The sequence below is a fragment of the Gallinula chloropus genome (assembly GCF_964237585.1).
Source record: "Gallinula chloropus genome assembly, chromosome: 7".
Classification (NCBI taxonomy): Eukaryota; Metazoa; Chordata; class Aves; order Gruiformes; family Rallidae; genus Gallinula; species Gallinula chloropus.
Genome location: NC_140092.1, coordinates 23,330,264 through 23,440,242, shown reverse-complemented (window position 1 = coordinate 23,440,242; position 109,979 = coordinate 23,330,264). Strand labels below are relative to the sequence as shown.

Sequence of the window (109,979 nt, the reverse complement as noted above, 5' to 3'; positions counted from 1 at the left end):
CCCAGGGTGCTGTAGACGTTTTAAAAGGGGGAAGAAAGAATTTCTCGTTTCTCACTCAGCTCTGACTCAGGTACCAGTTAGCCAGGAGGGGGGAATTTACCCTTGAAAAGAAGCAATTTCTGACTATGTACCACTGCAGTGCTGCCTTGCTGGAGTTCTAAAGCATTTGGGCACCATCCTGGAGGGAACTGGGGGAAATGGGAGGGAAGGAAGGGGAAGGGGAAGGGCTGGTTTTGTGCCCAAGCTTGCCATATTTGCCAGCTGCTCAAACAGGCAATCCACAGTGCCTTTGAAGCTCTGGTTACATGCCTTTTCTTGATGTCCCTTAAAACTGGTAGGGTTGCATGTGGTAAAATGTTTGCAATGTCCCATCTTTCCTTGTACCACCCCTTTCCCAAACAAAGGGCATGTGCTACATGCACTCTCTGAAGATGGATGCTTTAAACAGAAACTACAGAGTACAACTGTGTCCTGATTTGTCTCTGGGGTTAAAGACAAAGACAAATGTATGCTCAAATGTGTATGCTAAACGTTTCCTCCCCTCCCTCCCTCCCTTCCCTCCTTCCTCCCTTCCTTCCCTCCCTCCCTCCCTCCCTCCCTCCCTCCCTCCCTCCCTCCCTCCCTCCCTTCCTTCCTTCCTTCCTTCCTTCCTTCCTTCCTTCCTTCCTTCCTTCCTTCCTTCCTTCCTTCCTTCCTTCCTTCCTTCCTTCCTTCCTTCCTTCCTTCCTTCCTTCCTTCCTTCCTTCCTTCCTTCCTTCCTTCCTTCCTTCCTTCCTTCCTTCCTTCCTTCCTCCCTCCCTCCCTCCCTCCCTTCCTCCCTTCCTTCCTCCCTCCCTCCTTCCCTCCTTCGCTATTTTCCCAGTTCCCTCCAAGTTTTTTTGTTCATATACATTAACAAGACAGTGTGTGTGTCATTTTTATTACAGATAGATAGATAGATAGATAGATAGATAGATAGATAGATAGATGGATAGATGGATGGATAGATGGATAAAGCCAGACTAGCAGAGGACCTGAAACCCAGCAACCATAGCCCCCTGCCAATGGCTCGTGCCCGGGCGTAGCGTGCAGTAACACGCCTCGCTCTGCTGAAGCTTTTGATGTGTCTGTTGCACTTGACATCTCTGGTACTGAAGTGGCTGGGAAAATGTCTCTGCCGCCCTTGCTAATGCACCAACTGCCTCCTTGCGCTTCCAGGAGTGCCTCTTACAAGCACACACTGTGCAAACACGTCAGTGGTTATTAAAGCTGGGGCTGAGATGTGGAGCAGCCTCAGTTTCCTCTGACACCGAGGCAGACGACGTGCTACCCCCTGCAGAATCAGCTCTGGGCTGGTAAACAACGCTGTCTCCTCATTTGACAGGCACATTCCCTTTCTCTGGCAGTCACCAGCCTTACCCACGTGTGACTTGCCCTTGGGGGAATTTACTGGAGCTTTTTCTCTCAGGGGGACGAGAGAAGCTCAGAATGATGACACCCTGTATTCATCTAAATACTGCCAAATGGCTGTTTGCAGGGAGCTGCTTATCCATCCCACCAGCAGCCCCACTGTGCCAGTGCTGTGAATTGGTCAGGATAACAGGCAGCTCTGACAGGGCCTGCAGACAAAGCCCAGGGGCAGTCGTTCAGCTTGCTGCCGCGAGGCTTCTGGTGCTCAGCATCTTTTTGGGTTACTTCACAATATTAATTGCTCAAGCTTTCTGTGGATTGAAAGACTTGATCTGGACATTAGGAGATGAGATGGATATGATTTGACAACCCACGAGCAAGCTCAGTCAGTTCCAATAATCTCATCAAGCAAACTAAATATTTAAGCTGAAGTGCAGATGCTTATTGTGGTAAGGAATTCAGTCTGGGCTGGAATTCACAGCTGGTTTTAGTATCTTTGATCTTGGACCAAACACTATCCCCAGTGGCCCAGGCTTGGAGGCATCACTGAGAGGCCACCTCTGAATCTCAGTCTTCTCTGAAATACGCTGCTCTGTGAGGAACGGAAAGGAAGTTTCCCATGGGGTTGGACTCTGCATCTCCACATTCCTTCCCTTCTCCTCCAGCTCTCTCATTTCCTCTCTGCCTGGCCAGGCAAGTGGCAGCATCTTCTATGCCGTGCTTGAAGTTAGGCATGGGCTGACTGGCCCGTGGGTTCTTGCCTCTTGTTACAGATAAGAAACCGAAAGTGGGGCCCCTCTGTGGGGCTACCCTGGAGATATGAAAGTTAATGTCCACCTAAAACTTGTAGGATGGCTAACTGGGGCAACTTTGTCAAATGGGACTGAAAGTGATCCATGAATTAAAAAATATCTTAAGCAGGTTGCTGAGAGGAGGTGGTAGCGTACAGTTTGGTTTCCTTTGCATGCTGCTGCAAGAAATAGCTTATAGAAATTAGCTTGATTCTTTTCTAGTCTTGAAACTGCCATGTTCTGCAACCAAAAATCTCACTCCAAACATGGGGTGAGTCCACTGCATCAGATCGTTCAGCTTAACCTTCTATCAGAAGCAAAAGCAGCAAAACTTAGTTCTGGTGCATTGTCCTCCACTGTGTCATACAACTAAAGCATCAGGGTTTGGTGGTAGGTGTCTGCACCATGGTCTAGGGTGCAAAGATGACAAGCTCGGGGTGGTTTGACTCCTTTCTTGCAAAGGAGCCAGAGGCATTTGATGCACCTCTTCTGTCTCAGGGTTCTCTCAGGGTGGGGAAAGAAACAGGACTGACATTGCAGAAGACCTGTGAAAGAGAGAGGCAGAGATCAAGAACCTGAAATGCACAGGACTATTGGCTCCTCCTAGGCTGTTTGAGCAAGGCACGGTAAAAAACAGTGCCATACAAAACAGTGCCCTGCCATGGCCTCAAACCTTCTGCAACGGGAGTGCCTTGTGCTGCTCCCCTCAGCCAGTCCACATGCAGAACAATGACTCCCACCCTTTCTGCCCCACAACAAGAGCTACAGGCCCCGCTCCTTGCCAAGCCGAACTACAGTTCCTGCCAGCACTGAATCTGTAGGGCTTGGGCTTGATCCACGTGTTGCTCTTCCAGCTCGCTCTCCACCCATGCCATAATAAAGGATGGGCAGTGACCTCACTTTGCTGTCATCCCTTCCCTCCTCCTGGGCAGTCATTCCCAGGGGAGCGCCCACGTGTTCCTCATTTAGTTAAGTGGGGAAGCTGTCAAGACGTTCAGCGAAGGAGGAACGTGCTCCAGATGCGTGGAATGTCACCGGGCTTCCTGGGGACGCAGTGGACAACGCTGCAGACGTGGCTCAGCCAGCCCGCCTGGCCTCTGCACCACCGGCACTGCCACTGCCACTTTCCTCCGCCGCGGCTGAACTCCTGGCACCGCGTCATAGAATCATAGAATCACAGAATCCCAGACTGGTCTGGGTTGGGAGGGACCCCAAGGAGCACAGAGCTCCAACCTCCTGCCACAGGCAGGGACACCAACCTCCAGGCCTGGAGCTACACAAGGCTGCCCAGGGCCCCATCCAACCTGTGCTTGAACACCTCCAGGGACGGGGAATCCACCACTTCTCTGGGCAGCCTGTTCCAGCACCTCACCTTTCTGTAAAAAACTTCCCCCTAATATCTAATCTAAACCTTCCCTCCTTTAGCTTTAGTCCATTCCCCCTTGTCCTGCCATTATCTGCTGTTTTAAAAGGTTGAATCCTGCTGCCTTACTCGGTGTTTTTAAGGCTAAGGCCACAGATCTTTTGGAAGGCATATTGTCTTACAGTAACTGATTTGAGGGCACCCCAATCAGTAGTGCAGTTTTAAGAATTATGTTGAGAGCAGTCAGGTAAATTGGGCTTTTCTAGGCTTAACGGCTGTGCCTGCAGCATCCTGAGGCCACAGTTCTCCACTGCTCTCTCTTCAACCAGGATGGACAAAAGCAGCTGTCTGTGACTGCTGCTAATTCCCCAGTGTCGTGCTGGATGTTCCCATCCAGGATTCCCTCTCTCCTGCCATCAAAGAAAGGTGGTGATAGCCCATAAATCCCCTCGCTGTTACTCTGGGTTTAACTGCTCTACAAATGGCAGTTAAAATTCATGAACTTGATTGCTGAGAGACAAGCAGAGGAAATCTTTATCCTTCTTCTCTGCTGGGTCATTCAGACACAGGGTGGAAACCTGGGTGATGCAGGAGTTCTGTTGAGCATCATGTTATGAAGAGACCTGCTACTACAACCACAGCGCAATGATAAGGAAAAAGAAATGTTTTGGGATATTTTGAGGAAACAGCTGACAGAAGAGCGATGAGATATTCTTTTTTCCCCTGTGGTGATAAATTTAAAAGCCAAAGAAGCAGAAAGATAAACAGTGAGAATGATTCACAAGCTATATTGTTCATTTTGAGCATGTTAAAAGAACTCCAGATCAACAAGTGCAAAAGCAGAACACGCTTCTGGTGGCACAATTTGCAGCGAAACTGGATGCCTGCTTGTAGGTGCTGGTGGCTGCCAGGAAGCAGGCCCTGGTCTTTCAGCTGTCATACTTTGGATTCAAACTGATGGATGGATTTAGCGTCTTTTAAAAGGCAAAAGGAAAGGATCAAAAGGGCCCCAAATCCTGCTCTACACCAGAAGCTGGAAACAGGAGAAACACCACTGGAATAATTCTGACCCAATGGGCAGAACCGACCCAAAATGCTGGGACACCTCTCAGCCAATGGGTGCCAGTGACTAATTTTAAGGGTTATTGACACTAATGATGGAAGGAAAAGGCAGAGGAGGTGAGCATCCTCAGTGATCAAGTGAAGAGGGAGCGGAGAGCCTGGACTCCTCCAGGCACAGAGCTGGCTGGGCAGGCAGGACCGGAAACCGAGCAAGGAAGCTGCTGCTGTGTTTTCCTACTGCGTGGGGACTCTTGTGAGTAGAGGAGCTCACACTGTGGAAATATCCCCTTCACTCCCCCAGCACACCAGCAAAGCGCTGAATGGGTAGGTTGATGCCTATGCTGGAAGGTGGACATCGGATTTTCTCCCAAAACTCTAGCTGGGAGACTAAACTTCATTCCCCACACACTTTACTCCAGGGGTTGGAAAGCATCCGAGGGCAGACTTCTCCGAGTTGATCTGCTTTCTTTTGAACTGCTGCTGGTGGGACATCCTCCAGTTGTGTGCCAGCAACACGCAGGTACACCGTTTCCTACGTGAAGGTACATCTCATGGCCTTGGTAGGATAAACTGGACAGTACAGAGTCTTATCTGCAGCCTAAGTACTGATGCACAAAGTATTTCGTTGCAACGGTGTCAGTGGGTAGGACAGGGCAGCAATGTGGCTTTTTAATGCAAAAAAGGCCCCATGTTTCATGATGTGAAATGTCATCTCACAGAGAGCAGCATCACATGACACAGCCCATATTGCAGTGGCCAGAATTAAGCAATGCTTTATAAAATACAGGTTATGTTTCAAAAGACATTCTTCAGAATAGGCTGAAAGAGTTCACTCCTGGGAGGCAAAAGCTGAGAATCAGAGGAATATTGGGGAAAAAAAGTTGCTGATTTATGATCAGGTCAGCAGACATACCCGTTCTAGCATTCCAGCTGTAAGCAGCAGACCTTTGCTCAGTTCATTTACTGAGCTATTTGGGAGGAAAAAAAAGTTTTGCTTTTTTTTTTTTTGCTTTTCTGCTTCTGCATTTATTGTTTATAAGTTCAGCACAACACAGGAGTCTTTCAGCACTGGCACTGTGAAAAAGAACCTCGGAATCATGCATGTCATGACTTTCTGCAAGACCTCTGTGCTTGTGGCTTTAAAGAACACATTGCCTAAAGACCAGTGATTGTTTAGAAAAAAGGCCAATAAGCATTAAGTCAAAGAGGTCATACATTCCCTGAAATAAAATTTCATTATACACTATGTGAGATTCCTTTGCTCTAAACTTCTTCAGCATTAGATAAAGTTTTCTCAGCTGAGGCATCTGGCTGTGAAATAAATTCCAGAGGAGGTTTGGTGAAACTGAATGTGGGCATCTAAAGGAAAACCTAGAGACCTTTGCTTTACAGAAAGCCTTGCTAGAAGAATGATGTTTAGTCCCACCAAGCAACCAGAAACTCTCACAACCGGAGACAGTAAATCGGTAACTTTATCTTGAGAACATTTTCTTTCCTTGAAAAGGAGGCAGTGCCTAGGACTCCATATGAAGGCCATCCAGAAACTTGCTGCCAATATCCACTGTACGTAAAAGGAGCTCAGGTACTCTGGCACAGGGAATGAGAACTGGAGGAAAGCTGATTAAAAGGCACTCTCTGCAGATGTGTGCGGTGATGCTGCTTTAGTGACCTATGTGCTACTTTGTAAACTTGATAGTATAGCTGTGTGACCACAGACAGAGTTCTTCTGCCAGACCTCAGTCACCTCCAGGTGCTTTCCCAAAGAGTAGTTTTTGTGCTGTGCCCTAGCAAGGTGCAGTACAATAGATCCTCTTAACCCAACCTGGAGAAAAGACAGAACCACCTCTGGAAGTGAACAAGGACCGGTGATGCCACAGCCCCTGTCAACACTCACATGAGATGAAGTATCTGGGCTCAGTACCTGGCAAATGTTTTCCCTTAGGTGTAAATACACCATAGAATCACAGAATCACAGAATCTTAGGGGTTGGAAGGGACCTGGAGAGTCCATCGGGTCCAACCCCCCTGCCAGAGCAGCTCCCCAGCTCATATAGCCCAGATCGGTGTCCAGACGGGGCTGAAATCTCTCCAGAGAAGGAGACTCCACACCCCCTGGGCAGCCTGTCCCAGGGCTCCCTCACCCTCACTGGGGAAAAGTTCTTCCCCATGTTGGTGTGGAACTTCCTGTGCTCCAACTTGCAGCCATTGCCCCTTGTCCTGTCTCCACAGAGCATTGAAAAGGGGCTGGCCAGTTCCCCCTGCATCCCATACTTAAGATATTTATAAACATTAATAGGGTCCCCCCTTAGTCTTCTTTTCTCCAGTCTGAACAGCCCCAGCTCACTCAGCCTTTCCTCACAGGGGAGATGCTCCAGGCCCTTCATCATCTCCATTGCCCTTCTCTGGACTCTCTCCAGGAGATCCCTGTCTTTTTTATACCAGGGAGCCCAGAACTGGACACAACACCCCAGGCGGGGCCTTCCCGATACCCACACACGTGTGCACTTTCCTGTAGAGAAGTCTTTTAGAAAAATGAACTTGCTGTTAAAATGACAGCTTCTTGGACAGCAAAGACAAATTAATGCTTGTTGCAGAATAATTACATTGACAAATTGCCTGACTTGAATAATGTTAATGTCAGAGAAAAGCCCCAGGTCCTCAGGAAAACTGTAGCAGTATGGGAGAAATGGAAGGAAAAACAGGACCCCAAAGTAAGTTTTGGAAGTGTGAATAAAGCAGTAGTTCTGAGAATCAGGGTAATTACAGGATGGTGGGGAACAGGAGGAGAGCTTTGACCTCTTCTCCAGGCTGCCTTGCCTGGGAGTTGCTCCTTTGACTTCAGTCTATTACTGATGTCACCACGTGAACGTTAGTAGAATTGGGAACTAAGTGCATAATTAAGAACCTCTTGAAACTAAAGAAATGATAAATTTCACCCTCTGGGGCACAGAGACTTTCATTTCAAGAACAGCAGTGATTAGCAGATCTCCTACTTTTTACTTGACAGTGTACCAGTTCAGCATATATATCCCTTACATTATTGTGTGGCCAGTGAGAGACCAGCACAAACATCCCAGCCAGGCAGTAAAACCCTATCGAACTTTCCCAGCCACCTCAGCATTTTGAAGGCAGAACTTGGAGGTGACTGTGACCTGCACAACTCCCCTTTGCAGCCTTTTGATTTGCTTCGTGGCTCACAACGAGGACCAGACTGCCACTGAAACTGGGCTGACTGAAAGGAGGAGCGTGGGGAAGCACTGCAGTGATCTGCACTGTTGATGCAGTGAGTTTTTATAAATGTCAGCCCTGGGAAATTTGAAAAATTTTCAGAGTATAAATAATTTTTCCCCCAATGGATTTGCAGTGGCACTCTTTAGTTTAAGGATGAGGGAAATGAAATTTAGCTTGTTTGAATGACTAAGTTTATTTTCTGAGGGATGAGGTGGAAGAGCTCAGGTGATTTGATTCAAGTAAGGCAAGAAACTTAGCTGCAGATCTTTGCAGCAGTCAAATTCATTTCCTCTCCCTTTTGCTCCAGTTCATACAAACATTCAAATCCACCACCAAAGTGGCGAGTCCGTGTCTAAAACAACCTCCTGGCTCAGCAGCTAATTGTAAGTTAAAAACAAGGTGTGGTAGCTGAGTTCAGTTCAAAACCATGAAAGCACTTCATTTCCCTGAGCACCAGTATTTACTTGCAGGTTTAAAAAAGGGACCCTGACCTGTGCAGCTTGTAAAAAACCTCACCATCCTGTGCTGTGAATTTTCTTTAATATTGAAAACTGGATTAAAAACCAGAATTCATCTGGATGGCCCTTATTTTCTGAAGTGTAAAAGGCAAACATTTATGTTTCTGTAATGACAGTGTGAGAATTAAAAGCTGTGATGTCAGACTAAGTAGTATTACTTTAGCTGCTGTACGGTTGAGTGATTTTACTATAATAGTTTCTCATAATAATGCTTTTTATCTGTAATACATAGGGGATAGAGAGACTGACAGAGCTGTAATCTTTCTTTCAGAAGCATGGTGTTAAATGAACGAGGGCCAAATGAAAATATAATTCTGAAAGGAAGATAAAGACGGCCCTGTATAAGACTGAAATAAGATGTGTCACCATTTCAAGTGAAAGATGTTAGCTCTGGAAATAATGCCATGTATTAAGAAGAAATGTCACATGAAGTCAACTTTGAACTTCAACTACAAGCCTAGAATGTTTTTGTTTGTGGCCAAAGGCTGCACATAATGGTGTGAGTTTCGCATCGCCCCTACTCTCGCCACCGCTGTTCACTGCTAAGGCAGCACCGTGTGTGCTGAGCATCAAGTGTGTTTATGCAGACCAGTGCCCTGCCCCTAAAAACTCACCATTTACTAGACCACAGAATTAACATGTTCTCCCGGTTTCACAGCTGCCTGCATGTACCTGCAAAGCTCCTCCATATGCACCGAGGCAAACCAAGCCTGGAATAGCTGCAGCACGGATGGTAGCGTCTTCTGGAGCTGCCAGACGCACATCAGGACATGCTGTAATTAGTGCCTTCTTCATTCCTCTCCCAAAACTCCTGAGCTGTCTTTTCCATGACCTTTTAAGTGTGTATGGTCACTAGTGAATGAAAGGCACACACACAGAATTACAAGGTTGGAAAAGACCTTTAAGATCATCAAGTCCAACCGTTCCTGTCCTATGCTAAACCATAGCCCTAAGTAGCTTATCTACCCTTTTTTTAAACACATCCAGGGATGGTCACTGTTCCAGGCCCTGACAACTCTTTCAGTGACAAAATGTTTCCCAACATCTAATCTGACCCTGCCCTGGCACAGCTTTGTGCCATTTCCCCTTGTCCTATCTCCTGTCCCCTGGCTGAAGAGACCATCGCCCACCTCTCTGCACCCTCCCTTCAGGTAATTGTAGGCAGTGATAAGGTCTCCCCTCAGCCTCCTCAAAGCTAAACATCCCCAGTTCCCTCAGCTGCTCCTCAGAGGATTTGCCCTCCAGCCCCTTCCCCAGCCTGGTTGCCCTTCTCTGGACTCGCTCCAGGACCTCCATGTCCTTCTGATGGTGGGGAGCCCAGAACTGGACCCAGCACTTGAGATGCAGCCTCACCAACCCCGAGTACAATATCTGGTCCCTCTGGACTACAGTCTGACCCACCACTGCTACCATGCAGAGCCACCACAACTTCAATGCTGCAATCTCCTCGTGGGGAGCAGCCTGGGGAAGCGACGGCGCCCTGATCTGCAACCCGCGCTGGGTGAGCGGGGCGGGAGCAGTCTGGCTACCGAGGTCGGTGGTGGTTTAGGCTACAGGAGAGCCTCCTGCAGCCAGACCCGGCCTAATCTCACCCCCCACAGCTGAGGCCCCGGGGCCTCAATAGGCAGAGGCCGAGGGGCGTAACCTCCACCTCGGCCCGGCCTGCCCTGCCTGGGGCTGGGGCAGGTGGTGCGTGCGCGGTGCTGACGGCTGGGGGATGCCGGGGCAAAGCCCGCACGAAGCCAGATGTACCCATTCCCTCCGAGCGGCGGGCGGGACGCGGCCCCTTCCGCGGGACGCGGCCCGCCCGCCACGCTGAGAGGCTGCGATCGCCGGCTCCTCAACGACCCCTCCCCCCCGGGAGCAACCGGCTGCTACGGGCTCTTTAAGAAGCGGGGGCGCGCGTCACGTGGTGCTCGCCGGCTCCTGGGCGGCTGTGTAGTCCCTTGACCGGGGTGGCGACGTCGGCCGGCGGGGCTACCGGCGGTGGGGGGGACTACAGCTCCCAGCGGGCACCGCGGCGGCGGATGAGCTCACCGGCCGCGCCCAGGCGGGCCTCGAAGCGCACGCCGGGAGTTGTAGTTCCCCTTCCCTTACGGCGCCGGGCTGCGGCGTGGCGGGAGAACTACACACCCCAGCGTGCCCGGCGGGGCGGGTTCCCGTCAGCGCAAGGGGGAGCCCCCCGACGTAAAGGGGGATCACTTTCCCCTTGTGTCCGCCATATTGGACGGTAACTCTGGTCAGCGGCGCTGGGGCCGAGGGAGTCCCGGTTGCCGTGACAGTTGGTGCGCTCCGCTCCTCGGCGCCTGGGGTGGCCCGTACCCCGGCCCTGCCCGTCCCCTCCGCTCCCGGGCGCTCGCGGCGGCCCCGCGTCCCTTCCCCTCCTCCTCCTTCTCCTCCTCCCCACCCCCACCCCCCCCCCCGCTCCCTCCTCCCTTGCCCGGGTGTCAGGCACGATGAGTCCGGCCGACGCCAAGCGCGGAGCCAAGCGCCGGAAGAACAAGCGGGGCGGCGGCCTCAGCAGCACCGGCGGGCCGGGACCCAGCGGCGGCGGCGGCGCCGGCGGCCTGGGCAAGGCCGGGGCGGCGGCGGGAGCGGCCCCTCTGCGGGCTGCGACCCAGGCGGCCGCCGCCTCGCCGAACGCGGTGGGCGGCCTGCTGACAGCGCCGGCGACGACCGCCGGCAACGGAGCCTTGAGCAGCGGCGGGGCCGCGGCGGGACACGGCGAGGTGAGGGGGGGAGCTGAGGCGGGCGGTGGTGACATCCCGCTGCAGCGGGCCCGGCACACACCCACCCAGGCGGGCGGCGCTGGCATCCGGGGGGGCTGCCTCCGCACCATCCGCCCTCTCCTCCTGCCCTTTTGGTCGGGTGCGGGCTCCGGGGCCTCAGCGGGGCGGGGGGAGCGAGCGCTGGGCCCCTACCGGCGGCGGGGGGCCGCGGCGCTGGCCTGCGTGGCGGGGCGGTGGGGCTGGGCAGTGTCCCCGGCTCCCCGCCCTTTGTGGGGGAAGGGCAGCGCAGGCTGCTCGGCCGTGGCGGCGTGGGGGTTCCTCCCGGAATCCCGTCTGGAGCCTCCTCCGCCGTCCCTGTCCTCGGGGGGTCGTTTGACTCGGGCCCCACCTTAATGGAGGAGCTGTAAGAAGCCGGGGGCAGGCCTTGGAAAAGCAGAAATACACCTTTGTGTATGTTTTCTGCCATTAGTGGTAGAGCCCTTTTTGCAGTAGGCAACTTTGCAAAGCATAGCAGGTTCATTGTAGCTTGGGCTGTGGCTTGCACTCTGGTACCTCAGAATAATTCAGTTCTGTTACATTAGTTCATAATATGGTGGAGCAGACTGTGTGGTTTAATTGATTTTTTTTTTTTTTTTTTACAAGAAAAATTGCTCAAGAATTAGGCCTTTAGAAAGGTATCCTACTGGTTCAGGTGGCAACAGTGTAATTAAATTTATGTTCTCTCTCACAAAGGTTACCCCCAATTTTTTGTTATCTACACGGTGCTCACGTTTGGGTATCATATTTGCAAAAGCATTTCCTGCTGACAGTATGGTCAGGCTTCCACGTGCATGTCATACAGCCTGGTCTGTTTCCTCCCTCCTTCTCAAACTTTTGTGTGTGAGAGGGAAATAAAGACATGGCTTTTGTGATGTCAGGGTGTTTGAAATACCACCATGTAACAACTGAGGTTTTTTTGTTCTCCATGTAATTTTGTGCCCATTTATCTTGCTGGGTCAACAAGAAATTTAGTAATTGTAGATTAACTTTCCCTCATACCTCTTTAAAACTTGCCTTTTTATACTCACGTATGTGGTTACCCAAAATCCACACTGCTTTAGATTAACTGTTTCTGTCAGATCTGATACTTATTTTGGGCATAATTTCCTTTTGGGACATTAGGCCTTACATTATTTAAATATCCAGAAGAATGATGTGCACAGTGGTGAAGAGGTGTGCAAGTTGTTATTTTAACTTTGCAAGTCATCACTAAACTCTCTTCTCATTAAATTGCCAGCAGGAGAATGCGTCTTGTTTTGTCTTACATCTTATCTTGGAAGCTCTTCCAGGCCCAGGTTCCTAAGTATTGTAGGAGCAAGCATGGTAATGCAGAGAGAAGTAAAGCAAACAGTGGAGTGGAATGGGATGTTGATGTGGTTCGAATAGCAAAGGCTCCGCTGTCCCTGGTATTTTGTTCAGTTTGTATCTTGTGGGTACATGTAGTCCAGGATTTTGGTTCTAACGTAATTGCACTGTATCAGATCTCTTTCTGAAATTAATCTTTAAAAGATGGCATCACTGCAAGTCTTCCTACTTCATGTTTCTTCTTTCTTTCAGGCTAAATAGTTTCTAATAAAATTTCCCAGTCTTCAGGAGCCTTCGCTGGCCAAGTATAAGTCATACCTTCAAAATTAAATACAGTATTTCAGCACTGAAGTTCTGGGGAAGCATTTCTGCATGTACTGATATAGTCTTCACACTCTTATAAGTATGCACAACATGTTAATTTGAATTGATTTGCTTTAATTGATCTTTTTTTGCTTGTACTCTTAGATGGGTGTGCAGTTTGTCAGATTTCACTTAACAGTGTGGCGTGAGTGGTCGGGAAGACTGATGGACAAATGGGGATTTAAGAAGTTGGTTAAATAGATCGGTTAGTTAAGCTAGAGTAAACCTGCAGCACAGACCTTACTTAAGTAAGCAGTAAGCATATTGCAGTTAGATTTTGCGGATAAATACATCCATGTGCTCTGTTTCTGAAAGGTGGATACTTATACTCTGTAGTACTCATTTATAGTTGATGTTACTGCCTCCATACTGGTTTTGGTGAGCTTTTTCTTGATGTTTTCAATAACTTTCGAATGGTGGTGATGTGAAAGTTGTCATCATTTGAAAGTTAACTGATCATCTTGTTTCAGAGATGAAAGCAAAGATGAAATCTTATGGCATCATTACCTGACTATTACTTACATGAAAATGCAATCTCCTTAATGGTTAATAATTTGCTAGTTAAGGGTGCATGGCCAAAACAAGACTTTGTTCTTTGAGTGAAAGACTAGCATATGTTGTTTCTGGATGAAGTTGAGAAAGCAAACTGTGTGTTTTACATGACTGATCACTTCTAAATTAGGTGCAATATTTGTTTTGGCTGGATGGAGAGTAAGCAATGCATTAATAGCTGTAAAGTAGTAACCAGAATTGCTTTATTTTTATCTTACACCGAATATTGCAAAGTTCCTGTTTGTGGGTAAGGAAAATCATCAGCCAGTTCTTTGCTGGACAAACTCGAATGTTTAATCTCTGAAAACATACAAAACACCTTAAAAAAAGCAGCATTTCATATTTGCTGCACAGCATAATGTGTCTGATTATTAGCATGCAGCTTTGGTCACTTCCTTGGCTTTAGGGCATCCATTCTGGATGTTGCAGGCACATCCTTCTACTAATGCTCTATTAGATGTTTCTTCTAAAACTTGTCTGAAACATGGAAGGAAACAAAATGTTCAAGGACGAGTCCTGCGTGTGCTCTGCTACCTTGTGTGCCAGTGGCTGCTCAGAATGAGGGATGCTTTCAACGTGCTTTCTGAGAGAGGTTGACTGGTTTTGAAATGGCTATGTTTATTTTTGAAACTAAAAGCATATGTGTTGGTATTGAAATTCTAGCAAAAGACTGTTAAAGCTAACAAATGTTTTAACTGAGAGCTTCAAATAGCTTTACCTAGAGGTTTGGTTTTAAGACTGCAGGCTAAATTCTGCGTTGGCGGCCATAATAATGTGTCCAAGTTCTGGGATGCAAGTGGGCAACTCCTGATGGAGCCTTCCTGGAAGCTGCATTGTCCCTGTGCTAGTGCTTTATAGCTTCCGAACCCATCCTCTCTAGCACTGTGAGATGTTTTAGAATGACAGTGAAATTGAGGGTGCTTTGGCAGTGTTTCAGTGCAAGGGAGTCTCTCCTTTTTGGAAACCTGTAACTGTGTCGACTTTAACTGGAATTGGAAACAAAGTAACTTAGTTGTGTGGTGCTGCTGCAGGGCTTCCCCCAGAGTTACATTTTTCTCCTTGCAGAACTATTTACAGCAGTGTTACAGAGTCAAATGTTCTATAAATATCAATAACTTGTATCCAGAAAATAAATATTTTGGATGGATGTATATATTCAAATAAATAGATCTTTTGTTATGTCCTGGTGGGTGTGTTGGGGATTTTTTGTTTTGCTTTTTAAAATTCAGCAATATATTAGTATCAGGCCTTCATAATTTTATCTTCTAATTTTTTTGACCAACAGTTGGATTATTAATGCTGTGAGATGCATTTGATCATCTCTTTCAACCACTGCATAACACATAGATACATTGTAGTAAAATTGGCTGTTCTTTAATATGCTCAGGTACTTTAGCATGAAGAGTCATATGTCAGTGGCAGATCAGCTGCAGCAGTAGTTTTTGTTACAGGCCTGGCTGATCTTATGTTATTAAGGGGAATAATCTAGTAGCCGTCTTACAGTTCTCTCACTTTTTCAATGCATTGTTTGTCAAGTGTAGTAAATGAATTAGACCTTACACTTTACATCTGTGTTAGAATTTTCATAGAATGTTTGACTGGACTATTCCTTTTTATGAGAGTGTGCTTTTTAAAATAGATATTCTATACATAGCAGACCATACATTACCACCTTTTAGACCAACTTTTTGAGTTGCTTTGTAGTTCATTGTGTTTTACTGATATCTGTGTTTGATTTGTTGTTTGAGATTTTTCCCTGTTCTCTCTTCCCCCTCCATGATTCAAGCATTCAAAGGAAATGGTATACAAAAGAGGAGCTTTGTCTGTCTGGAACTCAGAAGTTGGGCACATAGCTAGCTTCGGAATTTTTATGTAAGATCTCCTCATCTCCAAAAGCAAACTTATTTGGGCCAATTTTTGTCAAAGCTCAGGTAAACTAGATAAGTTCCAATAAATAAAATAGGATTGTAACCTCTACTTTTCTGGCTGAGGAAGCAGGTACTTCTAAACATTACCCAACAAATAAGTCTTGTTGACAGCCTGACAGCACATTTGTTTCTTTAACTAAATGTAGTTTGCCCCCTTTTTTCTTTAAATATGCATGTAGTACTGCAAGAGTTTATGCTTTGCTTTTTTGTGTCTTTGGTTTGGTTTTGTTTTATTTGTTTTTTAATAAAAAATGCAACAGAGTGAGGTGCAACTGTTAGGATTGGGTTTAGGTGGTATGGTTGAGTTAACTTGTGGATTTAGAAAGAGAATCTATTGTGACTTAAATGAATTGAACTAGAACGCTTCAAACTTTAAAATAAACTTAATGGTTGCATAACGTTCACATTAATAGCTCTTTCTTAGCTCTGCCTGTGATCAGTTAAGGCATTTTTGAGCTACTAGATCAGAGACCACAGGCACATGTAATAGTGGTTCAGTCAGATCTGGTAATACTGCTCCTGGGAAGTGTGTGACAGTGTGTACTCATGACCTTGACGCACATCCAGTCCCCGAGCGCTCCATTTCTCCCCCACCTCCTGCACCTGCTCTATCATGGTCAATTGATAACAGGAATAATCGGTTGTGGATTGTTAAATGGAACATGTGGAAAATGTGTCCAAAAATACTGCATCTAGTTCAGCAGTGTCTTATCTGTGCTAGCTAAGTATCCTCCTATGGCTTTTTGAGATGTTTGATTCTGGGTGTGAAGTCAAAGGATTTTTTTTTTCTCCTTTGATATATTGGTTGCAAAATGGTTGAGGTAAACCTTTTATTCTGAAAACCACAGTGACTCCATTCCCCTCCAAACCTTTGTTTCCTGACTAAAAAGGAAGCCTTGTTGATTTAATTGTATCTAGGTTAATATCAGCAGTTAGTTCTGAAATAGGTGTGTATTGGTAAGAATATTCACAGTTCTGTCCAGTTCTTCACCTGTAATATTTTTTTTTTATTCCATCAATACCTTAAGCTTCATTTAGGTGTTTAATATCACATAATTTTCTTCATTATGGTGATTATCCTTTTGTAGTGATATCCCACTTTGAGGGGAACCCTCAGATCCCTTCTCCTTTACAGTCTGTGTAGGGAAGGGATCTAAAGCTTACTCTGTTCTCCTTGCCAAGCAAGGAGAGCTGAGTAGATGTGGAAATTCAATTTGTTGGTGTTTGGTGCCTACAAGATTAATGTTGGTCCCTGATGTATGCACAGCGAGGGTGGTCCTTAACAAATACCAGGCTGGCAAAGATGTGTTGTGGAGAAGTTGTTAGGAGAAAAAATTGGGAAATAAACTTGCTTTGTTTAGGGTGTACAGGGCTTCATGGATGTGCTAGGCAGTGTTCCAGGATTTATATGGATCTGAGTAATCAAAGAAGCTTTAATATTTGTTGGGGCTCTTTCACTGGTGGGAGATGATATATCCTCTTTTATTAAGGTAATGAAAACAGTTCCTACATTTTCCTTTCTTGTGGTAACTTTTTTCAATTTTAATAGTGACCAAGGTAGATTTGGACTGCTGTGTTTTGAGTATGAGTATTCCATATGTGAAATTTTCTTAGGAAAATTAAACAGAACGAAAAACTTGAGTTTAATAGAAGAGTGCTGCAATTCCTATCTCTGTTAATATTTCAGTCTACAAGTTTCAGATTTCCTGTGCTGCAAATGCAGGGTTTAACTGGGAAATTACATTAATGATGCCGCTCAGTGTTATTATGGGAACGGCCCAAATTGAGGCTTGTCTGAGAAGGCAATAAAATAAATATGCCATTATTTTTTTGACACACACAAAAATTACTTCATTTTGTATTGTGAAAATTCAAGGCAGCCTGTGACATTATTGACCTTCACCTCCCAGCCCTGAGAGGAAACACACCAGAAATAGTGTTAAAGATAGGTCTGAGAAACTTAGTCATTTTCCTGAAGTATGTATTTTCTTTCATGTATCTGGTATGTATATGTAAAATTATTTTTAATGTATAGAATGTGCAGCTGCTTTAATGGTGCAGAAGTTAGTCTGCACACTGTTTTACAAAGTGGATTTTAGGGAGAAAATTAGCCGTTCTGCCTGCGAGCATGTTTGAGGCTGTTGAACTGAAGTTGTTCATGTTGGGCTGGTGATAGCACTGGAGAAAATCTTTCTTGGGGTGTGAACTTTAGCATGTTCTTAAATGATCAACTTTCTGTTGCACAAGACAAGGAGTAGTTCTCTCCATCTCAGAATTCTTCAGGTATCTGGGAGGGAGGTGCTCCTGTTTGGTGTCACTCTGTAGAAAGGCCATCTCCCTCCACTCTTTATTAAAGGTGGCCTTGAGGGATCTTGGTCCAAGGTGGGTTCCCAAAGCTGGGTATCATGAAAATATGTGTAGGAGGCTGTGCTTGGCCTCTACTTGCCTGTTTGCTTATGGCTCCTTTGTTTTAAAAACAAATTAAAAAGTTGGCACTCAGAAGGGTTGAGGTGAGTGACCCTCTTGGTCGTATCTTAAAACTGAAAGGATAGCTTTGCTCTTTCAAGAGTGGAAGCAAAAGATTGATTCCGCTGTGTGTTTCTGAGAAGAAAAGCGCTCTGGGTGGTTCTGTGAAATACTGCTATACGTGGTCTCTTCTGGGGCCTAGAGAAATAAAACAGAACAGGTTGCAGATGCCTCTAGTGTTAGTTATGGTAGAATGTCACAAAGTTAAGTCCTCTTGCACAGTAGATCTTTTTAATAGTACTCCTTTAACACATTGATCTGTTGAACTGGTTTGTAGTAGCTTTGTCAAGTGTTAGCTTCTGAAGGGACAGCAAAAAGGTAAGACCGTGATCGTCCAGGCAAATAACTAATCTTTTATATAGTTACAAAAATCATTATTTCTGTGTGTAGAGCTTTGGACTGCCTTAACCTAGAGCACACTTGTCAGCCACGGCATCTGGGCGTTAGGGCTTCTGTTGTGTTACCATCTTGTACTAGCCTTAGAATGTGGCTGTGGCAGGTGGATTGCTGCTGGTGCCGGTGGGGCCAGGAGCCCTGCGCTGCAGAAAGCAGCAAGGACCAGTTTCTGGGAGTGTGCAGGGATGGCAGTTGCTCTTAGAAAAAGCTGCTGGATTATTTTTTTTTTAACTGCTTTGGCAACAGTTCAGTGGTTTGTGTTGAGCTGCGAACAGATGGAGGATGTGATCAGCTGTTGGGGCAGTGTTTGCTGCTCTAAATAGCTGTTCCTTGTCCTTTCCAGGGAAAGGTAGCAGGCTGGATAGAAGTGTCCGGCTGGTGGCCCCAGGGGACTTCACTGTTCTAGAACTAAATTTTCTTATGCCAATGTTTATTCTTCTAGATATTAATTATTCCTATGCTATCAAAAACATTAGTTTGGCCAGAGCTTGCATTGCAACACCAACAGGAGTCAGTTGTTGCTCTTTTTGGAAATAACAGCTTCTCTGTTTAAGAGTTAAAGCAGAACCAGACAGTGTGGAGATCTGGGCTGTGGTTGGTTTATGTCCCAAATCTCCGAATATGCTGAAGAGGTAAGCTTTCTGAAGATTGTGTATTAATACATCCATCACTAGCTTATAAAACTCTAGTGATTAATGTCTGTTTATTAATATTACATGGTTGATATGTTAGCTATAGTAATTAAATCCAGTAGTTGTCCTGTAAAAAATATGAAGGGCTCCATGGACCCATAACTACTTGGTTTTCTGAATTAGGAATGTAAACACTGGCAACTTAAGTCTACACTAAGGCTTGTAGTACTGTGACTTCTGTGGATAACAGGGAAGTAACTAGGTGGGGTTTTTTGCTCCCCGTTAAGGATTCTCCTCCTTTAGGAAGTTTGCAGGCATAGCAGAAGTAACTGCTGGAGTTACTCCCCAAAAAAGGGTATTGGAGAGTAAAGGGTAGAGCAATGGGCATGTTCCTCTACAGCATCAGAAACTGAAGGAAGTTTACAGTAATGGGAATCTCAGTTATGACACCCAGCTATTGGGAAGGGGGGAAGATGCATATGGCACGTTTTGTTAGGACCATCCATCTGCTGAGCCAGCTTTCATCTAAAATTGGTTGTCTACAGTAATTTGTGATCTGGATTCATGGCAATAATCTGCCTCTCTGGTAGACTTACCACGACTGTGTGCTAGTGTGGCTGTCTAGCTTCTGTCAGAGCTGGTGCATAGTGACTCAGTGCTCAGCCATGTCCATCAAGTGTTCCTTCTGTACCACCAGCAACTCTTTAGGAACTGTAGACCTGGATATTTACCAGCTAGACTGATGTGTGAATAAGACCCTGAAGCAGCACCTGGGATATTCTTTTGTGTAGCCAAATACTGCTTTCTCTGGTCTTTTTGGGTTTACTTTTATTTTCCTTGTTGTGTCAGAAGAGACAGGTGGCAATTACAGCTCTAGTAAGTTAAGAGAAATCTGAGGGTGAGGTCTTTGGAAGGATAGACTAAGACTAAAATGCCGTTTTCTCCCCTCATGGGTAGTGTAGGAGAAGATTTAATGTGGAAAGATCTGTAAAAGCAAGCATTTTGATGCCACATGAAATATGTGTAGTCTTTTTGAAGCGGGCAAGCGAGTTCCTGAAAGAAAATCTCCTGACCATATTATCTGAGCATGACATGAAAAAACAAAATTGGTTACATAAACTTGACCAATAAATTTTGGTTGTGTCCTTCATAGGTTTTAAGTGTTTGTCATTAGTGGCATCTAAACTAAACTTAACGATATCTGAATTGTAAGATGAGGGAAAGGAAAGACTGCTAATTGACTCTTACTTCTGGAGGAAGTCTATTAATGCAAGCCATGGCTTTTTAGAATCTGTGTATTTCTGTGTTAGGGCAAATCTCAAGGTGTGTAGTGATGAAATTTGTTGGAAACTCTTAATTGTAACATATACATAATGCTCTGGAAAGAGCTGCAAGGCTCTACCTTGGCTCCTGTTCTGCTTTAAGCTTTGTGCTGTCAGACTGCATCAGTGACAGCTCCTTACAAACAAAAGAGGTGGCTTTAGGCAGGGGTGCTGGACTTGAATGCGCTCTGCCACCCGCTTCTTCTTTTCAAAAGACAGAACTAGTGAAAACAGCTGTATGTTGATGTGGCTGGAGTCTGTGCACTAACTGTGGGCACTGCAAACTTTTGGCTTCCCTCTGTATTTTGGGACTAAAGTAATTTTGCTTTTAAACTAAAATGATTTTTTTTTCCAGAAGCCAAAGTGTATTTTCTGGTTTTTGGTTGTGAGGTTGTTGTTGGGGTTTTTTTCTCTTACGTGCAGAAATGATAGCTTTAGATTTCAGAGCAGAGCTCTTCTGAAGCTAGGAAGATGGTTCTACCACTGAATTACACTCGAGGCTAGTGTGACAAACTAACAGTGTGATTTAAAAATGCCTTGAGTTAATCCTTTAATAGGCAGACTGGTTAGTTTGTGAATATTACGGGAAGTTACGGAACCTCTTTCAAATTTTGTAACTATATTAAACCCAACAGCTGACTGTTTCAAGCTTGTAAGGAGCATTTCACAGAGGTGGACGTGAGACTGAATTTGGATAACATTAATGTTGACACGAGCCCAGAGACGCTTTTGTGGACAGATGTGCGAGTGAGAACGTGTGTGTGTCGCCTTGTGCACGTATCCAGGCTTCAAAAACATGGCATACGGGGATGCAGGGTAATGATGCCGCTGTGTAAGTGTAGGCATGAAGCAAATACCTTCTGTGTGTGCATGTGCAGTTGTTCTGGGTTAGGAGAACATGGACATGTGTGTTAGGGCTGCTGATGGACAAAGCAGTGCCAGAGTAACTGTTTAAAGGTTCTTTGCCATACTGGGTTCTCATAGTGAAACCAGTTATTTCAAACAGAGGAGTTTACCTTAAAAAGCAGTTCTGAGCCACAGTAAAGTTTTGCCAGCCTTTAGTGTTTAATTGGTGTGGAGTTAATGACCAAAAGATTTCTTAATTGCCATAATGCTTTCAGGCTGCTTATCTTCAATAAGCTGCTGCCACAACAGATGGCAAGTTTGTGGTTTAGCTGGGATTCACTGGAAGTTTTTCACCGCTTTATTTTAATGGCCATAACTTATATATGTGGCTGTAGATGATGTGTAGTTGAAACCCAAATCTTCACTGGAATAGGCTTCAGATGAACTAAGGTTTTATTTTGTCACTCAGCAAGAGATAGAACACTCCTTTACTGTCAGAAGAAACTTTGCAGTTTTATTGGTGTGATCATCTTTATTTTATCTGTACTTCTTTTTCGTGGCTACTCCCAAGATTCGTCTCCATTATACTGTCATTCTCTGCTTCTTTCAGGGAGTCTGCAGGGAATTGTACTGGTGTCTGCTGTGATTTGAGACAGCTTGCAGCAGCAGCCTGAAGCTGACTGGATTTTTTTTTTTTTTGTTAGTGCCATAACTGGCAAGAGTCTGAACCACAGGAATAAAAGGGGACAAAATTAAACTTCTAAAATTTTCTGATATATGTTGCTTTTAAAGTATTCTTGTGCTTTCAATGGAAAAAAAAAATCTGTACTGAAAACAGGCTACCATACTTGTACAGTATCCTTCACTAGCTATAAATTTGAAACCTTAGGTAGGAGGAGGAGGGACTTAGCACTGAGGAACATTTCATAGTAACTAAATGAAATATTAATTATTATTTAACGTTTTCAGAAGTGCTGTCAGTGGCAACCTAGCTTACTGGTTTTCAAAATGATGGGGAAATCATAACACTTAATCATGCGTACTTTGAATACTTTTTAGACTGCTTGTTGCATGTTTCTTTAAACTTGATTGCTGTGTCTTATGTCTTCATTAAAATAATAATGAAGAGGAATTTTTTGTCAATATTTAAAGTCATTCTGAGCCTATGTTTTAAGTTTTAATCAGATGAAAAAAATCTAGTGACTGTGTAAGGTCTAGGGGATTGTTCTGGTCCCCAGAAATCTGTTAAAATGTGACTAGTAATGGCCTGTGGGAATTTATTCCTTAAGTACAAGTAGAGCTTTCAAATAGGGGTTTGAATGTGTGGCTTTTGACTTAAGGATGTAGAAATGAGTATTTGTCTAAATGTGAAGTCAGTGGGTTTCATGTAGTGATGTTACCTGTTAGTGAGATTGGCTTATCCTCAGTCAGTAAGGTATATCTGGTGATTTGACAGCTAAAGTGCTAAAATCTGTGGTAGTCTGTTTTCTGTTGAAGCCTAGAGGATCCTAACCACTAGAGTCCCTAAAAAAATCTATTAAAAAAACCCTAATCCCTACCAACCCTGTTAAATATTTATGGTAATCCTGAGAAAGTCAACATCCTTTTTTCCTTGAGGTCTTGGCAAAATGGCTGATGTGTTGTGTGCAGTGTTGTAAGGTGAGAATACTTGAGGTATTGCCCTAATATTAACAAATCATTCCCCAAAAATTGTATCTTTACATTTTGTTTTCCCCAGTTAGGGATGAAATTGTCAGATATGAATATTCTAATGTTTCTTTGACTCATACATTTACTTTGCTCATAGCTGGAAGTTAGCCTTTGCTGTTTTGTTTTGCTTGCATTGTTCTGTCTCTGGCACTTCTACCACAGATATATTCCTTTGTATAGTTTGCTTGGGTAATTTAACTTACATGCAAAATTTTATGGGGTTTTTAGTATTTGTATTAACTCATGATCCACAAAACAAGTGGAGTTGGCCTTTATTGATGCTTTTAAGGCTTTGTATTGATGACTAGTAAATTTTTAGTGACCTTTTCTTGATCTTTTTCACCAAAAATGGATATTTTGTAGGGGGGGCTGTCTATGACATGGGAGAATTTGGGTAAGTATAGGAAAAAATTAATAATAAGTGCTAGTACATGGTCAGGGAGATGTTATGTCTGATTTCTTTCTTTATAGTTGTCTGTGCTTCATGGGGTTTAGTGGAGTATGGATCCAGTTTGTTAAATCACAAGAGAGGATCACTGGATGAAGGTACCTTTCTGGCACCTCTCACCTGCCCTTCCAATATGTTATTAAGATTCTTCTTTTCCTCTTAAGTAAAATTTGATTGACACTAGTGAACAGGGAGGATGACTGCAGCCTCTCTTTTTGGAGAGCCAGCCCTCTCTCAACAGACATCCTGAACAGTTGGCCTACTTGTAGTTACTTTGGATAGGTTTACAATTCTCCTATAATTCCAGAAAATACTGGTGGGGAAAGTCATAATGGATGGCCATGTGTCCCACCACTAGTCTGTGGATTTAGCCTTCTAATTAGGCTGTCTTTTTCCCATCTTCCTAATCATGCTTATGGTATGTTCATGAGAGAGAGTTTGCATTTGGTGACAGGTGAGCTGGGCGGCAGTCTGAGCACAGTGGTTTATCAGGAGCTGGGTAGCTCTTGTCTGTCTTGAAGACCAGTGTTCAGTTGTCCCTCTTATGCTTACATACACTTACCAGAGCATGTTTGGTGGAAGGATTATGTCATGTGTCACGTAAGCTATACATCCCAAGGTAGCATTAGTGTTTTTCCAACAGTCTGACCTTGTTCACTCCTCTCTTGCATGTAGTCATCTATGCCTATTTGAAAATTCATTGTAGTTCTATACAGATCTTGCTTTTTAGTTTAACTATGAGAAAGTCTCAGTAAATAAGACTGTCACAGATTTTAACCGAGTAAATCACAGAATCATGGGAGTTGGAAGGGACCTCAAGAGATCATCAAGTCCAACCCCCTGCCAAAGCAGGTTCCTTACGACAGGTCGCACAGGTCGGTGTCCAGACGGGTCTTGAATCTCTCCAGAGAAGGAGACTCCACACCCCCTGGGCAGCCTGTCCCAGGGCTCCCTCACCCTCACTGGGTAAAAGTTCTTCCACATGTTTGTGCGGAACTTCCCATGCTCCAACTTGCAGCCGTTGCCCCTTGTCCTGTCTCCACAGACCACTGAAAAGGGGCTGGCCATTTCCCTCTGCATCCCATACTTAAGATATTTGTAAACATTAATAATATCCCCTGTTAGTCTTCTCTTCTCAAGGCTGAACAGCCCCAGCTCACTCAGCCTTTCCTCACAGGGGAGATGCTCCAGGCCCTTCATCATCTTCGTAGCCTCCGCTGGACTCTTTCCAGGTGATCCCTGTCTTTTTTTATACCAGGGAGCCCAGCACTGGACACAATACTCCAGGTGGGGCCTGACCAGGGCAGCGTAGAGGGGGAGGATCACCTCCTTTGACCTGCTGGCCATGCTTCTTTTAATGCACCCTGATGTTTATTCTTTCTCCCTTGTGTGATCTTTGTCACAGAAGAAGATTACACTGGTTTGACATGGCTTGTTTTTGACAAAATCAAGGTGTCTATTCCTCCTCTCTGTATCATCTGAGTGCTTAAAAATACTTGTTTGAATATAGTTAACTAACTTTTCTTGGAACTGAAGACAAGCCAATATTGTTCCTGAGGTATTTCTGCTCTTTACTATCCTCTTTCTCTTCCTCAGTTTTTGTGGTTTTGTGTGTTGTTTGGTGGTTGGGTTTTTTGTGGGGTGAGCTGTTTATTTGCTTTAAAGAAAGTATTTATATAGCTCACCTTTTTCTAAGGTTCTGATATCTCAGGTGTCCTCCATGAGTTTTCAAAGATAGGATTATTGATTTTGAGATGGCTCGGAGGACTTACTGAGCAAGTTGGTCAAATGTTATCAGATTTAGTCAACTTGGAAAAAAAAGTAAGCATGGCTATTTCCAATAGTAGGCTGACTCTGGGTGGATATTTTTTACCCTTCTATTTGTGCTAATTGTGCTGGTCACCTGCTTGTAGTTGCTCTCTCAGTGAGAACTTGTTCTTCATTAATCTGTTTTCCCTCTTCATTAAGCAATGGACAGATTCTCTTACTGGCAGTAGGGTACTGATAGAATGCTTTCTTAGTAGCCTGAAGCTGTTTTGTGAGAATTATTTCATTTTGTGCCTTTAGCCTTTTCAATTTGTCCCCTGTATTCTCTTGCCATTGTTACGCTTGTTATTCCCTTTCTGTGTGCTTTCTCTGAGTCATTATTCTCTTGCTATGTTTTCTATTCTCTTGCTGTGCTTGGTTTTCTTGAATTTGTTTGCATCTATTGTGTCATTTGAGAATTAGCTTTTCCTTGCCATAGACTTGCCTTCTGCGAGCTCTTATTCAGTGATGTTAAATCTGTGTCTTGCTGTTCTTCCTTCCTTCCTCTCCTTCTTCAGCAACCACTTCTAACAAAACTGTCCCTCATTGTTTACAGTCAACCACTTCTTTCTTACTGGCTACAGCTAGAGGAGTCATCTTTGGTTACTTTCTATGGTTTAAATAAGTAAGTTCCTTGAACTCTTGCTGGAGTTCTGCTATATTCCTAGGTGCCTAGGTTCTTGTTATCTCCTAATAACAAGAAGTGCTGTGCTTTTCTTCAGTCTTCTACGTGTTCAGAAACGGTATCAACTCTGTCTGCTATTTTTGATGGTCTGTATTAAGTTTGCAGCTTGATAGCACTCATGTGCTTTCCTCCTATTATTTGTAGACTTGCAAGATACCGCTCTCTACTTAGGTGATGCTTACAGCCTTTAGATATAGGGCATAATGCTCCTGGGCACTTGTTAGTAACTGTACTTGTGTTGCTAAGCAGTCATGAACAGTAGTTGGTGTGATGAATGAACATAGAACAGTTTTCTGCAACACCTTGAAGGTGGTGCACATCTGACTTCTGGTGATTTTAAGTAATTTCTGCTCCTCTTAGGAGTCATTCCAGACAACCATTTTTGGTTTTGTGTGTCTGAAGGAGGCAGAGAACGACTGGAGCAGAATGCAGTCCTAGGTGGGGCCAGCAGACAACTTTTCTATGGCTTTTTCTGGTACAGCTCTTTAGCTGTCTTTCTCTTAGGCAGTTTCGTCATAGATTGTCTCAAAGACATCACAGTCACACAGATGTCGCTGCTCAGCTGCCTTCTGCTTTTCCCTAACACTGGCACCCTCCCCACCTCACTCCCATCCCCAAAACCTATATCCAAAATCCCAAATCCGCTAAGACAATCTGTAACAAAGAATTTACTGCACTGGATGCATTCGTTGTGATCTTTGTCATTATAGGAACTAGAAGCAACTGTTCCTTAGAAGTTCAGTGCAGGATACAGGTTTGTCTTAATGTCTGGATATAGTCCTTGCATCTTTGGGCCAAGGAACACCTGTGATAAGAGCTTTGGAGATGCTACTTTCTCATTTTGTTCTAGTTATGTATGTTGGGATCCTGCTTGGCCTCCTACTATTAGAACCCCTGCCCTTCAGTGAGGAGTGGCTGAACAGATTCCCTTTGACTGATATGCATTTCTTAAATTGCAGCAGTAAATCAGATGCTTGGGTCAAAGGACTTCAAGCTTTACATATTTTCTCAGTTCATTCAGCAAATTTCTGGTCCTTCCCATGGTGGTGGTTGAAGCACACCATGTGTTGTTTCAGTAGCTTATGTCATGTGGTTATAAGAAACTTAATACAAGATGTGATGTATGTGTCTGGTGGACATCTAGAACTGGGTAGTTTGGAGATAATGAAGTGCAAGGACTGAGGTAATCTGCTATGTATATTAGCTTAACTTGTGGTTTTACTGAGTTGATAGTGAAGAAACAACTTCTGGATGCAGTTGTGCTGTGAATGCTTACTTGCTACATCTTCTCCCGTAATTTTGCTGATTACTCTTAAGTCTAGCTATTCAACTAGGACTCGGTTTCTTACTGATGCTGGTTTTGCAGAGTTGAAGGGGCTGAGAACTTGAGAATTATTTCTCTGCCTGCTGTTTTCTGTGTCATGTCTGAGTAGAGTGTATGCAATTTGCCTGACAGTTCTGTTTAGCCATGTTTTTCCCATAACAGGGAGCTCTAGAAATTGTGTTTGGATCCTTCTGGAAATGCCCTCTCCCATGCATGACTTGACTTAACATTTTATGAGATTTTGCTGTCAAGAGTGAGTTTGTTTAACCCTTTATCAGTCAATGGGTGAGGTAATTTTGAAGTAGAGCTTTTACAATTCTATCATTGGAGTTACATAGTCCAGTGATTAGTTCCTAAATGCTGTCCTATGCATCTTAAACTTGCCTTTGGTTGAATGCTTCTTGTTGTTTATAAGGAAAGTGCTGGCACATCTAGGGATTTTTTGTTTTGCATAATCCTATTAACATTACATCTTTCTGTTCAGGACTGAATTATAAACACCAGATTAAATCTCTTAACAGCTTTCTACTAGGAAAAAAAAGTATGTGAATGGCTGTTACCTGTCAGGGCTAGCTGAGAGAATTTTGTGGCATTTTAGATACCTGCTCAGAATGCTTTTGGCCATTGTCCTGGGGATGAAAACTGCTTGGATCATCTTCATTATTAGCTTCTGGTATTTTCTTTTTAGCATATGACTGCATAATTGCTGGGAAAACGTTAAACATCTTTCTAGTACAGGAAAGGCAGAATCCTGGTAGGAGGTGGATTGGGTCTGTTCTGCTGTGTCATATTTGGCTACAAAGAAGGGAAGTATTGAGTGTAGGATATGTGCTCCTAAAGAATTTGTGATGTGTGCAATTAAAATGAAATCTCTTTCCCTCCCTTTTTTCCTTGGAAAGCACGGGCTCCTTGTGGCTGCACATCTGGGTATTGCAGACCCAGGTCTTATGTTTTTTTTTCTTTCCCTTCACTCAACTCTAAACTTGTCCGTGCTTAAATTAGTTCTGTTATTTTGCATATCTGCTGCCATTTCACTTGTCAACTAGGGAATAGCATTTAATGCTGTGCAGAAAACCCTTCAAATATAATTAATTACTTCAACCAGTAAAAGACATGATTTCCTCCTCCTCCCCTTATGGCTTAATATTAAATTTGATATTAATTTGGTTTCAGGTTTTTCAAGTTTGCTTTTTCTTGCAAATTGTCCATACCTTTACAAAAACCCCTTCAAATATGAAATTTTTCCCCTTTTTATTTTAAATGCAATATATATATATATATATATAAATCATTCTTAAACTACTGTGGGCAAATTTCCCTTAATCTCCCCTGCTGCAACCAGAAGACAAAGGCATCCAGAAGACAAAGGCAGCTCATACACTGTAATTTAGTTGCAAATATATTTGGTCAGCTGCAAAGCTTTTTCACGTGAATGGAGAATTGTGAGGGCATCTGGGCAAGGTTTTTTGGTAGTGCTTATTGTGAAGAAATACTGTAAAATGCCTTTCATGAACTGAGTCAACTTCATTTGAAATAGATCTTCACTGTCTTCATCCCCAGTTCTGCAGCACATCCTTCATGCTTCAACTGATAGACTTTTGCTTCAGTTTGAATGTGTTCCACGACATCTTACTCTGCTTTCCTTGTCCTCTGTTTAATTCCTGTCTTCCACCTACTCCCAGTGCGTTCAGAGAGAACTTCATTACTTCACTAAGCTAAACGGACCAGGCCTCTTGCTGACAGCCCTGTTGGGCTGTCACCATGTCTACTCCAGTTAGTCGTTTCTTGAAGGTGGTTGACCAAACGAGGTCTCCTCCAGAGGGCTGTGAAGCAGCACGAATACCTCCCAGTGTCTCTTGGAAACTGTGATGCATCCTGGAATCCTGTTTCCCTTTCACAGTTTTAGGCACAAGCATAAGCCGTTTGTATGACAAAATCCTTCTCCCCATTCCCTTACGAATATGGAGAATTAATCTCAGAAGGGGTTTGGCTGCAAATGTAGCATGAGACAATTCCCAGTGCCTCTGACTTTTTTCTTGATGCTCTCAAGATGTGAAATTTTTTGATTTGGAGCTGGGGATTGGAAACTTCTAACAATTGGAAATAAAAAGTATAAATAATTATTTGAATAAGATGAAAGGGAGGAAATCACACAATTATCAGTACAAATCATTAAATATGCATTTTACTTCTTGAAAAATAGCCAGTTTCTAATAACATGTTTTTCAGTTTACATGCAGTACATGCAGAATAATGTAATGTAAAATAAAGAGATATTAATTGCTATTGGCTTTAATCTAAATAAAATAGTTTTATTGAGTAAAATAATTGGTTGGACAAGTATAGGCATGCTGTAGTTTCTTGATTACACACAGTTTAAGGGTTGAGAGTCTCATTGTAGTTTGTGTTTTGTTCTGTTTAAAAACATTTTTCTCTTAAGAGAAGAACAAAGATACAATTACGAACGAGAGGAGCACAAGCTTATGTCATGGTTTGCAGTCTTCTGATTTGTATTTAATTTTTTCCTTCAAAACGTAGAGGTCTGATTCTTCCTGTCTTCACCATTTATTTACTGAAGTGTCATGGGGTTTAGTATGCTAAGTAAGTTGTAATATTTTTATGCTGAATTCCACATTAACTTTCTTTGTTAAGCTTAAATATAGATTTTAAAAAAAACCAAACCACATTTATTTTGTTTTATTCTGCAATTGACTTATTCCTCTATTTATGATGCAGTGATGAAATGGCTCATCAGCTGAGGCTGCCTGTGTGCACAAGTAGTGACACTCTAGTTCACAAAGGGAAGTTGAACAGGTGGATAAAGGTCTGCAACGTTAGGCTTTTCTTTTCTTTCCCCAAGTACAGTATCTTTCATTTATTCAGCACAGTGTGAATTTCAGTATGGTAGATGATATATATATATATATATGTGTGTGTGTATATATATTGATATATATATATATATATATCTTTTCCTCATATGCTTTTATTGATTTATGCATGGTATAAATAGTGGTTCTGCTACTTCCAGGTTTTTTGTAAGGTGAGACAGACGGTTTTAGGTTCAAAGGAAGATAAAATGACAAGATGGGTCTTGCAGGCAGAGGCATTCATGGCAGCATCAGGGATCTGTTGATTTCTCCTGTAGTGCTGCTTCTCCGCTAGAAGGCAATTAATTAGCCATTAACCACCAGAAACGTCGGTCAGTGCAGGCTCACGATGGCACTCATAACCATTGCTTGGAAGCACGCATCTTTCTTGAGAGAGAACATATGGGGAGTTTTGTCTTCAGGGTTGGGGTAGCACTGCATCTAGTCTTCACTGCTTTGGAAAAAATTAAGGGTGACTTCAGCTTGTTTGCTTTCAAATGAAATCGCGCTGCTTTTGTCCCTCGATCATGTGGATCTTCCAGCTTTTTTTTTTTTTGGTCCAGGAAAACCTTCAGTTATGAATTACAAATGGGTATATTGCTAGCAGTTACAGGGAATTGTGGAAAAGCTGTTGACCTTATTTGTTGAAATAGTGAAGTTTCATTGAGAAAGCTTCCAGAGGATATGGTGACTTGGAAAGGGATATTAAATGCTCTCAGCTGATTGAGGATAGCAGTGTTTGTTCATAAAGCTAAACTGAAACAGTATTCATGCAAGACCCACTGACCAGCCTTTGGAGTATCACTGCCATTGTGTATTAAAAAAACTCTGACAAACACAGGCCACCTGCCTGGTCCTTGAATCTGTTAATGGTCGTATCAGAATGGAGGAGCAGGGAGGTTATTTGTATTCTGCCTGAGTACCAGTTCTTGCGGCTACCTACTAGGAAGGATCCGGCTAATTGTCTGGGTTCCTGACATCTGAGGGCCTGTTGTCTAATTCCTTCCAGCTTCTCAGAAGATAAGGAATAAACTGCTCATGAAATAGAGGCGTATGAATACGTAACAGAAGAAAAGCGATGATGGAGACTGAACAAATACAACGAAATTTACTCATAGATTCTGAGCCCAGATGAGTTCTGGATTAGATGATTTGCTAGTTGCATTCTTTAAATAGGGGTTATGCTAGATTGTATCTTCTGGAAAAAAAACCACACAAACCGGAATTAATTCAAGGAAGTCTTTGTCAATACAAACTTCATGATATCAGGTGCCAGGCACTGCTTAGATATTTTTAAGTACGTATTATGTAGGCTTGTTTTTGGTGGCAGAACTCCACTTAAGAGTGTCTGTGGAGCACATCATGACTTCTGGTAGGGTCTGGAAAATTCATTCTACAAAGTAACTGTGTATTCCCTTTTTTTTTTTTGATTCTCTTCCCCCCACCCCCCTGGGTATTATTTGATATTGATTAGTTATCACACCAAATACATTTATTTATTTATTTTTAAAAGGGAAGGGGTATTTTATTGTGGTGTTTATGTAGGAATGAACATACACATTTGTAATTTAATGGAGTTACTAGTTTAAATCTTCATGATTCAAATTAATGTCCAAGGAAATAATTTGTTTTCGTTAAATAAAACATAATAGATTAAAAAACCTCTCACTTGAGTATAACTTTGCTCTAACTTCTAGTTGAGAAATTAAGTGGTGGTAGATCATTCTGTCTTTTAAGAGGATACAGAATGGAGTTTCATCTCTTTAATTTTAGTTTATGAACACTCCCAAGTTCCTGTTGAGATCATAGCTTTTCTGTGTGTGCTAACATTTTCGTATGGTGGCACTGTAACCTGTGAACACCTTATTTCCTAACAGGTGCTCGTTTCCTGAGGGATGTTTTTTAGATTGATTCAACTAAAAGAAAAATTGAGTGTGCTATTGAACAATGTGTGGGAGGAAGGGCACAGAATATTGACATGGCTCCCTCAAAACTCAGTATCTGCATTCTTTTGAAAGTACTACTTCAAAGTTGTCTTTTTGAGATACTACTGAAAAAAACCTTCCCAGGATGGTTTCAGGCACCTTTATTTGCAGTGTGGCTCAATTCATTTTATAGCTCTTTGTCAGTCAAGGTTTGAAGGGTTTGTGGTTTGTGAATTTAAGTGGCTGCTTAAACATTAGTCTATTCTGATTACTGTATCTTGGCTATGAGGACCCAAAGGAAATGATGCAGCAGGTAAATAACCAGTTCTCTGTCAGTCCACCAGAAGTGTGGCTTTTACCCGATTTCAGAGTACCCAAGCACTTCAAGAACTAGAAGCAGAAAGACAACCGGTTTTCTTCCTATCCTGTGGTGTTCAGTGCTGTCTGATTTCCTTCCTGGTCTATTTTTGAAGCTTTTGTGTGCATCTGGTCATACTGAAAGCAAAACAAAACCTTGATTACATATACTTTTTGCAATGACTTTTTTAAGTCAACATCTGGCAGATCAAATACTTAGATAACAACAGTGGATGATCAGCACTTTTCCAAACCATGGGAGGAAGAAATGCCTTTAACATTCTCATTTGGCAAATATAATGCCTTATGTTGAAAACCAGGGCTGTATACAGGTGACTTACCCCCCTCCCCCCTACCCCATAATGATTCTGTAAATAGTTAGATCTTATAAAAATCCTTATAAAAAAGACCTTGGCCAAGATCTTGTTGGCCAAGTAACTTAAACTAGAATTTTAGCAAGAGGTAGTAGAGACTTGTCTTGATTCTTTTTTAGGGTATTTCCCAAAATGTGAGATGGGGACAGCCTCTTTACCTGTCCTCAACCACTCATAACTTGTGCTAAACCAGAAAGTCTTTTTTTAACAAGTCCAGTATATGCCTTGTACTTTTTATAGTGCCTCTCCCCAGATTGAACCTCCATAATTATAAAGGCTTCAGTTGAAAAAGATATTTGCTTTGAAGTAATTTCAGTTTCTGTTGAAAACTCTTTTGGCATTTTGACTTAAACCTAAGGGATTTCACTGTTGGAAAAGAATCAAATCAGGGTTGGAATATTGGGAATGTGGGGAGTGGAATAATTTGGGGAGGGGTGTGTTTGAATCAGTCATAGTAAACTGAAATCTTTATGCAAGGTAAATTGAGTTTTCTAGATTGAGCCTTTCCAGCTGTCAGTTTCTCAGTTTGTTTGGCATCAACAATTTATTTTAGGAATAGCTTTTGCTAAGCTATGGAAATGCAGTTATGTTTATTTAAATCAAGTGCTAAGTTTTAATAATACAACTTGTTGAAGAAGGGAAGTCTTCAGAGAACCTGTCTTGCAGGTTAAACAAATTCTGTAGTGGTATGGTTATAAAGAAAACACGAAGTCAATATTATGATGTTAAAAACATTAAAATTGCACTAAAACTGACATTTCAATGTTGATTGTCTATGAATATGAGGAAGATCACAAACAAGAAAACTGTCAAATTGACTGAAGAGAACTTCATCTGGGATCTCACAAGCTGCATTTTAGCAGTAGTTTAGGTCAAAAGGGTTAGAAGGCATTTTGGCTGTAAGCATTTTCTGTAAAGGTGATTGGATAGTGAGTAGTTTATTTTGGATTAATAGGACAACTGTGCAATGTCTTAAAAACTTCTAATAGACTTGTCTTACTTCATATTAGGAACAGCATATTAATATCATACTTCACCTTTTGGATGGCAAAATGAGTGACCTACTTGACAACAGCCTTGTTCACTGCTTGAACAAATATTTGGGTTTGTAATTGAGCACAACACTGGTGTGATCTGCTCAGCACTTTGCTGTCTTGTGCTTGTCTTGAGAATTGAAGCTCATTTTGTTTGTAAAGTTCAGTGAATCTTCTTTTCTTTTCTTGATGCCAGCATTGTCTGTCTTCATCCTTCCCCCTTCATAGACTCTTTGCTGACCCTTGTGTATGTAATTCCTGCTGGCCAAGCATGACAACGGGCTGGTGTGCTTTACAGTCACAGACCTTCCAACCTGCTCTATGCAAATGTATATAAGCAACATGGTACATAAGTCAGTTTGAGTAACACGCTGTTAATTTTTGTAGCTGATTGATCTTTCTCACAGTGGATGTGGTGGTCTGCAGGACAGTTGCTTCCCCATATACCCTCTGTGACAGGAGGGGACTGTGCAGTCATGTTGTGCTTAGACTCCTTGGCTGTTGAGTGGAGCTTTGGTTTACTTCTACTTTGCCACAGTGTGATATGGTCATATATTTGATTGTGCCTGCTGGTATGATGTTAATGATTTCTGTTAAGTATGATAGCTATTGAACAGAAATGTGCCAGGTATTACATACCAGCACAAGTGAGGGTTGAGGGATGTGTTGGCTGTATTGATGTGCAGTGCCTTCTGCCCTGTGAGCCTCTGCCATGTTCCTCACTAACACTTTACACTTGGCTGTTGTTCAAGTTCTGTCAACTTCTCTTTCTCCTCCTACTTCTTCCAGACCTAAAAGGTAGCTTAACTATATTTGAGAGTAATATTCACCTTTTGTTTTCATATTTTGAATATTTGGGTCACAAAAGCCTTCTAACACTCCTTAGCATGCTTGCTACACAGCCTTCACTGTTCTGTATCCCTGCTAATTGATGTAAAGGTTCTCTGAAAGCGTGTGTCATCCACTAGCATTTTTTAAGGAGCACCATGGGACTGACTTCTTGCATCATTGACTTGTTTATGCATGTTTTTCTTCACTGAAAAGTTTCCCTATATCAAGAGTGTGGACTACACTAAATAATGTAGGCTGGGCTGGGAAAGGATAATTTAGGGGCTGGTGAGTATTAATGGCCAAAAGTAGCCTGTTCAGTAACATGGATTAATAGTCTGCAAAATTAATCCATTGGCCAGATCAGGTGTTGGCTACTTGAATATAAATATTTTAATTTTTATTATTGCCACCTTGTCTTTGCTTTCTTTGATTTCTACTTGGTACTTAGGCATCCTTAGTGAAAAGAAGGACCTTTCTGTGTAAGAAACCTTCACGAGTTTCCCTGTTGGTGATGTTTGCAGCTAATCAATAATCACTTTTTCTATCGGTATCTGTCTTACAACACTGACACACCCTGGCAATCAAGTGTGTGTTAGTAAGTGTAACTCTGTCCAGTGTCACTGGAGATGTGCGATTAACACATAAAAAATGTAGGTATTTATAATGTGAATTTCTTAAGCAAAACACTCCTGCTTCTAAATCAAGGTTGGGGTACTTTGATACTTTCTTTATATTTTATAGTCACAGTTAATAAAACTTGAATGTCTTCATTCATATACAGAAACATGACCCCCAACCCTGCACAAAAAAAGATGGTGATTGACTCCTGCATCACACTAAACGATCATTGTGAAGTAGGAGCCTTTAAATTCTTCCTTGTTGCCCCTCAAATATGTATCAATTTCTAAGATGCTGCTTAAAGCTCTTTGGAATTAAATTTTGTATAGCTGCTTTTAAAAGGATTTTTTTTTTTTTGCCTAAATGATCATAAATTGTGATAGCATCTTGAGATTCTGGAGCATTGCTGTGGCAATGAACCTGATAGTGTGTTGCATATTGCTGATTATTTTCTTGCCTGTTATTGGGTGTGTTAATCTTACATTCTGCATACTCAAGTGCTAGGCAGAAAACTCTTGTCTTTTTTGAAAAGGTCAATATTAGTATGTTTTTCTAAAAGGGTATGTCCTCTCACTGCAAAACCTTTAGTACTTTTTTGGGGTGTTACGTAACAATGAAAAATAAGAAATATTTAGACTTGAGTCTTTGCTTCTATTAAAGAAAATCCTGTTCACCTGCCACTTTGGCACTGGACTTTAATGACCATGGACAGGGACCATTAGTCACCATGGGCCAGCCCAGCCACACCTTGCTGAGTGCCACAGGCCCAGACACGCTGTGTCAGAGGACACTTCCACATTCTTGGCCATGTGGATATTGACCATAAATGTTCCCTTAGCAGCAGTAGTAAGGTTGTCCTCTTCAAGAGGATTCCCAAATATGGTTCTAGGTGATCATTCATTTGGTGCCAAGACTTCCCTGGACTATTTCTTTCACCCTTAACAACTACTTTCATGAAAAAAATACATAATACACTGTTTTTTTATAGTGCAGGCAATGTTCAGCTTTATTTGGCATATGCTTTCTTTTGCTTTGGTTTTGCAGTATCTAATACCTTGCAGGGTTTATGGTATTTTCTCCTCACTTTGTGGTGCATGGAACTGATCTGCCCAGAGTGTAGGGAAGGCAGCCTTTTTGGTGAGAAAACAGGTGGTACTTTGCTTAACTTTTTGGATGGGTACTTCTAATGCCTTAAAAAATGTTCATGGATTTCTTAAATTACAACAGATGAAGAATAAGATGAATGTTGAAATACATGAAATCACAGAGGCAGGAGTGATGACACCGCTAAGCAGATCTGTTTCAGTTTGCTGTTCTGAAAAACTGGGCTGTACTAGATGTTAACTAGGTATAATGTGGACTTAAAAAAGGATTAAGGGATAAGTGTTGATAGTTTACTGCTGGTTTTCGCATTATAATCTCTTCAGTGCTGTAATGTATCTCCTACAAAGGTAGTTGTTACTGCAGAGGCTATGGGCAGTACTAACAATGTACAGAAGCAATGTTTAAAGCAAACAGGCCCCAAAACCTTGCTGTGACAGAGGTCTGGCCAGCCTGCTGTTCAGTCTTATGGTGCTTGGTATTAAATGAATGGAGAACTACAGCGTGTGTGTAGAATAATCCTCCTCCTGTGTGCCTTTCCAGGCATTACAAGTCCGGAGGTGTCTTGCATCAGACTTCGCTACATACAGTTGAACCTCACCCTTGTGTGTTTATCATCATCCCTCCCTTCCCCTCAGCCATGCATTTGCGTTCCGCTGTAGCTTATCTTTACATCAATCCAGGTTAGGGAGGGAGGAAGGATCCTAAATCATTACGTACTGAAAGCTTTTTTCACATCTGAAAATCACTTAGGATTTTGTGTCACTCATCTGCCAGCAGCAGTTCTGTGACCAATTTAGCAGTTCCTGGGAGAGGAGAGGAACAGCTCAGCCTGTGTCTGGAGAGCACCCAAGTCAGAGCTTCATTCAGCTGTGGGGGGGGGGGAGGTCTTCACCAGCAAGTGTGTCTTGAGGCTGCTGCCTCCCAAATGGCGTTGGGTGACAGCGATGGGGAGGAAGGCAGAGCTGCTATGGGAAGATGCAGAGCAATGTGGTAGTGTGTTTGCTGTCTGGGAGTGCCTGAGAGAAAGCTTAGCACAGAACAGCTGTGGCAAATGGCTTTTGGCACAAACAGTGTAGGCAGGAGAGCAAGTGGCACAGGCAAGACATGTAGATGGGTTTTGTGGGGCTGGGGGGGAGTCAGGGTTAAATGCAGTAGGTGTGTTTGGTGTTACTCAGACACAGAAAACGTGTTGGTTTAAATGTTTCAACAGACTTTATTTTTCAACTCCTTATATAAAAATAAGGGAATAAAGTGAAGTGGTAGGGAATACCTTCATTATGTTAGGATATTGTAAAGTGTAGCCTTAATCAGTTCTTGGTAATGTTGTTTCTGGTCTGTATCTTTCCTAAAGCACCTGAGAAAAACAGCCCATTATTTTCTAGTTTTTCCCCAAAAGAAATGTGATTAAATTCTGTGTGACTTTTCATTGTTTTTTTGAGCATCATGTTTCTGTTGAGCTGTTAATGATGAGTCAAATCTAAATTTTCTTCTTTTGCTGTTCTTTCTGACCTCTCCTGAGACATTGCATCACTTTCACTTTCATGATGCTTGTGTGACTTCACCAGGCTTCAACTGGTCTGATTTTGATTGTGACAAGCTATTAGAGCAAATTATGGTAGTCTTTGAGTGCTTATGTTGTAATTACTCAACTGGTTCTTCAAGGTCTTTCAGGTGAAATCAAGGAGTATTGTTTAAGCCACGTTTTCCACTTACTTCATACTTTCTGGTACAAATTATACTGTGCCAAGATGGTGTATACCTTATTCTCCAGAAAATTAACGTTTTAGTGAGGCAGCAGCTTGCAAAAAAAAAACCCACTGACTTCTCATCCATTGTAAATAACATTTAAAGGAAGAAGAGAAAGATTCCCTCAATCTTTTCATTGTAGTGAAGAGTACATGCACAAATTCCCATATTCCTGATCCATGTCAGCCTCCTTTCTGGTCCTTATCTTCACAAAATAGGTTATAAAAGCATAAAACTTGAAAATCATTAGAAAGGATACTCAGAACACTGTAAAACCAAGTTTTGTCTAATTTTAAAAAGAAAGTTAGGGTTGTCCAGAAGTGACAGCTGTGTAGCTTGTCACTTACACTGTAAATCTCTGCACACAGCGTTATGTCTGTTAACATATGACCCAGTTAACTAGATCTTGTAAGGTCCTTCTGCCATTCTCCAGTCTCGCTAGTAACATGAAGACTTCAGTGGTATTAGTTAAAATTTTGCCATCTCAGGTACTTTCTTGCTCTACAAACTTCGCATAACTGCATTTTCCTACATCACCTTTGACAGCTTAATAAATAAATATTATTGTCAAAACATTTTCTGCTCCTCTAGTACTGGTGAAGAATGAAGCAGGGATTAACATACTGAAATTATTAGTAGATCTGTAATATCCTTGAGCCACCTTTAAGACTCTTGACTGCACATCATTCACTCTGTGTTTTGCTGATCTGAATTGTCCATTTGCTCCGTACTTTTTTCTAGAGATGCTCTGCTTTGATACAGCTCCTCTAAAGTATTTTCCATAAATAAGCCTTTCACTGGGAGAGTACCATCAAATTTGTCCATAGTAAACATGAGGATGTGAAAAATACATCTAGTGTTTTTGCCATGTCCTTGCCTTTTTAAATGCATATATTTGTTTGTTTACTTTGGCCTTACAGATCCTGACAGGCTACCTACTTTTTTTCCGGTGTGCCTTGAGAAAGGATTTAGTTGTAACTCTTATAATTTCTGCTCCCCTCCCCCTAAAGAATTTGTGAGACTGCTTCATTGTATTTTTTCCTCTCTGTTTTTAACTTGCTATTGTTTGAGCCCCATTTGGAGAACTTCTGCAAGATTTTTCCAGTATTTTCTCTAATACACTATTTACCCATCTTTTCCCCTTGCCTGTCATGCCATTATTCACCCTCACTTATGTCCTTTTTGTGTTCTTTTTTTAATGTTTGCTCTAATCCTTGCATACAGTATCTTAAATCTCATTGCCTACCGATGCTCAATTTTTGATGATTGTTTTTAAGTTTCCTGCTCTAATTGCTTTTCATAAATTCTTTGGTGTTTGTTTCTCCTTCAGGTTTATGTCTCTACTAAATTCTTAAGGGTTTATGCTAATGTTCCAAACCAAATTCTGCATAGTGCTTGGGATCCAGAGATGCCTCCTCTTTTGTTAGACAGCTCATTCAATGAAGCAGTCACTCCTATGTTCAGCATTTTGTCTTGGCATGGGGTGGATAACAGACACTTCCCACTGTTTTTGTCTCTTGCTGCTTTGAACATTTCCAGCTGGTTTCAGCTTGGTCATTCACTGTCTTGAATGTAAAGAAGGTAAACGTACTACTCCCTTAATTGATAGAGGTGATATTTTTGGATAAACATGTGTGTTTTGAATGTTCCCAGAATATTTTTTTGTGTGCTGCAGATAACTGAATTCAAAACTTTCTTTCTGGTTTCTTTGTTCTTGAATGCATATGTGTGCCAATAACCAGTGGACCTCCAGCACTGGAGGATCTATTTTCTTGGTGAAGAAGTATTTCTCTAATTCAAAAGACCTTTTCTTTTTTTCCACTTTTTGGAAAGTGGCTGAATAAAAATAGGGAACATTTTTGCTCCCATGATTTTAGATCTCAGATGCTTGACTTGCATATGAAGTTTTTTCTTGAATACCTTGAAAGTTAGCATAGGGTTCGTAAGTGAGGTTGTGTGGTTTCTTCTTTGTGTCTTCTCTGGCAATGATTTGAGTTTTGTGTTTTATCCTCTACTTTGCCTTTGAAAAATCTGACTGTAGACAATGGCTTTGCAGTAATCTCACTGTCTGTCTAAACTGAGCAGCCAGTAATCCTGTGGATGTGTAAAACCGGAGGAGGCTCCGGTTTGTGCTTCTGGTTTGGTAGCAGGGTAAAAATATTTGTCTGAACTCCATAAAACCGACATACAATACGTGGGATTTCCTACATCCTGGGTTTTATTGTAGTCTCTAGAATAGTCTTATAAATATTAATATCAGGCAATAATAGGTGGAAAACTGCAGAGCAAGAACAGATTAGCAGAAACATGTGAAAGGTGGAATAGAGGATTGAGGTAAATAATATCTGAAATTCAAGATATAAATCGGTGCTCAAGAAAAGGGAAAAGAAAGAATAAAATAATTGATTTCCATTCTCCCATTGAAAAAAAAAAACCAAAAACCAAAACAAATGTCTCTTAAGTCAGTGTGATCTAGGGCTCTTTGTTGTCACCACTTGAATTTGTGTGCCATCTTAACTTTTACTCTTGTTTTAGTGTTCTCAAATAATGCTGTTTGGAAACACTTGGGGCTTGTGAAAGACACTTAGCTGATATCTAGTGTAGCCTTGTGAAGAAACAAGGTATAGAAGAGATCTCTTAGACGTTTCTGTATGAATTATAACCTGGGGCAGGAGGAAGGCTTCTGCAGCTGCGTGGCTGAATGCCATTTGGATACTTGCTGTGGAAGAGTCTTCCTGGTTAATGTTGCATATTTTTCTCGCAGTATTGTATGCAGCTTTGAAAAGCCAAGGCTCTTTGGTAATTGTCTCACTTCACAATAGAAGTTTAAAAGCATGATGTGAACGATCAAATATAGAAGGAAAACTGTCATTTTGCTTGTGACTCTTTTTTCCTGTATCAGTTCTTCCATCTTACACTGCTAGTAAAACATTTGCAGTGCAAAAGTTGAAAATACATAAATTGTAAACTTTTGCATCTGTAGAACATTTAATATAAAAATAAAAGGGGCTCTCCATCTCCTCAGTCAAGCAATCATTGACATTTCAAAAGCTGTTCTGTCAACCCTCAGGTGCAGGGGAAGGTTTTGTTGTTTAATTTTTCTAATGCTCTTTTAGTGTTGAACTAAACCGAGGTAACCAATGTACTATTAATTTTGTTCCAGGTTTCGCTAAATGGCACACAGTTCACAGACAGCTCTGTTGGATCAGAGTTCACAGGTGTTTCTCAGGTATGTGCAGCCGGATGGTGTTGGATGTATGATAGCAGAATTATTTATTAAATGATACTAAATATGCTAGAGAACTCTTGAAATGTCACTGCTTGACAATGTGACTTGGCTAACTGAAGTCAGTTTCTGATGACTTCACTAGTTTTGCTTTAAAAAGCAGTGAAAGTTACTATTTCTGAAGTACAATTTTATTGTTTTAAGCTTGAAATTTGACATAGATGTAAAAGAAAAAGCAAGCCATGCAGTTATATGGTGACAAAGTTATTCTTGGAAATAAATCTAAATAGATAGCAGAGATACAGTTATTTCTGTTCCAGCTTGTCCTACTTCCAGCTTTCATTTATGAATGTTATATCTGAACATGTTTCAGAGAGAAAGTGAGACAGGGTGTTTTCTTGCAGAGATGCATCTCACATTTTTTTGAAGCTTCACTAGTGGAAAAATATCTTGCTGTTCTCAAAATGTATATTTGCTCTGGTTACACTGAAGGCACATACAAATGTGACCTAATTCCAAGCTCATGTAATCTGGGAAGAGTTGACTGTGGCTGTTGAAATGGTTGCATGAACAGTCACTGTATTCATCGTCTTTTAAATAAATGACTGCAACTCGTAGCTTCATTTTAGTATGACAGAGCCATGAGAGATGCTTATGGTCTAGATTTTGTCAAGATGGTAACTGTCACTTTTGTTAGATATAAACTGCTTAGAACTTTTCCTTCTTAGTAGTTGATTTTTGTCATGCTCTAGGAACCATGTGCTTTGATTTGCACTTCAGATCTGTTGTAGATACAGGCCCAGTTGGGAAAATTGTTAGGATTTTATTGAGCCTGTAAATAGGCTGGAATTAAGATTGTTGTTCCTGCTGTATTTGCTGTGGGTTTTTTGATGATCACAATGCAAATTTAAACAGGTGACACACAGAGGTCTTAACATCTAGAAGTCCTTTTAGCACAGCTTGGATATGTTTGCTATGACCATTATCTTTGCAAAAGTGTGTCAGGTGGTCTTAACTTCTCACCTTTCACATTTTCGTCCTATGCTTTTCCTACTTGTTGGCAGATGTCCTGCAGATGATGGTTCTTAAGGATTTACCTGCAATAATTATAAATATGTCATCGTCATTCCAACAGGGATTTAATATGGTGTACAGCAAGATGTTTTAATAAGGGAGCTTTCAGGGCTGTGGGGATGAGCAGCTACAGCCTCCTGCATGGGGGTTTTAGGCATTAATAAGATCTGCAATTGAGTGCAGGTCAGCCAAGAGCAATGTCTAGCTTGAGAAATGTGTTCATGATTGTAGAGCAAATAAGGGGATGGTTCCAGCCTTTCAGGAGGCAGAGTGGGTTTCCTTTCATGAGAATGTTTTCTGAAAGTCTACAGTTGACACCTGGAGAAGTTGCGTTTTTCCTTGTCTTAGTGCTTAGGTGAAAAGTGGCATCAGTGAGTAAATGTAGAGATTAGCTGTTCTTGCTACATCTATTAATTTACATTTCTCATGATCTGAAAGATGAGACAGTATTTGTGGAGAACAATTCAATGTGTCTTTTTTTTTCCCTGTCTAGAATTCTTAGTTTTTCTTTCCATATTGCTGAGTCTGTCAGTTTTGTAAATGCAAAGAACAAAAATCAGAGTTTAGAATGCTGTGTTGGGTGTGGGTTTTTTTAGTTGTCAGCAACAGGGAATTGATTTGTTGTTGCTGTTAAGACAAGAAGAGAGTGAACTGCACTATAGCTTCAAGTAGCTCTTTGCCCTAAAGAATTTTCACCTGTGCCTGTGCAGTTCAGCTGTGTGTTCATCTTCACGCAGTATTCTTCTTGGTATTGAAGATAGGAGCAGTACCTAGAGGAATGCTTGAATGGCTTCTTTGAATTTCGCTTTTCCTTTGAGAAATAATTTCACTGTTTTGAGGTTTGCATAGGAAATGTAGCTAATTAAGGCAGAGCTAGTAGCTGGAATATAATTGGACAAATCTGTGATTCTGCTATTAGAAGATGTCTTGATCCATTCATTATAGCTTTGCTTATCTCCTGTAAAGTGGGATTCTTTTTGGCTTGTGCTGCTTGACATGTTTTTGAGTATCAGTCTTGGTGAGTAATCAGCATCTTATGGCTGAACTATAATTTCATGAGTAGTAGCATCTTGGAAGAGCAAGTAAATTTTGAACTGCCTCTGTCTTCTCAGATTACCAAGTCTATTTAATGGCTGATTGGTTTTGTTAAAACTGAGTTGAGCTTTTGTTTTGTAACAACTGTAGCTGAACGTGTCTTTGTTTCAGTTAGTACTGAAAAAGGAGGTGACACACAACTTCAAAAAGCACTTATTGTCCCTTTTATCTCTAAGAATGACAACAGTAAAAGGAATTGTGCTATCCCTTTTTGATTGTAATTGCTAGATTATTGCATCTGGGCTGAACTACTTTGGAGGGGAAGGCAGGGAATGCTCCCTGAAAACATTACTTTTTAAATGGGAATGTATTCATAATCAGAATTGTTTGCCACGTGTATATTAGCACTGCTGTGTTTGATCTTGGGACACTCCAAATACTCACTGCTTAATGAGGAATTATTTTTTTTTTAACCTTAGAATGAATTTTTCCAATACATATTCTGTGAATAACCAGTTATCCATCAAAACACTTCTCTCTAGACACCATTTACCTTTGGCTTGGGCCAGAGGGCACCATATACAACGGGCGAGCATTGTCTTCTTTGTAGAAGTGAACGAAAAGATACTTCGCTTTCAGAGAGCGGGATAAAGAATTCTAGCAAAACAGCACTTTCCACATCTCCAAAAGCAAACAATATGCTGCATCTTCCACTGTGGGTGTGCCCAGACTGTCGACGAACAGTGGAGAAGGAGGAAAGGCATGCTACAATAGAGCAGTCTCTTGTGGTAAGTTGAAGTACTTGCCTTCAGTAGAAGATACGCTGTAATGGGCTGGGTGCCACTTGGTGCTTTGGAGCCACTCAAACTGTAAATGCTTAGAAGGTATTTTAGGAGACTTTGAGTTGGTTTTTCCTATGAGCGAAACTGAACAGGCAGGTTGTTCCAAACATGAGGAGCGATTCTGAGTTCAGGATTTCTGGGTAGAGCACGGCTTGGGTGTGTTTCTTGCTGGTTTTTGCCTTTTTAGTTTACTGGATGTCATACTTGTCCTTCTTCCCTTTACTTAAATTCTCTTTCTTCTGCTCTTACCAATGCAACGTTAATCATTTCACTTTTCTATTCTCTGGTTGCTCACTTCTATTTCTTCCCCTTTTGTGAGAGAAACTATCTACATTCCTTCTTGAGTCACTGCACTCGCACTGCCACCTTCCTGCATGTGTCTGAGTTCTGGTGTCTTTACCTTTCTGTATTTTTAATAAGGAAGCACAACTTTGCCTAGCATGCATATAAAAATTTCTTATTCTTTGTTGTAGTACTGCAAACGCTGATTTAATAGATGGTGCTAATCTTACAAGTTGTTATTTTCTAAATTAATTGTTGAAATCTATTTTTCAAATGAGAATTCAACCTCACTTAAGTGCTGTGCTCAGTGTAGCAGAAAAATGTAAAAAAGAAGTTCATTGACAGGTCCAGCAAAAACCAATTAGACATAAACTATGCTGCTATATGGCAGAACCAATCTTCACAACTGATCTGGGAAACCATCTTGGAAGCTTTATAGGTTCCAGCTGATAGCTCCTTGTAGAGCTCAAACAGACTGTGCACGTGCCTATAGGTATGTACAGGTTTTCAGTCGAGGAAACAAATCAGTGTGAAGAAATTGTCTTAGTGCAGCATATGTCATTAAACTCATGTGAAAAGTTTAATGCAGTTAAGCATGGTTTTTATAAAGAAAATTTAAGACTATAGCACTTGTATACAACTAGTATTTACTGATATTCTTGCTATTAACAAGGATTAATAAATTAATCATAAGAGATTACCATCAGACTACCAGTATAATTCCCTTAGATGTAAATATATCCTAGAGAGTTCAAAGCACAGCAAGACTGAAGCACGTTATTGTTGAGTCAAAAGTTTTGATGTATTTGAGCTCTCCTTAGTGAACTAGTAAAGAAAGTGTCTTTAATTGCAAAGAAGATAGGATTTTATTCCTAAAGATTTTGTTAAGTTATGGGTAATCCAGGTAGAATAAAAACCAACAGTGGTTTTTGGTTTGTTCATTCTGTTGGGGTTTTTTAATATGGTAACTGTTTTCTTATTTTAACATGAATTTTTAAAAGCATCCATTAAGTTGCTTTATTTATCAGTCACTGCAAGCCAGAGAATAAATGGTTTGCTGTAGATGCTCTTGTGTTCAGGTGGCTCTTGCTTTCACTACCTAGATAGATTTGGTGCAATGCCATCACCAGTAGCTAGTGAAGCCCAACAATAAAACCCATCAGTCATGTCATGCTCCTGATATGGGGGAGGTCTCTGCCTGGTGCTGCAGGAAGCTGGTAGCAACCTGGGGAGGGTGCAGGAGGTGTGTGCTAGGGCACAGAGAAGGGAGAGACACTGGAGACCAAAATACCAGCAACCTTGCCCGGGGGAGAGGTTTGTGTAATATGCTAGTACTGTGCTGCATAGTGCACAGGATATAGCACCCACTGCCAGTGACAGCAGCTAACATCCATTACTATGAAGTAGTGTGTCTGGCTGTTACAAACAAGGACATTTTATGCCTTTTCTTTGAAAAGACTGAGCTGTGAAAGTCGAACATAGTGTCAAAGAGAGGCTGAAGAGATATTACTAGTTTATGATTAGTCATGGATGATGCAAGCCTTCCTTTAGCTTAGTTCATTGTTTATGCTGCAGTACATGAAGGTGATAATTATAACCAACATGCTTTGGTTATTAGAAATGAAACTATATTTATATCACTGGTTTTCTCAGTCCATTTCTTGCATTTGTTTTGCTTTTTGAAGGTAAATATTTTGTGCCTGGTTGAGTATCCTCTCAAAATACATTCAGCTCAAAGAATTGCCATAATAATATCTGCCTAGCTATTAATATTACAGACTGCTACCTTACAAACTGAAGGCTACCTCTTTTTTTTTTCCTTACAGAGCCAAGATTTCCTTTTGCACATGCCTCTTGGGAACAGTGGATCACAGCAGGAATCTGTAGGAGGAGGAAGAATAACTGTTGGTGCGCAGACAGTGCCTGCTGCAGATCTTAGCAATTCCTCTCCTTCAGACATAGCATGCAACTGTGAAGCCTGTAATGAGCGCAGGTAAGAACTGAACTCAGTTCAACAGTGAGTTGAACTCAGCAGTGTGATGCCTGTAGTCTGACTGTTGGCAGTGCTGTAACTTGTTCATGTGTGCTTAAACTCTTTAAACAGCCTATATGACAATGAGGGTAACTTGAGGATGTCTGCTTGTATCCAATTGATACTTTATTTTAGGTGTGTACTTCATTTCATGCATTTTCAGACATAGGTTGTTTTTCCTGAAGAGCGTCTTCAGAACATTAGGATTCGATACACCTATATGGTATATAAAGAGAGTAATTACTTTTGTCATTTTTGCAGAGAAAATTCAGCAGAGCCTGAACGTGAACCTCAGCAGCTTCAAAATTACTGGTCAGAAGTGAGATACATGGTTCGGTGTATATATCGCCAAGCTGGGACCCCTTTGGCAGATGACCAAGACCAGTCTTTGGTACCAGATAAAGAAGGAATGAAAGAGCTGGTGGATAGGTATAGTGCTTTTTAAAAAGCTATTAATTGCTGAAAGGATTTTTAAGATTAGTTTTTAAGTAGTTTGGAATACTGCTTTTTAATAGTGTTATTTACCATCTGTACGTCTAATTGCTTGCAGTGATTTCCTCTAGAATGGAAAGTCATAACAGTCAATTCTATTTCATGCAGGATGTTTAAATGCTACATTGAATGCATGGGAAGCTATTAAATTCGTATGATGTTTGCACTAGGAATATTAATGTGTAATTACAGAATGGTCCCACGAATCTTATTCTTCAAAAGACCTTGAGATGATTGTTATTAATAAGACACTATTTAATTTGAGTTGTCCCGCATAAAATTCTTTCCCTGTCTAATTAACCTGAGTTATAATAGTACTTGCATCTTAGTATAGTTGTGACAGCTGGAAAAGACTTAAAAAACCCAAAAAAAGCCATTGCCCACCAATCATGAGATGAAGCAGATTTTGAGAACATCTTTCTCAATTCAGAAGTAGCTTTTCTAGGTGTAAAGCTGAAGATGTGTTTATTGAGAAAAACCCCAGCAACAGAGGATCATTCTTCCTTTTGAGAATAAGGTGGCTATTCTTGAAGTGCTCCAGGAGGTTCATCTCAGTTTTTGTCTAACTGAAAGTGTGGTCAAGGACTAGTTGCTCTCACTGCTTCTGTACCCACTTCTTGCTCAGGCCATGCTCCTTCACTGGCTTGAAGTAAAGGCCTGTCCAGATCTAGCTCTGGTTGTTCCAGCTGAGACATTTACTAGGGCTGTGTAGAAGACCATGGAGAAGTTGTGAAGAAGTGTGTCTGAAGAGTCTTAAGTGTAGGGTTGTAGGCAAGTTGAGGAAAAGCTTTTTAGGTCATAAGTGAAATACTGAGGTCTGAAATGAATTTGTTTCTCTGGTACACAAGCATCCAAGTCCTAAAGCAACATAGGATCTTAATTCCACAGTGTAAAAGTAGGGATCTAGGCTGTGTTCTCAAAAATTTAAGATAATTCTGTAAACCCTAGCCATTGTTTCTTTTTGAAGATGATGATGGTAACTGGTAAATGTTTTCCAGAAAAAAATGAATTGTTGATTACATGCTTCTCTCTTCTTTTCTTTTTCTTCCTTTTCCTTTTTTTTGGTCGTGAATAATCTAAAAATCCAGGCTTTGTGAAAGGGATCCATATCAGCTCTACCAACGGTTGGAACAGCAAGCTAGAGAATACGTGCTTGAAATGAAAGTTCGTCTCCTCAGACACTTGTCACTGGGATCCAAAGTTGCATCAACATTAGCAATACAAGGGCCACCACAGGCACATCAGTTCATCTCACTCCTACTTGAAGAATACAGTGCACTCTGTCAGGCAGCATGCACAATCAGCGCCTTTCTAGTTACTCTGGTAAGACTGAAAAAATAAGCTATATGCTTCTGCTTGCTAGGAGTAATGCCAGTCATGTTCTGGGTTCTTTCAGGTGTCTTTGGTTTGTGAAAGGTCAGGGGGGTTTTGTGTGCATGCTTGGAGACAGAAGTATTCTGAAATGCAAATTTCATTGTAGATTAGGCATCTCTTACAGTGAATTGATGAAGCTACCCTTTCTAAAGGGAAGGGTGCTATTTGTGGCACTTGCTATGAAACTGATCTTTATCTACAACGTGTGAAACAATTCTCTGTTAATCTTTAATAGTCTCTTCACAACTGTGTTCAAAGAACACAAACTTTCACGTGTAGCACAAGCTTAGATTGTTTCAACATTCAATTTTTCTTTCTTTCTTAAAAGGAAGGATGGCTATTTGAAAAGAAGATCTCTTGCCTTGGATTTAATCTGCTATGTTTGCTATTTCTAAAGTTCTTTCTTTAAATGCTTTTTTGTCAACTGGTTGTGATGTTAGACTTGGCATTCTATTGTCAGGTAGAAAATAAGTAGTAGCCTTAAAATTCTCTTCTTGAATAACTGTCTGTCATGAGTGAGTAATACAGTAAACAAATCCTGTAATTCTGTTTGTTTAAGGGCTGAGAAGGTTATTCATCCTGTTTTGTTAATAATCCTTTCCTGTCCATCCTTTATTAGTGACCTTATCCTGCACATCCCTTTTCTTGTGTAAACTTTGTGCAAGATAAAAAAAGTGGATAAACTGGTAAATTTGGGGCTTATTGCCAATTAGCTGCAAGTGCCTGTGTAGGTATATAAAGAAAGGAAAAGAACAGGCAGGAACAAAACTGTGATGGCCGCAGGTGAGAAGGATTTAAATGGAGAGGAAGCAGAGCCTCAGTGCTGGGGTAGGGCTGTTAGCAAAATTCAATTGGTGAAGCAGCAAGACCTTTCTATTAAGAAATTTGTTTGTATCTGACACTTTTTTCTGGTAGTGCTCTGCAGTTGCATTTCTGTTGTGTTCTCTAGCTTTAGCGCTTACATACAGATGTAGGGTCACTGCCATCTCTAGTTTATTGGCTGATTTTAATAGCCATCAACTCTCTAACAAGGTGCTCAGAGAAAATTGCTCTTCAGCTTGATTTGCATTGGAACTTACAAGTTTTTTCTCAGCTGAAAAGCGGATGGGTTGCAGTATGAAAGTTAGCTTTCTCAAAGTAGTTCTGCTGATAATGAAACCATTAGTGCCAGAAATACATAGCTGTTTCAGATAATCTGTAGTTGGTTTTTTTCCCCTCCTGGTTATTATTGGGGTTGTGAAAATTTACACAGGTATGAGAGATTGAGATAATGCCCACGAAGTGGCAGAATATGCCTGAACTCCCTAATTGATTTTTGACAAAATTTGAAATAAATTAAAATTAAGGAAAACACAAAATACCCTGCACTTTTCCTGACCTTTTCTTTCTGCAGCCCAGTAAGTACTGAAAACTTCTTTCTACTAAGCTGTGACATTCAGAAACTGAAATGTTAGAATGTGAGATGGTGTCGTGCATTTCTTAGATTTATTAAACAAGCTGTTCACTGAACGGAGTAGCATGTCACAGCTTTCAGCACAGGCACTATGGAAGGAGGAATCTCTGCAGCTGAAACAGGTACAAGGTAGTCAGGGTCTCTAAACTTAGCGCAGCCTTCCTTTTGACGGTAAAACCTCCGCATGTAGCGTGCTGTGCAAAGGCAGATGATGCTTTGAACCTCTGCCTGTGAGAAACTGCTTTCTCAATGAAATTTAGAAGAGTTGTCCTTCCATTCAAAGGACTTAAGCTAAGTAGCAAAGTTGAAGAGCAGGAACTGACGCCTTGTGCCCCACCAGAGAATGACAGATTGTACTGAGAGCAAGCTGGAAAGACTTGTCAGTACGGGAGAACCCTCAAATATACAGGGTAGTAGTCTAGAGGGTACCTGGTATTTCTTTGTGAGAAATATACTCTCTGCAATCTGATACACAAGATTTTGTAGGTAACTGGTGACTGTTCACAGCTTAAAAAGGAAATTGTTTAGGAAAAAAACCTTTCTCAGTGTTGACCCTTGAGAAATTATTAGCAATTTATAGAAGTTTTAAATATTTTGAAGACTTAATATTAAAAATGAAAGTGTATTCATGTCTTGTGCAATTCATCCACCCTCCTTAAATAATCATAAAACTCCAAACTTGAATCTTTCTTTGGATGGTAGTCTCATGTTTAGGTCTGACATAAATATGTGTTTTATCTATATACATAAATACGGTTTCTAACCAACTCTGCCTAACAAAACCTTGAAATTGTAGTGTATTCTGGTATTCCTAGGTACTTGAGGTTATAGTGCATCTGGGATCACTTGGTCATCTGACAGCCAGAACACTTGGATTTAATTTTGCTGTGTGTGGGAGTCCTGGTATAGAAAACCTTTGTGTTGCCACCTGTATGTGGGAAAACTTACTGACATGAAAAAAATATTATACCTGTTTTTGATCCTAATGTTTTGATAATAACAGGTTTAAGGTTTAGGCCTTGAAATTATATTCAATTAGGTGTTAAATAATCCCAGATAGAATAGTATTCTGTTTACTAGAGAAGTAAGCTGTTGGTGTGTTCAGAAAAGTTTTTGTTTAGAAGCTGTACTTGGAGGGAACTGTTCACTCAAATTATATCAGTTTTGAAGAAAGATTATAGCCTGCCATCATGTGTGTATCTGTTACTAGACAAGTTCAAAGAACTGAAAAATAATCAGAAATAGGCAATTGTTTGACAAGAAAACATGAAAAACTAGTTCAGATCATAAAATACATTTTTCAGAGCATAAACAAATAGAAGTTTTCAACAACGTAGTCTGATGACTATTTTTTTTTTCAATCCATGACAATGAAAGGAGTGTTAAGTCATTAATGGGGTACTTAAATTCTGAGTTTCTGGGTATTAAAACTGGGTGAGATCTGAGCTTGATAATCCAGCTGGTAGGTTGGAAACTAGAGATTTAAAAAAAAAAATATTCTGATGGAATTTTTTTTTCCTAACCCTGGCTTATTTCTGGTTGGTTTTCTCATTATAGGAAAATGAACATTTGAAGAAATTTCAGGTCACATGGGAATTGCACAATAAGCATCTGTTTGAAAATCTGGTATTTTCTGAGCCACTCCTGCAGAATAGCTTGCCAACACTGGTGTCACAGCTAAGGTAGAGTTTAAGTTTTCCTGTGTAATTTAAAGGAGAAATCAAACCCCATCTTTACATCCACAGTGTTTAGAAAAAAAATATTTGCTGCGTCTACAATTTAATAGGTAAAAGTCCTTGTTGATCTGTCTCAAATAGTATTGCTGCTTAAGCAGGCTGGTGTCATAACCTGCTTGTCAGAAGAATTGCTACCTTAATCTGTGTACTTGTAGGTTACCTGGGAAAATGAGTCTTCTATGAAAATGCTGATGGGATGGCTGAGTAGTACTGTTTTCACTTGTCATCAGGCGTTGCTACTGTCTTTACAGCTATACAATGGAATTGAAGCCTCAATGCCTTCATGCTTCCCTCAGTACATAAATAACTTAATTTGGAGTTTTAGGCAATCTTTTCATTGGAGAAAGCAAAAGAAATCATCTCCTGCTCTATGCTTGTAGGTCTGATGACATACTGTGTTTCCTAGGGTTTTAGAGTATATATTTTATTAGCACAGTTAGTCTGCTTGCAATTTGTGTACCTGCAAGGCATTTGGGTTTTAAGGGGTATTAATCTGTAGAAATTTTAGTCTTTATCCTAGGTCAAAACATTTTTGTTACATTCCTGGATGGTTCATGTTGACCTGTCAATCTTGTTTCTGATGAAGAGACATTTATGCTCTGTGTACGTGTGTTTTAAAGGCATTGTCTTGGCATTTTTCCACAGTACAAGAGCAGTTTGTCTGCCTGTCACAAGAGATTACAGTAAATAAAGAAATTTCTGATAAGTTCTCCTTGTGCTAGTAAATACTAGAAAGGAAAACAAGAAAGCTTAACTGGCATTGGGCTCAGCAAGAAGTCTAACTTGTGTAATTGGTTTACATGAAATTACATTGGTATTGAAAGCCTTACCACCACTACTCCAGGCAGGTAATTCTATTGCTATGTTCAAAAACATATTTTTCCCAATAATCTGTGCTTGACTTCCCAGTGCTCCTGTCACTGACACTTTATCCGTCAGTCATCGCCATATTTTGACAAGGCTTCTCTGGATCTCTTATTCGAGCAATCCTGGCTATATCAAGACTGTTAATACCACCTTCATCTGCAGAGCTGAGAATGGTCTTAATGAAGCTTTAGGCCATTTCTTAAAATCATTGTATTGTTTTCATTTACCTGTTGTTCTCAAGTGCTACTGCAATTAAATCAGAGCAACAGAAGGTGTTTCTTGGCAGAACTTCTCTGTAGTGATAGCTACTTTCCTTTTCCCTTCCAACCCAACACATTCTATTCTATGATACTTTTAAGGCTTAAATATTAAGTCAGAATCTCTTGCTGCAGCAATTTCTCTTTCATTACATCTGTGTTCACTTTAAGGGTTTTCCATATAAACTATGGTTTTGCCTGCATTGATTCATATTCTCGATGAGAGTGGTTCAGCACAAGTGTCCCATTCCATGCTTTCCAGTTTCTATAGACTATGGCTTGTCCTTTTTTTTTGTTTGTTTTTTCTTTGGTAAATATAGTTTATATCTGTTTTCATGGACTCCTGGCATTTTACTGGTGAGGTCTCTGGTTCCTGAAGTAAGATAACTGGGTAGCCTTCGCTGAGAAATTTTTCTGGAGGCTAATCTGCCTTCCATTGGGAATTGGTGGAGAAACACTTCATCAGAGAGATCTCACATGGAAAAGCAGGGATTAGCCTAGTCCTCTGATCATTTGGTCAGCAGAGAAACATTTGCATGCAGTAAAGAAGATGTTGCTGGAGTTTCTTTGTAAAAGAGCATAGGGACCATTGTTTTCTCCCTGACTTCTCCACCTTCTTGATGAAGGTGTCTATACTGAAAACTCTCAGAGGTTAAATGTCTATCTTGGGTTAAGATGCTTTTGATTACATGCATCCATGGACGTGCCTCCTAAATTCAACAGACTACATCTAGTCTGGTAATGAAGTAACTAACTGATACCTGGGACTTTTCAGCCCTCTTTGCTTTCCCTGCATGGGATGGGACACTGTTCAGGGTATCTGCACAGCTTCAGTTAAATGCTGTTGGCCAAAAAATTCTGAGTTCCTGATCAAGATTTGCAGGCATGCATTAGGCTCCATGTCAACAGCTATGCTTTGGAAGATTCAGTTAGTGTAAAGTAAGCACTTGTTATTAAATTTTATGTATGTGCGGTGCTTTTTATTACTTTTTTTACTACAGTCCAGGAATACATTCCATCTCTGTTTACAGGATTGGAATATTACCTAGATTGTTGCTTTATAGTTGCCTTGAGCAGTGAAAGTGTATTTACTAGTACCACGTTAACCTGTGCTCAGAAATCACAATAAAAATTGAAATTTGAAATGCTGTTGCATTGCTAATTTAATTTTTTTTTAAAAAGTAAGTTCTTCTGCTTCTAACTTGAGAGCATACTTTAAAAAGACTGTGCACCATTAGTGCTTGAAAGAATAGTACTACATAGCAGCAGTTATGAGAACCTGACTGCTGTACAGTAGGGATCAAAACCTGGCATAATTACATAATACCAGAAATGCAGGCTTCAAGGAGAGTAGTAAATTGTGATCTAGTAACAGGACTTGACAGTGTTTGCACTAACAGTGAGGAAGTACTGTAATCCTAAAGTCACCGTATTCCTTTTAAATTGCTTTTTGTACTCCACCAAGCAGGGGCTTCCCAAGTTTTTAATGTGCAGAATTGCTTCTGCACCCTTTTGAAGTGGTTGTGTTGCGGGTTCTGGGCAAACCAATAAAAAAAACTCAAACTTGAATTTATTGGCTGGGTCAAGCTAACAGCTGTAACTTAATGCCTACTGAGTTGTCTGTTTGCTCAGCTCTTAACTATGTTTAATTGCCATGTTAAAATTAAGTGCTCAGTTCTTTGCCAGATGATAGGCAGGACTATGTAGTTCTTAGGTGGGGTTAGCATCCTGTTGCAATGGAAACCTTTAACAAACCTCCCTGAAATGCTGGAACTTGGCTTAAATATCAAGTTTTGAGATGTCTGAATTTTGGTTTTTTGGTGCTGGCTTTGACTTGCCACATGCCACCTGAGTCCCTAGTTAACTATCAGTCAATTTTCTCTTAATTACCAAATAGGAGAAATGTTGAAAAACATGGCTTTATTTGTGTCTGTTTACTGGTCATAACAGTTCAGTGTGCTTCAGACACACATTATTGGATAGAATTTTGTCTTTTTATTTGTTTCTGAAGCCAAGGGTTTTGGGAGTTTACTATTTAATTAAGAATCATCATAATGAGGTAAATCTGTTTCCTGTTTCTGAGGCTACTTACTGAGAGTGTCACCAGTGAACAGTGTAACCACATTTTGAACTTGATGCCGCTCAAGTAATTGTAGATAACTGCCTGCAACCAAATTGTCTCACCTCATTCCACAGCATTTTCCCAGCTGGAACTCTAACTCATGTAGTAATCTTTCTAGCATTGATCATGAGAGATCTGATTAACAAGCTTCTGGCTTTATTTTTACTATATGGCATTTCAGTAAATAGTCAACATATATATTTAGCCTGTAGAAATTGGAAGGATAAATATATCAAGCAACAAAATTTAAGTAAATACAGCTTGGTAAGTTTGACATCTGGTTGCTCGTGGGAAAGAGACTAGAAATGTTGCACTTCCCACATTCATTCTATTGTTGGTTACAGAACACTGGAACAAGTAGTTGTTGGATGGTTGGTTTTGGGGTTGGTTTTTTTTGACAAAACACTAAAAATACTCAATTTTAGGATACAAGCAGCTTTGTGGACCTAGTTGTATTGATAACTTCACTTCAACATGTTTTTGGCCATCAGAATTTAAAAGCGTGACTTTTAATGTAACAACTCTTCTATAACAAGTGCTGTTTGAACTTCTAGGCTTGGAACAACACACGATTCCTGTAGTGAAGATATGTATAGTACCTTGCTGCAAAGGTATCATCAGCTGGAACAGGAAATGGGTCAAGTTGCTGAAGCATGGCTTGAATGCCAGAAAAGAATAGATGACTATGTTGATGAACAGGTAAGAATCTTTTAAAGAATCTCAGGATGGTTGATGTAGGGAACAGCCCATGAAAGGCTGTGCCACCAGTGAAGAGTCTCTGTGTTTTTATCCAAAGCTTTGAAGCAACAAAATGTTACTTTTTTGTTGTTGTTGATACCAGAATAGAAAAGAACACTAACATACCAATACATAATGGTGATTGCACTAAAACATCTTCAAGTTGTTGAAGCAGACTGTTGTGCCGTTGTTTAGAAGTGGTCCTTGAACATTTTTTGAATGGCTTCAGCCTGTGAATTGCCTATAGCACAGCAGTCTGAAACTTTCTTTTGTCGATGTCACTAGGAAAAAGGAGAAAAGGAGGCAGGAGGTGGGGGTGGGGAATTCCAGCCCATAATCCCCACCTCTTCCAGCTTCCAAAATAATAATGGCACGGAATGAAATTCAGGAGAGATTACTTTTAAATCTGCTGCATGTTGCGTAGTTTGGTGATGACCTTTGTACAGTTGTCAAAATCAGAACTAGATTGTCACTGCATAAGTGCTTGAGACCTCTGAAGTCGTCCTTTTTTACTTAGGTATGTTTGGATCACTGATTTTTTTCCAAGTTTGTGCTCTATTTCAGAAAACAATTCTATTGCGCTGTCTCCTGTGCAGATATCTTGATATTTTTTTTTTAAAGCACCTCAGCATAAGGCTTTCAATACTGTTTAGTTCAGTCTTAAGCATACTAGAAGAGAGAATGTCTTGAAATAACTGAAGATACAAAATTTTATAAAACTTTTCTTGTATTTTGAAGTTTTATGAGCATTAGGAATACGGAGTTTCAATTTGACGTTCAGTAATGCTGTTACTCCTATAGATAACAAACATTTTGAAGTTTTATAGTCCTTCAGAAGCTGTGCCGAGGTCAAGATGTAAGTGAATTTTTACCATCAATTCAAGATAGTACCTTCAAGATGGAGACGAGACAGAACTGATTTTATTTTCAGAGATTGTTCTGTATTTGGGGTCTGCATCTGTGAGTTCTCATTTGCGAAGTTTTCTCTTGGTCTGGCTGCTTTTGTGAGCCTAAATATTTGATTTCAACTCAGAATTTCATCATCTCACATTTGGTGCTACTAGAAGTCATTTTCCCCAGGGTGTCAGGATCTCGCGGCTGCCTCTCCAGTATGAAAGGGAGCCCAGTTCACTTCTCATCTACCAAAAGATGGAACTTCTGTAGAGATGCATTCATACTTGTCTTCTGGTTGTCTGCATCACTTCAGAATCAAATCTTGAATTGTGACCACGCAGCTACCACACATTCTGTCTTACAGCATTTTTTTATCTGCTCAGTGAAGCCTGCATGCTGATGCAGACAGAAACCTTTCTCCCATTTGGGGAAACTAAATATGATGACTTCTTGTTTCTTAATGATCTACAACAACTGCCAAGGAGGTGTGTAGGGGAAACAATCCTAAAATTTAAAGCACTACATTTTAAAGGAGATATTTTATCTACCTCAGTAGTCTATTTTCATGGTTGTACCTTAAACACTGTGTTGGTGATAACCTGTGATTATACTCTCTTGATCCAAAATGCATAACTCAGTATGACCACATTACCTGAATTTGCAGTGATATTTTTGTCAACAAGGTAGAAATCAGAAAGCCTGGCTACTATGGAAACTGTGGATCTTGACAGTGAATGCATGTTCATTATTTGCTGCCTCTTGACTTAACAAAATTGTGGGATTCTATTACTAGTATGTCCAAAGTTAGAACACAGATGAACACAAAAAAATACTTCAGTGAGGACCATTCTAATCTACTGTGGAACTCTGCCCAAAATTTTACACGGGGCAGGGCATCAGCAGAGATAATTAGTGGACCCTCCACTATGATATGTTATGTCAGTTGTTCAGGGGGGATGGGATGGCACACACAGAAGACATACAATGGAAGGACAGACGTGTGTGAATAGCTTTTGCAAGCCATACAAATACTACTTTTTTTTGGAAGCCTGTTTAAGACAGCAGTGTCATGCACAGACATGTAACTGCAATACAATGTGTGATGCTGTAATAAAATTTAGAATAAGGGTGTATTCATACCAGCACCTGTATTCATCGCATGTTAAAATCTGAGGAAGGTGTTTAGAGTTTCTGATATAGGTGAGTTTAAATGTATGCATCCTGTACCTCCAGATACTGGGTAGGGTTTTTCTTTTACCAAATTTAGACTATATTTTAACTCAGAAGGTCCTCATCTATTTGGATCACTTCTATACGTGACGGTTAGGTATTCATGTACTTTGTGTGAAAGGGTATTTTGGTGGAGGCATTTTTGGTTTGGGTTGGGTTTTTTACTGCAGGCTCCCATGGAAGAAAACTTTAAGCTAAAAGAGACTAGATTTAGATAAAGTATCAGGAAGAAATTCATCACACTGTGAGGGTGGTGAGGCCCTGGCACAGGGTGCCCAGAGAAGCTGTGGCTGCCCTTGGGTGTCTGGCAGTGTTCAAGGCCAGGGTGGATGGGTCTTTGGGTAACTTGGGCTATAGTGGAGGGTGTACCTGCTCATAGCAGCGGGTTGAGACTGGATGACCTTTAAGGTCCCTTCCAACCCAAACCACTCTGATTCGGTGGAAGGAATACAGGAATGACTTTTTTCCAGCCCCATAACAGCCCAAGGATTGCTTCTTGCTTGTCTCACCCATACATATGTTGTGGGGTTGTTTTGGGTTTTTTTTCAGCTCTGGTCAATTTAATAGGGAAAAAAATTAAATGGGCATAATTGTTTCTTGTCTTTGTATTGGAACAGGTAGGAAAATAAGATTACTGTCACAGGTGGAATTTAGGATATTGAAGTGTGCTATTCACATTTGATAGAGTTTAAAGTTTGGAAGCAACAAGCATCCAGTGATGAGTGTGTGAATATCAAGCATTCTCACAGGTGGTCTAGTGGTATTTGTTATTATAACCAAACTGCTGGCACTGTTTCAGGATTAAATCTATTTCAGAACTGAAAAACACTTGTTCACCTCTCTCTCACTTTTCCACATCTTGTCTGATGGATCTCAAATACTTTTTAGCCTCACATAAACAGGGAGGAAGGATGAGGGCAGTAGTGGACCTCTTTAAGTCCAGTGGGCTGCAGTGCGAGCCTGTTCATTGCAGATGTGCAAGACTGAAGTGTACTTTTTTCCTTCTGAGGGCATTTGAATCTATCTACCTCTTCCTAGTACAATTCTTGGGCATTAATCATGTGTTTTGTGTTGCAGCTGCTTTGCTCTGCTGGAATAAATAATCGTTGGGGAAAAGAAAGAGGGGAGACCAGTAATTTCTGATTGTTTATGGAATTAATAACTTCAGGTACTCACAGATACCGGGTATTGTAAAGGCTGTGTCGTTGGAAGTTGAAAAATTTAGCTTCGGCCCTGTTCCCATTAATAAATACTAAAGAGTACCAAGTCTTAAACCATGCTGTTCTCTGACAGTTTCTTGGCAGCCTTGAGTAGGCAGCTCCCAGTTAGTGCACTGGCTGTTTTAAATGTCATTCTCTGGCATTAAAGTCTTCTTTTATAATGTATAGTGAATGTAGGTGCTTGTCTTTGATGGCGAGGATTCAACTAGGTGGCAGGAGACCTAATCCAGCAAGTGTCGCTGTGTTTAAATATAGCTCACAGCTTCTGGGGAGCTGGTAGTATAGCCAGAGTGAAATTTCTGATGTTCTTGGATGCAGGCTGGGCGGTACCCTTTAGTGTGGCTAAGAAATACTGACAGCTCAAGAATATTTATTGCATGCTATTTAAAAAAACCCGAAACAAACACCAAAAAAACCCCCAACAAAAAGGGAACCAAAAACCTGACTAAAACCCCACAACATGCATGCACATGATAAACTCTTTTTTTGGTGTTAATCTAACCTCACTGGAGTAAGGGGAATCAATCCACAGCAGTAATCAGAATTACGTGCCCATGATTGTTTCAGTAATTCATTAGGCAAAACTTTACCACTTAATAATTTTTCAGATCCCTAGCTTAGAATTTAATTTTCCCAAGTTAAATAATGATAATGGCAATAATGCACTTAGGTTAATAACAAGACTTCAAACTTTTGATCAAGTATGAACTACTGGAGGCATGCTTTTGAAGGGGGGAAAAAATTGCCAGTGGTGTAACCTGCTGAACTTTGGCTCACATACCTTTATGAAACAATTTATTTTTTTCTATAAGGTAGTAGGGTTTTTTTTAATTAGGTAAATGAAAAAAGGGTAACCTAGATAGTTGGTTTTCCCCACTAATGAAGTAGTGCTCTTAAAATGTTATAAGGTACAACAGGAGAAGCCTTGTTCTTGAGTTTTGCTGTGCTAAAATTCATGGAAGCTTTTGCATTCTGTCAGAATTAATTTATTTCTAAATATAAAGAGAAATACCATTTGCGTACAAAAAGTGATGGGCTCTACAAGCATTTCTGGTGAATGTGGTTCTGGGACGGTAATTATAAGATACTTTTCCAACCTTAGGTAAGTCATGGGTATGAAATACATTGAAGAATAAAAGTAGTAAATAGTGTTAGTCTAGGTCACTGCAGCTTTTTATTTTTTTACTCTGATTGGGTGGTTAGTTCCACATGTGGTAAATCAGTTTGCACTTAAGCCTGTGTTGAGGTCTTGCCAGAATTCCTGTATCTTTAGATTTTAATGGATTTGAGTCAATCTGAGATGTTGAGCATTTAATGCCAATCACGTTTTATTGAAAATGCTATGAGCATATTTAATGAAAGAAAATATTAGCATAAGGAATAACAGTGGAAAAATCTGACTGAAAAATAGTGTAGACAAAAATTAAATCTTATGTTTAAGTCACTTGAATCAAATGGTAGGCAAATAAAATGCACTTCATATAGACTAAGTATGTAAGTACTTTCAAAATAGTATAGACAAGCTAAGATTAACAAAACTGATAGACCAATTGCCAACAGCATAAGTTTTCTGTGATTAAATCAACGAGTTCTCTTTAAATTCTGTTTTAGATGGCAATGAAAACAAAACAACGCATGCTAAAGGAAGACTGGGAATTTTTTAAACAGAGGCGTTTTATTGAAGAGCAGGTAGGATTGTTTTCATACCATACTAAGTTATACTAATGCCTCATGTATATATTTACAAGATGCAAACATATGCATGTAGTATATTGTACTAGTTCTATGCAATCTAATTCTGCAACAATACCAAGTGTGAAATTTGGTCAGGTCAAATGCAAAATACCTACTTCAAAAGAGAGTATATAACAGTATGTCATCTCAGTTACTACGAGGGAAAAACAGAAGTACCACAGTCTTAAGATTGAATACCAGATGTAAAATTCTTTATACAATAAAAGGGGAATTTTTGATGCCTTAGAGTGGGATCCAAAACAGCCAATACATTGAGCATGGAGCTGCCTTGATGTGCGTGATAGGGAATATAAGGTGTTCAAGACTTAACAAATTCCCTTGTCTGTGTAGAGCTGGGCAGTGTGAGCTGTGGTAGCAGGGCAAATGATTGCATCTGTTATGGCTCTGGTGATGGCTCCTACATCTGTTTTGTGGGGAGAAGGCTGGGCAGAACTAGCTGCTGTTTTTTAAGCTGTAGCCAGAGAAGGACCAGTAGAAGTTTCTACCTTGTTATAAAACTGTCTGCTCTTTAAGACATAGTACTGTCTTCTGTAGCCTAGAAGTGTTCAAGGATGTATCATGCTTTCTGTAAGAGTCAAGATTGGATAGGGAACCTCTTCTCCATTCCTGTACCACTGTGCAGAAGGAAATAAATGTGTGTTGTGAGCCAGAGGAAAAGAGAGTGTGATAGTATATTTTAATGAACTTAAGCTTAAATTGGCAACATCTCAAAGTAGTCATGAGTAAGTACTTTTTCCTATAAGGAACATAAGCCTATGTTAACCGTATCTTTAGAACATCTGGTATACAGGGCTCCTCAGAGGGCTTGAGGAAGAATCCTCTTTTTCCTTGATCCTGATTGGGCTTAAGTGAACTATAAGCCCATGGCTGCTTCGGTAAGGATAAGGTGTGGGCATCTATAGAGGTGGAAGCTTAGGCACATCCTTCTTTAACCTAAGGTTTGTAGGTACCTAATGAAATTAGGTCCTTTCAGGATTAGGCCTCTGCCAGGTGGAAGTTTGGTGGATTGTACTTTGCTCACTAATGCAGATTCATTGAATCTGTCCCCTTGTGGCTTAAGAATTAGTCCTGTGTTTTGGGGGGTTTTTTTGCAAGCTAAGGGTGAGTTTGCATTCCCTCTCTATCAGCAGTGTCCTTTTGTGCATACCATGAAACAAGACAAGAAATTTCAGTGTCAGCAGAAATACTATGTGAGATGCATGTACAAATAAGTCAAGGAGATAGAGTTGGCCACTTCACTGTTTTTATAGTAGAAACATACATTCTTTGAAGACTTTTGGTGCTAAATGTTTGTTGATTGTAACTTTGAACTTCTCCCATTTTTCACTCATGATCAAAACACCACCTTCATGAAGTTATTCTGAATTATTCTGCTTTTGAAATATTTTGCCCAAAGAACCCTGTGTGATTATGTAACTTGTTAATCATGATGTGCCATTGAATTGTTAATGGAAAGACTCGCACGACTAAAACACTGCCTTTATAATTTACTTCAGCTTAATAACAAGAAAGCACTAGCTGGGGAGAACAACTTCACAGACACAATGAGACACATGCTGTCATCACGTTTGAGCATGCCTGACTGTCCCAACTGTAATTATAGAAGAAGGTGAGCTGATGTTTTTAATATGAAATAATAATCGTTAATTTCTTGTTTGAGGAAAAAGGAAGTGTGTTATTGGAACAAAGAGCATGGTTACTTTTAAATCAGTGTTACTTAAACAAGGTCATAAAAATCTGTCATCTTAATTCTTGAACAGATGTACTTGTGATGACTGCAGCCTTTCACACATTTTAACATGTGGCATCATGGATTCTCCTATCACGGATGATATCCACATTAACCAGTTACCACTACAAATTGATTCTGCACCGGATTATCTATCTGAAATACGGCCACCCAGTATGTCTTCAGCCAGTTCAGGATCAGGTTCCAGCTCACCTATTACCATTCAGCAACATCCCAGACTGATCATCGCAGATAATGGATCTGCACCGACTTTGTAAGTTCTTAATTCTTTTCTCAAATTTTATAGTCAATTGAACTTAGGCAGGCAAGTTGCATTGGCTGGCTATCATTATCTGATGCTAGTGTGTCTGGGAGAATTTAGTAATGGTACTATGTTCAGCAGACCACAACTCCAGTGCTCTATATTCTGCAAAAGTAAATTTAAAATGAAACCCCAACAAAACAAACCTGTGAAGTTCTTCAACATGTAAAGATATTGACTTAAGTTTTGCTAAAATTGTGTAGAGTATGTACTTTCCTGGTTTGAGATTACAAGAATATCAGATGCTGATCTACTCTAAGGCATGATTTTACAATTCCATGTTTCCTTGGGCTGAGCAGGGGAACTGGTGATGCCCTCTTTGAGGGATGGTCATATCATATGAACCAGCTTCCAAAAAAGCCTTAGTTAGTAAGCTTTTAGTATTGTTGAGGTTGTGTTAACTCAAATCTTACCGCAAAGATTATTCCCCCTATTGGAAGTATCTGCTACCCTCTCTTTTATTTGGATCAAAATGACTATCAGATTTGAGGCATTAGTCTAATGGAAAACTTCTGCCCCTTTCAGAATTTTGAAAGGTGAGAACTGCTTGGTGGGCTGGCTTCTCTGAGTAAGGTACAGCTAACCAGCAGTTCCTCTGCCATGTGATATTCAAAAGGAATATTTTTTAAATGTGACTTCAGTACTGCTGGGAATGCTACATGGACAGTACAGACATTTGGGATGCTTCTGATAAATATCACTTCACTAAATTTAATTTCCTTTTATTGTTTTCCTTTGTATCTACTGCCATCAATGGCTTCATCTTCCATAACAGGACTTTAGTTTCTGAACCCATTTGGGGGGAGCGCTTGAAAAGGATGTTCAACTATGTATTTTTAAACGTGTGGCTTGCGATTTCTGTAAACTCTCATTAGTTTTGGTGCTGAAATATCCAAAATTGTTCAGTTTGTCTCTTCAGAAGCTGGTTTAGTGGAATCCAAGTAATATTTACTGTAAGAAGCCTGTTTTTAGGGAAATACCACTGCTCCTTGGGGAAGAGCCATTTTATGTCTCATAATATCTGCTGTGTTTTATTTCCTCATTGCACATTTGAAATATGCCTAATGGTGCCATCATGTAATTAAATTTTGGCGCAGTATCTCATGGAATGCAAAAAGATAAAGTGCACAGTTTAAGCTCCTTAAAGGAGCTCTGGATTGCTCTGGAGACATCAACTAACCAATCTTTGCAACACTTCCCTGGAGTGGGTAATTAAATATACATGTTCCTTTACTAGCTGTCTGTACCGAAAAGAAAAAATTCCATTAAGTATTTTAGAGCAGATTCTGTACAGCATGTGGATGTGGGATTGTCTAGGAACTAATTGCTGTTGAGAAATATGAAAGTTACTGTGATGTATCCAATGTTCCCTACTTACTCTTAGTGCTTTGACATTTAATGTATGGAAAAACCTGAATTTTGTATCATACTTTTTTCCACTTAGTGTTTTCTGTAAGGGAAGTCATTAGCATAAGGCTTTTTTCATCAAATTAAAGGTCATCCATATCCTGTCACTAATTCCACAGATTCTTGGTCAGAAAACAGTGGTGGAAAAACACTTAACACATTAATAGAGAATCTTGTTTTCCATCCAGCCTGTCCTTCAGGCATGCGACTGCTGTGTTCAGTAGGATTATACAGCAGGTCGCTTGATTTTTACTTGCCTGAAAAATTAAGTTCTTTTTAAACAATTTGGAAGACGATCTTTTGACTCCTGATTGGAACATTTATACAAGGGAAGCACTGGACTTCATTTAATTTTGGTGTTCTACCTTCTTTCACGTTAACTGAGGTTACTGAGCACTGTCATCTATCTAAGCCTTTTTTCCCCCTCAGTGGTAGTGATGATGAAGATGTTGCACCATTATCAGCAAAATTTGCTGATATCTACCCACTGAATAATTACGACGATGCAGAGGTGGTAGCCAACATGAATGGAATTCACAGTGAGCTAAATGGCGGAGGTGAAAACATGGCATTGAAAGATGAGGTACAGCACATACAGTGTCATATCTTCTTCTGGAGAGAGGCCTGGCGTTCACCTCTATGTTAATTAATGAGTTTATGTTGTCCAGTCTCCTCAGGTGAGCAGTACTAGCAGCAGTTCCTCAGAAGCAGATGATGAAGAAGCAGATGGGGAGAGCAGTGGTGAACCACCAGGGACTCAAAAGGAGGAAATGTCTCTAGGAAAAAGGGCATTAAGGAAAGATGAAGCAAAAATGGATAGTCCACCACCTTCTTACCCCAGTCAGCAGGTATAGTAATCTGAAAGCTACCCTTTTAGTAAATTAGTTTTTGAAATGTGGCTCCTCAAATAGTAATACATTTACATCTTTAAATATTTAACTTTTAACATATTAAGTTATCAATCGGTAGGTGTGATACCTAAAGTATTTTTCAGTTGATTGTATATTGTGATTGCTAGTATCTTCCTTTAGTCAAGGGGAAGAAAATTAGTGCAAGGGGAAGAAGATTAGTTCCTGCCTATATGAATGAGAAACAGAAACAAAGAAGCATTTCTGCCTGGAAGTTTGAGCTTGGTCTTTGTTAAATATTAATACTAAGGTAGTTGAAATTAATTGGAGCAGGGGAAGGGAATGGTGTGTTTAATTAATGGGCATTTTAATATTATATCTGAGGACTGACTTTCCCTGGTGAAACTCTGCAGTTAAATCCATTGCATGACTTATGGCATGGGTCTTGGGGTGTTTGGTATGGGTTTCTTCTTATTATTTTTTTTAATGGTTTAAGATAGTAAGCTCTTTAAAAGCCACACAGTCACAAAGACAAGCCCATCAGATGCTTTGCTTTGGTGTTCAGCTGTTAAACCAAACACTACTACCTGCTGAGCAGATATTCTAGGAGTGGTTCTCTGGGTGGTTTGGTGATCTTCTATTAATCTGAGCTATCCTGCAGCTATAACACGGGCTCACTGCTTTGATAGAGAGTTTATTGATCACTCCTATTGCTGATTGTGCAAAAGACTCCACATCAGAGGGGGACACCTTTGTGAGCTTAGGTGGCAGTCAGGTGTGAGCTCCCATTAGATGTTCCCCTCTGGTTTGTAAGGCCTTCCACTGTAAGGATTTTCTCATGTGTTCAGTGTATTAAGCTACTTGCTTTCAGCAAGTATGTTGTGATTTTTTCCTGATTTTTATTTTTTAATGGGTGACCACTGACACAATACATACATGGGCTGAGATCTCTGTCAAACTAGTTTGAATCTGGTGAAGTGATTCAGCATTTGTTGTGGAAAATCAAATGAGATTATGTAAGTCTATTTGCCTTAGGGAAGCAAACTAAAATGAAAGATAAAAAGGCTGATTTAGCCTTTCTCTTTTACTTGGTTTATAATATTTTCTCAGAATTATTCTTGGGAACTCTTAATGAGTTTCTTTTGGCCTAACTTTCTAATCAGTGCTGAGTATCTACCTTGTAATGCTGCGTTTAGGTGATTAACTGGTACATGTCATGTGCATTTGAGATTTCTTGGCATTATCTGTTGGTGCTGCTTACTGACTCAGTGTCTTCATTTCTCTTTTGATTCTTTTTCATGCTCAGTACCCAAAAGTTTGCCCGAATTGAATTGTGAATCTCACCATAGATATTTTTTTCTGGTTTCATTTGTTGTTAGAGTAATAGTGGTTTCTTAATAATGGGGGGGTTGTAAGTTTTTTTTCTTCTCTATACACTTAATTGGTTTATGAAATCTTTGGTTGTTAAAATACACCTTGTATCAAAGGCTGTAATGCTTTTAAGTGGTGATGAAGAGTTACTTGTTTCTGAGAGGAAGGTATATTTTAAAAGAATACCCTGGTAATTATTTTCTAGAAAACTAAGTTAACTAATCTTACTTTCTGAAAAAAATGTATATACTGCCTCACTGATAGGAAAAATAGCAGTTGGGAAGTGTTTCTGGTATTGCTTCTGGTAAGATTACCTTCTGGTGAAATGTCAGATGGCAGTGGCAGGAAAAAGTACTGAGCTGAAGGAAAGTGGAGCTGCTCTTTCCTGGGCTGGATTTCTGCCAAAGTGTTGAGACAACAGTGACTAATGATGCCTTGAGATCATAAAAGATTCTAATAAAGCATAGATTTCTCATGGTTGATGCTGTTAAGTTTTGTGAGAAATATATGCTTCATGCAACCACAGAAAAACAATTCAGAGGGGACATCTGCAAGATAGTCTAGTCTTGCTCAAAACAGTATCATTGACAGAAGGTTAGTGTGTCTGGTCAGGTTTTGAGGGTTACCAAGGATGGAGGCTTCCTAACTGCTGTGAGTAACATGCTCCAGTGTTCAACTGCTCTTGCAAATAAATGCTGTAGGTTTTGAGTGTTTTCCTGTATTTCAGGCTGTGCCCATTTCCTGTTGCCCTTTCATGGGATACCCCTGAGAGGAGTCTCTCTGACCAGTTTATTCTTCCCTGCCCTGTCAGGGAATGCCCTCTGAGTCTTTGCTCTTGAGGCTTAACAGTCCTAGCTCTTTTACCCACTCCTTGTCTGACAGAGGCGTTAAGACCTGAAGCATCTTTGTAGTCCTTCACTGGGCTCACTGCGGTATGCCTGTGTCTGTCTTGTACTGGAGAGCCCAGCACTGGACCTTGTGCTCCAGATGTCTCACCAGTGCTGAGCAGAGTGGAAAAATCACCTCCTTTTACATGCCGGCAGCAGTCTGCCTAATGCAATTCAGGACTTCTTCCAACTTCATCAGCTAGTCAACTCAATACTACTTTCTGCGCAGGCGGCTTTTCCATGTGCTTGGAAAATAATAATCCAATTTGACTTTTTTTTATTGTGAAGTAATTACTTGCATAGTAGTGATCAAATGTTGTCTTCTTTCTGCCTGTTCTTGATTCTTTGTGTCAGCATCTTGCTTCTTGTCACTGACAGTAGTGACTGTATAATGTGAAATGCTGTAATTTTTAAGGTGTTCTTTTCTTACCTGTGATCAAGATCCGCTGGTGGTTTTGGTTCACTGTAAGGTTTTTCCATTGGTGTTAGATAAAAGAATTCTGTGGGATGCTTTGAAAATACTAAGCGATGAACACAAAATGAAGTAATGATAATGATTGCTAAGAAAAAGGGATGGGGGAAATAGTTGATTTTACTGTCTGTTGAATAGATTGAAAAAAATGTGTTTGTTTTTTATTTTACTTCCTTACAGGCTGATCAAGGTCCAAATGCTTGTGAATGTCACGTTTGCAAACAAGAAGCCTCAGGTCTAACAGCCTCTGCACTTGCAACTGGACGCCTGCCTGCTGGCCACCAGTTTATGAATCCTGAAAAACCTGCACATCCTGCACTTCATCTTTATCCTCACATCCATGGACATATACCATTGCATACAATCCCTCATCTGCCTCGTCCACTTATCCATCCCACCTTGTATACAGCTTCTCCCTTTACACACAATAAGGTAAGCCTTATGAAGGAGATGGGTGCATCCTTGTCCCAGGAAAAATACTCCTTACCCATGTAAACCAGCATGGCTGAGCATGAGTGAAAACATGAAAGTTGCTTTAAATTGTAATTTGGAGCCCAGGAAGTTCTGCACCAACATGCCGAAGAACGTTTTCACAGTAAGGGTGAGGGAGCCCTGGGACAGGCTGCCCAGGGAGGTTGTGGGGTCTCCATCTCTGGAGATACTCAAGACCTGTCTGGATGCCTATCTGTGAAATATGAGCTAGGGAACCTGCTTTGGCAGGTGGGGTTGGACCTGATAATCTCTCAAGGTCCCTTCCAACCCCTGTGATTCTGTAATCTGTTTATAGTAGTCCTTTTGGAGGGAATAGAGAGGGGTAGGGAGTAGGAGGGTCAGTAATGGTAAAAGGTTCATACAGCAGGGCTGTGAGGGTAGCTTTTGTCAGGGAAACTGGTAGTTTCTTTAGTGATTAAAAAGCACATGGAGTCAAGTGAGTCTTGAATGGTGGGAACAGTGATGGTACTTCAGTCAGTATAGTAGTAATAAATCAAATCTGCATTTCATATGTATTGAAGGTCAAGTTTGAATATTCCATTTTGGCAGTAATATCCTGAGGTTTCTAGTTCAGAATGTTAGTGATTTTTTCTTTTAAGAAAATGAAGGCATAGAAGTCTGTTTGTAAGTCTTTGTGCTTTGAGAGAGCTTGCTTTTTTGCAGGTTCTGCAAAATTATTTGACACCAAACTTTTAAGTAATAAACAAGAGAAACGTGGAATGAGGTGACAGCTTTTCAGGAGCACAAGTCAAAAGCAAGAATTCCTATTAATGTGGTGGTGTTTCACACACTATTTAAATCAGTTGAACAATTTGAATTGTGGGTGCTGCTGAAAGGGGCATGTACATGAAAGGTACATGTTTCTTTTGTCTCCCTTTCCTTTTGTCTGGTGATCCTGTGGTTGCAATGAGAGTAGACTAACTCACCAAGGTGACTATTGCTTATTCTTACCATCCTTCTTAACATCCACTTTTTCTCCTGTCTTATCAGTATCCCTTCCTTATCTCTGTTGCAGTGCACCAGAACAGAGGTGTGCCAGTCTGCCACTTCTCAACAGCCCACTGCCGTCCTTGTGAAACCCCTAATTGTTGTACCCCACCCACCGCAATCCTTCCAGAGCTCACATCATAGAGCAAGCAGTCTGCTCAGGCTCCCATCCTGATCTCTGCTATCTTTCCTTACAGAAGAGCTTAGTGTAGTGCAGTATCTGCTGCACGCTGTCAAGGCTGCACCAGAAGCCTCACACAGTAGTTGGCTGGTTTGTAGTGCAGGCCAGATCTATTAGCTCTGGCACAGCACCTGAACCAGCTGGTCTCCCTGTATTGCTGTTGTGCTGGAGCTGGAAAGACATATGTGGAAGCTGAAGCTTTAGGGAGCTTTCACCTTTTAAAAGCCGGCTGAATTCAGCAGATCTGGTAATCAGTGAGCTAATAAGCCCTGGTGGATTTGGCTTGGTTCGTGATGTTCTGCCCTGTGAAGTGTTTCCTTGTACCCATGTATGTGAGTTTTCTTTGATGCAAGGTCTTCCAGTGCCTCCCACCCTCACCATTAGTCAGATAATGGAAATCCCTCTGTATAGAAAAAGGAGAACAGGGATCCAAGTAGTTCCGTGGCCATGAATGTTTAGACTTTCTTGTCTGAGATGTCATTGGACTCAGCTCATATAGTATTCTATATCTACTTCTCTATAGCTTTTCATTGCATCAAATCTTGTCCAAAAATAGAAGAAACTTCTCCTTGGCTTTTTTAAAGGTGACGGTAATTGAATATAATGCTTGCACTGCACAAGGTGTCTCTCTGGGAGAAAGTTGCATTGTAGAATGTGAATGAACAATTTCAGCAGGAAGAAATGGTGTGAGCCTCAATGAAACAAGAAAAAAGTGTGTGTTCCCTTTTTTTCCTGGTTGCTTCTTAAAATAAGAGGGTATATTCCTTGCCTGTTAAGTTTGAAGTCAGGAACATGTTAATACTTGGAGATGGAAAAAAGCAGAAGACTATAATCAACTTGAAAAAAAAATTTTTCAAAGAATAAGTGGTTTGTTGTTTTGGGTTTTTTCTACTCTGCTTATTTTCAGTCCTGAAGTGTTTGTAATCCCTTTATCACAAATGTCTTATGTGGTAATGATTATTATGTCACAGAGGATCAGTTTTGACAGCTTGGGCTTTGAAAGGTAGCAATTCCTAACAAGTTCTGTGTTCACACAAATACTGGTTTTAATTAAAAATGACTGCCTACCAATGCATATTAACCCAAGTATTTTTGGAGAATGCTTTTTTGTATTCATCAGTTAGCTGAATCTAAATGCAGTGTTTGTGATTATAAAATATATATGTGCATATGCAATCTGTGCAAAATATTATCTGCATTAAAAATCAACAAACCAGACTTTTTATCATTCTGGGAAATATTGTTTATTACACTTTATATAATGCCTTTCACAATTGAAACACTGTGATTTGAATATTGCTGTTGGAGTGACTGTGTAAGCAAACAGAATATTAATGAGGAAAATACTCTTTATTTTCGTAGGCATTACCGCCAGCTCCAGTTCCGAATCATACAAGCAAGCATCAAGTATTCAATGCATCTCTCCAAGATCATATTTATCCAAGCTGTTTTGGGAGCACTCCAGATTGGAATAGCTCTAAATTTATAAGTCTTTGGGGATCAGAGATGATGAATGACAAGAACTGGAATCCTGCTACATTTTTGCCTGATACAATTCCTGGTGAGGGTGTGTTACTACTTCACACTGAATAGTTAAAAGCCTTATGTTTTGAAATTGAGTATGGCTTTTTTCTTTTTTTCCAGGAATGATAGTTTTCATCATCATGGTTTTTATAAAATGGGATTCTGGCAGAGATATGCTGGCATTTTTACTCTAGTAGGGCTGAAAATGAAAAATAAATCTTTCTATATTGGGGAGAGGATGCTAAAGGCAAAATAATATTTTTCACCTTTGGTCATTGTAGAGGTATATTTTTGTCTTCAGGAATTTAAGGTTGCAAAGAAATGGGAATTAAGGGGGAAAAAATCTTATGCCACAAAGTCCTGCCCTTTTTCTACAGGGTTGTAAAAGCATTGACAACATGGTACTATGGCCTTCTTAAAATGTGCACAAAAAGCTGCATTGTCATGCAAAAAGACAGAGGAACAAATTAAGCAAATTATTCATTGAAGCCAGAAGCTTTTGGAAATACTAATGGCTAAAGTGAGGGAGAATAGAAATGACATATATATGGAGAGAGATCTTTCAATTCACATCATAGCAAATATTAAAATACCTTTTTTATTTTATTTGACTTGTATGAAAACAGAAGCTTGGTTTTGTGTGTTGGCTTCTTTTCAGGCTGATTTGCTGCTAACTTCTGTTCAGGCTACGACAGTGATGTTTAAAAGGAAAGGCATTAAAAACCTCCAGAAAACTTCCCCACTAGGATAGCTCATCCGTATACAAATGTAGTTATGGGTAGCTGTTCCAATAGATTGTTGGTGATGAGCTGGTGTGCAAAGGTGTTACTGTAGTTTGCTGGAATTTCCAATAAGTAAAGATAAGATTTGTGACATGATATTGATAGAAGGATATGTTGTTCCTGCTTAGAATTGTTGCATGGCTAATCGGGACTTCAGATATTGAAGCTTACATACTTCGCATGGTATGTAAAATGGTGTCTAGCTTTAATGTTTAAATTATCAATGGCTAAAGATATCTGTAGCAATATTGCTACTTGTTAACCCACAGTTAGTAGTGTTCTTAAAATTGTATAGCTTTTGAGGTTTGTGACCTGCTCTGAGACTTGTTAGCACTTCTTGTTAGCACAGCTGTATTACTTGAGGGAAGGGAGGGGGAAAGGAGGATAGCTTCACTAATCCTACCAAGCTAACACTAACAATATATTGTTGCTTGTCTGGTTCTAAATTACTGAATGTAATTTAGAAGACAATAAAGACAATTTTGTAATTCTGTGATAGTTAATTATATGCATGTTTCAATTGAAGGGAGTGATATATTAGCACCAGCACTCTCAGAAATAAGACCCGAAGCACTTCCTACTACATCTAGCAATGAAGCAACAGCAGTCACTGACAGCAAAGAGAAAAAAAATGCTGCAAAGAAGAAATGTCTGTACAATTTCCAGGATGCCTTTATGGAAGCTAATAAAGTTGTCATGGCAACTTCTTCTGCCACTTCTTCTGTGTCCTGCACAGCAACTACAGTGCAGTCAAGCAGCAACCAATTCAAAGTATCGTCCAAGAGACCTTCATCAATAGGTAAGGATTTGTAATTCGCCTACAGCTTAGTAACTGACTCAAATACATTTAGCTACCCATAACAGTTTCTATGTGTTTATTTTAGTAATAATATTTATCTCAATTTTTTTTTAATTGCTGCTGTTCTTGCTCTTGGGTCTCTGTACTTATGGATTAAAGAATTTTGTAAAAGACCTTGACGTTAGGGTTTGGAACAGGTAATACGAAAGTGTTGAAATACTGCTGATTTGCTTTTTTTACAGAAGCTGAGAACATCCAGCACTTTGTGTCATTGTTTGGGCAGTTAATGGAGACTTATTCATTATTTTTAATTCTAAATAGTTTATTTTTTGTCCCGTTTAGGTGAAGTGTTCCACAGTATTAATAAAGAGGACCATAGACATTCTGCACCAGTTGCACCACGAAATAGTCCTACCAGTTTAGCATCCCTTCCTTCACTGTCTCCTGCTGCATTGTCTCCAGCTTCTACACCACATCTTCCAAATCTTACTGCTCCTTCTTTCCCCAAAACTGCTGCAACAGCCCCTGGATTTGTGGATCCTCATTCAGGTCTTTGTCCTACTACAGTTGCACCTCCTACTTCAACCACAGACAGCTCTGTAAGTGCCCCACCAAGTGTCTGCAGGTAAGTCTGTTCTTTTTTACAGTAGAAGCAGAACTAAAATATAGAAGTTCTAGTGTGAAAGAAGAGTTGTTTGTCTGCTCAGCAAATGAGACCAAGCTCAGATACTTGATATGTAGCTTGGTGTGGGACTGTCAAGCTCTGTTCTTTCTTACTCTGTAGTGAGCACTGCTGCTGAGACACAAACCTGTTGTGTAATGTATCTGTTTTCTGTGATTTTGGTGTTAAATGGCAACTGGGAATGAAAAGCTATGAAAAACTATGAAGTATAGACAGTTTTAGCTTAAATTGAAAGGGTCATATGTGGTCTTGAAGCCAGACACACTTTTCTGACTGCTCTTAAGACTCCTTAGGTGTCAGTCCCACCACTTACACAGTGGATGTAGTGTGGAAAGATTGTGTGGTTTTCAAAGGTTTTCAAGGTTGGGGAGAGTGTGGAGCTGTCTTCCTGTAGTGTTACGTATCGTGGCAGGCTGACAGTGGTGCCAAGTCATTGGTATGTCTGAGGAGTGCAGGTGTAACAGAAAAGCAGTTGAGTCATTGCTCGTAAGTATTCTGCGACCTCTAGGGCTGTGGTTGTGGTTGCTGATGAATGTAGTCTCCTGGCTACAGTGGTGGTTTTCAGAAGATAGATAACTGCATACCTGAATGCCTACAAAAAGGCTCTTCCTTCTGTTGTCAACTGGTTTCATTGATGATATCACAAACCAAGCAACTGTTCTTTCATGCTCTCGAGAAATTACTGCAATTTTGTAAAGAAACTTTCTTCCCTAGTGTAGGGAGAGAATTTGAATGTAGGCTTATTACTGCAATACAAATCCAGCTTTTAGCATCATCTCCAGGTGCCAACATGATGAAAGTAATTTTAGTCTATAGTAAACCCACTAACAATTATTGCAGGCTGTATGAATCAGTCATGCTATAATGGGAAAAACTGCTTTATGCTCTAGTCTTCAATCTAGTGAGTGAGGGACTAAGGAAGCTTTGATTTCCATGGAATCGTATCTGTTACCCCAGCACATGCTGTCCCACATGCTTTTGGACACCCTGTGATGCCAAGGTCGCTCAAGCTGACTAGTGGGAATGTTTGCTGTGACCTCAGTATCTCCTGTTATGTGCAACAGTTTTGCTTAGCTTTTCCCATACTTTAGTATCAAGTTGAATGTTTTTTCAGTCTGTCCTGGTCACTAGTTTATGAAAAACTTGCAGGGAGTTGAGGAGAGTGGGGAAGTGAGGGTAGAAAGAAGGTTCACATGTTTTGCAGATAAGACATTATGGCCTGTTTTCACCTTTCTAACATAAGAATAGAGAAATACTGATGCTAGATGAGTGGATTGTTTTTTAAAATACTTTTTTATTTCTGAAGTAAGATTACATTAGATTTAGAAGAACTACACAGTAGGTGTGTTGGGTGCGTAGTTATGCAGTGCTCTGAAGGGAATAAAGTGCTGTATACCTGCTTATTGAAGAGTCAGCTAGTATTTCCTCTTGAAAGTAAATGTGTGAACAGAGTAATGGGAATATTTTGGTTTTAGCTGACCTTGGCTTTATTTAAGGCAGGGGCTTAAAAAAATACCCGAACTATCTAAAACCAGGGAGTTCTTGAAATAAGTTTGTTACTTTCCAACAACACAGCTCTCCACAGACCTCAAGTAATGAGACGAGCAACAGTTTCAAAACTGTTCTGTTAAAAAAAGCTAGAATCCCTACTGCTGGAACTAATTTTACCTGTTGAAAGCCAGGAAGAGTAGTTCCAAAACTCATTCTCTAGGCTGCTCATTCAATGAGTCACTAAATGAGGTTTTGTAAATCACTTTCCCGTATGTCACCTTATCTTGTTACTTGGTTTCGAGTATCTCCATGCTACCTGATTAAGGCCTTCAGGTTTTGATGCATCACTGGTGGCTGATATCCCAGTTCAAGGATCATTGTTCCTGGTAGATATACATAAAACTGTACATGTGGGGATTTCTTCAAATACTTTATCTATTATAATCTAGAAGTTTTTATATGCTTTTTCTTGATTTAACATAGTGATCCTGATTGTGAGGGCCATCGCTGTGAGAACAGTAACACGTATGATCATCAACAGTATGATGGAGAGGAGAGCCAAGATGATGACAGCTGTTCAGAGCATAGCTCCAGTACCTCAACATCCACAAATCAGAAGGAAGGAAAATACTGTGACTGCTGTTACTGTGAATTCTTTGGCCACGGAGGAGTAAGTTGTGTGATTTTTAAATTGGTTTTATTTGCTTTTTTTGTCACTTACTCATCACTGATTGCATGTGATTTATCAGACTACAACTAAGGAGGTGGCAGTGGAGCTGACTGAAGAGAAGTAGTAAGAGGGGCATGGTTAGAAAGTAATTTTCCTCTTTGAAATGAAGAATTGAAACAGACCTTTCCAGTTGAAAGCAATTCAAGAGCAATACAAATTACTAAAATGTTTAGGAAGTAATTGACTTGGATTACAGATGCCATGTTTGGCTGCTAACAGGGACATTGAGCCATATAAATAACTTCACAAAATTCATACACTCATCTGTAGTACTGTAATGACAAATAGTGTAATGAGTTTGGATAAAAGTACTCTTATATAGGATATTGTTTGAAATGTTTGTAGCCATTTATGAGCCATTCTTCCCTCTGTAAAAGTAGCGATTCTCAAAGTAGTCATGTTAACTTGATTGGTGGGGAGGGGGGGGGAGGAAAAAAACACCAAAAACTACTCTTACCCTAAACTTAGGCAGTGTAAGCATAAATTATACTTTCTTCAAAAGAAAGCACAAGCTGCTTTTTCTGTGTTTTCAATATTACAAATTATGTTCTTTACTGGTGCATTTTGATAGGCACTGTCTTGTATTAAAAGGCTGTTTTGAAGAAATTATGAAGTTCTAAAGTGTGAAGGTTATAAAAAAATAAGTGTTCCCTTATGTTCTTTATTTTAATACTTTGTTTGAAGCATCCTTAAGTTAACTTCATACCAGTAATGTCTAGTGAAGTCTTGTAAATGTGTCTCTTCATTTGCACAAATGAAATGCTAAAAGCTGTTAAGCTGCCCCATTCAATTTTTTTCTTACCTTGAAATTTCATTTTCCTGGTGGCCTCATTTGCAAATCTGTGTATAGACTGTTTTAATAATCAATTAACTAGTAGAATTTGAGTCACTGGCATTTTTTTCCTATTTGAAGTAAAAACTCAGCTTATTGATCGTGTATTTGATCAGATCCAGTTTCCTCTTAGGATTTGAAGTGAATTAAAACCCCCTGCCCTGTGACTGAAAGGGGCAGGGAGGGGATCCTGTTTCTCATTGCATGTTTCCACCATGTCTGTGATTGATCTGTCTTTGATAGTCATCTGCTTGCACAGTAAGTTACTCGTTTTGCTAAAGTGGCAGAATGCTATAGTGTTTTTAAGTTAATAGGCTTTGTTTTGCTGGTTTAATGCGTTGAACCTGTGTAGCCCCAAGCAGATGGGCACCAGATCTGGTGCGAGAGAGAAGGTAAGGCAGCAGGAGGGGAAGAGGAATGAGGAGTGGAGAGGCAGGAGTGGTGGATGGGAATACAGATATGAGCACAAGAATTCAACTTGCAGCAGTATTAACAAGTTACTGATGTGACTCCACTGGAGGTATGTGACATGCTTCAGTGCAGGGTAATCGGACCTTCACAGTTACAGCCCAGGGGCCCATGTAGCCCGAAATCTGAAACAGACTTCACAGAAGATGGGAACAGCAGCAAATGTCTGCTCCTTCCAGATTCTCAAATGTGGTATACAGACCACAAGAAAATATGGATATCTCCCTTTCGTGCAAAAAGGCATTTCTTTATCTTCTCACTTCCTCCCCGAGATCAGTAATTCTTGCAGTTGGAAAACACATTCCACAAGCTAGCACCAAGTCTGACAGGTCTTTTGCCTGCTAAACACACCTTTAGGTATGCATAACAACAATAAAGAGCTCGGACCTTGCCAGTCATTTGAGGGTCTCTAAAATCTCAAAAGTATTAGGTCAGTGAGATTTTTGCATGTAGTCACTAAGGGTTTGTCTGGTGTCCTTTAGCCTCCAGCTGCACCAACCAGTAGAAATTACGCAGAGATGCGAGAAAAGCTTCGTTTACGTCTAACAAAAAGAAAAGAGGAGCAGCCGAAGAAACCAGATCAGATCTCTGAAAGGGAAAGTCTTGTTGATCACCGGAAAGTGGAAGACTTGCTACAGTTTATAAACAGCTCTGAAACCAAACCAGTAAGCAGTTCTCGGGCAGCCAAGCGTGCAAGACATAAGCAGAGAAAGGTAAGACACAGAAGCATGTTTATCCTACACATCATGTTTTTAATCTGTGCTCTCTCTGTAAGTATAACGCTGTATACTGACTTTATAATAATGGTATAATTGTTTTCTCTGTGCTTTGTTGTAGTCTCCCTGTGTGTACATAAACTTACCTTGTACATAAGCTTAACTACTCAGGTAGTGTTAGAAGAGGTATGCAGCAGACTGAGGATTCCTCACAATGTCACTGGTCATGTCTTTTGTTCCAAGTCAGCTTGATATTGTAATTTCCAACACTTTAGGAAGCTTTTTCTAAGTATCAGAGATATTAAGAATTTTATTGTTTTGTAAAATTGACATTTTAAAATGTGGGGTATGTTAGAAAATTAGTGTTCCTTTACTGGGATAATGGTTGTAAGGTATCTGTCGGAAGCCAGGAAACATAAGGTCAGTCCTTCTATGAGAGTGGAAAAGTCAAGATTTCATCTTTTTAGAACAATTGCACTGGGCACCTTAATGTCCTGATTGCAAGAGGTTAAGCACTGTGCCATGTCATGACACGAAGGGCTGTCCCAAGCCAGAGTGAAGTGGCAAGCTGCAGAGAGGGAGCAGGGAAGAAAGACTACAGGTTGCTTTTAATTGGAAGTTAGCAAAAACATTTCTAAAAAACTCTGAAGTGTAACAGTGAAATTATTTCTTGAAAACAGTATTTACTGAGTTTAATAGAGGAAACTTTAAGTTGAACAAGTAGGCTTTTTGTACTAAGTACCAGCTTTAGGTATAAAGTTCAAGGTGCAATGTGGTTGCTGAATGTTTTTTGAATTTTGGTAGGCACATTGTGTGACGGTACTGTAAATAATTCTTGTCTGTGGATTTGCTTGCTGGCACTAATTCTGCATTCTTTAAGTGTTTCCATGGGTTTGGAAGACCTGATATGCACAAATTATATCCTTTATGTTCCTGTTGTAGCACTATTCAGCAACTTGAGGCCTCAGGGAGCTATTTAGAAATAAAAGTCATTTTGCAAAAGTCTGAGCATAAGACATTGAAGATTCTCATTGGGTTTTTTGCATGACTTCTATAACTGTGAAAAAGTAATCCCATACAGGCACTTCTAAATGTGCAAGAAATAAATGGACATTATTGTTCTCTGGGTATGACTTGCTTTCATTTTGTTGATGATGCAAGATCAGTGCTGCGCAGTGAAGTCTTAGGCATTTGCAGTAATAGTCGGGAAAAAAATCCTTTGCATCTTTGTTGCATGTGTTTAATGGACAACAGAAAACCACCATCCTTGCTATTTTTGGCAACTTTTAATGTAGCTTTAATGTGCTTAGTGTTTTGCTGTAAAATGATTTTAATGAGTGGTGGTCTTAATGTTCATGAACAGAGCAACTGTGCTACCGTAGCAAGGGAACGGGTAAAGGACGCAACAAGATACAAACCTGAGTGACCTTAGTTATACCTGCAGCTGTGGAGAATCAAGCTGAATGTTTTGTTTGCAGTAGGTATTTGTGGTTATAAAAAACTTTGATGTGGAGCTTGGCTTAGCAGTAGCAAAGAGAAGATCAACAGTTGGTATTAACAGCAGTCAAATATGTTACAGAAACATAGAAATCAGAAATAGAGGAAAGATTACAGTGTACTTTAAGGGGAGGCTTGTGTATAAATAGTCGCTTGCTATGCAGACTTCTGGATTTAATATATTCATACATTAACATGAAGTAGTAATAATCCCTAAAACTTTGATTTGAAAAATACTTGTTGCTTTCAATAAAGCTATTGTTATTTTGTAGCTGGAAGAAAAGGCTCGACTGGAAGCAGAAGCCAGGGAGAGGGAGCATCACCAGTTGCTTGAGGAACAGAGGCAGCGAGAGGAAGAAGAGAGGCTGAAACAAGAGTTTCAACGGCTTCAAGAACTTCAGCAGTTACGAGCTGTAAAGAAAAAGAAGAAAGAACGAACAAGTAAAGACTGTCAGAAGGTGGACATGCTTACTCAAAACTGCCAGGCAGTGAAGGAATCTGTCCCAAATGCACCCGAAGACATTCAGAATGGTACACTTGAGCAATCAGAAAAGATTGAAACCTCCTCTGGTTCACTGTCAAGACATGTGAATCATACAGAACAGAGGCCAGCTTCGGAGACAGGCTGTGAACTATCCAATCCTGTAAACACTAGAGACTCAAAGCTGCTTTATCAGAAAGAGGGGAGCGTAAAACCGCATGAGCCCCTCTCTTTTCTGCTTGATATTATGCATCAACATAAAGAAGGAAACAGCAAACAGAAACTAAAACAGGTAAACAAACCGTGTGCTGAACAAGTGAAAAAGCCTGTTGAATCCCCCAAAGCAGCTGAGATTCAGACTAAAACCAGAAACCAAATAGAATCCAAAGCAAAAGCAGCAGAGCTCACAACACTTGCAGAACCGAAAAAGGAGGAGAAGAAATTAAACAGTAACAACAAAAAGCAGTTGAACCATGTAAAGGAAGAGAAAGCACCAGTAACAAGTGAATCCCCTTCACCAAGCGAACAGCAACAAAACAATAAGCTAATACTTGCAGATTCTCCTCAACCAAAAGGCAAGAACAAGAAAAACAAGAAGAAAAAAGGGGACAAAGTCAACAATTCTATTGGTAAGTGTATAAGAAAGTTGAAGACCTTGAGTTGGTTTTATTGTTACCACTTAAGTCCAGAAGTTTGAAATACTTATCTTCAGTCGTTACTGCCAATGTAAATTCAAGAAACAGAAAAACTGGTGTCACGAAAACTCATGTAGTTGTAATTGTAACAGCTGGGAGAGGCGTATTGCTTTAGTAGAGAGATGTGCAGTGCTTTAGCATACACTGCTGGCTTTATATGGGGTTTTTGTCAGTTAAAGGCAGTCTTTTCTGTAAAGCATATCTTGCTTAAAATAACTCAATAGTATGATGAAATTAATTTTTAACTTCTTTACAAGCAAGGTTGTTTTTCATGCAGCGTTACGGCTATAGTGGAGAGTTGGCCTTACTCTTAGAGCAAGGAAAATAAGGGGTTCCTACAGCCAAAGAAGGGTTATTCATGTATAAATATGCATTTTATCAGTGGAAATAATTCCTTTAATGTATTAATTACATTGAATGGTGAAGTAAATAATGTATTTTTTTGTTTGTTCTCCTGAAAACATCGAACACCTAATGCCAGAACTAAGATCATATGTAGTGCTAGGTGGCTGGCTTTGTCAGCATGCTAATTTCACTGCCATTCTTTGGAACCAGTTTATTCCTGCATGTGCCTGCTCCATACTGGGATCCCCAGTTGTGTCAGCAGTTTTGTGGCAGACACATCTGTCTGGAGCACCCAGTCATTTCCCTGGGATCACCCGGTAGCTGAGTGATTATGGTGCATAAATTAAATGCCTATTCACCAGAATGACTTCATACTGCTGGGCTCATTACTGTTCTGTTTGGTAGGCACATCAAGATAGAAGGCCCTGATCCCTTGGCAGTCTCTGCCAGTGTTTCAATATATTTATGTTTATTAAACTTTATTACAAAAACATGAACAATATTCCCAGTTCTTGAGAGTGCTAGGTGTAGTGTCCAACTTTAGGTTTGTTGTTTCCTGGTTAGGTTGAGTCAGCCCACCAGTCTTACTTCTTAACTCCTCTTACATTTGATGTTTCTATTGTGTCAGTCAAGCAGCAATAGAGCATTGAACCCGTTTCTCTGATACTTTCATTCTTGGGCATGGTGTGGTTGGGGTTTTCAGAATGGGTTTTGGTTTACTGTTTTTAATTTCCCAAGGAGAATGTACTCTTGTTGTTGTAATAAGACAAAACTCCGGAGTCAGGAGCAAAAAGACTAGAGATGTTTGCAAGAGCAACTGTTGGGGGGGGGGGGGGGGGGGGGATGGAGGGTGTTTAGTGTAGGAGCTAGGTAGCTACCTGCATCTATTCCTCCTTCCTACCCCCCAAACATTGTACTCTGTTCTTAAATGGAGTGTAGTTATAATTTCTGAAAACTGTTTAAATATAAAAAAATAAGTACGTGGTTTTGAATTTATAGAGAGGTAATTGTACTATTCTCTCAAGAGTTAGGACTAGATTGCCACTTTGAGTAGTTCTGACCTTAAAACTATAGGAAAGATACTGCAAGATTAATTCTTTCATTTAGCAATAATTTGTTCAAGACCTAGGCCTGATTTACTGAATTAGTACAGGCATAAAAAAATTAACTAAGAAGATAAGTTAACTAAGAAAAAGAGAGTAACAAAGTTTGGGGTTTTTTTTAACTGAGTTTTCAAATGAAATGTTAAAAGGCAGTCAACATTATTGCATTTGGTGTGATAGGTTTCTCAAAAAATTCATTCTGATGGTATTTTTACTCCTTGTTACAAAGATTCTGAAAAAAAACTAGAGGTATAAGGAAGCCCTGTGTTGATGGGGCCTTTACATAAGTTGTATGGCAAAGATGTGCAACTTCTGAACTAACAGGAATGCCTTTAGAAGAGAGCTGACTGTCCTTGTTATCTCAAGTATTCTAGAGAGTCCTCCTGTGTACTCAGTGTTTTCAGTTAGCTGCTTTATCTCAGCATTTTTAGAACAGGTTCTAAAATGGCTTCAAGAATGAGGTTAGAGCATATATGTCATAGGAAAGGAGACTTTAAGAAGAAAATGCTCAAATTGGTTTCTACAAAAATTTATGCTTTCTGAAGCTTTATTTATGTAAGTACAAAGGAGAATCATACGCTCGAGACAGCACAAAGTACCAACCAACTTTGCTATAGCTGAGGCTCAAATTCAGGCCACATTAAAATACGTAAAAAAAGTTTTTAAAAAAACCCCTCCTACTTGTAATGAGTATGACTTAGGCTCTTGCAGACACATCGTGTCCCAGACAGAGTAAAGCAGCTCTACGAACACGGAATTTCTTAAATGTTTTTCTTTATAAATACCGTTTTTCATAATGTTTCTAAAGCAGTCGTCTTAGTAGTAAGGCCAACAAATTTCAGGCAGTTGAATGCTATTCTTCAGCTATAGAGCCCTTTCAATTTGAGTATTCCAGATTTATAGCATCTTTTGCAACCCATGCAACCAGTAACTTTACTGTTAATTCATCTCTTGCCTGTTCCCAGTGTAACTCCTTAAAGAGCAAACAGAGGTAGTAGTATAGGGGTTTTAGGAAGTGTTTTTCTCATTATAGCTTTGCATTAATTCAGCCTGAACATGCATAATTCATAGTCTCCAAAGTTCAGGCAGTTCTCCAGAAACATCTTTAATGCAGCTTCTTCAAGCTTCTTCCCTCCTCGTTCCCCCCTCCCTATGGAATCTAATGTAGTATCATCCTTGTTCCTTTGTAGATGATGTGTTTCTACCCAAAGACATTGATCTAGACAGTGTGGAAATGGATGAAACAGAGCGAGAAGTGGAGTATTTTAAAAGGTAAAGTGGTGTAGTCCTTACACATAAAGTTATGCTTCCTTCTGTATACCTTAGTTTAAAAACAAACACCCAAACCAAAACCACCTTATAACTTCATAACTCCTAGCAGAAAAGCCTGAGTTGTTACAAAGCAAATCCTGTTACAAGCTGACGTTCTGGATACTATAACAATTGTGAAAGATGTAGATTTATGGGCATAATTACAGAAAAGAGTGAGAGTCATCTATGTGTCTCCCAAGTTCCCATCAAGGCTTTCAGAACATCCTCATTTATCATATTTTTTCTACAAGCAGCTAAACCCCTTTGTCTAAATGTTGGGTTTTTTTAAGAAAGGGCTTTCAGTATGGATTTCATGTGCTTTGCTAGACTTATATCATTTTGATAGTCTTTGTGCCTGAGATGCAATGCGTGTCTGGCTCAGGAGAGAGTGTGACTGACTGTTTATTATAGTATAAAATGCACGTGTCTTTTGTTTATGGAGCTACAATGTATTAAAAGATTACTCACAATTCTTAAATATTTTTGAGTGATACCAATTAAAGAATTGATGAAAAGTGCAGGTTTTACAGGTGAGATGTGCCACATATATTGGTGCTAGCTTTGGTGGGTTTTATGGAATATCCTTAGCTTTGCTCAAGTTGGCAGTATCAGTAGGTAGAAAACAGAGAAGTTCTTGTCACCGATCTACTCGCAATACGACAAATGAAGCAGTGGGCCTGTATTTGTGGAAGTGCCACTGAAGTTTGGAGATAAAACCTGTCAAACATGATTCCAAATGAAAAGTAAAAACTTCACCTGTATTGTTTTATAATCAGTTGAATAATCGGTGTCATCAGCTCCTTTACACACACATCCTAACAGATGATAGTAACATACAATTTTTTATGTATACCTGTTTAGAAAAGGTGTCTGAAATGCCCTGAAAGGTGCTGTTTTAGGGGAGAAAAAAAGCTACTTAATGCTGTGAATACACCTTTAATGCATGGGTTTTCTATAATTTGATAATTTTCAATGTAATACTTGTAAGGCTACCAACTCGCTTGCTTTAATAGCGCTCCATGGCAATGAGCTGCCCAGGCCTAATTATCTATACATTTTACTGTTTCTTAATTCATCATCTCTTCTTCCTACTTTATAGTATCATAATAGATACATTAATTACACCCTGAATCCGGAACTAATTTTGCAAACTACTTCTAACTTTAGCATAGAAAGAAGAAGTTTCAGTTCTGCCACTGTACCTTTCTATTTTGTCTTTGCTCTCTGCTCCCCTTTTTTGGCTTTCAGTTGTTACAGAAGGTGTGTAGCCTTCCAGAGAGCTGTGTGCTACCTTGATGTTATCCTGCAGCCTTTAGCCTAGACAAAGCTACCCTTTGCCTTGGTACATTTCCTCAGCATGAACTGTCACTGCAATGCCTGCACGTGTCAACCTTTTCCAAAAGTTCTTCTGTAAATTGTGTTCAGTGAAAGCGAATAAGTGGATTTTCACTCTATAAAGGTGCTTTTTCCAGGCAGGAGGGCTACTGATGGGCTGTATTGTAAACCAACCTATTTCCCTAAGTTGCTGTTTCAAACTTAATTTTTCTGTATTCAGAAAAGAAGCTGCAATGTCCCATGCCAGTGGTGCTTCTACTTTAGACATTATTCACCGCTCATTCTGCCTGTTAGAAGGATTTTTAGTAAACACAGCAATGTCACCTCTGTTTCTAGGTAACATTTGGCTAGCTTCTGTGCTGCTAAATACACAGTGTTCTTGTCTGTTTCATTTACTTTCCTCTTGATAATGCAGTGCTGTGTAAAGGAACTGGTTTGTGATGCACTTGAGTGATGGACAAGTGATTATTTGTTTTTGTACTTTTTTAACAAGCTTTGACTTTCTGAATGAGAGCCGCTCTTCAAAAAGAGGGATAACACCTGTGGTTTGGTTTTCAGTATACCAGTTTCACTTTATCACTTGCTTCTTTTCAGATTCTGCTTGGATTCTGCCAGACAGACAAGGCAGAGACTTTCCATCAACTGGTCCAATTTTAGCTTGAAAAAAACCACCTTTGCTGCACATTGAAATGACACAATATGGGGAAGGAACCCTGCAGGAATCAATGAACGACAACTCCACTTACCTGTCCTGCTGTGCTGAGAGCTTACCTGGTCTTGAGCCAGTGCTGCCTTGCCTTGTCCCCAGTGCTGTGTGGATCTGCACTGAACCCTTTGGCCTGATAATTCTTGCGGACTGAAAAATTGCCACTTTCTACCTGAATTTGTTAGCTTGTGTGCTTGTAGTCTGTGAGTGAGACTTATTTGATTGTAGCTGTATGCTGTTGGAGTTGGAACAATAGCTCTTTTCCATCTCCTTCTGAATGCCTTGGCCTCAAAGACTTTAAATTGCTTAGGCTTGGGTGGAGGCCAAAATACTAGTTTGCATCATCTGCAGTGGCTCCTGTCACTTCTGCATCTAGCTATGTTTTGTCATTCTGACTCCTGACAGAGGAATGGACCTAGTCAGTTGTGCTTTCATCTGCTCCAGAATTCTCCTGACATGACTTCATGAAAAAGAGGCTCTTATGGGACAAGTATTTCCTCAGTTCTTTCACAATCTACTGTTTAAGAGTGTACAAGTTACGCTATTTGTGTTTTGATTTTTTTTTTCCTGACTTGTAGCCAGCTTGTGTAAGAATACTTGCAGAATGAGAAAATTTAAAAAAGAACAGTACTCACACTATCAAATCTGTTATAGAGTGTATAATTGTATTAACACTGAAGCCTAACTGGCTACTTTTTTAACATATTGTTAAGTAATATTAAAATCATGTCTTTCTTTTTGAAAGATGGAATACATTAGTATGGCAGAAGACTTGTGTCTTGTTTTTTTCTGCTTGGGTGGGAGAGGGAAAGAAAGGAATGTACCAAAAAAAGGTCTTTTATCTTCTGTCAGAATTGGTCAGTGAATGCTACTTAACTTTAGCATATTCCTTTATGAACACTTGTTTGCCAGCTCACCTGATGGGAAAAGCTGCTATCTGCTAGAGCAAGAAAGATTCCTGCTGAATGCTAGAATTGTTAGTGAATTCTGTGAATTATGGTGAGGGTTCTATTGCAATGGGCAATTTGGGAAAAACAAGGTAATGCAAAAACCTCCAGTGCAGAAATAAAGTAGGTACTACTACCATGGAGATAACAGAGTAGCATTTTGCAGGTTGCATAGTATTGCCTTGCGTGGAAGACTACCAGTAATTTAGGACTTCAGTCTGTGCAAACATACTGCATCTGTTAAAGTTTTTCTGGTACTGTGCTATTTATTTAGAGTAGAGAAAACAGAAGATTTTCTTTTCCCTTTAGATGACCATACTTACCCAAAGTCATACTTACCCAGCCGTCAGGCTTTTGGTTTGTTTAGGGTTTTTTGGGGTTTAGTTGTTTAGGTTTGGGTGTGAGGTTGTGGGTTTTTTTCTCATTTAAAGAAATAAGAAATTAAAGAAAATAAGAAATAAGGAAAGAAATAGCTGTGTGTGCTACAGAAGATGGTTGCTCAGTTTTTACCCAGCCATTGTAGGTAAATGAGCTCTCACCCTCTTGCAGAGGAGGGAATGATGCAATACCTGTTCTCAAAATACAGTTGAAGGATCTAAAGTTCCATTGTTATTCTTCAGATTCATGTTGAGGAAGGGATTAATAGTTTAGCCTCTTTTTTCTTTTCTTTTTTTTTTGTCAATGCAGTATTGTAATATATGTATTTATTTGCTTGTGCTGGAGGAGTAGCATCTCAAACCTAAAAGGTATTATCTGTACCACTCAGCACCAACCATCTGCAAAATTAGGTACTGTTGAAAGTACCTACATCACTGTGGAAAAATCAACTTTGTTTCTTGAGGTGATGGAGGCTTACATTTTTGCAGCCTGAGCTAGATCTTAGTCACATAGAAGTGGAGAGGCTACTGTTGTGGGACTGTGGCTGTGAGGGGTGGTGGGGAGGAAAGCTGTTAAAACTGGAACTGGTTTGTGTGAAATCAAACTTTCCTGGCCTTTTTGGTTCTAAATTGTAACACAAGGTGGCAGTGTATGTCATCACTAGTAATTTCTATGTCAGTGCTCAAGAAATTGAGGCACTAGATAAAAAAAAGTTGACGATCATATTGGCAAATACTGGTGCAGATCCCAGCTTGTCTAGAGGAGGGACACTTTGAAAGTACTGACATTTTCAGCAGTAGTAGAAAACTCATAGCATTTGTTTGCACTAGTAAAGGGGGAAGGCAGTTTTATTCTTTATTAACAAAGGTGTTGGACTGATACACGAAAACTGCTCTATTTTTAAATTATGGGTTAAGACAAAGAAGTAGCTCTCTCTCATTTTGAGGAATGTATGTATGTATTAGTAATATGGCCTTATGCTCATGGTATATCAATACAACTGACATGATTCCCCACACTGCAAAAAAGCTAGAAGAATGGGTCTCCATGGATCTTCTGCTGTTGCACCTTGATAAGAACTTAAAGGCAAGTCATATTTTTCTAAATTACTAATTAAGCGAGGATAAGCATAGACTAGTGTCTGGAGCCAGAGATGTGAAAGTACCGGGTTCAGTTCTATCACTTCCGTGGCCTTAGGCAAATGAATTAGTTACTGTTGCTCTGTTCATTAAATGGTTTATTAAGGCTTTGCTGAAGTATGAGCATGTTTCTTAATGCATAAATAAACGCCAGTGTGAAGTCTGTTTAGGTGCAGCACTACAACCTCCTATTGGAAGCACAAATGTTCTGCAGTGGTAATTGTGGTTTTCAGATGCGTTCAATCCAGGTAAAATACATTCCAAGGGAACCCTAAGCACAGGAGACCTCTATAAACAATACATTGTGACTGAGTAAATTTGAATTCTTCAGGAGAGTTGGAATGGGGAAAGCTCCACCTTTGAGAGTGGGCGGCTTTGATAACTGTGAAGAGGCTTGCTGTGTTAAAAATGAGTTCCCATAGTGTGCGTTGAGTGTGTGGCTGTCCAGTGCACTCACTGCTGCTCATAAAGGCTTTGCAAGTTGCTTTCTGTTTCAGTGAAGGGCTAGCTCACCTTTACTTCAGTGTGGATCCTACTGTGTGATGGACAAGTTAATGCTTAACTTTGATCAAGGTAACAGTTTACACTAATATTCACAATTTGAAGCATCTCCCAGTACAAATGGAGGTGTGCAGCTTGTAATTGAAGAAGCTGTTATAAAAAGAAAAAAAAACCAAACGAAACCCAAAACAACCAAAACCACCAACTCTGCTATGTTGTAACATACATCCGAGCAAGATTAGGTGTGTGGTGTCTTTGTTGTCTTTGGCTCTTTGTATTTAAACCTTTGGGAAATCTGAAGATTGAAACCTTTGGTAGGGGAATTCTCTGAAGTGAAGTCACAGAAGTGTTGATTCGGGATGTCTCCCTTCCTCTTCCTGTCCATCAGAAAAAACTTTTCAAAAAAATTCCAGTTTTCCAAATGCCTTTCTAATCACCAATGACTTGTTTGTCTCCTGTTACCACATTCATCCTTAACTGCCAATGTTAAAGAAGGATTAAAATGTTCTATCTTGTGCTGCTGCTACAAGCAGCTGATATGTCAACTGTTGTTGAAAGTAGGATGTTGTTCTTATGTTAACCCCACTGAACAAAGAATTAACAACACTAAACCTTTGGGCTACCTTTCTGTTCTTCACGAGTCTGTTTAGTTTCAGCTTTGCTGCTGCTTTTAGTTGCACAATGTGACCCCTCCCAGCTCAGAGCTTAGAGATGTGGAAGAAACTACCTGTTGGTGCGCTCTGGATCTACATAAACAGCTGAAAAAGATGCAAGGTAAACCTATGTTTTCCTGTAACTCTACTCTTGGGTTTTTATTGGTTTGCTTATTAAGTTGATAGGTAGCAATGGGATTTTAAGGCAGATGGTGTCTAATTTCTATTTCTGTGGAAGATCTAAAATAAAAGGGGAGGAAGTAGGTATTGTGTCCTCTCTATGTCAGCGATTTTTTAATTTTTTTTAAACCTTCTACTAGTTTGAATGTCTGGTTTTAGGGTGGCTTGAAGCATGTTTTCACACTTCAGTCACAGGTCCATAGCCTTTAACACTGCTGTTTCACCAGATATTATTTGATCAGAACTATGTATTTTTATTGTGTAGTTGGTGGCTCCTTTAGGTAGAGTCTTCAGGAGAGAGGACTGTGTATAGTCTGGATGTTTGTTTAACCTCAATTTTCCTTCTAGTACCCTGTGGAAGTACAGTAGTCCACAGATATACGTAGATGCAGTGTGTCAAGGGATTTACTGGACAGGTCATTGTTAGAAACTTCCGTCCAGCAGTGATGAGCATTTGGGAACTTTGTGTCATGTTCTTCACCAGTTTTTCTGGAAGGTGAACAGGAAAGAAAACTCAACAACACTTTGGTAATACTGTAATATCCATAAGCTGACACCTTCAAATTGGTTAACGAGCAAGGAATACATGAGAAGGTAATGTTTTTGCTGTAAATAATATTTATGCCCAGTTTGCCATCTATGAAGAGAGGAGAGAGTGGGCATACATAGTAGCTGTGAAGAAAAAGGTGTGCCTAATATTAAATCAAAGAAAAATAAAATCTATATACTGATGTACTCACAAATTAAGTCACTTACACTGCATAAACTAGCATGCATTCTACACCCAGTATGTCACTCAACCAGCCTATACAAGTTTGACTTTTCTGGGGGAAAAATGTCTAGATTTGTTTTCCCATTCTGGTTTCCTTTAAACAAGCTGTTTGTTCAAATCACATTAATACAATAGTTTGCACTAGTTTTGAGGTTGGGATTTTTTGCATGCAAGTGGCATGATGTTGTCTAAGGTTGTTTTACTTGTGACTGAAATAGAAGATTTGAATCAAATGCACTGGAGTGGAAAAGCTGGAATGCCAAACTCATCAGACCAGATGACTGTACTATGCCAGCTGTTGCTTCCACAGACTTCATGCTGCAATGCACTCATCTGCATCAGCTTATGGGAGAGTGGTTCCATATTAACTGGAAATAGATAATTAGCGAAGGCCTCCCCCTCCAAAAGGGGGCAAAAAAAGCAGGGATCAAGTCATTTGAGGGCAGATATTTGAACATATATACCTTGTCTCATGCAAACTGTTCTCAAAACCTTGTACAAGGATTTTTGCATCTATTTCCTGCATCTATTATCACTAAAGAGATTCTACAGTATTGCTAAGGGCAGTTATGTTGAGGTTTTCAGGGTCTTTTGGTTGATTTGAGGTAAGGGCAAATTAGAGGTAGACAGTTTGAGAGAGGTTCTCTTGGGACAATCTTAACAGACTAAGATGGAAAGCCAAGTTTTAAGTACCAGTACATCAGCCCCTTTACTTAGGCTGATTATATCAGGGCAGGAGCTCTTTCCTCTAGTGAGTGAATTCTCAAAGCTAGAAGCAGGACCCTAGTTATCTAGTCCTGCTGACTGTGAAAGATATGACTAGAACTTTTTCTTGAAAGTAGCAGGGAAATAGAGTGCCCTACTACACTAGTATCTAACTGAACAACAATACCTCTGCCTTCATCCTTTCATGCAAGGTTCCCCCTTAAATTTCTAAAGTGTGTGTTTCTACCTTTCTGTAAAAGTCTGCAGATAAAGTCTTTGCCTTCTAGTTGACAAGTAAACAAACTTTTCCATTCCAAAACAGTAACTTAAGTGCAGTTTGCTACCATTTATCTTATATGGGGCTTCTACTTCTTGTAAGCTTTAAAAGGTAATGTCTCTTTCCTTTTCCTAGACTGAGTGATTGTCGGAAAAGTCCATTTAGAGAATTAATTAACCCGTTCTGTAATGTGATCATGGTGCATATCACTTGTGCAAACTATTCTGTGGTCTACAGTGAAATTGTTTCAGTCATTCCTTCTCCTCAGCTGCTTCTGAGCCTTTGTGTCATTTGCATTGGTCATGCTTTACATATTTCACCAGGTGGGGAAACTTTCTAAAGGCTGTATTGCAGAAAATCCTATCCTTTCTGTGTCATGAGTTATGGTCTTTGAGTCAAGGGGCATGAAGTTTTGTATTGACTGGGTTTTTAGGGGGTTTATTAGAAAGAAAAAAAAATTATGTGTCTTCAAGTGTAATCCTGGAAAGAGCTGGCAGAGTCTGTGAAGATGCACTGAATGGGTAAGAACAGAACTGTAAGGCAAAAGGCTCAAGTTTGTGATGTGTTGCTCCTTACTGATACAACAGGGCTTTTGTGTAACACCTAGAAAAGCAGTTCTTCAAGCAGTCTGCCAGATAAAGTTGTGAGTACATCACCCAGCCACTCCATACTGTGTTTTGCTGCTTTGTGAAGTGGTGCAGAAACTTAATTGGTAGTTGAGAGCTCGTGAAAGAGTTATGTAAATATACATGTGAAATCCTAAGAGGTTTCAGATGCTCCTGAAATTCTCTGCTGAGTTACTGCTGAAGACATGATGCTACATAGTGAGGTTAAAAAGTGGAAATGCAAGAATTAAGCAGGTCAGTGTACTGATTGTGGCGTGTCACACAGTCTTGCTGCATCAGAACTGTCACTCCCATCAAAATATTTCTTAATCCTAGTTCATTCGAAGACCACCAACTGCAATAGTTACAGTAACTGCTCTTCTGAAACCGATTTCTAACCTGTCTTAACAATTGGGCAATCAGAACTGCTCACAGACGAGGTACTGGGGAGATTTGATATCTTCTGGAGTGGCCTGAACTTTCAGTCTGTTTTGTCAGTGTTAGGCAGTGTAGGCTGATTGTTTTTCTCTTTCCTCATGCAGATGCCTGTTTTGGACACTGATCTACACTTGTGAAATAGGAGCGTCATCTCTGCGTGCTTTGAAACGTCTTAAGCGTAGGAGTCAGGGTCTTGAATGGATTAAGCACTGGCAGAGATGTAGATCTTGGCAATGCCTTGAACTAGGACATTGCAATCTGTGATGCATGCAAGTAGACTAAACATGGAAGAGACATCTTAAAACATTGAAGACGTTACCCATACAAAGGTATGTCTGTGCTTGGGTTGGAATCCTTGAAATGATGCGGTGTAGGAACTGATAAAAGTCAGGCATAACCTGCTACTAGTTCCATTTTCTCATACCAACTGTATGTCAGCGTTACATAGTACAGTGTTGTGGGGGAAGCATTCATCAAAAATAGTTGGATCTCAAATCCAGTTTTAGATCACTGTCTCCAGGCTGGCTGGCTAATTTTGCCTTATTGCCCAGGTTCTTTCACAGAAATACCTATGAGATTATCATCTATATGCTGGACTTGGTTTGGATGCCAATTGACACTTGGTAATGTTTAGCGGTTGGCAGCTTAAGCAATCCTGAATGTTGCTGTAATACAGAATCACCCAAACAAAAGTAGCCCAATGAGGAAACAGTGCAGCTGGTTGAGAAATTGTGGAAGTGATAATATTTTGAAATGACTGGGACGGAAAAAAAAACCCAACACAAAATCTAATTCCTTTGGGTATAGCCTGGAATTAATTCTGTATGTTAGACTGCAGGAGATAATGCAGCATAAGCATGAGAAACAAGTATTTAACTTACTTCAGTTGTGATTGTAAATATGGGTGCTCATTTTTAATGTGTAATGATCTAAAATGGTATTGGTCTAAAAGATAATGTTATTTCAAATGTACAAGACTTACACGTCGCACAGACATGAGTTCTTAAAATCCTACTTCCTCTTCAGTGTTTTTATCATGGTAACACTTTTATAGGCCTAAACTTTGTAAGACGTATGATTTCATGGCCTTGCTGAGCAATGTGCTCTGCACAGCTCCAGTCAGTGTATCTTGTATGATAACCTCTAGGTATCATAGATAACCATTAGGTATCTGTGGATAAATGACAAAGGGGAAAGTATAGCTCAATTATTTACTTTTTTAAAAGAAAAAAAGAAAAGGGGGGAGTGTTTCATCCTAAGGTCTTTTTGTGTTTTAACTTGATTTGTAAAGCATGTAAAAGATTTTTTTAAATCTTTAGTGTAAACTTTTGGGGCCTACAACTCTCTGGAAATGTGTTTCTTTTCATAAAGGATTCTGATTTAATCCAGTTACTATCTTAAAGAACTTTTGGTTTAACCTGCTGGCAGTATGTCAGCATGCAGTTTAGCAGCTCATAGCTGCACTGAGAATTTACTTTTCCTTAGAAGGAGGATTAATGAATATCTGAACTGTGGTGAAGCAATTTCCAAGCTAGCACCCTATCCCACTCTGGTGTACAACTGGTATAAATGAGGTAGGGAAGGCATAAGGCAACTAATGCTTCACCCCATTTTACAGAAGCATCAGCACAAAGATGAAGCAGCTTTGCCCCAGCTACAGTGCAAATCTGACACGGAGTTGGAGACAGCCCAGTTTTCCAGAGGCCTGAGTCTGTGGCTGAATTTGAAGTCTGACTTATGTTGTGAGGATTTATATAAGAGCTATCACTGGATAAAAAAAGAGAAGCACTATGAAGCATTAGACTCTTGATTTGTGGGGATTTTTTGTTCCCTTCTTCGTATGTTTACTCATACACTTGCCAGTCCATCTCATTGATTCCTCTTGCTGCTACAGACCTTGTGGTTCTCTGAAAATACCTGGGGAGTATGTGTAAGTGCTAATGTGCCCCTGAGGCCTTTTGACAGCAGAATTCATTAATTCTTTGATTAACACTATGGGGTTTAGTTTGTTCAGTTAAACTGTTCTCTCATGAAGGCCTGAAATGCTACCATCACACCATAGTGTTTCATACCATGTGTGAACAGCTGCATGGCTGAAAATGGATAGAGTGCTTGGTGCCGTAGTCAGACCATGTTGCAAGTAAGTTTGGTGGGGTGAGAATGAAGTAAACCTCCTAGTTGTTCTCTAAACAGCATTGGATGAGAGAAGGAAGATGGGTCTGGTGTTTCTTAATTCATACATTCCTGGCATGGTAACGGCATGTTCTGTGCTGGAGGAGGCAGGCGCTGGGATGGATAGTTGCTGTGGATTTCCTTGTCTGTTGTAATCTTTCTTGGTAGATTCTCATGAATCAAGAAGTATGTACCTCACAGCTGTGGCCAGATTGCAATGCAGACCCTTAGCACTCAGTTTTCTATGGGTCTTTCCCCCCTTTTTCTTATTCTGGGCTTTACTAAATTTGTATTTTGTCTTACCATGTCAGGATATCAGGTTAATCAGGTTGCTGTTTTCCAGCACATGTTACCCTGTTTCCTTGTGGGAATAAGAATGGTGAAGTGACCCCAAAACTGGGCGTCACTTCCATATTTCTGAAAGATGGCTTAACCATTATTAAGTTATATCCCTGAAGGGTGCTTGGTCTTCAGAGCATGTAGGGGAGAGATTTTCCTTTGAAACATGCCATGCAAAATTTTAGCAGCAACTGTTAAGTGTGGTGATGGGAATATTACATGCTAATTAATGGTGTAGGTGTAGTGGTGTATGCTCAGATACCAGTATTGCATGGATGGGCTACCTTGTGTGGTAGCACCATCCTATCCATGAGGAACCAAATCAGCTGGCTTACATGGTTAATGCTTAAGGAACTGTACAGTTGCAGGACCTCATGTAGTTCAGCTACAGTATAAATTTGATTTCCCCCAGTGGTTATCTACTGTATAGAATGGCAGTGGTTTTTACCCACTAGAAATGAATTTCCAGGAAAGCACATGACTCTTCTTGTTCACTTTTGCTTAACAGAAAGAAACTGAGAGCTTGCAGCAGCACCAAGTTTTGCATTGAGTTAGAATCCTTGTCTCATAGCAGATGTACTCATTTGCATTGGAGTGAGCTAATTTCCAATTACCTGCTCAGAATGGATTCATCTAACTGAGCTACTACATCTGCCATTTCCCACCAAGCAGCATGGAGAGTTGAAACACAGGGGAAGGAGACCAGGTGTATGTGAAGTGCTTGGCCAAGTGTGTTTTAAGCATTGTGGTCTGGTGGGATAGCTTTATTCCTATAGAATGAAACTTTGGCTCTTAAAACTTCCTCTTGAGAATTCACAATTTATTTAATTATTTATTGGTATCAAATTTCATCATGAATGGGAAAAAAAAAAAAGTCTTCCAAGTGTATTTGCCTTCAGGTAAGAAAATAAACTTCCCTTTAGCCAGCAAGGTGGGGCACTGGATGGTAGGTTTCTGCAGGGAGCGTGTGGTGCTTTTAGTGCAGATCCGAGTCACTCCTCTTTCAGGTGAAGAGGACTTGCCAGTTGCAAATGTTGTAACTTCTTTTTAGTGGTGATGAGACCCAAAGGTTAACCTGGAAGGTTAAAGTGCCTTTTCAGGGTAATGTTCATGTAGGTGCAATTTGGTTTGCCTTTTGTCTGTGTAAACAAGGCAGAAGCTTGGTTACATTGGAAACCTGGGTTTCAAAATAACAGTAGATTTAATTTTCGCCTGTTGAAAGCACAAAACTAAGTTGTGTGTATCCTCAGACTGCAAAGTTTATGTCCTGCTTTTCCTCTAGGATAAACTGCTGAAATACTTCTCCATTTTATAGTGGTGTTCTGGCAGTCCCCTGTTGGAGAAGCCACCCAGGAAAGGAAATACTTTGGCTGTAGTGAGAGTGGTGTGGCCAGTACAGAAGTTCATGTGTTTTGCTGCCACGTGAGCTTCCTTTTTCTGTGCTCTGTCATCTTCCCTGGCTGTTTTTCGTTGCCAACACTAGATGCATTTGCATGTTTAGGGATCAGGAATTTCTTAAATTTTATCCAAATTTTAAATAATTTCCAGTTCTTTGTCCCTGTTATCCCGTGCATGGTGTCTCAGTGGATGCACCTCACAGGACAGATAAATTTTTTGAGCAGAACTTAGCAATTGCACTCTCCAAGGGGAAAAAAACACTGGTGAATTTTCAGGTAACAATAAAGCTGCAAATGCAGTGTGATACTGTTCCTGTCAACATAAATGGTACAACCAACAGGGCATCAGAGAGTGCTACCAGCCCTGTCTGGTTACTTAAGGGGCAGCAAAGAGAGTGCTACCAGTTCTAGCTGGTTACTTCAGGCAATTGGCCAGATGAGAGAAACCCGTGACAAAACCAGTCATTTTAGGAGTTTAGCTAGAATTTTATTTGCATTTCCTCTGCGTTAATTAAGAAAAGGAATGTTTAGCACAGGCCAGTGAGGACTGGTAGCTTGCTCTGGGAAGGACTCTTGGTGCACCGTCCTGTCCCTGCCGGCAGTGCTCTCAGGAGACACCAGGTGGCGATCGGGCTCAGTCTGCACGCAGCACAGGGCTGCCCACCCATAATCAGGAAGCGGGCATTTTGCAGGGGTTTTGGCTTCCCTTTCAAATTTTGAACTTGACTCAATTCTGTATGACTCGATCTGGTTTGACGCTTCAAGGAGACCAGCTCAGGCCATGTCTGCTGCAGGATGCCATCTCCCTGTCACCCTGCCTGCTGCACTTGTACGCCAGCCTGATTGCAGCCATGTGTGGGCTATGATTTTCACAGTGATTGTGGTTTCAGCAAGCCCTGGAATCTAGGAGGGTAGTGAAGTCTAACACACGTTACAGCCTTGACATCCTTTTAGATGCTGTCTAGTATCCTCCCTGTACCACCTCCAGTGTTGTCACCAGTTCTCTGGTCTGCTCTCAGAGCTGCTGCACTGCCTGGCAATAGATGATGACAGAGTTGATATTTCCATTTTTACTGGGCAGGAGAGTTAACGACTTCCTCATTTTAAGTCTGGAAAGCCTGCAAGGGGAATTTTAGTTCTGAAGGCTGCACATGAGCATGTCTGTATTGCCAGGCTTGGAAAGTTTGGTAGTCTCTTTAGTCAGAGACTGAATCTAGGAAGGCTGCAGAGTGGTGAGACATGAGACAGTATGGAAGTCTCCAGTCCAACCTCCTGCTCTAAGCAGGGTCAGACTGGGTTACTTGGATCTTTATACTGTTCTACCTTGAAAGCCTTTTAGGATGGAGAGTGCAACCTCTCTGGGGAAACTGTTCATTGATTTATACAGGTTGTAATAGATGGGAATTCTTTCTGTTGTTAGCTTATTTTCAAGTTTGTAGTCTCATTTTTCACGTCTGTGCTTTCTGCTTGTATTGGTAAAAGCAGTCTCATAGCTTTGAAGCAAGTACTGGGTCAACGCTGGGGATTAACACGTGCATTTAAAGAATTTGCATGTGAAACAGCATTGTTCTTCCAAATTTTCCATTTTCTTTAAATATGTGGTCTCCCTTTGTTTAAAACCCTGGCTGTCTGCATTCTCCTGACATGGTTGCCCACCCAGCCCTATGACTCTATGACAGTGGTTGGAGAAGGAGGACTCTCTTACTCTTTTTCAGTTGTCCCCCCCGCCCCCCATGTATCTGGGGCTTCTGCTAGAACATTTATAGGACCAGTATATATTTCAAACCATTTATTGCTGCTTCTAGTAAGCTGGATATTACCTCAGTTCCTCTGGACCTGAAGGATAGAGGTGATGAAAAGAGAACAGGATCTAGGTCTCCTGTTTCTAGGTACTGCAGTAGGCACCTTTTCATGACAGTTTGCATTCATATGATGCATTTCAAATGTTGAATGCTGGATGGTGATGTGTGTAGTTTACATCAGCTTTGGGGTAGAGATGTATTCTTGTGGCAGGTTGTTCTGCTATGTGACAAGAGGGATTACAGTGTTTATTTGTGGCAGTCTAGTGTGTTAACTCTGGCATGTGGTGTGCTATGCCTGTTGCAGGCTGGTTTTGTTGATGAGGAGCCTTGTTTCATTTTGGCTGCATCATGGTTGTCTCAGGCCTTTCCCTTTTTAACCTACTCACTCTTAAGTTACATAAAGGAAATAATAAATGAATGGCAGTGGGATTTCCCTGGCTGAAATTAGCTGTTGACCTTAGGCTACCATAAGCTACATCTGCAGAAAGCCCCTGCTGATTTTCCTGGTGGGCTTGAGGAAACCTCTGAGCGCCTTTCTGTGAGTTAAGGTTTGGAGGAGGAGCAGCGGGGATGGTGTGAATGTTAGGTGTTTTGCTACATGAAAGCTGCTGATTGCTTGAATGAGTGGACTTCCTGATTCAGAGGTAAAGAATGAATGGTCTCTCCTCATAGTTTCAATTTTATTATAATAGGTACTTTGGCAGCTCAGTGGTGTCTGCAGCCCCACGCAAGGGCTGCCTAGACAATTGTTTCCACTGCTTGAGAAAAAGTCCATCTGATGCACCAGTGGGAAGTTGACACTTTCAGTTCATCAAAGCAAGCATCTCTGAGTGCTCACACTCAGCTGAGAATGTCTCAGCCTCTAAGAAGGGGCTGAAAAAGACTTGAACTTAAAAAGCTGCCACTGTCTGCCCGCACAGGCTGTTTCAGCTCAGTTCCCTCCTGCTCTAGCACTGGGACTGAGTGTGTAGTTGCTATTTGATTGTTGCAGCAGCCTTGCTTTATTGCTTGGCCTTGCTTTATTTAAAAGTATTAGTTAAAGCTGTTGCTTTCTGTGTTGGCAAGATACCTGTTTGTGTTCCAAATAAATCATTATCTGACTCGTGATTCATTGAAGGGGTCTTCAGGAAGAACCGATGTTCTCATGTTTTACTCTATTTTCCTGATATGTCTTGTTTGTTGCCATCACAGACCTAATACTCTTTGTATTTGTAGACTAGCTCTTTCAAATTTGCTATTACTGTGATGCAAGTAGTTCTGGAAGGTGGCCTTGTGGGGGCTTTTAGTTCCCTGTTTTGCTCTAATGATTGCTTTGACATTACGTCAAAGCAATACCACTGGACAGTGCTGCAGGATAATGATGACCACTGGAAAACTTTCCTTAATGAATTAGCAATTGCATCCTACAGGCCATACTGTGAGGGAGCTCAGATATTCTTGGGCAAGTTAGCAAACACAAACATCAGGGTAGGGTGTCTTACACATGGAAGTTGTTACTGCCTTTTCCATCCTAAACGCATGTACAATACTGCTGAAGCGATGGACATGCTTGCACTGGAGGCTTGGGGTTTTTTAATGTTAGAATATTATAGGGTTAAATGTCCACCCACCAAATTCTCTCATGTCAACCCCTTGATAGTAGGGGGAAGTAATGATGTTAACAGCTTTTCTGATATGGTTTAAAGGGCAGCACTATGTTTGCCCCCATCTTGTCCTCACCTGAGGTATTGGTGTCTAAAGACAACTTGAGGATGTGAGTATCTGATGGTAAGTGTATATGAGTAAGAATAGCTGGTGAGTTTCAAATTATCATTTCTAGTACACATGGTTAGATTACGCCTTCTATCTTTAAATATAGTAGTTTTTCAGCTTTGTCACAGCTGTGGTTAAGATGATAAGCTGAGATGGCACTTCTGCCTTGATTTTTCTTTAAATAGCAAAAGATATTATGGTGATCCCTGGGAATCTATAATCAAGACTAATTCAGGTTAACAGGCACCATTGCAGGTAATCTAGTCCAGCTTCATGTTGTCTTATATGATGTCTGATTAGCTGAAATGGTCCCCAATATACACTCTTCACTCTCTGCAAACAAAGCATGGCCCACACTCTGCCACTGCCTTCAGGGAGGTCTGAAAGCAGACCTTCCCATTCATGTAGATGTTTTTTACCTTGGCTTTTTTTGTGCCCTTTGTCCACAGACCAATGCTTTCCTTACTGCTGAGATACTCTTGTTGCCTTTTGCACCCCTTCCACGATTCAGCTCTGGCCAAGCTTTTGCTTTCCTGCCCCCTATTTACTCAGACATTATCTCCATATTTCTCCTAAACAGCCTGTCCCCACTTCCACGTCCTGCACACTTCCTTTTAGTGCTTGAGCTCAGTCAGGAGTTCCCCCTCAGGCAGAGCTGGCCCCCTGCCATGTTTGCTTGACTTCCTGCACATCAGAACAGGCTGTTCTGGGGTGTGAGTGGTTGTTCTTGGAGATCAACTGTCCCTCTTATGTCCCTTTGCCTCAGCCTCCGATGGGATCCTGCCTTCTGGTTCCCTGAGCAAGATGAGATTTGTTCCTCCAAAGTTCAAGATCTCTCAAGACCTGCCTACCTCACTTCTTCCAGGATTTTTGTATCACCATCTTATGATTGCTTCACCAATTTAATTAGCTCATCTTGATTAATGAGTATCAGATTGAGTAGAGTGCCTTTCCTGATTGACTTGTCTATCGGGTTTTGTCAAAAGGTTGACCTCCAGGATTGTCCTCTGGGATTGCTTGCTCCCTTCCTTATTGCCCTTCCAGCAGATACTGCTGGTGGTGAATATCCTCAGGGAGAAACAGGGTCTGCAATCCAAAGGCTACTCCTGGCTGATTACAGCCAATTTCATCCACTTTCTCTCAGTTTTGGTGGCATGTAGCTGACATCCATCACATTATTAAGCTTGTTGGCCTCCTCTCTCATCCTCACCCTCACTGAGGTTTTGACTAGTTGGTCACTTACTGCTTTGCAGAGCTCTGCATGTTCAGGTCACTACTTTGCAGAGAGCACAGCCCCAAGTTCTCTGTTTTCTCTGTTTCCTGAAGAGCCATCATCTATCACAGCACCGCAGTCACGTAAACTGTCCCACCACATCTCTAGTCCTGAGGAGATGATAGCTTTGTGTCTGCACACAGACTTCCAGTTTCTTCTGTTGTGCACTATTTATTTGTGTACTGGCCCATCAGAGGGACCCCTGTGATACACATGGGGAGAGTCTGGGGGAAAGATATGGGTTGCTGGTACTATTTGTTCCTTAAGTTTACTCTTCCATGGAACTGGTTCTATTGTCTCAACATGAATCTTTTTGTGCAGGAAAGGAGCTGCACCACTGGTGTAGGAAGTGCCAGGAATGTTGCTCTCGGGTACTGTTACATCCTGGGGAAAGACCTTTCATAAACCCCTTGCTAGGACCAACTGAGTGAGAACACAGTTGGAGATAGAGGTATTTCTAATCTGGCTCTTTCATATGCAACTTTTATGACATAGGGTGGGTTTGTGTACCTTTAGAATGATGTTGGGCTACCTCTTATGGTTCAGTCATTGTTTAAGACAGTTTGCAAATATGCTGATCCCAGAGGCTTTACTTAATGCTTTCTTTGACCTTCTCAACCCACTTGCACACACACGTGTGTGTTCTGCCTCTCATAACTTCTGTGCAAGCTTCTTAAAGCAGATTTTGCTTTTCTTCAAAGTTTTTCCATATGGTGGACTCTGACTGTCCCACATTGGATTTGATAATTAGTCCCCAGTGAGGAAGAACAGAGGAAAACTTTTTCTTCCTCTCTCCAGTGTAAGACAGCAAAATCAGCTGGTGCTGGTCCTGTACTTCCTTCTCCTCTTCTCAGAAGCTGGAACATTGCAGTTCCCTCCTCCCACATCCTCATCTCTACTCGGATGCGTGCAGCTATTGATGATTATAAGTCCTTTTTTTTCCTGTCCAGGGTTCTTCAGGTGAATTCCACTCAGGCTGTGATAGCTCCTAAACAGTGCCCTGACTATCTGAAGAGGAACTGTCCTAGAACAATTGCTAGGAGCTCAGTGCACACTTCCCCTGAGCACTTCTCCATAGCTGTGGAAGTTGCAATGTGCTCACTGGCTGTAGTACCTTAGTAACTTCTCTTTGGCTTTCATCAAGGCGTTTTGGCAGTTTGAGAGACCCTTCCAAAAGAGAAACTAGCCCGTCATTGTGGCGTTGTGTGTGTGTCTGTCCCCACAGAAAATATTCTGGCCACTGTCAAATGGTTTTCTCTTATGCTGGTTCAGGTCCCAGAGATGACTTTGTGTTTGCACGTTGTGGACTCTGAGCTTCTGTGGCACAGTACAAGTCTACTTTGTCACGCCCAGAGCTGTGCTTTGTTCCTGGTGCTGCTTAGCTGCTGTGATCAGTTTGCTCAGTTTAATGCTGTCCTGCACTGTACCTGCCTATAGCCAGGGAGTGTGTCTTGCAAGGCTTGGCTGTGGCAAAAACATTGCAATAAAATAGACTATAGACTTGATGGCAGCTGTAAAACCTTGGGATGGAGTGCCTTGCTGTGTCACTTTATTGCACGCAGCCTGTTCCTAGGAAGACGAGAATATGGGAATGGTCTGTTACTAGTGAGATACTTTTCCCATGCTTTTGAGTACAGGAGTATCTTACTGTAACTTCCTCAGCTGACCACTTATCAAGACATACATGCCCTCAGATGAAATCATGGTAATGTGTTTTTTCCTTGTTTCTGTTGTTAAAGATTACCAGAACTGTTTTTTTGGGTAACTTCATGTCCTGACCTGCAGTGTAATGATCTCTGTCCTTGTCTACTTGCCCCATGTTCAATATGGGCACCAAGACTTTACACACAAACCATTTTTAACGATCTGTTTTATCAAACTTCTGCCTTCTGCCTGCCTTGTAGGCTCTTTCAAACATAATCTAACAGGTTACCATGTACTCTAATGCCATATACTGTAGCTGCAGTAACTGTTTGGTCCAAAGTGACTTTAGTTACCAAAGTGGGTTTGCAGTGGTGGTTTTGGTGGTGGTAGTGGGACTGCAGGGATAACACAGCTAAGGGGGAAAAATGCAAGTGGAGGCTTTTCACTGCCAGTGAAGGGAGTGAGAAGACATGAGAAACTCTACAGACACCAAAGTCAGTGAAGAAGAAGGGGGAGGAGGAGGTGGCACTCCAGGTGTTGAAGAGATTCCCCTGCAGCCTGTGGAAAAGACCATGACACCTGAAGGAGGCTGTGACCTGGTGGGAAACCTGTGCTGCAGCAGGCTTCTGGCAGGACCTGCAGCCTGTGGAAAGAGGAGCTCAGGCTGGAGCAGGTTTGTTGGGGGAACTTGTGACCCCATGGGGACCAGGATGGAGCAGCCCAGTCCTGAAGGTCTGCACCCCATGTGGGAAGGACTTTTGTTGGAGAAGCTGATGGAGGACTGTCTCCTGTGGGAGGCATCCTGTGCTAGAAACAGGGACAGAGTGTGAGGAGGAAGGAGCAGCACAAACGAGTTGTGAGGTACTGACCAAAACCTCTATTCCCCATCCCCCTCTGCCTCTCAGGGAGAGGAGGGAGAGAATTCAGGAGTAAAGATGAGACCAGGAAAAAGGGAGGGGTAGGGGGAGATGCTTTAAGTTTTGGTTTTATTTCTCAGTATCCTTCTCTGTTTTGATTGGGTAATAAATTAGATGCATTTAATCTGTGTTGAGCCTGTTTCCCCATGACAGTAATTGGCGAATGATCTCTCCCTGTCCTTACCTGGACCCAGGAGCCTTTCGTTATATCTTCCCTTCCAGCTGAGGGCAGCAGCTACAGAGTGGCTTTGATAGGCACCTGACCTCCAGTCAGGGTCAACTTGCCACACAAGGTCTGTTCCAAGCAAGCTCTGTCTCCATTCACACTCCTGTGCACACTTACCCTGCTGCACCCGCTGCTGTGTTGTTGTTTCATGCCCCTCAGCTGCCAAGCCAGCGTCACCTTCCAAGCTGCCCTGAGCTCTTGAGCTCCCGGTGCCTCTGCTGCAAACCCCCACTCCTGTAGCCCTGCTCTCTGTGGAGTTGTGTGGAGGAAGGGCCTTGCTTCTCAGCATGCTGCTGCTTTGTCCTGTCTTATGACCCCCTTTCATGGGGAAGGAAACAGCTGCCAGAGAGCAGATCTGTGCCATGGAAAGCAGACCTGAGCCATGGGGGAAAGGCAAAGGAATAATGCCGCAGCCTGAACCCAGATGGCCTCTCTGCTGCAGGCGCAATACACCTGAGCTTCAGCCTTGGTTCAGCTCCTCCTCAGTTGAAGCAAATATAGAGCTCCTTTGCCTGAGATGAAAGGTAAGTAGGGAGTTCCAGCAAAGGAGGAGGGGTTTTTCTTAGGACTTCTTACTTCTCTGCAGCACACCACGTAATGCCTGGTGTGCCGGTATCTGCTTCATTGCAGTGATCTCGCCCTCAGCTAAGCCCCCCCTACTCTTTCAGTAAAGCAACAATCTCCTGGTGATGATAGAGTTACAAACATGCAGGCAGAGCTTGTATGCGAAGAAGCTGAACTGTTGGTTCACTGGAGAGAGTAATTTCTTAACTTTGAGTGTGCTTATATTTGCAACCCGAGTGACCTTTCGCTGTGCTAAACAAGTACCAAAAGAAAAAGAAAAGCTGCTCTGATAAGACTGTTTTGCACTTGGATTGCACTTTTGTATACACATTCATGCTGAGGGCATGCATGACATCTGTAAGGTCAACAGGAGGGTAAACTACGGAGTTTTTTCAGTGAGTAAATGACTCAGTAAAAGCAATACAGTGTCACTGTCAGAGCGTGGAGCATCCCTGTCTTCTCCATGGGATCCTCTTCGTGTTCAAACCAGAGGCTTGTTTAAATACAGACTAAATATTTTTGTAGTGATAGTGAAACACAAAAGTTGCTCATGTATCAAGCTGGTGGCTTCTGTCTGTGTTTGTATGGACTGATCATTCCTAAGAAGGGTTTTCCTGCCCTTCTCTCTTCCCCCACCCCCAATAGCTTTATTGTCTTATTGGAACAATATATGTATTAATAAAACTTTATATATAGTAATATATATATTAATAAAACTTTAGTTTGCTGCTGTAATGCAGTTGCAAATACAAGTTTTAAAAAAACCTCATGCAATTCAAGCGCAATGTGAATATATTCAGAACTACAGTCAAACAGGATCTGTAGCGTGATTGAAAGGCTGCTGTGTGCAAAACAGATGTTTGTGTGTTAATTATGCACAGGCTCTGTACTTCAGTTCTTATAGGATGAATCTGTCACCTGCTACCGACTTTCTCACTTTAATATTAAAATCAATATAAAGTGAGCTTTTCTCAGTATTTTGAAAAATGGTAGTATGGGGGAAAGTTTTCCCCTGCAAATTTCCTGCAAAACACTGGTCAGAAGAAGGCCTTTCAACCAACTGGTATTTCTCCATTTTTGGTGTTTGATTCTGCTCTAGTTCTTAGCAAAACAATCATAATTTGAAGCTTGTAAGGTGCCTGTGTTTTCTAGCAGTGTAAGTATAACATAAGGCTGGAGCCCAGTCTAATGAAGACAGCATTCTGTGTTGTTTTCAGCACTAGAAAAGGACTTTGAGCCGCGGCAGAAGGGAAGATCAGTTCATTGTGAAGAGCCATTAATCTGATACAAACACTTTCTCTCTTGCTGCTGGCCTCGTTTTGAAATGTTGCACAGTTTTAAGTGTGAAAACCAAATGAAAGAAGACAGGCTGTAGCCCTGGGTTATTTCTGCAAGCCACGTGTTTCTCAATTACAGCATTTGAGCCCGAGCAAATACAGAGCACCTCTGCTACAGGCAGTGTTGAGGCTAACCTCTGCTCTTGACCATGAGGTTTCCAAACCCTAGTGGTTAAGGCTAGTACTGCTAATGATGCACAAAGGGTATCCCACCAACAATTTCCACACCTCATTTGTCTTCCCTGCTATGCAGAAGACCAGCTTAAAATACCAACATCCTTCAGCCACAGTCTGGCTGCGGTGGTTTACCCTTGCAATAGGTCTAGCCAGTTTGGTAATTCCAGCCCACCGTTTATGCCTAGCTTGCTCATCGTGACGGGGCATTCCCGTGCACGGCTCCTGTGCTGACAGTGGGTGTCTGTCTTTGTTCCTGTCTAGAAGGACTTTCATCTTTGGGCGCAGCCCCAACTCCATAAACTTGCTGATGAAATTCCTGTTGACTTCAGTAGGGTTTGGCATTCCCCGGCTTTTCTTTCAGGCATGCCTACATTCGTTCAGCCTGCGTTCAGTTCTGGTTTCATGATCAGCTCTCCTCTCTCCCTCCTCCGTTCTTGTCTCCTTAAAAGATGATAGAGGCACAGAAATAGCACTTTCTGCAATCTTCAGAGGGGTTATTTTGTGGTTTCCTGGAGAGTCTAAGCTTGCATCTAGCTTGCTTGTCAGCCTGCCTTTTTTTTTTTCTTTAGCTTACATGCTGAAGGCCCAGTCTCGCAGGAAACAATCTTTAACCAAACCAGAGCAACAGAATTATCACATTTACACCCTCCCCAAAACTGAAAGATCACAGAGGTGGCACAGTTGTACAGCCCGAAGAATTTCACTGCTTTGCAGTGGGAATGCACACGCTGGGTAGGAAATCCCAAGACGTTCCGCTGTCCTGCCTCAGAGGGCCAGCATTCATCAGGCTCACATCAAGTCCTCTTGGGGTTTTGCAGTGGGTTTTTTTTGCTGGAGTGAGGGGAGGAGGGATGATGTTTCTACCTTCATCACAGGGAACTTCAGAACAGTGGGAGTTCTTTTTCAGGTTGTGCATGTGCTGAAGAGGTCACGTGTTGAGGTCGTGCTGGGTTTGGCCTAGAGCAGACAAAAATTCAGACGCCGGCTAGAACCATTTTGAAGCTGCCATTTCTTACCTTCCATCACAGTCCTTTCCTTTCTCGTGCCTGATGGCTTTTTATTTTTACTAAGATGCAAGCTCCCTTAGCATCAGTGCAGAATCAGGGATTCCTTCACTTGCACAGGGAGGGCACCAGTTGTCCATAGTTCTCTATTCACCTTTGTTCTCCACGAGCCTTTCTGGTTGGGTTTGGGTTTTCCTGTTAAAAGGTAAGACTGTCTGTCAGGCGTTTATAACATGCTGTCTCCAATTTTAGGCAGTGCTGCTATATCGACCAGTTAATGTACTGAGCAGCACAAATGATCACTGGAAAGGTCCTTCTCAATAGTTCACAACTCACAGATTGCGTTGTGTACACTTTCTGGGCTGTTAAAGGTTGGTAATCATTCATCAGCTCCTTTCTGTGGTACAAGGAATCATTTGAACAAAACCCAAAAGAGGTATCATAGTAACACCAAGTCAGAACAAGAACTTGGAATCTATGTTGAAAGGTCTTGACTTTGTCTTGTCCAGAAGTTAACGAGCACCTGAAGCTCTTCCTGTTCTCTCACATCCAGAAATATTTGCACAGAAATTACAACATCCTCACAGAACAGTAACGTAACTTTTTTTGAGCAAACAGTGAGGCCTTTTAGGTACGCTAAGAAGCCATGTGTTCATGTGACACTCCAGCTGATCTGTTGGAAGGCTCTCTTCCTTTGCCGTTCCTTTTGTTGAATTTGGTCTTCTCAGAATTCTCCAAATTTTCCAACTTCCCTCTGATTTATCCAAGTTCCACAGTGGTGTCTCTCTCCTTTATTCTAAAGATTTGTAACAAGTTAGCAGAAGGGCAAATTCTGCTTCTGGAGTTGTTTGACCACATAAGGCATTGCTTTCCCTCCCCTTTTTAAATTGGTGTTTATTTCCTATAGTCAGTAACATCTTTCTTGTATCTTTAGGTCTTGTCACCATACTGCATTTCTTGTAGTGTGCTGAGTAAGTTACACAAACATTAATGGCTTTGGGAGGTTTTTTCCTCTTCTCCAGTGTCTCTTCTGTGTTTGTACCTTCCTTGAAGCTCAACTTTTTGTCCTCATGTTTCAGGAGCTTGGGAAGAAGCTGACTTTCCTACAGAAGCCCTGCTGGTGCTTGTTGCGGGCAGAATCTTGGATGGGGTAATGATTCTGTTTGAGTTTGCAGGCCAGTGGTGAGCAGGAATAAGAGGCAAGCCCATGGGAAAACTTGCTGGCCTGAAGGACCCTTCTCAGCCGTCACTCTTTTGGGCTGGGGCAGGTTTGGAGATGGGCATTCTCTACACGCTGTGACTGCAGCTTCCCCTCTCCCTTGTGTCACCACGGCTGCAGGTGGGATTTCATATGCAGATTGTACCTGTGCTGCAGTAATCAGCATCTTCCACAAGCTCCAAAGTCTTTGTCCTCTCTTCTGATGGCAAAGAAAGGGATAAAACACCGGTTGGGTTTAACGCCCTGACGACACGTGGAAGGAGAGACAAGGCATTGTCTTTCCTATTTTTCTCTTCCCTCATCCTTCCCCTTGAGTCTTTGCAGGGTTGGTGATTGGTACCATGTGCATCTCTGTTTTGGACTGGCAGATTGTGCCAGGGTGCCAGGAAACAGTTTTAAAGCATGAGGAGCATCCTAGAGCAGAACAGAGATTTGTGTGGAAGGGAGCATGATTTAATGGAGTGAACATAGCAGCTGTGATCTTTCTTGTGTCCTTGCACTGCTTCAACACTGTCCTGCATCTCTAAAGCCTTCACACCCCTCTTTGGGGTTCAGAAGGATAATCTGAAGCTTGTTCTTGGCTCATGGTTCCTCCCATGAGTCTGTTCCAGGTCATGCCCGAACCCCATTTATGGTTCATACCTCTGCTGTATGTGCATTTTTTGGACATGATGTACCTTGGTCATGGAGGGGCACAAGCAGCACCTTTTCAGGAGGGGTGACCCAACCCATGTGGCTTTGTGATATTAGACTGGCTGCAAGACTGCGAGATAACGTCTGGCACACGGCAACTCTGACCGCAGGTACATAATTCAGTTGCTGGATGGGGAGGCAGGGGGGAAAACCCAGAAGAATTCAAAACCCTGCTTGAAAAAAAAACGTTCTTGGCCCTCTGGCTGCACTCTGAACCAGAAAAAACCTGCACATGATGTATCAGTTCAAGTAACAAGCTATAAAAGAGGCCACACTGTGAGATGAAAGGGTTTTGGGTTTTTTTTTACGTGAGGTACCAGTGATGAAAACTGCCGGAGGATGTCGCAGGCGATGACTTCAGGATGGAATTTCCACATTGCTTCTGGGTCTGCTTGGTTATGCAGAGTGACGCCAGCTCTTCAGGGTTACTTGAATGCTGATGGTTTTGTAACAGCTTTTAACACACCGGGATTTTATGTTGGACATCAGCACTGCTATCTCAGGAGTGGATTTGAGTGACGTTTCCACGGTCCTGTGCAGGAAACATGAGAAATCCTCTGTTGTTTCTGTATGGTCAGAACAGGCTGGGAAGTGGAGAGGACTTGGTTGGCTTTATGAATGAACGAGTGTCACATTGCCTGGTGTGTTCAGAGATGCTTTTTGGACCACTTCCAGACATGAAGAACTGTACATGACTTGTTGCACTTGCAGTTCTCAGTAACTCTGCTTTGATTTTTGCTTCTGATTGCTCTGAGCAGACATGAGCAGAGCTGCCCAGCAGTAGGGCAGCAGGGTAATAACACAAGAATTTGATGTTTCTGTATGAGGTCCATGTGGTGGTTGGTAGTTTGCTTTAAAGGTGGACACTTCAAGACTTGCTCCTATTCTTCCAGTGCACCATGTGGATGTGTTTACAGTTGTTTAAATACAATTTTTTAAAAAAGGTTTCCTCAGCCCTTATTGCAGTATTTCAATTCCTGTTGTTGTTGGTAGTTTCACCAAGTCAATACTGAGATAAGTCATAGAATCACAGAACAGTAGGGGTTGGAAGGGACTTCTGGAATCATTTAGTCCAACCTTCCTTGCTAGAGCAGGATCACCTAGAGCAGATTGCACAGGATCACATCCAGGCAGGTTTTGAATGTCTCCAGAAGGAGACTGTGCAGCCTGTCCCAGTGCTCTGCCACCCTCAAGTGAAGCTTTTCCTCACGTTGAGATGGAACTTTCTGTGATCTCATTTGTGCCCACTGCCCCTTGTCCTGTCACTGGTCACCGCTGAAAAGAGTCTGGCACCTTCCTCTACACATCTGTCCTTTAGATATTTTTAAGTGTTGATCTGATCCTCTCTCAGTCTTCTCTTCTCCAGACTAAACAGCCCCCCAGCTCTCTGAGCTTTCCCTCACAGGAGAGATTCTCCAGTCCCCTGATCACCTTTGCAGCCCTCCATTGGACTCTCTCCGGTAGCTCCCTGTCTGTCTTGAACTGGGAAGCCTGAGGTAATTCTTCTAACTTCTAGGAGGTGGGTTTATTTAACCTGTTTGTTACAGGTTTTACACCTCCCGCTTTAACATAGAGGTGTTGTGGTATTGCACTGACTAATGGGACTCTAATGCTGCAGTTTCATTCCTGGGATGGTCTGAGAACCCCCAGTCAAATAAAAGGCTGCGTGTGGTGAGTGTTTCCTATTGCAGGGAGGTTTTGTGACGTGAGGAGTTTAAAAACAATGCTCTAGGAAAACCTGGCAGCTGCGGCAGCCAACCTTTCTTTTAGCTGCCACCCCAGGTTTCACGGTAAATCTGTGTGTTCCTGTGTGTATGCACATGCCCTCGGTCATGGCTCCTTGCAGAACTTGTTTGCATAAATTGAAGTGCAGGGTCTGTTATGCGTTCCCAGGCAGCTGCGTTGTCCCCTGGCTCACGTTAAGCAGCGAGCGCCTCTGCTTCCTGTGCCGTGTCCCCGGGTGCCGCAGCGTGCGGCGCGTGGTGAAATCCGGGAATTTCACCCAGCTGGAGAAGGAAGTGAACGTTCTGTCGTCCTGCGTGGTCACTGTCAAAAGTACCCGGGTAAAATTAGGGGGGGGGTGGTGGGAGGGGTGAGGGGAGGGGAATGTTCAGTAGAACTGCAGGAAGCAACTTCTTCCCTTGAGCGAATTGATGCAAAGTGTTGGGATTTTCAGAAATAAAGATCTCCAGCGGTGGAGTTTTGTGAGTGTGACACAGCTGC

General features: G+C 41.0%; 1 protein-coding gene across 1 annotated transcript; it reads left to right on the top strand.

Moving 5' to 3' along the window:
• Window positions 1-10,809: 10,809 nt before the first annotated feature.
• Window positions 10,810-85,408, top strand: FAM193A (family with sequence similarity 193 member A; the record flags this gene model as incomplete). The annotated part of the gene is made up of 22 exons (XM_084266837.1): window positions 10,810-11,082; window positions 40,987-41,052; window positions 43,701-43,946; window positions 46,109-46,275; window positions 46,576-46,743; window positions 47,895-48,129; window positions 51,191-51,315; window positions 55,170-55,314; window positions 60,309-60,386; window positions 61,949-62,061; window positions 62,213-62,455; window positions 64,340-64,493; window positions 64,579-64,758; window positions 67,669-67,920; window positions 70,511-70,709; window positions 71,981-72,253; window positions 72,596-72,878; window positions 74,910-75,096; window positions 76,939-77,169; window positions 78,942-79,779; window positions 82,484-82,565; window positions 84,534-85,408. The coding sequence occupies 22 exons, from the start codon at window positions 10,810-10,812 to the stop codon at window positions 84,625-84,627; spliced, it is 4,632 nt and encodes a 1,543-aa protein (XP_084122963.1). The 3' UTR covers window positions 84,628-85,408.
• Window positions 85,409-109,979: the final 24,571 nt, after the last annotated feature.